At 35.4% G+C, this 144,179-nt stretch overlaps 5 protein-coding genes and 1 pseudogene across 5 annotated transcripts; 4 read left to right on the top strand and 2 right to left on the bottom strand.

Moving 5' to 3' along the window:
• The first annotated feature begins 2,576 nt into the window (after window positions 1-2,576).
• LOC128210342 (V-type proton ATPase subunit e 1-like) lies at window positions 2,577-7,867 on the top strand. Its single transcript, XM_052914630.1, has 4 exons — window positions 2,577-2,769; window positions 4,870-4,917; window positions 5,474-5,588; window positions 6,804-7,867. The coding sequence occupies exons 1-4, from the start codon at window positions 2,597-2,599 to the stop codon at window positions 6,819-6,821; spliced, it is 354 nt and encodes a 117-aa protein (XP_052770590.1). The 5' UTR covers window positions 2,577-2,596; the 3' UTR covers window positions 6,822-7,867.
• Window positions 7,868-9,339: 1,472 nt separating this feature from the next.
• LOC128210990 (uncharacterized) lies at window positions 9,340-21,408 on the bottom strand. Its single transcript, XM_052915358.1, has 11 exons — window positions 21,283-21,408; window positions 19,600-19,636; window positions 19,195-19,273; window positions 18,821-18,949; window positions 15,985-17,852; window positions 15,199-15,343; window positions 14,601-14,747; window positions 13,564-13,731; window positions 11,911-12,018; window positions 11,364-11,526; window positions 9,340-10,103 (listed from the first exon to the last, which is right to left on the bottom strand). The coding sequence occupies exons 1-11, from the start codon at window positions 21,311-21,313 to the stop codon at window positions 9,871-9,873; spliced, it is 3,108 nt and encodes a 1,035-aa protein (XP_052771318.1). The 5' UTR covers window positions 21,314-21,408; the 3' UTR covers window positions 9,340-9,870.
• Window positions 21,409-28,046: 6,638 nt separating this feature from the next.
• LOC128210338 (fibrinogen-like protein 1) lies at window positions 28,047-31,763 on the bottom strand. The gene is made up of 5 exons (XM_052914625.1): window positions 31,515-31,763; window positions 30,527-30,609; window positions 29,640-29,808; window positions 28,906-29,130; window positions 28,047-28,716 (listed from the first exon to the last, which is right to left on the bottom strand). Exons 1-5 carry the CDS (start codon window positions 31,681-31,683, stop codon window positions 28,535-28,537), a joined length of 828 nt encoding a protein of 275 aa, XP_052770585.1. The 5' UTR covers window positions 31,684-31,763; the 3' UTR covers window positions 28,047-28,534.
• A 1,309-nt stretch (window positions 31,764-33,072) lies between these two features.
• Window positions 33,073-35,009, top strand: LOC128210260 (cholecystokinin receptor type A-like). Its single transcript, XM_052914484.1, has one exon. It carries the CDS (start codon window positions 33,327-33,329, stop codon window positions 34,626-34,628), a length of 1,302 nt encoding a protein of 433 aa, XP_052770444.1. The 5' UTR covers window positions 33,073-33,326; the 3' UTR covers window positions 34,629-35,009.
• Window positions 35,010-47,649: 12,640 nt separating this feature from the next.
• On the top strand, window positions 47,650-48,775 carry LOC128210887 (cephalotocin receptor 2-like; annotated as a pseudogene).
• A 13,230-nt stretch (window positions 48,776-62,005) lies between these two features.
• On the top strand, window positions 62,006-132,353 carry LOC128212032 (uncharacterized). The gene is made up of 7 exons (XM_052917252.1): window positions 62,006-63,387; window positions 63,937-64,125; window positions 70,443-70,634; window positions 124,581-124,715; window positions 125,003-125,050; window positions 127,187-127,303; window positions 130,203-132,353. Exons 1-7 carry the CDS (start codon window positions 62,281-62,283, stop codon window positions 130,326-130,328), a joined length of 1,914 nt encoding a protein of 637 aa, XP_052773212.1. The 5' UTR covers window positions 62,006-62,280; the 3' UTR covers window positions 130,329-132,353.
• The last annotated feature ends 11,826 nt before the right edge of the window (window positions 132,354-144,179 follow it).

The raw sequence follows: 144,179 nt of genomic DNA, 5'->3' as shown, positions 1-144,179 counted from the left end.
TCTTTTTAAAAAGTATTCTTATTTTTCAATTCTTTTAACTTTATTGGAAGACTGTTCCAGTCCTGCATTGTATTTAATATAAAACTGTCAGCCTGTGGCACTTTAAAATTCCCAGCACTATGTGTACTGTTGTAAGAATGCGTGGATGAGACTAAAGTAAAATGTTCATGTAAGTATGATGGGCATTTGGGGATTTTATGTACATGGTTTAGTCGTAGTTGCTTTATCCTAATTTCTATATTAAGCCATCCAATATCATTGAAAGCTGAGACTTTCAGGGAAGTTCTACAATAATAGCCATAAATAAATCTGACAACTTTGTTCTGAGTGACCTGTAATCTGTTCTTGAATTGTTTAGATATACCACTGTACCAAGATGTCGATGCATAGTCAAAATGACATTGTATTAAGGAGTTACATAACAATTTTCTAAGTTTCATATCTAAAAAACGATTTTGTCTATATAAAATTTTTAACCTAGAAGTAACTTTACTGACAATATTGTTAACAATAGATGGAGCACTGAGATCATTGTCCAGTATACTTCCAAGATATTTAACGGATTGTTTAGGTTTTATTATATGGCCATTGCAGTTTACATTAAAGCTATCAACTTTTGTTAGTTTCCTTTTAGACCCAAATAAAATACATTCTGTTTTTCTAAGAATCAAAGACAGTTTGTTTTCAACTAACCACTTACTACAGTTTTCAAGGTCCTTGCCGAGTACATTACTAATAACAGACGGATCTTGGTGTGAGAAAAGGATAGCACTATCATCTGCATATAATATTAATTTACATTTTTCACTTATGCTTTTACTCATATCATTGACATAGAATAAAAAACAGCAACGGTCCAAGTATGCTTCCTTGAGGAACGCCACAAGAGATGTTCATGAATTGAGACGTTGTATTATTTACATTGACAACTTGTTTACGTCCAGATAAATATGATTGAAACCACACAATTGAATCCACACCAATTTCTTTTAACTTCTGACATAGAATTTTGTGATCTACGGTATCAAACGCCTTTTGAAGATCCAGCATAATCATTCCTGTATATAGACCTTTTTTATAGAATTTTGATCTTTGATATGGTCGGTCAAATGAATTAGGCAGGAGTCAGTTGAATAGTTACATCTAAAACCACTTTGAAGTTCGTATAATATTCCATGTTTAACAAGAAAAGATTCTAGTTGGTTGTATACAACTCTTTCTAAGATTTTTGAAACTATACATAGTATGCTTACAGGTCGATAGTTTGAAACATCAGATCTATTGTTTTTCTTAAACAATGGTTTAACTTTAGCATTTTTGAGTTCAGATAGTACAATGTTACTTGTGATAGAGCTGTTTATCAGAAATGTCACTGGTATCTTTACAGAGTGTAATCCGTGACCTATCTTTACGTGGTGACATTGGTTAGTGGTGGAGGTAGGAAATTTCATTTAAAATAATCGAGAAATTGATTATATTTTTGACAATGAGGGAGGCATTGATCATTATTTGACCTCGACCCTGTTATTATCGAGTCCACGTTTTCTCCACAATGTCGCCGTTTTCCAAATCATTCGGGGTAAAAAAAACTTAACATTTTATGTGACCCGCTATCATTAAAAATTAAAAAACGCGACTGAGAACATGGGACTTAGTCATTTCCTGCCCTAGACATTTCGTACATCCCGGATTTCGGTAATTTCATTCCTTTAGATCATTATTTCATTCCCGACCTAAACTTTATCTTCGTAACCTATAGTTGATTTTGAGTTATTTATCAAATAATATAAATGAATATAGACAATTTATGTGAATTGTACACCCTACATAAAGTTTAAATCAAACCATGCACATGATAATTGTAACAATAAATTGGCAGCATGCTTTTAATGTACATCAACTTTAGTTTATTGAAATCATTGGGCCTACTGGTTGACGGTACATTTCCGAACAGGGCACAAATCCCGAACACCAGCTAAAACACGCGTTTGTTTACCGTGATCGAATATTCGATGATCTAGATCAATACAAAGGGTTGCCTTGGTCACACTTGCGAAGTTTTATCTTGTTTTGTTGAGCATGCTTTTAATGTACATCAACTTTAGTTTATTGAAATCATTGGGCCCACTATACTGTATAAGAACATCCTTGATTGAAAGAATTAAGCCCGACTTAGTAACATTTAAACTAGTCCAACCAACCTCCCGGACTCAAATTTGGGCGATCAGGGATCAGATCTGTGTTGGCTGTGTGTTGGGTCCGAGCTATTGTGAGGTGCCCCGGGATATAAGTTCGGCAATTTTAAACTGTTTAAAACCGCCTAGATGATCAGGACCGTACGTGTAGCTACCATGCTGGTCCTGGGCGATCCGGTAATTTAGAATAGAATGACTAGACAGCTTCTGTCCGATGAATGTCTATCATCTAGTGTATTTTAATACTATTTAAATAAATAACGTCTAAATAAGTTATGGTATAATTTGGAACCAATTTTCACACTCCCAGGTTTAATGTAACCGTTGATAGTTCGGTTGCGGCTAGATCAGTATAGGCGCTTGACGGAAATCTTAATGTCATGCGTTTATAACACTGTCATATGATTAGAAATTCACTTCCGGTATCTAATTGTCAAACAAATATCCAGAAAAAAAAACTAACAATGACGAGAGCCGATACTGCATTCGCAGTTGTTACTATTTTCTGGGGTTTCATTGGTGTTGTATGTCCAATCTTAACCGGATTGTTTATGAGGAAATCACCAAACAGAGGGTAACACAAATTGAAGTTTAAAGCTGTTTTATTTAATTTTTATTCTGTTCAGGTCTAAAAAAAATCTTGTTTCTGGTCATCCGAACGACCGTACTTTTAACCCTTGACCGTAATTTTTTTTGAGCCCAAATCGATTTTTGTAACCAGAGTCGTCAGAAAACGGTAGTGGAAACAAAAAATTAACCATGCTACAAAATTGTATCCAAAAAGTATATTTAAACAGGACTTTCAATTGACCCCAGCTCGAATGAAAAATTGGTCATGACCCTGAGTTTGCAAGTGAGCGTGAACTTTGACCTGGGAGAATTTCAGTGCATAGTCGGTAGTCCGGATTCTGTAGATCAAAGAGGCGGCAAACAGTGTGCTGAAAGTTTGTTTATTCAATTAAAGTATATATTAAACACATATCAAGAGCAATAAACGTCAAACTTCATGTTGTGAATAATTTTGCCCATTATGTAAATTAACAGATACCTTGAGGCAGTTTTAGCTTACTACAAACAACAATGCTTCAATTTCTAAAATTGAAATGTTATTTAATTCAATTCTATTTTATTTACAAGTTAAAAATAAAATAAACATTTTTCTTAGCATGCACATTATCCAGAAAGAGTGGGAAACAGGTGAAAACATTTCCTCTTGTCAATTTTAATGAAAATGAAAGGAGAACTATTTGAAGTAAGTTGTGGTCTATCTACAGTTAAATTCTATTACATAACAGTTTGATTGCTTTTCCATTTTTATGAAAGAACAATGTAGGGATATTGGCAATAGGAACGCTGATTTTTTTTGTTTACTTTCGGAAGAATCCTAAGGTGGAACTGAAAGTAAAAGCGAGAGAAATGTCAGCACATATTGGATTTTGACAAGGATGCGTTGGACTACAGAACAAATAATACTTGCAGAATTCCTGTTACTCAACACTTACTTGGATATCATTGACATATATTGCCACTAATCGTGACATATATGGCCACAAATCATTATGAACATCTAATATATTTTGTCGGCCAGTACCAGATGTTGCTATTTTTAGTGATGGAAGGTATTTCCCCTCTATTCATAGGATCTACATCATAGAATTTGCATTTAGATGTTTTTTGTTTTTTTTTATTTAATAAATACAAATGGTTATTTTTACAACAAACAAGTCTTATTTTGTGTCCGATATCATGGACAACATTTGATCCTACTAAAAGTGGCTTATAGTACTGTGCTAATGAAGGCAGACAGTACATTCAACGTTCCGATCCAAAAGTTTATTAAAAAAAACAAACCTACTTACAGACCCTTAGGATTTTAAGGCACGTGACAAGAAACAAGACCTTTTTTTGGCCTTAGTAGTTTGATGTGAATGTACATAGGTCTCATAATTATGGTCTGCATTTTTAGTGACATTTAACCCAAAAGAAATCATCAAATTGAACAAAGGGGTCATTCCTAGCAACAAACTAGCATAAAAATAATATGAGTATGAATAACTGCAGTTAATTTGCAGAAGATCTCAAACTGCTTTTATATCTGTTTTAATATATGATAATTTAACGACTTTCCTATACACATAAGGAAAGGCAAAAGTTTAAAAATTAGCTCAATATAAATACATATATAGCAACCAGTACCTCTTTTGCCTGGCACTCAGCATTGAGGGGTAGTACTGGGAAAATGTTGTACTCAGTACTGGTTTAACCCAGGTCTGTTGTATCCCGGTATTGATGCTTTACACCAAGCATGTTAAAGAACCAAGTGTTTTTGGATAAAGTACCTTCAGAAATAAAGATTTTTTAACCATGAATGATCCATTAGTTTTGATGAGTGCAATTATAATTGTAAACACACGTTAGTTCTGAATGAACTGTTCCGATGCTAAAACTCAGTCCCTGCAATATGGGGCACAATGGTAGTCTAGAAGCAAGGCTTTTAGTGATAGCAATTTTATCTATTTTTTTTTCTTTTTCTGGGAATAGGGAAAAGAAATATACATATTTGGCATCGAAAATGGTTTGACTTGTGTAATTGGCAGAAAGAGGCCTGTACAGAACTTAGATGAATGATAATATTTATTTGCCACTCCTTAATTGCAATGTTGATTTTTTTCAGAATCGTGCAGATAATGTTCGTTATGACTGCAGTTTGCTGTTACTTATTGTAAGTACCTCTAGTGAACCATTCCTTATAAAATACGATAAAATGTACAACAGATTCTTAAAGTTTTCATGGTAAAAAAAATAATGAAATGAATAACATTTGGTTTTATTTAATTTTATTTAATTTATTAGGGTGTAACAACCCTTAAGTCTCGAATACTCCTTCATTTCCTACATCCGGTGAAACAAATAACATAAGATGTGTTTGAGAATTTACTGTATTATGTGTATTTTTGAGTTTCTGTGCATTTAAATTGACTGACAGATGCAAACTGAAATTCAACCTCATACTTGTAATGTTTTCGAAAATACTGGGAAGTAATCTTTTTCTAAAACTTCTACTGTGTTAGACAAATACTTTACCTAGATTTCATAGCTGTTTAAAGCATAATTTACCTCATACTTGACCGAGTCCTTGAAGCCACAACTACGCTGTGATGAATTATTATACATGATTATATCATTAAGATCTGAATTTTAACACTTAATTTAAGGTCAGAAACTATCATCTGATGACATTTTCTATGTTAATACATTCATGTATAACATGATTTCAGTTGGCTGTGTGCATTTTTGTTCCAAATCAACCCTCTTGTTGGACCACAGTTGGAGAGCAATTTGATAAGAACCATGCAGTACGAGTGGTACGGGATCAACCCACAACACACTCCAGTAAGTCATCTGGGATTTCTCTTTAAAGATCTTACTCTCAAATAAGATTTTTCACAATTATTTTGATATACCAAAAAGGATAAATGAGTGTTGAATACAATGGTTCTTATGAAGGATACCGAGTTAAATTTAAAAGAGAGGTGCCGAAAACATGGTATTTCTACCTAATGAGACGATAGTAGATCACAGTAAATCTTTTAGCACTCACCAATCATTTTATATTATTGAGCTTTCAACTATTTAATACACTGTACAATCATTATAATCAGTAATTTATATTTACCATAAATGCATTATTAAGTAAGTAGTTAAAGATTTATCACTCAAAATTTATGTTTGTTATGCATGTGTATGTATTGATTTTGAATAAGAGTGTCACTTTAAGAGGACTTTTTGTCTGGTTGTTTACTAATGAAACTAACAGTAAAATAATTTTAAAGCTTTATTTAACCACAGACCAAATGACACACTTAAACTGTAGTATGTTAGTGTTGGTATCGTTTCATTGGTTCTCGATTTTGATCCATCAAAATTTATTATGACGGTCACATCCAAAATTCATTGTGACTGGACTTTTCGAGGCCAGTGAAAGAGCTCTCTGAATGTCCGATTTAAAGTCCTACCAATGATATCCCTGTTTTTGATTCTATTATCTATAATGTCTCAAAATGTAATTCGTACATCAATACTTTAAGTTTAAAACTACAGAAACAAGCTCAGTAGCCAAAAGTTTAAACATAAACCTGGTTCAAATTTGCAAAAATTTTAGACATTTTTTACCAAAGACTCAAATATTAACAGGTGTATAAAAACAGCGATTTATTTGAGAACACAAATCTGGTAGAATATACTTATAACAAATAGTCTAGATACTGGTATAGGGATATATAAGGAAGACCTAGGATTAAGCAATGTGACAGGCCTTTTTATGGTTTTCCAAAGGTCATTTACCGTCAAAATTTCTTTACTTTCCATTTCTGATTCAATGCCTTTTATTATCCTAGTTCTTGTACTTAAACTCTAATTCTAAATTAATTCTGCACAATTAGATTTTAATGTCTCCATATATTAAAACGATTCAAGCTTTTCAGGAAGGGCTGACTTTGCACTATTAACTGCTACACTTCAAAAGAACAATACTTTTAATTATGAAATAAATGATGTGCATGCAGCATGCTTTATAAACAGCTAAACAATTTTATTTTTATTTTCAAGGAACACCCAGAAGCATAATAACAACTGCAGGATGACGATGATGTGTGACAGACAGTGTAGCTAGAATTCCAGACACTAACCAAGAAAACTGTTGGATTATATAGTAGTGATGCTTGCCCCGAATTTAGATCGATAGTCATAATGTCAAGCATATTTGTGCTTCATCGCGAGTTTTAGGGTCTTCGGATAAAATTTCCAAATACCTATTTTAGTGCATATTGTTCATTTATTTCCCATAGAAACACTCTTGAGATAAATAGACAAGATAAGCCAACATAAAATTTGAACACCTGTTTTGACGTCACAGACATGACTTGGTTGCTGCATGGGAATTACTTTTGCATGTCTTGGTATCATATTGTGTTGTTTCTGGTTATTTCCCGAGAATAAATTTTTGTAAGATATGTCTTTATGTAACACCAAGATCAAGTTTTTATAAATTACCAACTATTATTAGAAAATTGTACAAGAGTACCGTTCAATGACCATTTGCTATGGAAACATAATTTTATTATGCATTTATTTTTTCAAAAATAAAATGATTCTTTAATGAGAATACAATATGCTGGAGCATGAGGTTCAATAAATACGAAAGAAAATGATTGAATTTCTCTTTAGTTTGTTTAAGGAGTATTACGGTAACTTTGTCCGAAGACCCAAGAAATTGGGTCATAGCGCATTTGAAGCTAAAATTATTGAAAGGCATCAAATATTCTTTCTAGTCCAACAGTGCTTTATACTAAAAGCACATTTTTGGTAATTAATAATTTTGATTTTGTATTTGGAAATATATATGAACTTCTGTGAAATAACTCGGTAATAATTGATACAAAAACAATAAGAATTCAAGAATAACAAAGCCTACTTTCATACATTCACTTATTCATGATTACAGAATATGTATGGTATCAAATATTTCATTTTCTTTCTCAATACACTAAAATTGATTTAAATGTTAACAGTATGTATTTGTGTAGAATATTGTGAATACATGTTTAAATTTGTTGTAATTTATGAATGTTATTGTCATGGATATTTGTATTGTACATAAAATGTAAAGAATTCTGGTTTTGTTTATTTCCTAGCAACAGAACCAGACAGAGTTAAAGCTATACACAATAAAAGATTTGTTATGAATAGTAAGAGAAATAAGTTTAAGAAAAAAGACTAAGAAAAACAAGGTCTATCTAAGTACTAAAAACGCACTTACCGAGATCTAAGTGATGAATTGAAATTACTTTGTGTCATATGTTCATCGTATTGCTCTACTTTTGGTGATAAAACTATGCGACATCCATAGAAATTAAAGGTTTTTAAAGCATGCTCAAAGAACAAATGGACCATTCAAAGAATGGGACATATTTTTATCTTGCCTGCAGTGTAAGGGGCGGCATCCAATATACCAATATTGTTAATCTTCACCAAATTTGGTCAAAATGTATGTGGGCATAATGTCTTGGACAATCTTGATAATCACATGGGCCCTTAAAGAGTTGTCTACCTTTGATTATAGAAATTACCTTAAATCAGTTTTGTCCAATCTATAACTAAAGAAGCTTTTGTCTCATCATTCTCTGAGTTTATGGGCTGACTATTTCAGTCAGATTGTTGAATTAAGAACAGTTGAATAAACCACATTGACAACCACAAAACTGATAAGTACAAGAATAATACAGGAACAGCATCATCTATGCAATAAGTAATACTTTGATCTTGAGTATTTAGGTTAATGGCAATGTCTTTAGGTATTTGGTAGTAAAGAAGTAACCAGAACTCCGCAAGCCCACTTCTTTTGCCAGTTGACATTTATTACTCAATATTCATCTAAGCCAGAATCATAAAATCCCAATGGTCACTGAAAGAAGAATTTAAACATATTTACTATAGACATATCATATATCTGCAAGCAATACATACTGCAGAACTCACTTTTCCATACATGTATTCAACCTTATGCTATACAGCTGTTTTCCCCTGTGCTGGCATAACTGCATTACAAGTATCATTGTGTGATGTTAAAATGACCTAGTTTCAAGAAAATAATGCATGATTAAAGTGAATTTCATAAAAACATATTAGATAAAATCTTAATGATTAAGAAGGGCAAAGTGAATGAGTTAGTCATCAATGATTCACCTAATATGTTCTTAATGTCTTGGACTATAACTTGTTTTCAGTATTGAAGAAGCCAAATTATGACATACTTTTAGAAAGCTGAAGGGCAATATCACATATGCCTGCAAAGTATGTTATAGTCTTAGATGTAATAATGAGTCTTTGTACTTAAAGTGATTTTGAAAACCCCCCGCTCAAGACGAGTACAAATCCTAGATCAAAACGCAGTAACCCTATTATAACCATGTTTTATGTTATATATTTATTCATGTTCTAGTTTTGGCCAACTATCTAACAGTTTACAAATTATGGTGAAAAGAAAGGTTTTTGCACAATGCTTAACTGCTTACACCAGGGCTATGATAAAAAAGTATTCTTTGACGATCAAATGACCAATGCCATAAAACAATAAAAAAAAAAATAAGTAGAAACTATTTATTGCTCTAACATCAAAATGAACAATAAACACAATAAATGGTTTTGCAAAATAATTCACTATAAGATTTCAAGTAATTTCATATTAATTCAAACTTCTAAACCTTCATAAACATAGTTGCAGTTGATTTACCTTTACGGCTAAATATCTATTGCAGATTAACCTTTCAGAAAGTATTCTATGATTATAAATAAACTTTTACCATAAATTGCCATCATGCAGCATGGTATAAATAGAATATCACATTTTTGGCTTCAAAATTAAATTTAATATACTTACTATTAAACTTAAATCGACAAAATGTCATATATATTAATAAGGCTTGGCTTGTTTTTATCAATTTCTGAAAACGTATATAATAAATTCCATATTGAATGACCACTCATAAATGATACAATCATAATGAATACATAATGTATTTAATGTTCTCATTCCAACGTCTATCTTTATCTTGAATCTGTTTTTACACTTTTTGGTTAAGTGTTCCAAGCAATGGGAATCACTACTTTTGACTTTTCACAAGCTGTCCACGTTATCATTATCAGTACGCCCTGTCTGTATGAAACAGTCAATATTTACAACTACACTCGCTATGTCTAGCGCTCTTGTAAGAATTTTCATCTTCATAGTTGAGCTTTCAATGTATCCGTGGTAAGGCGACACATGTTGTATGTAATGCTGAAGAGCTCTTTGAAATGTTTCAAGTATTGGTGGTCTGTAGCTAACATCGGATGCCGAATGAAGGACACCTGAAAACAACAGGAATACACAATGCAACAGTTAAAATGTGTTCACTGTAACATAACCAACTTTCCAATAAAAATGCACTTTTTTCCACATTGGAAAACTAATGATATTGTATGAAATGGGTTTAACACTCAGTCATAAAGGTTTCTACCTACAGAAAATGATAAATGTATTAAGTCACTGCAAACACGGGTTTAAAGAAATGCAGTTTATTATAGACATGATTTCCCTTGAAAAGTTTAAAAACCAGACATGGAATCTTTTAAAATAATTAGCTGACTTACATGTATGCAGTTAGATGTTTTTGCCTAATTTAAAATAATGGTTATTTAATCAGTGTAAAGATTTTGTGCTGTATGTCTGTTAAAACTAGAGGCAACTACAGACATGATGACTAAATGTTGTTTTGGAATTAACAACATGAAACTTACCAACTTTCCTGGGAAATTTCATGAGAGTGAGTGCAATACTTTTGGAGCTTAATGCACCACAAGATATTTTAGTCTATTTTTTAACTACGTCAGAGGCCATAACTGTACTACAAATCAGTCATTTTAAGACAAAATCCCAGGTGCACAATTTAAACAACATTCCTGTGAAGTTGTAATACTTCTGAAACTAAATCTTACACAATATTTTTCAGTTTTCTAGTAAGTTGTAGTTATATATTTTGTTAACAATGTCACAACTGTTTTTCTATGATATATTATGAGTATCTATCATGTGTCTGGTATGGATAGAAAAATCCGACCCGAGGGCACGTGCGTAAGCCGGTAATGAGGCTTGCCGAGTTACCGGCCACGCAAAGTGCCCGAGGGTCGGATTTTTCGATCCGGACCGGAAAAACATGATTGATGCTTTCTTGCGTATCTAAATTGATCAATTTGTGGAAAAAATGACGATGAAAACGAACTTTTGTACAATAACACCAAAAAGCGCGTGCGACGTTGTTTACTGATGTCATAGAGCGCAGTAACTAAAAATAGTGTTTTTTTACGATAATTTATTTTCAATTTTAATCAAAAGTCTTGCAAACATATATATATATAATTTATTTGATTGCGCTTTATTGAAAAGGCATAATTTATTTTTCATAAACCATACAATAAATGAAATAAGAAGTGGCGCGTTGTTGCGTGTGACTCATCTTACATGGGGTATGTAAGATGGGTTTTTCTAGCACTGGTTACATGACCGGAAGCACACGTCCGGCATGCAAGAAAAATAATTTGAAAAGATAAATTCTGATTGCATAAACATACCTATCTTTTTTTCAATGACATCAATGCAGTATTTCTCTATTTGACCTTGACCCACAACTATGTCATCAAAGGTCAAAACTGAGGTCAGCTGGTACAAACAATCCCAGAACTCCTGCTCTCGGAGGTCACAGAGTGCAGGGTGAATTTCGCTAATGACCACTGTCTGAAACAAAACAGCATGAATTGAATGATAAAATGTAATTCCATATCAAGAGAATGTTTACCTGGGTATTAAAGTTTGAACTCGAAAATGTTGAAAAATAATTACAGATATTAATGAATAGCTATTGATTAGCAGTCAAGCTATCATAATTTATCTGAACATGAACTCTACATGAATAGGTTTTACTTTGAAAAATGGAAAATCCTTCAATTTCAAACCTATAGTAACTTGCAGCAATGGAGTTTTTTCTTTTTTGATTAATTTTACAAAGGCATTTGAGAAAATGTATTTGACATAAAAAAAGAGTGACAAATACAACTTTCATGTACTGAAGAAAACAGACTTTTATCCCAGTAAAGTACTAACAAATATAACCACTTGTACCTGCAATGGTGACTTGTGAACAGTTAAGACAACTTCATTGTGACATTTTAAATGGTCCATCCAGTCTGGTTGCCATGAAGACAAGGATATACCCTCAGATACCATGTCCTAGAAATAAAACACATCCCAAATTTTAATATAGAAAGTACGCTAGAATAGATTATAAGTACCTTCCATGGCCGAGAGTGCAAGATAGGTTCATTCCGAGTTTCCGCAAAACACCCTGCGCGAGGGTCGGGATGAACCTATCTTACACGAGCGGCTATGGTAGATGCTTTTTCTCCCACCTCAGTTAAACAAAATTGTGATAAAATGTTTTTTTGCTGGAACTCTTTTGTGCATAGTGAAAATAAATGTGTATGGATATTTGATAATTCGTGGTTGTCAGGGATATGCTCGCAGTGATTTAGATTATGTTTCTAGTCAAATCGGTCTTTAAATAGTTCGGAGGAAAGTGGAGCATTATTTCTTGAAATATGCGTGAAAACTTTTTTATGGTGACATTTGAAGCGAGAAATAGTTAATTAGCATTCTAAATATTGCCACAAGACAAGCTTTCTATGATGCTACAGACTACTGTCTTCAACAAGGGAGGTAATTATTACAATGTGGTGACCATTAAAAAGGAGTTCCATATGGGCATTTTATCTGTGGGCAAGATAAGAATTCTAGCATGGTTAAATTATTGGATCTACTTATCTGAGTTGGGAGATAAAACACTCTGGGCCACGCTGAACACATGGGAAATGTGTTTCATTTGAATATCTTGATTGGTTTATGACCAAGTTTTAAGTGTAGGTGCAAGGACACGGACAACAAAATGAAAGCTATATGACAATCTTTTAATCTTTTTTCTTCAGAAAACAGCCAAGTTAAATCTAATAGGTACAATATTTGTAGTATCTTAACACATTATCAAACCATCTAGTCCATTCACCATAAAATGATGTACTTAAACAATTTTCATTTTTTTTCATTAAGGGAATTTTCAATTAACATACTACAAATTCATGAAGGTATTTTCAAACTTGTAGTTCTCCATTACATTATTTTACTGGTATGTAGAACAAGGAGTTGCAAACCATCACTAGATACGCCTGTCTGTATTATGAGTTGCTTTAAAGTTCATGCAATTTAAGCAAATTACGAAACATATCTCTCAAATGACTGGGGTAAAATGGCTGAATATCTATGAGATATTTGCCAATACATATATTGTTCAAGTTTGGTGATTATCAGAGAAAAGCTCTTCTAGTAGGAGTTTGGAAAACAAAGTGTATCATCAATGTAATTTTGGCAATTCAGGACCATAACTCTGAAATGAATGGGGCTACATGGCTGGTTATCTAACCTGATCAATATTTAGCCCGCCCATACACATATTGTCATTGTATGGTGATGAAAGACAAAAGCTTCCAGTTTTAGAATTACTGAAAAAAGGTTTATAAAAAAAAGTTTTTAATAATTTTCTAAATATGATCTTAAGGAATTATAACATTTTTCAAATTCATTTGGATAAACTTGCTGAGGTTGATGATGAAGCACTTAGTTAATTTAATCTAAATACCTTAACTTCTGTTCGTAAAATAAAAAATGAGGGGCCACTTGATATATGTTTTAATGGTATGTACATGTACTTTAAAATGCACCTACCTCATTTGCTAGTAAAACATAGGTAAGCATGTCTGTTTGTGTTGCCATGGAAACAAGCTCCAATGCTCGGTAACCCATCTGGTCAAGCACAACCACGCCATTTGATTCCAGCTCTGTTCTGATCCATTCTGATGCTGTTCCTTTTACCAGTATCAGGTTGACTTTCAACTATGAATAAAAGAATGATTACTTTCATTTTGAATGTTTTACTGCCCGGATAGCTCAGTGGTAGACCATCTGCTTCAGATGCAGAAGGTCCCAGAAACAATCCACGACTGCACCATAACAAAATATGTTAGCACTTCAAATTAGAGAAAAGTACTGGAAAAAAATCGTAATAATAGGCAAACATGTTATGCATGAATCAGAAAAGTACTGGGAAATCGGGAGTACTCGTACTGACTAAACCCAGGAAAGTTGTAAGTGAGCTTTTCACCAAGCAAGTTAAAAAACCCAAGAGGTCTTCTTGAAAAGAAATTAGGGTATCAAACCAGGATCTCCTTGTATCTCTCTGTTTGTTCAAATCTGATATCGCTTATTGCACTTTAAGTTGTGATAGCATCACAGCTTGTCAAGGCAAAATGGAGCCAAAGGGTGTGGGCAGACCATTATAAACTTGAAGAAACAAACTTTAGATGTTCTTTTAACTTTTCTTGAATGTCATTAAGTAACAGTTACTAAACATGGTAAGTGTGGAAAATAATTGAAGGCAAATTAACAATTACTTATTTCTAAAACAAATACATACTTGGGTTTGTTTCAATTAAAATGTTAGATGTAAAGTGATATCAATTTTGGGTCTTTTTTCATTTGTAAAATCTCTACACAAGAATTTTGCAGTTGTGAGATCCTTACAGGTATTTGATTTTAAGGGGGGCCTGATCATTTATTGGACTACAAGCTGAGAATGTGTCCACATGTTGTATGTGATATCGGGGTATTTTTTAATCAACAAAGGCAAGTGCAGATTTAATACAGTGACCATATCTTAAGATGATATTCATCATAAGGGATGTTGTTTAAAGCTATACATGTACCTGATTGAGAACAGTGAAAATGGATTGTTTCCAGGTAGATTTCTCATCAACTGTGGAGGCATAGTTTTCAGCTGAAATGAGTTGTGTCCCTTTCATGCTCTTGTAACCTTTGTGTCTGAAGTCCCGTGCTAGGTCGGCATTCAGGAGCTGCAAAATCGCAAACAATTTAAATCACATTCAGTAACTGCAACATTTGGAAGGAATGAACTTTTTTTCAAATTACCTGAAAACAAAAAACATGTATTAATGATAAATCACTAAAACTTGAAATGTTTGATCTGGTGAATAGTCTGAATTTCAGCAAAGATTTGTAAAAAGATGTTCAATAAAAAAAAAATCTACATACTTTGCTCTTTGAATATATGGTGATTTTTTTTTTAACATTTGGAATAGATTACGGTAACATTAAGGTTGCACTATAACAGGATAGGCTTTTGTTGTCATGAATACTGACAAATATTTGAATAATAAAATACAAGTATGGAATTTGTGATTAGAATATACAATATTAAGATCTGTTTGGTCAATAAAATTCACACTGTAATAAGATGGTGTCAACATATGTCAGGTCCAAAAAGGTCACTTAAACATTCCTTACCAAAGTCCTGTATGATGTTGACTGTCCATTTCTGAGAATGGTTCCCAGTTGGTTAGATAATGTAGATATCACCAAACCAGGAACCAGAACTGGTCTTCTCTTCCCACCAGGCTGACAGTAACACTGCACAACAGCTGGGTCCAGACTGTGAATAAGCAGACATTGGACAATCATAAATATCATTTCAGGATTATTGCATGAAATGCAGAAGCTTCCAGGCACTGCACACATATATATGCAAATATACTCATATGTATTTTATCCAGTCAATGCGAGACATTATTAAACAACGGTTTAAGCCAAGATTATGTCGGTATTGTCTAACTCATATTGTCTATGGCAACATAAATATTAAGTTACATGTGAATATGTTGAACAGGTCTTAGGTTTTGACCCAAGTTTTTGACACTGCCAACCCATAATGCCTAACCAAGGCGTTGACAATCATGAATATATCACTTTTCTTTGTCCGGAAAACAATCAAGCTAATAAAAAGCCACTTATACAAAGGGGACAAATGTATTATATTTTTATTACATTAATAATACAACACAGTCCATTATGAAAACTTAAGTTATTGTGTTATTCTTTGTAGGATCATGTTATTATTATTACATATTTTTTTTTACAGAAATTACCTTCATTTATACTTTATATTAAGCACCATCTAACTAAATGCAGAGTAAATAATCTTGTGTTGATTTCGAACTAGTGAACTTCAGAGTGATTTCTCTTTAAATAATATATAGCATCATGTCAAAAGTTATATAACAATGCTTTACTCACATAAACTTTTTCCCCTCTGCCTTTCCGTCATTTTGGAACATAATAATATCTGTTACAACATCTGCAATTTCACTGTCATTGTCACCAACAGTTCCTTTCACAAGTTTTAAAATTTCATTTCTGTTTTTGGATTTGTCTTTCTGAATTGTAATATCCGCATGTTTCTTGTAAAAACTCTTTTTATTGCTTGGATCCAGTTTTTTGTTCACATCAGTTTCTTGTTGGCGAGTCTGTTGGTCGAGCTGGTCCTTGCCATCTTCTATTAGCTCTTTTTTAGTTCTGTTTATATGCTTAACCTCAATGTTAACTGGGCTTGTGGTATCTGTATTGCTATCCTTGTTTAGTTTTCCATCTCCATTGTTGATACTTCTGTTTGATGGGTCTGTTACAACTTCACTTTTATTTTCTGAGTTTACATCATTATTAACATTCAAATGTCTACTTAGAACAGCCATCTTAGCTGCAAATGTGCTCTGCTTATCATTGACACATTTTAACATCATTTGAACATCCTGAAGATTTAAAGAATCAAGCTTACTTTGAGATTTAGCTAAACTATTTAGTGGTAAACTAAATTCCTTTGGATCAGTGTTATGCAACTGTCTGGAGCCAAGCAATTCTTGTGACTTTGCTGTAGAAGTCGTGTGTCCACTATTTTCTTGATTATTGTCTTGTTCTTCATCATCAACAAAACTTTCAGCTCTTTTCATTTCTGCACTGGTATCCATTACAAACACCACTTCTTTAAACTCTTGATCCAAATTTTCACCTAACTCAATATCAAATGTATCAAATTTAAACAGACTTTCTTGTGTCTTCTTCTTCAATTTCATTTCATTGTAATCTTTATTTGTTTTAGTAGTTCTCTCAAAATCATCAAAACAATCTTCAAAGTCGCTGTCAGAGGAAGTATTTATCACAGATACTTCATCTATTGAGTCATTTGACCTCTTTACTTGTTTTGCAGCTGTATGATTTTGAAGCAAGGCAACTTGTTCAAGATCATTTGCTATATCTTTCTGCAACTGTTCTAGTTCTCTAATTAGGTCATCTTCAATTTCCTCAGATTTTACTTCAGTGGTTTCTTTGTCATTAGCTTTTCGTGAAATTGTCAATGCATATTCAATTGCTTTACCTTCAACCTCAACCATTTGTTTTTCATTCGATTCTGTGTTATTTTCAATTTCTATTTCAACTGCAATTCTCTTATTTTCATGCAAATTAGATGAAACAACTTCATTCTTTACTTTCATCAATGATCTATCTTCAGTGGAAAAGAACCAAGAAACATCATCTTCAATCAAATCTTGTTTCAGATTTCTCATTTCTAGGTGTATGACCTCATCTCGATCTCCATTATCAGTTGTTTCTTTTCCCAAACCAATTACTTCTTTTTGTTTGGCCATATCAGTTAAGTTACCCTTTCCATTTATACAAGTCTTATCTTCAGTTATCTCTTTATTCCTTGTACCAGGGACACATTTCACAACATCAACAGCACATCCAGATGATTTGCAATCTTGTTTTTCAGAAACAACATCACTTTTTCTGCCATGAAAATTATTAAGGTCTATTGATTTTTGAACTTTTTCTGTAACATATTTCCTTCCACACGCAATTGCATCTATTTGATCCCTATGATATGACTCAGAAGTTGCTGCTGTATAGGAGTCTCTTGCTTCCCAATGGGTCAAGTTAATATCAAGAACATGAGGAAGTTCTGTGTCATGAGGTTTGTCAGTATCAAAGCATGGAAGATCTCCTGTTTGAAGAATATTGAAAGTAGAGGAAACATGTGAGACAAGATGCTTTTTACATTGTTCCAGAGTGGCCTTCATTTCATTTGTTGTTAAAGCAAAGGGTACGCCCTAAAATAAAAAAATGTAATGATTTTAATTCATTTAGAAATGAAATAATTTTAAATATCGTACGACTATATCTTCAAATATAATATTTCCTTTATCTTTTAAGAATATAATAAATCGTGAATTGAAAGTGTCACATTTTGGGTGCTCCCATAATTGGCAAAACTAATATACTCATTTTAATGTAAAAGGGGTTATGACCTTGACATTTGACCTGTTGATTTCAAAATCAATTCAGTCATCATCCACTGTTCATGATCAATTTCATACTGAATAATCATACTAAGGGCTATTCCAGTAAAACATATAACCCACGGGGGGAAGGCAATTACTTAAATAGTATATGGGTGGGTGTCTTTTTTCGCTAATTTGGACCCCAAAAGGATAAAAATAATTCAGTAGGGGGTGGTATAATTAATAATAGTGCCTTCTCCCTGGGGGTTATATGTATAAATGGAATTGCCCTAAGTTTGAAAACTGTAAAATAAAGCATCTTTGATATATTTAGCAAAAACTATCTAAAAAGTCACCAAAAGTTTGACATTTGACCAATTTTTCTTTTTATTCTTAGGAGATATCTACTGACCATGACCAATTTTCATACAGAGTTTGAGGCCTTTACAACATGTCATTCACAAGTTATTGATTGGAAATTATCTTTCTAGTCAAGGTCATCTTGACCATTAATCCCTAAACCAACAGAGTTTATTTACTTATCATGACCAATGAGCATACAAGAATTGTGGACTCTACAATATGCAATTAAAAACTATGGCAAGGTTGGGTAATATTGGATAAAATGAATAAATATACTTTGTCTGTGGGGTGGTGCATATTTATGTGTCAGGGTAAAAAGAAAGTCTTATGTTTATAATAAGCTTTCATTCATCAAATTTTTACATTATTTATATGTTTTGAATTTATTTTTAACTAATATTTAGTACAACTTTTGCCAATCTTTATGTCGTTACCTGAGGTTGAAGATGTTGAGCAACTTTGATAAACTGAAAAACGTAATACAAGCAGACATCAGCCGATCTTGACCCGTAGGACTTCCTAAATCCTCGCAATGCCTCTCGTAAGTACAAAGATTGAGGATCCTGAAAAATATACACAAAAGTTTATGATTATGTTTGCGAATGGAAAAATTGCTACATGAAATGATATAAATTATTTTAGTTTATTGTGTTCTATTCTGTTTTCTAAATTCAAAAACCTCCTTTTGTCATTTGTTCTTACTTAATAACTTCTACTTGTCATTACAAGTATAAGCAACAGAAATATCTGTAGGAGGTCAATTAAAATTGAGAAGCAGTACAACCAAACAATAATCCTATGGTAATACCTTCACATCCATGTCTTCAAATATGAGGGAAGCAAACTTGAAAAATCTGCTTCCATCTTCTGCATACAAGCACTTGGTGCTGAAAGAAAAATAAATCTGATAACCATCCAAGTGTAGAGTAAGGTACATAGACATCAGACCATAAATCACATGTGCTCAAAATGTTTTCATGTACACTGGCAGCTGATAATCAAGGATACATGATACGGATTACAATAAACGCACATGTAGGAAGATATTTACAGAAGCCCCTTTGAATCAATTCAACTGCAGAATTTCAGCTTTTGACATGAGGTAAAGGGATATTTATCAATTTTTATAAATGTTATTAAAATGTTATGGTATTAAACTGTGAGAGTAGGAGTTGCTTGTTATTAGCAGCAGAGCAAAACAATGATGACATACCTTCCTGGATTTGCCAACATGTCCGTTACAATCTTTTCTGAAAGACAAAACATTTTGTCATATAAATTTGTACAAATTACTAGATTTACCCTTCCTTTAAAAATCTTTCAGGAAATCACACATTTACCAAATGGTCACAAGGCTGTTAGATATGAAGTGTGAATAGGGCCCTTATTGCACCCATAGGGGCGGGTTGTGTTATTTTGACACACCACGCCCCCGTCCTTTTTTTTTTTTAAACAATATTTTAGTAAGAATACGTTGTGGTTACTGTAACTTGTGATAACTGGATTTTTTTTTGATTTTTTTATTTTTATTCTATTATCTTTGTATAATTTGTTTTGCCACTTATCACAAGTTACAGTTACCACATCGTATTCCTACTAAAATATTATTAAAAAAACGGACGGGGGCGTGGTGTGTCAAAACAACGCAACCTGCCCCTTTGATTGCACCACCATTAGCATCATGCTCATTTATTTAACATGATGCTAGGTCAGACTAATTATTTATTGAGCATGCTGGGTCAGGCTTATTATTTATTTAGCATGATCCTGGGTCAGGCATATTATTTAAGTAGCATGATTGTGGGTCAGGCTTATTATTTATTGAACATGATGGTGGGTCAGGCTTATAATTTATTGAGCATGATTGTGGGTCACCGTCAGTCTTACAATATATTGAGAATGATGGTGGGTCAGGCTTATAATTTATTGAGCATGATTGTGCGTCAGTCTTATAATTAATTGAGCATGATGTATAAGAGCCTTTTAACAAAATGAGGATAATGGAAAGGTTAGGCAAGGTAAGTAAATTGAAAAAAGTTCAGAGAATTTAGCAAAATTCCATTACACGATTTAGTTGCAGATTGTCTCCTACCATTTCTTTATTTTTGATTTTCTCACCGCATTTCCAGTCTCTTAGCTCATTCAAGATAACTTAGAAACACAGTTCAGCTCATTTAATACAATTTAAATAACTAGTTGAAAAAAGCAAATAAGCAATTTCACGGACCTATAAACCATGGACTGGCAACTGCCCGATATCGGTGAAACGATAAGAAATAATAATTTACCCACAATCCTTAGCTTGCGCTCGGCAAATAACGGAAAATTCCGCCGAATCTCTGATCGGTGATTAACCGCTATCTTAGGTTATTTCCGCCATCTCTGCTAAAAATGCCTTGTTTGTCATAGATTTAATTATAGTTAATAACTGTTATTCTAATCAGATTCCATTGGACTATTATGTACTAAAATGAAAGTACCGCTTATTTGAGTCAATTTTGAATAATGTTTTCCTACATGTATTTATTCGGCTGATGTCGGACGTCTAGAAAATGACCATACAGTAAGATCTCGGAATGAAATCCTGCTGCACGCGTGAGTTTGAGATTATCGCATTAACATAAATGAGAGTTGCCAATCCATGGTTTATAGGTCTGTGGCAATTTCAATAGAATAACAATGATTATGTATTATTTGTAACTCTCTAATCAGTCCAAAAATGATATAGGGAAAACCCCATTAAAAGCCTAAAAAACTAACTATTTATGGAAATGCTCAACATTCGGCTCAACATCTTGTAAGGTCGTGAGTCCGAATTCACTGTCCGAAAAAGCAATACACTTCATCTGTTGGTTTCATTGTTTGTTTTGAATTATAGTTCACTGCAAGCACTTACCTAGATAATGGAATAATGAATTCACTTCCATAATTGAGTGTTGTTAATACGTTAAGTGGATCAAAATACAAAAAAACTGTGTTTGTTTACACAGTTTGCGTCTTTGGATATATGGGAGCAGACAACATTTTGAATGAGTTCAGAGGCAGTCAATTACTTTTTGAAAGAAAGTGGTGGCCTTGTCTAGTACCAAGCGTACTCTGCACAAGAAGCGTCAGATGGTTAACTTATTTCTGTACATTAGGTTTCGATTATTTCTACGTCTTTCAATTTTGATTTGATGTATTTTGTGCACTAGACTCAATTTTGCGAACGTCGTGTTGCCAATGAATATGTTGTGGTGCTTATTCATGAGTTGTAATTTATTAGGAAATGCATTGTGATTTTTTTCAAACTCTGACATGACTCCAAGCAATGTAATTAAGTTAGTTGCTGTTTTTGCAGTACAACGTCAACTTAAATTCACATGAGCTTCATACTTTGCTTCTCCATGATTCATGACTCTGATTCATATCCTTAAACATCAGCGCCTGACTCAAAGTTTAACCTTTTTACCGCCATACATAATCGCGTACGATAATGCTTAACTGTTCCGTTTTGCAGTACGGTTATCATTATGTCGATTATCCCTGGATCGATGCCACCTGACTGACCACAATTGAGTGGACTGTAGTTTCTAAGTGTATTTTCAGAGGGGCATCTAAAGTCAGTTTACTCCTACCCAACAACATATTTGCCATGTTTTTTGGCCACTGTCAAACCTAAACAAATTCCAGCAAATAAACGCTTGCCTGGCCTATAAAACTGAATATTAATGTCACTGTATCCGACTGCCTTGAGTATCATCGCTGTTAAACCAGTTGACAGCATCCAAGAACAGCATGAATACCACAATTAATGTGGAGTGGGAATTTGTTCAATGAAAATCATTTCGGAAATGTGAATCCTTTACGTTGTGTTTGATGTATTATATAAATGTGTAATGTGCTATATAACGATTTTACTTTGTTAATCCATCTGTATTCAAATTCAATAATTATTGACAGCATGCGATAAAAAGGAAGCTATGAATGTTTGTAAATATATTAAAGAAGCATTTGCTATACGCAACTCACTTATTAATAAATAATATTTAATACAACTTAATATAGTAGTTATGAACTTTCCCTCACTGCCAATGTTAACATAAAAATATATTGTATTCAATTTAAATAAACCATTTTCCTTCATTATCTTACATGATATAATATTATGTTTGTAAGTTCATATACGTGACATGTTTATACATATAACTATATGTATTACGACGATGTACTCTTGTATAAGCCGAATAAACTGTCTGTTCTGTTCTGTACTGTGTTAGGAAAACATGTTTAGCACTTCATCTAAAACCTGGTGAATATCATTTCCAGATTCCTTTCTTAAACTCTCATTTTCATTGTACTCGATGGTGATTTGTTTGCTATCGCAAAGGGATCTTGTTTCACCATTTTCGTAGAGGAATGTGTCAGACGCCGATGAGTTTTGGGATACAGAAGTGCTCTTCTTTTCCAATACTTCAAGCGAACCTGAATTGTTCTAAAAGTTTACAGACTTAAGATGCGTTGCATAAGATTATATTTAACTTCAGTTGATAGATATATCAGCATTTACAATAGGCAAAAGAAACCGCACTCGTTTGAAAAACTGGGGGTATACTAGCTGTTATTTTTCACTGCTGCACCGTAGGAATCTCTTTCTATAAGAGCGCTCGTTGATTTAGGTGTTTGACTTTGTGTAATATATTTTCTGGCAAAGCTTGGGTAATGCAATGGAGTGATTTATTCTTGTCAGAAATAGTCCCCGCCTCCTTTCCATTTAAAGACACCCATCTGATAATATATAACTGTTAATTTCCGTTTCATGAAATTATTTCAGTTTTTGCACTATTCGTTTCTTACTGAAGTACAATTCGTGAGCACCACAGCCTATTCATTGGCACCACAACGTTCGCAAATAAAGATATAAATGTTTTGGCATAACAAAATGGCTCCAATGATTGAACGTCGTGAACATAGTTGTAGCGTTTCTTATCCCATTCGTATATTTAGTATGACGTGGCTAGACAGTGGACTGATCGAACTCGGGAATCCATATAACCACATATCTACCCATTTCTGTCTGATAGATGCCCTGTTGTGTTATTGATTTGCTATTTTTTACATTTCGAATTCTCACGCACAATTTCCGAATACCTATTCAATCAAAAAACTGACGCGTGCTTTGATGTAGCATGCTTACTTGCCTCAGCCTACAAACGGAACAGCAGCAGCAGTAGCAGCAGCAGCAGCAACAACAACAACAACAACAACATAACTACAACAACAATAACAACAACAACAACGTTATGAACATAGACAATAACAAAAAACATCAACAACAACAACAACAACAACACAAACAACAGCAACAACAACAATAACATTAACAACAACAACAACAACAACAACAACAACAACAACAACAACAACAACAACAGCAACAACAATAACAAAAAAACCAAAAAGAACAACAACAACAACAAAAAGCAAACAAACGCACATAAACCCTCTGAAGATAAAATTCAGATATAAAACAAAAATAGAAAAAACAATTTTATAACCTGATTATGATTTCTTCCGATAACAAGGGATACGAGAATGATCTTTATTGTATTATTAACATCCACATATCATTCCTTTTCCAGACATTTCAATTAAATTCAAGATTAACTTCGATGAGACCATGCCATTTCTGTCTCACTGATATGTTAATCTAAATAATATTTCCTTTATAAAATTGGATTCGGTTTTCCCATATGTTTGTTTTACTTATTTTCATCATGCTTTTTTGCTCCGTCTTTGACTACTTATTCTGATGTCAATTTGTATATTGACGTGATGATTCACACTTTCTATTAACCGGAATTTAGTACTCACCCTAGTATTTCAGTGAGCATCCGTGAAATAACATACACATACGCCCCTTCGAATAAACTATTTTAACGTGAAATACGTGAACTAAGATGCACTATTACTCCCAAATAAGATTTAACACATTAATACAGTTGTTTTAATAAACCAAAAACGATGAACAAATGTCGAAAACAATGATGCTTATGAAGGATACCGAGCTTGATTAAATAGAAATGTGCAGAAAACAAGGTATTGCTACCTTATGAGACCATAGTAGATCGCAGTAAATCTTTTAGCATTCACCAATCATTTAATATTTTTGCGGTGTAGTTGGTCAAACAGAAACGGCCGATATAACTAATTTGCCAAGTTGGTTTATTCTTTATTCGTGAATTTTAACACCTCTAATTTAACCATAGAATATGGCTTTAAAGGAACCCATATTAGTCTGAATAATAAATTAACCAATCGACACACACATACACACACACACACGCACACACACACGCACACAGGCACGCACGCACACACACACGCACGCACGCACGCATGCACACATACATATATGGGTACGTATTCATCGGCAAGATGCTAACTATGATAGCCTTATGTATAGATAGCATCGTACAACTTGAGAGTATTTCCTGAAGCGAATTAAAGTAATTTTACTAATTTTGAGAAAATTTAATAATTATCAAGGGAGGGAACTCTTTCTCAGCGCCGAATGTTTAATTGTCTGCCCTTCTTTATTTTGGCGCCTTTCTCACTTGTTCTCTAGTTTTAATCCGGTTCGGACGTGTGTTTTCTTTGTTCGTTGCCAAAAATGGCGCATACTGGGGTTCGTCTCAAAGAAGAAGTATCAAAGCATACTGCAAGCATTCAAGATCAGCTGGTTGGTCTTTAAAGTGAAGAGGTGCGTTTGAAATCAGACTTACAAAAGCTGACGCCAAAGAAACCCTCTCATGATGTTAATTTACGTAACGAACATTTGCGTGAGCGTGCGCGGCTTCAACAGTTTGTTGAAGACCGTCGTCAGTCGGCTGAGACTCGAAGACTGCGTAAAGAGATCGAGGAGCTACGACGCCAACCAATAAAGTATTACAGATTCCTGTCACATGACTGTCCCATTTCACAATGCGACTTTTTCGCCGCTCAACACTCAACGGAAACAATTATCATTACTTCAACTTTGGCACTTGATGCATTTCATATCTTCAATGAAAACCATTACATATCCTTTACGGTTTTACAACATATATGTAGAGAACTTATAAATGTTAAATCTATTGACACTGAACAAACTCTATTTTGTTTCCTTTATAGTTTGCTTTTGGTCTTGGTACCATCACCAAAATTACCACTGTCGGGTCCTGGCTACTAGGATTGTCCCCGCAGTTTCCATTGTATCATTGTTGTAATGCGTGTATTGTATTGTGGACATCGAATATACTCAATGTTCAAAACATGACAGAAATAAGTATCGGATAACGACATTTTATCCTAACATTCTGTAATTAAAGTCGCACATGGCAATACCATGGGTTGACTTAAAGGTGAGAGCTGTCGTGCTGATGGAATGGCAATACCACGGGCTGTCACAAAGGTGAGAGCAGTCGTGTTGATGACATGGCAATACCACGGGCTGTCACAAAGGCGAGAGCAGTCGTGCTGATGGCATGGCAATACCACGGGCTGTCACAAAGGCGAGAGCAGTCGTGTTGATGGCATGGCAATACCACGGGTTGCCACAAAGGCGAGAGCAGTCGTGCTGATAGCATGGCGATACCACGGGTTGCCACAAAGGCGAGAGCAGTCGTGCTGATGGCATGGCAATACCACGGGTTGCCACAAAGGCGAGAACAGTTGTGCTGATGGCATGGCAATACCACGGGTTTCCACAAAGGCGAGAGCAGTCGTGCTGATGGCATGGCAATACCACTGGTTGCCACAAAGGCGAGAGCAGTCGTGTTGATGGCATGGCAATACCACGGGTTGGCACAAAGGCGAGAGCAGTCGTGCTGATGGCATGGTAATACCACGGGCTGTCACAAAGGCGAGAGCAGTCGTGCTGATGGCATGGCAATACCACTGGTTGCCACAATGGCGAGAGCAGTCGTGCTGATGGCATGGCAATACCACGGGTTTTCACAAGGCGAGAGCAGTCGTGCTGATGGCATGGCAATACCACGGGTTGTCACAAAGGCGAGAGCAGTCGTGCTGATGGCATGGCAATACCACTGGTTTCCACAAAGGCGAGAGCAGTCGCGCTGATGGCATGGCAATGCCACGGGTTGTCACAAAGGCGAGAGCAGTCGTTTTGATGGCATGACAATATCAATGGTTGCCTCAAATGCGAGAGCATACGGACATGCTGCATAGTTGAACATTGTTTGATATTGATGCAAGTGCGAGATATCTGTCAGAGCTGTATCAAATGATGATCTGATTTCAATAGTTTCGCTGTTTACCATACACGTGTAATGTGTCAATGTATGTATTCAATTTCTACACGAATAAAAATGCTTATCAATCATTTTGAGGCATTTATAAAACTGACACTATAAAATATAAGAATGGTGACTGCTTTCAAAATGTTCTTAAGTATACATTTAATGTGAACTATTCATTTTCTTGTCGGATTTCGCATTGAAGTGTTTAAGTATGAAATACATGTTTATGATAAACACTGACAAGCCTATATAAGCGTTCTAAGAATTCGTTACACTGTATGTTGTGGCTACTGCCTTAGAGTAAACTAGCAAAAACATTCTGTTTTGTTTTATATTTAAACCGGTTTATGAGCGCTAAGCCTTAGGGCGTTTTTCTTGATACCAAACTAGTATCAATTTTGGTTTCAATTGTTTCGGCAGTATTGAAAGCTGTTTCGAAAGTTTTTCTTAAATAACAAATGCATGATTTTGTGTACAGCTTTAACAACATGGTAAAGCTTCTACGTACATCCATTAGTTCTGAATTTCAAAAGAATTACACCGCAGATGGCCGTTTGCATATTCCAACCAACTGGTGTTCCGACACTCGTGTTGGATGACAAGCACTGTCCGCCACGTTGTTTTTCAAAGAGAGACACTTTTTCGAATGGAACGAACCGACGAAACCGCTTTTGGAGTAGGTTTCGATAGTTTCAAAAAGCAGTTTCATTTTTGTAAAGTAAACGATATAACTTTCATTTCATTTGATTTGAAAGAGTCATCATATAAACCAATAAAAAATAAAATTAGTTTATTACCAACAAAAACACCCTAAGACTTTCAGAAACTGTATATCGGTACGGGCAAGATTAAACCTATCTAGCATCTAATTTAAAAGGTCATTTTCCAGTAAATCTGAGAGCTTTCAGCAGGTAAAGAGTCCAATTTTAAGTTCTTTTCATTTTTATCGGTAATCTAACATTAGATCTGGATTTTTAAATTCTTAACAACATTCCGAATCATAAAAACAATGTTGTATGACCTAGTTAGTATTTAACCATCACATACCATAATTGCAAAACAGGTTAACAACAACATGAGCACTTGTGTCAAGTACATTGAAAACTATTTTCACTCGGAAAAGGTACTTGAAATTGGATGTGTATACGAGTTTGTACACTATAAGTAATACTTGATTGAGTTTTTAAGTTTGTCGAGAAACAAAGTTATACTGTCATTTGACTTTTTATGAGCAAATGTAATCACCGAAAAATGTACTGATTGTTTCAGCGAAATCAAGTTAAAAAACAACAACAAGTGCACAAAAAACTATCGTTTTAGTTATTTGGCTCAAATGCCACGGGACAAAAAGAAAGAGATAAAGAACAAGAATAACGCCACAAACATTTCACTTATTTACACGTTTATTTACAGAACAGAACAGATACAGATATAGGATTTATTTGAATTTAAACATACATCCAACTAGTTCTTACACTGACTATAGTATAGGTATACAAATACATGTAATACAAAACAAAGACAATATAACATGAAAATATATTAAAACAGTAACATTTATGATCAACTTTCTAATTTCGATTACAAAATATTAAGTCCATCAAATAAACACAACTACGGATACAACGTAGTTAAACAAACTATTATTACTATCAAACATATGGTCAATAATACAACATATAAGTAGATGTGTTTTTTAAATGCTTCATTAAGAATCAGATAGGCTTGGGTTTATACAATGAATAACAAAATCACTACGTAAAAGGAAACACGCACACATAAATTATGAGAAAAAATGCGTATACAATATAATTGTCTTTATAAACTAATATAAACCATAAAGTTGTTTTTCCAAATATCTAGTATGACCTAGTATGACCTGGTCAGCGTGATCCTGACCCAGGGCATAGAGTAGCAATTCCCGTGCCAATCCTTGTAGAAGATGCCGTCATGGTGACAAATGTAGGTCTCCTTGGTGGGCCTATCGCCACAGTAGTCATAGTAACGCTGCCCGGTTGGTAGGGCCAAAGTACAGAAATTGTACCACCATCCTGAAAAAGAAAGTTTTGACTATGCATATAAGAATACATATCAGTAGACGTTTAATAAAAATTCCAATGAATTAATCCATGTTACCACCATACATTGATACCTGACGTATTCATTTCAGCATTTAGAAAAGGGCTTAGAAATGTGATCATATTAAAAATGGATACAAAACAACTCAATGTTTTATATACCGGCATGAAGGCTATGGACACATCCGTGCTGGTCAGGTCTGTCCATGGTAGCGAACGGCATCATGTTGTTGTACGAGAGGTCATCCTTGAGCGTTGATCTGTTGTCATAGTGGCCAATGAACAGCTTAAATCGCTGGGACAATGGACCAAGGTCAAACCAGTTGTAAACGACAAACTTCACTTGTCCCGAACAGTCGACCATTGTCATGTTGAGGATATGGTAACCTAAAATAGTTACAGCACCGATGCAAGTTGGTACCAACACACGTTTGAAAACCTTAGTTGATCAAAGGGTATAACATATAGAATAAGAGTTTTGCTCAGATAGATGGTCTTCAATACCATGATGGCAGCGAGAACTATTCTATAGTTAATTATAACTCGGCGCACGCTTACTTATAACCACCCGCTCGCGGAATTGTTTATTAACAATTTACAGCTTAATAAAGTAACTTGGACGCAGAGCACGTGTTGTATTCATTGCGCAATGTCACCAAGTTAGACAAAGCAACGACATTTATCTTGTAGAAGAGAAACAAACTCTTCTTAAATTATTTTATAAGCTTCATTTTTTCACAATTCAGTAATATCAGGTTGTCATTGTGACTGGGTGAGAACGACAAGGGGCACGGAACATCGAGTAACTTTTCTGGCCAAATCATTTACATCAATGTTTCCTTATGATTTCAATATGATTTAATTGACACGGTATGACTTCGTACTACACTACCCACCGTGATCGACGAGTTTCTTCATATTGGACAGCCCATACCAGAAGTCGCCGTGAGGAGGTAGGCCGAAACCTCGAGTATAGTCCGCGAAACTCCTCTTGAAGGATGGGTAACCGTACCATCGCTTCATAACAACAAGGCTAGGAACATTGTCTTCAAACTCACAGTACACCTTCAATGAAAAGAGATAAGATGACATAAATGAAACAGTATGATAGACGTGTAATATGTTTTCATGGACGTGTATGGTTTGTTTAAACATAGTTATGATATTCGACCAATGTCTTTATAGCCACTATGTTATTTGGCCTGGAATAAGAAATAAGAATGAAATTAAAAGTACAGGGACAAGCCCAGTAGCAAAGTATGTAACAACCATTGTTAAGAGGCGCATGTATGGTCTGACATACACTATACGAGAGACCCATAGCGTACTAGAAATAATGAAACATGTTATTTGATGTTAATTTCGATTGTGACATTTTCAATTTTTCTTCATTCGGTTTGAGTTTTTTGTTGTGTTGTGTTACTGGTTTGTGAATGTTTTTTTACACATACTCGTAACGTTAATATATTAACGTCGTATGGATTGGATATTGTACGTTATTGGCCTCAACAAATCTATTTTACTTTTATTGTAAATGTTTCATTTTTTTTAACTTAATTCACTAAACTTATTATGTAATTGAATTTCATTATACGAAGGATATAATTACTCGTATGTAAAGGGTTGGCTGGTTAATTTTAAGTATTATTTGAATTAAGCACACTCACACACACACACACACACACACACACACACGCATGCGCGCGCACGCACGCGCGCGCGCGCACGCACGCACGCACGCACGCACGCACGCACGCACGCACGCACACACACATACACTTACTGTTTGTGTTTCAGTTAGGTTGAGATATACTCTGTAGAGTCCGGATTTCTGATACATTCCTCTTGTCATGACATCGTAGCAATCTGTAGAAGAAATAAACATTTTATTCATGTTAAACTGGTTAAACCTCTAGTGAACTCTTTTATTCACCGATATTTTCAATGGGATAACTTCATCTTTTATTGATAACACTATTTTGGATATAAATGATGCCAGCTTTATCTGTTGTCCATTCGGATCTCCTCGGCCAAGTTTATCGAAAACAACTTTGGATGTATGCCGGTACATCAGTTGAAATAGTTCGTAAATTTCGTGATCAAGCTTGACTTTGTTGATCTAAATTCAAATCGATTGCCAGTGAAGTGTATTTATGCAAGCATAATTAAGATTCCCAAGAGTTGAGTCAGTAAGTTTTACTGCTAAATTGAAGTATTACGCGTTCTACTTGCAGCGGACTTAAACATACCGATTTTTGAGTAGGTAAAGTATGTACATCCGAGGTTGTTTTCTATAAAAAATGGCCGATGAGTTCCGAATGTCTGTTGCCTTGTGGTTTTTTTTATTGTCGAGTGCCTTAATATTACGCACTGATCACTGTGACTTATAGAATCATTGTTGGTAATTTGGCTTGTGGGCTCGGCCCTGTAGTTTCAATTGCGTTAATGTTACTGATATGATACATGCACGTAGTTTTATGGTTTCTTATGGTTCACGCAGTGTGTAGTAATGATTCTATGATGATTCTTTTCTTTATTGTCAGTTTTTTTTATAAAAGGCCCAATTCTTTTTAAATCAAAATAACTTTTTTTCATTTAAAATGAGCATTTAAAACCTAACGATATGAATAGATGATATATAACCGTACATATTCATCTTCTTGAACTGTATGCTCTACAATGCACACGGTCTCCTAATATGAAACAGACCTATTTCGATATCACATTTGTATTTAAACGTATTGTCCGAGAAATTTGACACTTTGACATACCTCTGTATTTTGTAGAATCGTCATCATTCAACAATTCTTTGCCACCAAACGAATGAAAGTCAAGCGTTTCGTCATAGTCTGGCACATCAGCAATGGCTGGAACGTCGCCACGTCCTCCTTCAACCAAGGTGACAGCAACCATACACGCTAGGAAAAATATCGCCCGCATTGTTATCAAGAACCTTGCCTCTTTTAACCTCTTTTAGGATCTAGCTTGACAAGAGCGTGCCCATGAATTGACTTGAATGAACATTGTCACCGCGGTCCCTTATATAACCTCAGATATCAATGTACTCATCAAAGTGGACATATGTATTGTTACTTCGAATAATTTCCCTGTTAAGGATCATGTGAATTGTCTTGAGACTTTTCTTAAATTAGATCCGCTTCATTTGAGTCCTAATTGTTCTGTTTCAAAGAAACTACTAGATCAAAGCTCAAGTAATCCGGAAATCTATTATGCTTTTAAACATGTGATAACATATCTTATTAAAGGCCCTCTTTTGTCAATCGAAAGTTACTTTTGTTGAACCTTATTTTCAGACCCGAATGCAAATATTGCAAATCGGTTGAAATATCCAAACGATTTTTATTAAAGCTTACAGAGAACTTAAATCAATATCAAAATGTTGATTTTGAACTCGCATCGACTTTGAACGGAGTTAACAACTCGAATGGGATGGCAAGTTTTGATCATTTATTGAGCGTTTTAGAGGGTACAAATATAAATCGTTATAGGAAAGTGTCGGCTGAGGCGTCAACAGCGATGCACATAAGTATCAAATTGTTATGAATTTTTATTAAGATGATCTATTTTAAGTCTAGAAGCGTAATCAATTTATGTCATGCCATTGAGTCAAGCGTCTCATGACTTTGATCAAAACACTTTAAATAATTAGCGTGTGATCATGGAAAACCTATACGTTTTCCATAACGCTCAAAAAGTGATAGTCTAGATCATATTATTAAACATTACAGAGTCGTCATTATGTACTGCTCTATCGGACGTACTAAGTGACGGTACTAAACATATTTTAATGCATTAATTCTGATTTATTATAAATATTTTACGGAACGAGTAATGTTCCATCGGAGCACTCTCGCGTATTTTCTCGAACCGTCGCAAAATTTGCGAAACCTTGCGGTTGGTGAAAGAATTATGTATACTATTCTTTCGTCAGAGGTATAGACTAAAGATCAAGATGGGCTACACATGGTCCAAAATATTTTGCGAAATAGTGTGCACAATCTGACCATATTGCCTCTCGTCTTGATGTCAATTTATTAGTCAACGATCTGTAATGATATTTATGCGCCATATAATTTTATAAACAATAAGATTTTTACTAAATATTTTATTTCCAAACCAATCGATACAAGTCATTTACAAAACAGGATATGGTTAACGTATGGTGTACTTACTGATAACATTTCAACATACGAGTACTTACGTCAAGTTATTTCTTGTATCGATCGCATCAAACTTATGTCCTGTTCAGCTTAAGCCATAAGAGGGCTTTTCCTGACTGTCTACGTTCGCATTGTCCATGCCTTGAATGTTTCATTCATGCATATAGCATTCACTAGCCCGAACAACGTATACTTAGAACAATTATTTTTACATAGACTTTGCACTATGCCTGCACAGAGTTGGAATAGCTAACATAAAGATTAAGGGACTAAAAACAATTATTGCATATGCATACATTTATAATGTTTTTCTTTTGTAAGCGAGCAACAGGCAAACATCATTTTACCAGGTGAAACCTTTGGTAAGACAAAGCCAAATATCTGTCATCATTACAGTGAAAGATGGAATCTCCGGATGATTTAAATGTGCGCTACGCGACAGCAATATTGCCTTTGACAGTGACGTTTGGACTGTTTGCAGTAATAGGCGTGGCCGGGAACATCATTGTTCTTTTGGTCTTCTCCCTTGGACGGGCTTACCGCCACAATAACTTTAGAGTGTTTGTCTTATGTTTAGGGACAATAGACCTCCTCACAAGTGCTTTCTTAATACCTGCTGAGATGGCAAAACACAGAAACTATTTCAGTTTTGAAAGCCTGGCATTGTGTAAAACGAAATGCCTCTTCAATGTCTGGGCAGGGTGCGCAGCGGCGCTCTCGTTGTTGGTTATTTCTATTGACCGCTACAGAAAGGTTTGCCGCCCCTTCAAGAAGCAGATCACGCCACCACTTGCTATGAAACTTTGTGTGTTCCTCTCATTCTTTTTATCCATCATTTTGTCCGTTCCAGGAGCCGTTATGTGTGGAATTAAGGAAACCAAGAAAGAAAACATCTATGGAAATATGACAACTGTGTACTTGTGTGAGACTGAAGAGAAATATGAAAAGCATATCTTGAGGTCAATTTACAAACTGACATTCATAGTTTTGCTAGTAGGAGTGTCAGTCGCTTGCATCATTATGTACATATTGATCGGAAAACAGATCTACGCACATTGGGGGACCATGCCGGTGTCCTTCCGTAAAGATTCCACCAAAGAATATAACTCGGATTACTCCTCGGATACATTTGGACATCTTAAATCTGCAGGCAGCTCTGGCAAAGCGAGTGACCAGGTGGAAAAAGCCAGTACTGATACAAAAAGCTCAGATTTGGATCCTCCACCAAGTCCAATAGTGAGGAATCCCCTGACTCGTTCAGAGAGCAATGGAAGTGCAAGAAAAAGTCGACCGCCACTGGTAAAACAAGCTACAATTGAAGAGAATGGCCAGGAAAAGGCTCAGAAAAAGTTGATAAAGCAATTAAGCACCATAAGCGATGAAGCAGCTGCGCGTCGTCGAAAGATGAGTCGGAATACTTCAGGGTTCGGGATTCGCCGTTTCCCATACAAAACTCTGATATGGTTCATTCTTACTCTTGTGTTTATTATTACATACATCATGTATATTGTGTTGGCAACGAAGGTTCCAGGCCTTATAAAAATGGAGCCGACTTCGTTTGCAATTTTTCAGTCCTTCTTTAGACTGTATTTCTTGAACAATATAATCAATCCGATCGTGTATGCAGCTTTAGACAAAAACTTTCGAGATGCGTGCAGAACAATTGGACCTAGACTGAAGGCTAGATTTCGCGAATGCTGTTAGATTAACCACTATATCAGAGCCAGTGTTAATATGGGTCAACTATTGTTGTTTAATCCATTTAATGAAATATATATGACTGCAAATATTTCATTTATGCATCTGCAAGCATATCTGATTTGTATTTACAATGATTGTTGCTTGAGCACCAATCGCTTGCATTTTATACATTGTAAATATCACGATAGATAGTATCATCATGTGACATAATGTCTACTGAAATAGTTTTTTTGTCGATGACACTGTGAGTTAATGACTTGTTTAAATGTGCTGTCTTTAAATATGCTTTATTATTAATCAGTTTGTCTTCTATTCTGTAAAGCGAGTACGTTGTAGTTTTATAGCAAACCATAAAATATCTGAATATAAAGGATTTATTTTGTATTTGCGTGTTATAACTTAGAGGTAAGATAACCAGCGAGTACATGAAAATAAACAGTTAAAACATAAGCAAAGCCATTAGCCAATGCTAATAATGTTATTACAGACATATCCGAGGAAAATGCGACAAATAAAAAGAAAAAAATCACTTAAAGAAAAGTGTTAAGCATGCTAATACTACACACATAGAGATTAGAAACAAAGTGTTAAATAACTTCTAAGCATGTTCTATAAGACATTTACACATACAAGTATACAACACTACCCAAACAAAACAACATACAATTGAAAGCAGTCTTAAAACAAAAAAAAGCGATTTGAAAATGAAGACAAAGAACTTGTAATTTATAAAACTATGTACAGTGTTATTAAAAACAACATATAAAACATTTGCATTTTTATCCTGACCAGGTGTTGATTAGTCTTTTGAACTTTATAAAATTGTTTACTTGTCTAAATTCATTTTTTTCCGTTGCTGGGCAGCCTAATAACGAAATGAGTACTGAACGTAACACAATAAATTAACGGAAATTTAGATTATCTTTATAGAACAAATTTTCCAATGGCTAGTCATGATTTATGCTTTCTGACATAACAAAAATACAATTTGGGCCGGGTTACGTTTAGTGACGCTGCCATAGATAGATACTGTCTTTCACTTAACAAACCTATGAATATTATTTTGGTTGCATCAATACGCTATACTCGTGTCTACATATCGTAAAAGCTTCAGTGCGTTTCGTTAACGTCTAAGAAATTGAGAGCACGTTTCCCCTCGTATAGAGTCTGTTACAAATTCACGCATATCAATACGACGCATACAGCCATTATGAAAGGAATGTTAATATAATTTAAATTGGACAATTTTGACAAACCCACGATAAACACGAATCTGAAAGAAGATCACTATAAATTCAATGTATGGAAACAGCTGTCTCAGTTTGATTGAAACTGTCTATTGAATGTGCAACACTAGATATATACAACTAGCACCGCCTAAGACGGTACTTCATTTTAATGAAGCAAGACACATGATCAATGATCCCGGACTATATGTTTTATAATGTTTTTCGTACTACACTTTTCCTATTCAATTAGAGAAATACGAAATTTTTAAGACTGATCGATTTGTCACTGTAAAGATTATGACCTGGAATATTTTACATTCGTTGTCTTCAGTAGTAAATTGATCCGGATATACATTCAATATCATATAATATATACAAAGTCTCATCATTGTAGAAATAGCCTTTAAATCATATTTAATATCGATGGAATTACGCATCTTTATAAATACATGTCCAATTTTGGTGGGCATCTTTGACACAATGTTGAGCTTAGTAAGGTCCAAAATGCTCTGTTGTTCTGAGTGCTTCAGATCGCATTCACTTATAACTGTTCTTAATATTACGTCGGAAATAACCCAAATCTGCATCTGGAGAAACTGTTAAAATGCAAGACGAAATAACATGAGAACATGATGATAGATAGTAAGACTGATAATAGGTTTATTGTACTGTATTGACCATTTCATCATGGCTAACCCGATTTTGGTCTAGAGCTACAAAATATTGCTTAATTTAATTTTTAAAGTGAAAAGCATACATGGCCTACAAGGTCTACTCAATATTCATACTCACGCCGTCACGTATGATCTTTCGATTGCCTCCTTTATTCTAGGATTTTGTGAGTAGGATCGATCTTGTCCCACTAGTGAAATGATTTCTTGAGGCGTTATTCGGAAGGAATATGACGTAGATGGTCTGACTTACCGCCTATTTGTCCACGACGGGAACGCGAATAACAACGATACACGACTGTTTATCTGTCACGACCACGACCCCGATTTTAACGACAAAAGTACAAGTTTCAACAAAACAAGTTAAACAAGTCATACCATCGTTGCCGTAATAGACCCGTGCTAGGCCATTCGACTGGCGAAATAAATCGTTACGTGAATGTGTGTTGTAGAGTTTAATAGTCATTACCAATCGTACTTCCTTTGTAAAAGATAATGGCAATAATCTTGGTCATTCATTTTCTTACTGTCAAGATTTGTGTAAACAATCAGTCATTGATTGATACAATCTTGGTGAAACGTAGCAAATCGCAGACACATTTTTTGATGGTTTTAGAATAATCTTGATCATTTTGTCAAACTTCAGAGAGGTACAAGCAAACTAGTAAATATGATCTGGAATATTTCACATTTGTCGACTCAGTAGTAAATTGATAAGGATTCTTTGCCATTAAATAGTACAAATTATAACAAATAAAATACCTGTTGTCGAATATTGCTACGCTTCCAACACAGTTTTATACGATGCTTAACGCTTTTGCTACGGCTGACATGCGACTCCAGTTTGATCTACTACGATAAATATATTAGAGACCCAACACTTAACGATCAACTACGGTAATTTGTACGATCCATACTGTTATCTGCACGGCTGTACAAACACGACACGCTTGTAGTTGTTACTTCTAAGATAATGTCTGATTCATAAAGCTGCCAAGGGATCCAAAAAGCGCATTGAAATCTTGCAATATCTGGACGTATGTTCGTACGCTACGTTACTCATATAACAATGCCGTAATGAACCGCACAGGTGACGTCAATAATCGCCGAGTAGTTGTTATTTATCGTGAACTGTTGGACTATTAAAGACAATTGTCGTGATAGATCGCACCTATGATAAAACGTTGGACAGCTTATGAAACAGTACTATATGCGTAGCTTAATGTGAAATGCTCCTTTTCAAAACTGTGTTCTAATATAATGCCACAATCCTTAACGTATTCCTAGTTAGAAACTTTGTTGTTTATGAGTAGATATGAATATTATATAAATAAGTAAATACTGATTAAATAACATGATATCAATGTCGAAATCGCTTTCAATATGCAAAGTAGCATACTTATTTTGTTTTATTTCATTGAAAACACGCATATTTATAAAACACGTGCATATTGAACTTCGTATGGTCCAAAATGCCCTGATGCTATATTAAATGATATGTGTAAAATACAATCAATATCGATATTTTTCAATTCTGATGTCATAGCACAGCCAGTAAATACGTTTTAAATAATTCCATCGTCATTGGATATTTTGGCAGTCGTCTTGGGCGGTATTTTGAACAATATTTTCGTAATTGTAGTTTGAATACTAAGACGTTTATTTTGGATTTAAAGCAATATCATTATAGTTAATTTCTGACAAACAATCAACGCAAATAGAGAAGTTCATAAGATTTTTATTTTTGTATTTAAACAGAAAAATAATTGTAGATCTTATGACGTTGACGTGTCGAAAGTATGTGATGAAGCTTTAAATACACCCCAGATAATATACTGTATTCTCCAATTTGAATAAAAGCACTGAAAGTCCTGATAGACTGGGGCAGTGATATAGTAGGTGTCAAAACTGATTTTTGATGAAGCAAAGAATGCAATCTGGTAAACCCGTCTTTAAATAAACACACAAAAAAACGTAAATAAATACACCCAAGACTAGCTCAATTTGACAGTATGCGCCTGGTTTTCCAGTTTAACTTTCTGTGATCCTCGAGACTTTGCGTCTGCAATTTTAAGCATTTTGGCCCAAATGCAATTCTTTCAGGTTTTCTTCTGAACATGGCATTTTAAGTACCAAATGGTGCAGTACTTCACATCTTTGCACACATTTCAAGTACTCGCAGTCAAATTTTCATCAAATGGACAATTAGCGTGCTTGAAGGAATGCAGAAAACTCATTTTAAGAAAATAGGCAAAAGTTGGGAAAATTAGGACACACTATATTTAGATTTACCAGACAAATAAATTCATTTGATCAATAGTGATCTTTATCAAGAAAAAGTGAAGTGCAATAATAAAAACATTTTTATATAAGCAGTTTGGACAAAAAGCACCCTTATTTTCTTGTCAATATTTCGGTAATAGATTTTATGTTCGGTAACAATTAAACCCTTTAATTGCTTTCTCAATATGTATGAAAACGAAGCAATGTGTCTTGGCTAAACTTGTCTCTTTAGCTGACAAATGCATTCTACCATTCACGAAAGCATACCAAAAAAGCACTGAACTTATCTGCCATAATATTAATCAATAAATGAAATATGGCAGCTGCTAATCGTTTTGGCAGACTAAACCGCATTCCAATGTCATGACAATTCAGTCCAAGACGTAACTTACAGTGAGTCATTGTGAATGTTGAAAATCGTTTCGGGACACGAGGTACGTAACAAATCGCATTGTTGATAATATTGATGAATTGAATAATGCCTGTGCAATCAATGTAAAATAGCAAGAAAAAGAAAATACACAAGAATCAATAGTGTTTCACTTTATTGTAACAATAAATACAGATACTTGAAAGTCCTATATGACCAGAGTATAGTGTATCGACAATAAAGAACATTAGTGTTTAATTTCTATGTGGCAATTCAAATTTTAAAATGAATTATCAATCTTAAAGCATCTTGACGCATTGCGCTTTTGGTGTACTACGTCATTGGAAACAAATTTCCCAGTATTATTCAGTGACTAATCCCTAAGCGAGTTATGGTTTTCGCTTTTAATCGGATATAGCCATGTATGTTTGAATGCATGACCCAGATAATACTGAATCGAGCAATGCATGATTGGATATGGTGAAGCCAGCAAAATGAGCCCGACAAAAGTATCTGTAATATTGCGGTTGTCCGATCTTTTCTGAAAGTTCACCTGACCTCTTGATATTTTATCAGATTTGTCCGAGGTCCAGTGGTCTTTCGCAATGACTGAACCTAATCAATTCAGATGTATTTGGTCTGATAGTCTCAACTTTTAAAGGAACGCATTACCAAATAAAGTATATAAGTATCTTCCATGGCCGAGAGTGTAAGATAGGTTCATTCCGACCCGAGCGTAGGGTGTTTTGCGGAAACGAGGTTTACCGAGTTTCCGCAAAACACCCTGCGCGAGGGTCGGGATGAACCTATCTTACACGAGCGGCTATGGTAGATGCTTTTTCTCACACCTCAGTTAAACAAAATTAATTAAAAATGTATTTTTTACTGGAACTCTTTTGTGCTTAGTGAAAATAATTGCGTATGGATATACGATAGCACGTGGTTGTCATGGATACGCGCGCAGTGATCCAAGTAATGTTAATAGTCAAATCGGTCTTTTTAAATAGTTCTAAGGAAAATGAAGCATTATTTCTTGAATGGTGCGTGAAAACTGTTTTATGGGGACATTTGAAGCGAGAAATAATTAATTAGCGTTCTAAATATTACCATAAGACAAGATTTCATTGATGCCTCTGACGACAGTCTTCAACAAGGGAGGTAATTATAACGTGGTGACCGTTAAAAAGAAGTTCCATACGGGCATTTTATCTTCGCCCGTTGGCAAGATAAGAATATCTAGCATGGTTAAATTATTGGATCTACTTATCTGAGGTGGGAGAAAGCATTGCCATTAGAACCATTATCATGGAGAAGTTATAGCCAGTGTAAAATCTTGCATCCAAATCAGAAAGATCACTTTGAGGCTGATTTCTGGATTAAAATGCTGTTATAGTTATATCAGGTCTTTAGGTTGTGTGCTCGCTATCATCACAGGGTGCTATTGTATTGTATTTTTTGCTACTGTCTGGATATATATTGCAGCATATATATATGCATTATTTTGGCATAGGTATTTGTTGATAGCCAATGTCCAACACGGAAGGCGGTTCTTCTTGGATGGTCGTCGATCTGCGAACCGTCTAGAACCTTAAATTACTGTACTAAAATATAACTTATACATGTTTGCTTTTTAAACCTGATTGGTCCGTAAATTGCGTTTGACATGCTATATGAAACATGCATTTGTTAATACACATTATCCATCTAATGTACAATAAAACAAAACAAAATAGTTTCTGTCCAACTTACAGCATGTTCAAATTAGTGTTTATGTAATTATGTTTAATTTCTTTGTCTATGTTTGCTTAAACAAAAATATGATAAATACATTTATGATTTCGTAAGAGAGACTGTCCAGGGGGACTAATGTGTTCTCTAGTTCACTCTCAACCACTCATGTTTTTGTCGACATTTTTGGGTAAACAATGGAATTTAAAAATGGAAATAAATTGATTTTTTTCCATTTATTACCGTCTCGCTTATTGTTGCTTCGTCGTATAATAATACATGTTTTCTTTCGCTACCTTTGTAAGGCATAATTATTGAATATCCTTGGTGTTTTGGGCGACATCTGAATTCAAAGGAAGATCATTCGTAACTGACAGCAAGTTAAAAGTCAATAACAACAACCAATAAGGAACTTAGCAAACAATTGACACTAAGATGGAAGTTACTGGGCGGTGCAAGGTGATAGCCGTGGATGGCCACTACATGCCAGTTCACGGTATGAGGTAACATCGTCTTCTTCTGGCCATACCAGCCACTCAAAGAAGGTCAATGTGCTTGTTTTAGCCAAATAGGAAGTCCTAGACGTTGGGGGTACATTTTAGTCAAGGTTGCATGAAGATGGTATTTATAGGGCGGTGCTAGCCCTGGATTTCCCCTTTATGCCAGTACTCTGTCTCTGGGGGTCACATCGCATTCTTTCGGCCGTACCAGGCACCTTAAGTAGATTAATGTGCTGTTTTAACCCAAAAGGAGGTCCGAGACGTTTGGGATACATTTTGGTCAAGCTGATCCTAAGAAAGAAGTTATTGGGAAGTGATAGCCCTGGATGTTCCCTACATGCCAGTACCCGGTCTTTTGCACAGAGACTTGAATGCATAATGCAGATCCCAACAGCTGTCCCTGGCTTACTTTTAATAGTTGCCTGTGGCCTCAGTTGGGTAAAATCAGTCTTGACCCTGAAAATAAAGAAAATACAACAATTTATGGGCTGCTTAACTCGTCATGGAACACAATTCAACTATTAAACATGATTTGTCGACGATATATCGACTTTCTATAAAATCTAAAAATCCACTAGGGTAATATAATTGACAAGAGAAGAAACTCAAAACACAGTTCGTCATGAAACCGGTACATGTCCAGTTCAGACATGAATTTTATAGTAAATATACGAATACTAAGCGAATCACTGTGTTCTGCGCAAAGATTAATCATTTTAACATCGAAATGACACAACAATCTTACCGAATATTCCAAATTGAAGCAGAAATCCAATTAAAATATACACACTATCGCCAAAAGTTCGCCATACACATGTCCTTTCGACTAATTCGACTACCGTTATGAGCGTTTGAAATGATCCCGACAATACGATGATACCATCGGGATCACTCAGGCGCTCATAAAGGCAGCAGAATTAGTCGAAAGGATGTATGTAAACTTATATCGAGCTATGTCTGATAGTTGTTTATAAAACACTTGATAACTGTTAGAACAAGTGTGAGGTAAGGGTCATGCTAACGAGTTTAAGCCCCAAATGTTAATTAATGCGGAGACAAATGTGTGGTTATGCCCATATACACTATTTCACTCCTCCACTAGACTCGGGTTCCAGTGAACGCTTGTTTCCCTGACCGTTTGAAGGCGGTAATACAATATGGTTATTAGTACTCGGCTTGCGCCTCGTAAAATCCAAATCTGCAAAAATCCACTAGAGTAGTATACGACATTCCGGATCAAAACGCAGTACTAATAACCCTTTTATTATATACATTACTGGTAAGGTCACATAAAAGCCACATGTTTTCATAATAACGACGCACAATTTTTAATGACGTCATTTAACATCGTGCAACGATATTTGTTATGACGTGACGTCACAAGAGTGGAATACGGCCGTTTTGCACTGGAGTGGAATACGGACTACCGTGTTTTGCGATATGTATTGTGTGTGGATTTATAATGGGTATTAAATAAAAGCATTTATCGGCAAAGCCATTTTGATGATTGTGTGGTCTGTTGAAGATTTTTGTATTTGTGTATATGGTGTTAATATGTTTATTTCTCTAGCTCATTGTCGTTAAGACCCTACTTTGTGCCTCTTGAGAGGGTTAATCTTTGATTTTTTTTTTATATATTTTCTAAAGATACAAACTTAATATTTGTTTTAACTTTTCATAAATATGCATATTGAAATTAAAGCTGGACTCTCACAGATTGAACGTTTCGACACCTTTGTTTATTTTTCGTCTTGGAACGAGCCAATTTTTGCGAATATGCATGAAAATCAGTTATATAAGACTGCTGACAAAATTAGATCGCAGAATTTTATATTTAAGTTCAAAAATAATGTTTTATGCATTTTTATTAAACCGTTAGTAACGGTTTAAGCAATAAAACATTACTTTTCGAACGGAAGTATGAAATCTGCGATCTGATCTTTTGTCAGTAATCTTTTATCATTGATTTGCAGATATTTACCCCCAAAATACTCTTTCCAAGACAAACAATATAAAAAGTAAAAAAAAAAAACCCGATATATCTGTGAGAGTGCAGCTTTAAATAAACAAGAATCTTCAATATTTGAACCATTTATATCAACGAAGTGTTTCACAAGTAAAGAAATACTTTTGTATAATAATGATACTGCAATGTTACTGCATTCAACATTTTCTTTATAATGCCGACTCATGTTAAACAACAATTATTGATTTTTAAAATAGAAATGGCAAATAATGTTTAACCAGTAAATAAAGGGTTCGATCGTTACGAGGTAAAGTCATGGAATTAACGTCGGTTAGTGGTGGTAAACGGAACTAGAGGTAAAACAATCATTTGAAAGATCGAGATATTGAATTTTTTCTTCACAAGGCAGGGGCGTAGCTTGACGAAAATATATGTGAAGGCCACATTTTAGGGGGCCCGCGGGGCATGCTTCCCACCCCAAGGAAATTTTGCTTAGCTAGGTGATTGTTTTTGTGTTTTGGCGTATATTTCGTTGTTGTAAAAAACATTAAAGAGAGCAACAATATCATTATGTTTTACCTTAAATCAATTTTGTACGTATATTAGCTAAAGAAAACCGGCCAAAAAAGTAAAACATTGAACATTTTATTTATTACATTTTACTCAATATTAATGCATTTTGTTACCAAAATCTAAGTTAACTGACATATATATATATATATGTAAATATAATGTCGCTTTCTACAGCACAGTCGACTTTCCGGTATCATTAAAAAAACCTCTAGCTTACGGCATTTTCGCGACTCAAACACATTGATGACAAGGTCAACATCTATGATCATGCTCTTGTGGCTGTGAATTTGGGCCAAGGATGACAACCGGTCGCTTTTCATTGTCGTTCGCAGGAAGTTTTTTATTCGTTTCATTCCACTTAACGACCTTTCACAAAGAGGCTGATGTAGGTGGCATAGTAAGAAGAACCTCGAATATTGTAAATATGCTAGGGTACAGGTCCTTGTTGGTCTGTTTCGTGGTATCTTGTAGTCAAGATAAACTTGCGGCTGCGATGCTCCATCTCACATTCCATTCTGTTTTAAAGGTGTCAAATGTTTCGTGGCGATCAGGGGCCTTAGCAGCATACATTGATGGCAGCATGTAATCCTTTTCCAGTTTTGAAGGCAATACATGTTGTGCACTGTATCTGTCTTTGAAGACATTGAACAAGGTTATTCTGAAGTAGTCAGATGGTGTTTGCACCTCAGGATTCCATTCTACACATCAGGTTTCAAGTGCGTGGACCACTACGGGGAACGCATTTTGGAACGTTTCGAGTGCGCCCGGATGTCTGAACCATCGTGTCTCACATAACGAGCGAAGCTTAGTGCGCCGATTCATTTCCTCTTTCGTTGCGACTTCTTTAGAAAGCTCGTCCTGGAACGCTGCTAGACGATTTGCTGAAAACTTGAACAAGAATCCAATGTCCTGAACTGGGTCCATCATAGTTCGGACACTCGGATGGAAACTGGTACTGGAGGCATGATTGCCAAGTTCCTTCTAGCATTGTTGTTTGGTATCTTCATTTATTGAAGTCAAAGTGAAACTATTGAAATGAGGATACGTAGGAGTATGTTCGGCAATATTGGCGCCAGACCGTTTACAATTTCAAATAATATAGCGCCCGTAAACTTTAACCAAGCCGATTGGAAATGTTTAATGTACTGCGTAAACGCGCAGACTACTGGTATGCAACTTTTGATTAAGTATATACGAAACATTAACGTCGCGTGAAAATGTACTTTAGATCGAAGGAAAACGATATATTTGAAATACCAGGTTTCCTATATATTAAAGCGCATTTGTCGGAATTTCATATTTAGCCCCTTACCCTCCTATGCCTTCAGTTTTTATTGCAGATTTGGCATTTTTATTTTTTCGTTTTTTCTGAAAAATGTGTAGGCCGCGGCCTACACGGCCTATAGGAAGCTACGCCCCTGCAAGGATTGGTGCAAGCTGAACTCCTAGTATTACTGATTCCATGAAAGATCTTGGTTTCCTTTACAATGTCGCTTTTTCTCCAATCATTCGTGGACAACACACGACATTGTATCTGGAAAGTATAATTCTCGAGCTTTAAAGTTAAAAAGGCGAAGAACAAGACGATACAATGGCAAAAAGCTTCTTTCCATAGGAAATCACTAATCTGACTGTATTTGCTTTGGATACTGTTTCTTTAATTAACGTCTTAGTTTGTCATGGAGGGTTTTCTTAAATAATGGTAACGCTGAATGAGGTGGTGGACCAATGGAATTTTGACGGATAACGCTCGTTGTTACCTTGTTGTTTTACATTATATTTTTTTTACTTGACGAACTGTAATCTTATTACAGACCTGATACAGAATGGTACTTACGTGGAAATTTTAACATTTGCTATAGACAGAAAACTCTTTCATGTTCAAAAAGTATGAACAATGTTAGCTTATGTTTAAATTGAAGCAAATGATTACAGAAGCTAAAAGAGTAACATCAGAGTATGTACATTACTTTGTTAAATCATATTATTTGTAATCATCAATATAAAGTAATTCAGTCAGGTACTCTACCTTGTGGATAAAGTGATCATTTGACAGTTTTCTTTACTAGAAAAACTTTTAAATGTCATTTGTTTAAATGTAAGTATTGAAAATGAGATCATCGTAAAAATATCATGTTGAAAATTGCTTTACAATGTTAAAAAACAAGACTGGTCCAGTGTGTTCACGGTACACAATGTCAACCGGGCACGGCAAAATATTAATTTCTTGTTTTACCCAAGTCTAAGACACCGTTATTCCAATTAAACAAATACGCTTAAAACAAAGTATAAACCTTGAATAGATTCAGAAACAATTAATCTTACTAAAGAAATAATAACTTACTGGTACAAATGCAAAAAAAAAGATTCAGGTTTTTTTTACAAATTTTGTTGTCTTAGGAAAATGTACAGCTTGCCGTCAATACTGCTAAAGCTGATTATATATCAAGCAAACTAGAGGAGAATAGAAAATAATCCTAAAAATATTGGAACACTTTATTAAATTAGGGTATAGCAAACAAAACAAAGTGCTGTCCAAACGTCGTGTTAAATTTTGAAAATGAACTATGTTTTGAGGCAAAGCAGTTAGCGTGTCATTTTGACACATTTTTACCAATATTGCTCCCCGTCTTGTTTCAAAGTTACCAACTCCTTCTTATATCTTTAAGACAGTTTCTCAGATTTTTAATCCGTTTTACACTGAAAAAATCCAACATTAAGACGTTTTTCGCTACGCAATGTAAGTGTGTTTTAAAGGAATTCTGTTCTTTAAACCCTTCAAAAAGTACTGGCTTCGATAATATTCCCCAAGGTTTTTAAATGACTCGGCTTCTTTTTTTAATAATTCCATATACTAACATAATTAACATGTCCTTTTTAAATAATGAGCTACCAGTTAAGCTTAAAATTGTCCGTGGTAAGATTTTATGTAAAGTCCCTAAAAGCTATTGTCCAATAAACTTCTCCTCCATGAACATCAATCTGGGTTTAGAGTCAAGTACTCAACGGACTCTTGTCTCATTCAATTAGCTGATAACATATGTTAGCAGTCATCAAAGATTTTTTACAGGAATATTTATGCTGGACCTACAAAAATAATTTGACACTGCTGACCATAAACTACAGTGTAAGACGTTTAGTGGGGTGTTGGTGGATTCGTTTGATTGGTTTGGTTCTTATCTGTCTGGAAGGACTCAAATTGTACATGATAATACTCATTCTTTAGAAGAGCAACCAATAACATGCAGTGTCCCTTAAGGTGTATATTTGGTCCTCTCCTGTTTTATGTACGGTAGGTCTACCACATCATATTGCGTTATAATGTTCTTTAAAGACATCCTCAATGACAATCTAATAAGTTGATCATAGCAAACAGCAAACTAGACCAACATTTCTTAATTGCTTTTGGCGGCAGCGCGATCTGACCATCTTGCTCGAATGCCTACTTTTTCACCATGTTGCAATTTCTAAACAGGATATGTTTAACAGAGGCTATACTGATACATTACAGATATGCGATAAATTAGGTAATCGACGGCATCAAACCTATGTCCTGTTGCACTTAAGCCATACTTATTGGTCTTAGCACTCCATGCCCAATAATATGCTTTTAGCATTACTCTGTATCAAACAATATTTACTTTTAATCAGTATTTGGACTTTGCATTGTGCATACATACTATGGTAGGGGCAATAAACAAAATCAGCATATGCAGTAATAACTGTAGCATTAAGAGAACATCATTCTAAAACGTTAAACATATGTTAAGATATCTGGTTGAAGATCATTCTAAATTAATAGTGGACTATGGAATCTCCGGATGATTTAAATCAGCGCTACGCGACGGCAATATTGCCTTTGACGGTGACGTTTGGACTGTTTGCAGTAATAGGCATGGCCGGGAACATCATTGTTCTTTTAGTCTTCACCCTTGGACGGGCTTACCGATACAAAACCTTTAGAGTGTTTGCCTTATGTTTTGGGATAATAGACCTCCTCACAAGTGCTTTCTTAATACATTCTGAGATGGCAAAGCACAGAAACAATTTCACTTTTGAAATCCTGCCATTGTGTAAAACGAAATGCCTCTTCAATGTCTGGGCAGGGTGCGCAGCTGTTGTTGGTTATTTCTATTGACCGCTACAGAAAGGTTTGCCGCCCCTTCAAGAAGCAGACCACGCCAACACTTTCTCTGAAACTTTGTGTGTTTCTCTCATTCTTTTTATCCATCATTTTGTCCATTCCAAGAGCCGTTGTGTGGAATTTAGGAAAGCAAGAAAGAAAACATCTATGAAAATATGCCAACTGTATACTTGTGTGAGACTGAAGAGAAATATGAAAATCATATCTTGAGGTCAAATTACAAGCTGACATTCATAGTTTTGCTAGTAGGAGTGTCAGTCGCTTGCATCATTATGTATATATTGATCGGAAAACAGATCTACGCACATTGGGGGACCATGCCGGTGTCCTTCCGTAAAGATTCCACCAAAGAATATAACTAGGATTACTTCTCGGATACATTCGGACACCTTAAATCTGCGGGCAGCTCTAGTAAAGCAAGTGACCAGGTGGAAAAGGCCAGTACTGATACGAAAAGCTCAGATTTGGACCCTCCACCAAGTCAAATAGTGAGGAAACTCCTGACTCGTTCAGAGAGCAATGGAAGTGAAAGAAAGAGTCGACCACCACTGGTGAAACAAGCTACAATTGATGAGAAGGGCCAGGAAAAAACGCAGAAAAAGTTGATAAAGCAATTAAGCATCATAAGCGATGAAGCAGCTGCGCGTCGTCGAAAGATAAGTCGGAATACTTCAGTCCTTCTTTAGACTGTATTTCTTGAACAATATAATCAATCCGATCGTGTATGCAGCTTTAGACAAAAACGTTCGTGAGGCGTGCAGAACAATTGGACCTAGACTGAAGGCTAGATTTCGCGAATGTTGTTAGATTAACTACTATATCAGAGCCAGTTTTAATATGAGTCAACTATTGTTGTTTAATCCATATGATGAAATATATATGACTGCACATATTTGATTTATGTATCTGCAATAATATCTGATTTGTATTTACAATGATTGTTGCTTGAGCACCAATCGCGTGCATTTAATACACTGTAAATATCACGATAAATAGTGTTATTATGTGACATAATTTCCACTGAAATAGTTTGTGGTCGATGACACTGTAAGGTTATGCTTAGAGCATCACTTGTTAAAAGTGCTTTTTTTTAAATATGCTTTATTATTAATCAGTTTGTATTCTGTAAAGCAAGTATGTTATAGCAAACCATAAAATATCTGAATATAAAGGATTTTATTTTGTATATGCGTGTTTTACTTAAGAGTTATGATAACCAATGAGTCTATGAAAAATAAACAGTTAAAACCATAAGCAAAGACATTAGCCGATGCTAATTTGGAACAAACTGTAATGCTAATTTTATTTTCTAAACAGATATGTTTCAATGCCGTTTCTGGTATACAACTTCAAATATATTCGATCATTTCACTTGTTTGTGATTACGGAGTGAAGAGTAGGATATATTGTATTGATGAAACAAAGCAAATACTTTTAGGTTGGTTAATAGGTGGACGGCAGTTTATGTAAATGATACATGATACAAGATACAAGATACATGAATATTTATTTCACGTCAGATATACAAGAGTAACATCATTAGCTGGCAGAGCTGTTTTCCGACAAAATTCAAATAAAAAAAAACATATCAATAATGTAACAAAGTACCTCAAAGGTAATACATATAAATAAGTGCATTCAAATAAGATTTAAGTTAAATAGTGATAGTTAAGTCTTAGAATGAGATCATTTTAAATGATTATAAATACAACGATTCCTATAAGCTAGAACATTATAAGCATATTAGAAAATTATAATTACCTTTGTTGACAAGAAGATTTTGTTTCTTAATACCATCTTTAAAAGATTATTAAGATGATGCTTATGTCTGATTTTAATGTTGGAAGAACAAAGCTTTAGATAAAGTCCAAAATGCTAACAATATTGACACAAAAGCAGATTTCAAAAAATAAATTACAAAAAGCAGCCCAAACAAATGCTTTTACAGACATATTTGAGGAAATTGTGACAAGTAAAAAATCACTTTAAGAAAAGTTTTAGCATGCTAAAACTTCATACATAGAGATTAGAAGCAAAGGGTTAAATAACTTATAAGTATATTATACAACTAAGACATTTACACATTCAATTATACAACACTTCCAAAACAAAACAACATACAATTTAAAGAGTCTTAAAACAAAATATCGAAATGAAAATGAAGACAAAGAACTTGTAACCTTGTTAACTATGTGCAGTGTTATTTAAACGACACATGATACACTTGCATTTTTTGTTCTGACCAGGTGTTTATTAGTCTTTTGAACTCTATAAAATTTCCTACTTGTCTACATTCATTTGTTCCACTGCTGGGCAGCTTCAAAACGAAATGAATTCTTGCCAATTGTCACTGAACGTAACCCAATAAATTGACGGCAATTTTGATTATCTTAATAGAACACATTTTCCAACGGCTAGTCATGATTTATGCTTTCTGACATAAGAAAAAAACAATTTGTGCCGGGTTACGTTTAGTGACGTTGCCATAGATACTGCCTTTCACTTAACAAACCTATGACTGTTATTTTGGTTGCACCAATACGCTATACTCGTGTCTACATATCGTAAAAGCTTCAGTGCGATCGTTAACGTCTAAGAAAATTAGAGCACGTTTACACTCGTATAGGGTCTGTTACATATTCACGCATATCAATACGACGCATACAGCTATTATGAAAGGAACGTTAATCGAATTTAAATAGGACAATTTTGATAAACCCACGGTAGACACGAATCTGAAAGAAGATCACTATAAATTCAATTTATGAAAACAGCAGTCTCGGTTTGATTGAAACTGTCTATTGAATGTGCAACACTAGACATAGACAACTAGCCCGGCTTAGTCGGTACTTCATTTTAATGAAGCAAGACACATTCAATGATCCCGGACGATATGTTTTATAATGTTTTCGTACTTTACTCTTCCTCTTCAATTAGAGAAATATGACATTTTTATGACTGATCGATTTGTCGCCGTAAAAATTATGACCTGGAATATTTTACATTAGTTGTCTTCAGTAGTAAATTGATACAAACTCTCATCATTGTAGAAATAGCCTTTTAATCATTTTTAATATCGACCAAAAACTCATTTTTATAAACATCTTTGACACATTTACATTTTTGTTGCCTGAAATATCACAATTCACTTATAACTATTCTAAATATTTCGTCGGAAATAACCAAAATCTGCATCTGGAGAAATTGTTTAAATGCCAGACGAAATAACATGAGAACATGGCGATAGATAGAACGACTGCTAATAGGTTGAGTGTACTGTATTGATCATTTCCGCATTGCTACTCCGATTTTTCTAGAGCTACAAATGATTGCTTAAGTTATTTTTAAAAGATAAAAGCATACCTGACCTTCCGTGCCCTACAATGTCTACTCCATATTCATGCTGATGCCGTCACCTATGTTCTCTCAATTGTCTCCTTAACTCTGGGATTTTGTGAGTAGGATCGATCTTGTTCCAATAGTGACATGATTTCTTGAGGCGTTAATCGGAAGGAATTGGAAGAACATGACCTGACTTACCGGCTATTTGTCCACGACGGGAACGCAAATAACAACGATTAACGACTCAATCTGTCCCGACAATGACCGCGATCCATAATGTTATCTGCACGGTTGTACAAACACGACACGCTTGTACTTGCTGCTTTGAAAATAAGGTCTTATTCATAAAGCTGCCAAGGGATCCACACAACGCATTGAAATTAGTTTGAATATTTAGACTTTTAATTTGTATTCAAAGTAAAATCATTATAGCAATTTTCTGACAAACAAACATCGCAAATATAGAAGTTTTATTATAAGAAATTTAATTTTTTAGATTTAATAAGGACATTGACGATACAGAAAGATTACTGACGTTATGTTGACTAGTCTGAAGTATGTGCTAAAGCTTTAAAACGTAACACATAACAAACTGTATCCTCAAGTTTGAATCAAAGCACGAAAAATGATGAGTGCCCTAGGGAATGGTAAAATAGATGTCGATACTAATTTGGATGAGGCAAATAATTTGAAGAGGTGGATGCGAGATGAGGTTAAGATCAATTGTCATTACTTTAATACTGATTATGACATGTGTTCTGACACCTTATTGTTGTTAAGTGCAAGACATGTTGTTTTAATCAAAAAGAAAACCTGTACGAAATCAGCTTTAAATGCGATTGGTCTATAAATACTGCAAACAAAAAGCAATATTTACTAAAACTCTGTCAATTAATGCTACAGAAGAAAGCTGTGAATGGTGTGTGATATCGAAGCAAAACAACAGTATTGAATATTTTTTGCAAAATGTATTGACTTACAAAAAAATAATAATCTATACATAGTTAACTCGCACAAGCTTGCGACCATGCTATCTATTGTTACATACTCCTTCATCGCATTTCACAGATTGTCAGTGGATATCACACGCATGCGCAATCACCTTTTCAAATCTTAACGGCAATTTGATTAGTTTCGACTACCACTCCACTTTTTCTCAGTCTCTAAGCACCTTTAATGCTTTGATTTCTGGATTACGGTCGCGATCATGCAGACAGCAAGAAGTCAGCACTGACCACATCAATTTCGGAACATGCCAAATTCAACAACACTTAAAGGCTGTTTATCATCAATTTGACAAGTAAATGCACAGAGTTTTGCTTATGAAGTTTTGTTGTATTCTAAGATAAAGATGTATATCTATAGCACTCAATAACCAAGTGCATACGTGTACCTTCCTTTTCCACTCGTCCAAAACATGACGTAGTTTTCATAGCAAAATTCAACACGGGGCAGTTGCAAATGTTAACTACATTGAAATTATATACAATAATAGATACCATATAATCATAAAACGAACCTATTCATTACTCTCGACACCCACTGTACCATTCATCCACTCTCGTTGAGTTGTTTTATGAGAACACTCAGGTAAACCCGCTACTGCATTTTTGTGTAAACAAACACACTTTTGATTAGCTCTCCATACATAATTACACCCAAATAAATTGACTCAATTTGATAGCTTTTGCCTGGTATTCAAGTTTAACTGTCTGTTGTTTTAAGGCGCTCTGACCCTAAATCCCACTTTTCTAGGGTTTTCAACTGAACTTAACTAAAATGGCATTTTGAAGCATCAAATTGTGCAATTCTACACACCTTGCGGCCTTGTGGTAATTTAGACATATGGCATAGCGCAGTAACACAAAGGTTTCAAACTAGTATGCAAAACGACTTAGTCGTCAGTCTTTGATCAATGACCTTCGAGGATTGCAAACTACTAAAAGCAATCGCATTTTCATGTCCAATTATTTGAGGCAGGGTTGATGTTCGAAAAAGTAACAATATTGTAAACCTATGATTATATCTATAGACGACGATGTTTTTTTAAAAAGTGTGATCTCAAAATATTCATGAGGAGCAGCCAATAATTTGGTTAACTATAAAAAGATAATGGATTTAAATGCTTAGCTCAAATTTCACTAAACTCATTCTAATTGCTTCTATAAATTTAAAAGAGCTATCATATACAGGTTAGGTGTCTAGGTGAATGAAATATGTCTAAAAGAAATTATAAAACACAGTGTACACAATTTTACCGGCCAAAATGCAGTATGTCTACCGCATCATACAGCGTTACTTCCTCAATGAAAATCTAACACGTTGATCGTAGCAAAAAATTCACTACGCAACAAGCCTCCCTACTGGCCATTGTAAGCTGGTGTTCTCCGCTTTTTTACTTTTAAAGCTCGCTGATTTTATTGTCCATACAAAGCATCGGGTTTTACTGAATGAATGGTGAAACGACGATATAGGTAGTTAATTTCAAACCCAAAAGAACTTCTCCCTTCATATAAAAAATGAAAATTGACATATGCGATGAATTCGCCTGTATCGAGTCATAGGTTTATGTCACTAGTATTAAACTGAATATGATTTATAGTACAATCCTCAGGACAAATTTTCTTAATTACTTTTTCCGGCAGTGCGATGTGGCCATCTTGCTGGAACGCCTTTTTCTTTTAATCTACTGATAAGGTTAAAAAATATTTAACAAAATAAATTAGCCATTTATTCATACATAACATCATTACGACTACATATTGTATTTAAGATCAGTCCAAATAAATTATGTGATTTTCGAAACAGGATTTGTTTAATTGATGTTATACTGATATTCACACAAATACGAGTAATAAAGAAAAACAATTATGTTTCAATGACATCAAACCTATGTTCTGTTGCGCTTACATCATAATATAGGCCTTACTTAATATGTGTCTTATCAATCCATGCCCAACGATTTGCTTTTAATTTTTTCTCTGTATCAATCAACATTTACCTTCAAACTGTATTTGGACTTTGCATTGTGCAAACTTCGAGTTAAGATAAACCATAATGTAAGTGGCAATACACATAAATAGCAACTGCAATAATAATTGCAGCAACACGAGAACATCATTCTACCACATATCTTAAGATATCTGGTCAAAGATCTTTCCCAATTAATAGTGGAAGATGGAATATCAAAATGATTGAAATCAGCGCTTAGCGACAGCAATATTGCCTTTGACATTGACCTTTTGACTAATTGCCGTAATAAGCTTGGCCGGGAAAATTATTGTTCGCTTGGTCTTCTCCCTTGGCCGCTGCGTACCGTTTCAATAACTTTAAAGTGTGTGTCTTGTATGTCTGGATATTTGACCTCATCGAAATTACGTTCTTAATACCTGCTGAGATGGCAAAGCACAGATACTATTTCAGTTTTGAAATTCTGGCATTGTGTAAAACGAAATGCCTCTTCAATGTCTGGGCAGGGTGCGCAGCGGCGCTCTCGTTGTTGGTTATTTCTATTGACCACTACAGAAAGGTTTGCCGCCCCTTCAAGAAGCAGATCACGCCACCACTTGCTATGAAACTTTGTGTGTTTCTCTCATTCTTTTTATCCATCATAACACATAACAAATGTGAGCACATTGAAGAAACATAAGAGCTTATTAACGAAACCATTACTAACTAAATATTGAAACAGCAGTCTCCGTTTGATTGAAATTATTTTATTTGAAAAGCGTTCATAAAACCGGTTATTACAAAACCTTTGATGACAATAATATTATAGTACAACATAGTTTTAAGAATGCCTCAGAAACCCTAATGTATTATTTTGAAGCAGCGTTTTAAAATGTTTTCGAGCAAGTCTCTAGTGTAATGCCACTCCATTAGTTCTTTATGTCTACGGCATCTTAATGCGTTCTCTCTCTCTCTCTGCAATAATAGAAACGTGTCCTGCTATTTCTTTTAATTAATTTCGAGTATCTCAGTTTATTAGCTCTTTGGGAGTTTTAATATTAAGTATGCTGAACCATTCCGTGTCAAATATACGGCTTTTGACATGTATACATCCTTTTAAATTTCTTGAAATTAGGGGTACGGATTGAATTAAAGCATTATGTTATTTGTAAATTATTTAAGCAATTATGGATACATCGAGGTAATTGAAAGGCACACGGTTTGTTCGTATTAAGCGCTCGTAATATTCAAATTTCTCCGGAAGCCCCATGAAGCGTTTTGTTACAAAACCGATGGTGTTTACAATCTCCTTTCCGAAACTGCCCGTCTGATATGAAACTATACGCCTAAGAGGAACCCTGATATTGAAAACACCCATTGAATAATGTATACCAAAACTGAAATCAATAAAAAAGACGCATTGAGTTTTTGTCGATTTTCAGTATTGAAAAAATCATAATGTCTATACCCTCTGTCGGCGCTATTGAGTTCGGGTTTTACGATATCAGAAGTCATTCAAAGTTTAAATTGTTTTCCGAAACTAACATGACCCTTTGGCAAATGTAACGCAAGGAAAAGCAAGGCATGCAATGCTGGGTATGTACTCAGTGCCTTGTAAGACCTTTTTTTTCCAGATCACATTATTCCCACTTGGGAAAAATAGGATCCTGTTCTTCACAGCTGGGAAAAATAAGATCTCGTTTGAAACACATTTCGAACATATATGTCGCAGCTCCTGGGAAATTTGTGTACCATGAAATCACATTCCTCAAAGGTAAAAAAATGTATTTTTTTAACAAAAAAGTAATTTTTAACCTATGAGTCACATTTGTCACAGATTGCCTTTGCGTATATATTCCAGTTATAAAAAATCGTTGGTTATGTTAAATGTTGGTGTTGTCTTTTTAGTTTCTGTTGGTGCTGTTAGTTCTCGACTTGGCTGCAGTTGTAGGCACAGTTGCGGTTGCTGTAGATATAATTGTTTTAATTTGTTGTTGTTTTTATGTTGTTGCTGTACGGGTATAAGTGGTATAAGTAGGTATAGAAGTGGTTCTTGTTGATGTAAAAGTAGGTGTATGCGTAGTTGTGGTAGATGGCATTGTGGTTGTTGTTGTGAATTGTATTAGCCGGTAGACAGATGAACTTAAAAAGGTATTTCCAAGGCTTTTAACGGCTAAATTTTGGGCAAGCAGTGAATACCGCAGTGCCATAAATGCTTTGGTGTAAAGATAGGTCTGTTCCGAGCTTGTCAGATATGGTCGAGCATTAACGTCAAAATCTAGAGTACAGTATAACTAGTTTAACGTCAAGTGAGGTTTAATATTCCATTTATTGTTCACATTAATTGTAAAAGGATGTCTGACAAAACCGCCTGATTGTATTTTATCTGCTAATAAGTCTAATAAAGGTACTGACAATAAACACTTATTATGACTAGATGTATATATATTAAAAGAATTGTACGCGTTTGTCAAAAATATGTTTTTCTGCAAAATCATACAGAACATTTCAGGACTGTTTCAATATGTCTATACAACATATGTCTACAAGACCCATACTTTGTCATAAAGTACAGGACTTCAGGCTATGATAAGATTATTTGGCGTTGATCAGTGAGGACAATAACATATATATCATATAGGCAAACAAAACCTAAAAACTCACGCACGCATGCACGCACTCGTATACATCAATACGTCAGACAGACACACACTCAATTTATATCCGCTTGCAACATTTTCTCTTCTATTAAGGATTGCTGAAAACTCATAATTATTATTATCAAAAGACACATATTTTGAAAAGGTGAAAGGGTTATGGAATGAAATTAATTACAGTCGAGCCCCGTAGACTCGAGCCGAGCAGAAATGCTAACCTTCAGTATATGTAGGATCTGACACGAGTTGTCATTTAATACAAGATTTTATTAAACGAGTTCATGAAAATTGTTAGTAAGCGAGCCTCTGGCGAGCTTACGAACATCTTTCATGGACGAGTTTAATAAAAGTCTTGTATACAATGACAACGAGTGTCAAAATCGTATCATCACATGCTTAAAAATGTGTTTTTATTACCAATTTAGTTCCACTTCCTAAACCCATTGTTTGACAGTACTCAGAGTGGAATGTCAACGATGCGCCATATAAATAGTTCCAAATGTAAATGACAAAAACAGCTAGCAGTTATCAAGTATTAATTCTGATAAAGCGCTGAACAAGTCACGAATATACAAATGTGTTTTTGGTAAACGACAGCTGATTAAACTGGCAAGCAAATGGCATTGATTGCATATTGCCTGTTAAGATGTAGATATTTGAAATGTTCTCGTATTGTTTGTCACTAAACTGCATCATCTGGTTGGCGGAGCATTGTTATCAGAAAGTTCTCGAACAAGATGCTTTCTGGTACTATGATTCGTTAGCCATTGCCCGGAAGTCTCACAGCTTCATTATTGAGGAAGGTATTTGTTCGCGTGTAAACCATTTTGTTTACAAACAATGCGGAGGAGTATCTAGGTCGCGTGTGATTAGTCTAGCCAATAGAAATGTATGATATGTTATCTTACACATGTGTAAGATAAAAATATTCGTAAAGGGTATATTACACGGAAAACAAGGGTAAGCATTTGATAAAAAGAAATTCTTTACATCAAGTTCGAGCCAACAAGGAAATCGAATCAAGCGTTTGATATTGTCACTGCAAACTATGGAGTGAAAATATCAACTAAAATAACTATTTTTTTAAATAAATTGTAGTTACTTCCCCTTGTTCCAGACCAAATACCTCACTTTTGAACTAGTTAATGTTGTTTGACGAACATTTGCTTTTGTGCAAACGCTTACAGACGAAAACAACTGATTGAACAACACTCGTCTTTTCAATATATTTTCAAATTTCATGACATTTTTATACGAACTTCACAGAAAATTGCACACACTAATTAAATGATAATTCTCAATCACTCGTCAAAACATGTCAACAATGAAGCGTGACCTTCACTCTTAATCTCATACACGACCCAGACTGATCACTGACAGTGAGGGTGATTTTTTACACTTGTACCGTGGTACAAACTCTTAAACTTGGAAAAATGTTAAAATCCAATGTTAGTCCACATTTGATTAGCTTTCAGGTTAGATCCGTGTTTATTTAACAGTTGTACTATTTATGTAATGCCTTTTTGTTTCATTTCCAAACATAGATATATTTGTGTTTTGTGAAAGTACTATGGCACAATAAGGATGTGTTTTGATACTCCGTTGTATAATCGTAACTGTTGGTTATATTGTCCCAGTTGACGAATTGATTTTCCATCATCAAAAGCACATAGATTTTACAACTTAACATCCAACTCCCTGTGCGACATAGGACAGGTTTAAAGAGGAGCGGTGTGTCTGTTTGTTACGCACAACTGTCTCTGCCTCACGCAGCAGCAGACGTAGAATTGCAAATTTCTATGTCCAGCCTTACCGTTTATCTGTTTATAACAACCTGAAAATGTATAGATTTGTGTTAAAGTTAAAAAGACACCTGATATTAAGCTGGTTTTACTTAATAGATACGTACAACTTTAAATATTTTACCCTTCCAAGTCTGGTTTTATAGCTTTAAATAGATCGTCTCAATCGATGTTTGTCCTTGCCGACTGAGGAGGAGCTCGACATCAACTTGCTGTCCATGTATGCACAGAGGACCTGATGTTGGGAGATGTAACCTTTTCTGGAAAACTACGGAATGCGCCCTTAATGTGTTGCGTCAGCAGTAAAGGAAATAAGGAAACAAAGAGGCTCCATAACAGCCAATCCATTCATAGCCGCTGTTCGAACGTGGTCTTTAGGCTTCAGGCCATAAACTATGTACAGCATCCCTTTATTGAGGTCCAAGGAAAAGCACATGTAAGTGCTGCCTCTTTTCATTGAGGTCCATGTCAAAAAACAAAGTGATGCCTTTGTCCAGTGATAAGTACATTCCTTTATTGTGTTCCACAGAGAAACATAGAGAAGTGATACTTGTGTCCAGTGAAAAGTACATCCGTTTAATATGGTCCACAGGGAACATAGAGAAGTGCTACCTGTGTCCAGTTAAAAGCACATCGCTTCAGCGTGGTCCACGTAGAGAAGAACTGCCCGTGTCCAGTGAAAAGTACAACTTTTATTGTGGTGTACGAAAAAACATAAAAAGGTGCAGCCCGTGTCCAGTTAAGAGTACATCACTTAATTGTGGTTCTCGAAAAAACGTGGAGAGGTGCTGTCAGTGTCCAATGAAAAGTACATCCCTTTATTGTGGTCCTCGGGGAAACGTAGAGAGGTGCTGCCTGTGTCCAATGAAAAGTACATCCCTTCATTGTGGAACACGAGTAACACTTGTCGCAGTGTTCACGTTGAAAACACTATTTCTGCATTGTATTGCCTGTAATAGTTACTGCATTTATAACTTGTGTGTGTACAATTATGGCCATGTTACATCTTACGCACAATTAATGTTTCCCTGTTGTATTTCTATCGTTTTCGACGTCTTATTATATCTCTCTCAGGGAAACATGACGGGATATTTAAGATATTTCTAAACCTAGTTCTCTATTTCTCTTAAAGTGCAGTGCATTTGATAGATGATCCTAGATCAATATTGCAGCATCAGTGGAAATAAAAGTATATTTTAAAGTTGTTACAACCGTATAAGTAGTAGAAATCGAAACGGCAGCGGCAGTGGTTGCGGTAGCAATAGCAGTAGCAGAATCAATAGCAGTAGCAGGAACAGTAGTAGTAGTAGTAGTAGTAGTAGTAGTAGTAGTAGTAGTAGTAGTGGTAGTGGTAGTGGTAGTGGTAGTGGAAGTGGTAGTGGTAGTGGTAGTAGTAGTAGTAGTAGTAGTAGTTGTAGTTGTAGTTGTAGTAGTAGTAGTAGTAGTAGTAGTAGTAGTTGTAGTAGTAGTAGTAGTAGTAGTAGTAGTAGTAGTAGTAGTAGTAGTAGTAGTAGTAGTAGTAGTAGTAGTAGTAGTAGGAGGAGGAGGAGGAGGAGGAGGAGGAGGAAAAGGAGGAGCAGCAGCAGCAGTAGCATTAGTTGTGAAAGTAGTAGTATATATAGTAAATGATCCACAATGCTTTTTAAAAAAATTATGCCTGCGGCCAAATGAATAAACTTAACCTATTTTGTCTAATGTGCAAATTTAAATGATTTGTTTGGCTAGAAGGGCTAAAAGTAAATATTGATCAATTAACAAACAGAACAGAACAGAAGTTTTATCTACAAGTTACAAGTTTATAAGTATTACATGCCCATCGTCATTTAAACTAATATACAAAGACATGTGTACATATAAAAAATAATATTTTGCTAAACGCATAGGAAAAGAAACTAATTGGTGAGAGTAAATTTATATTATATTAGTAATTATAAAAGCTTTTATACATTGCAATTCTCGCAATGAGTCAGAGGTTGTCACTTTTGAACGATTTTAGTAATACATACAATAAGCTGCTGAACGCCATTCTGTTCTTATTAAACTGTATATCTTCATATCTACATCAAACGTAAATGAAAGCTGTCATTTTCTGTAATAAATAATTTTCTTAGATAAGCCCAGCTCCGCACATGTCACTAGAGATTCTACTGGTGGGTATGTTTACTCGTTTTCATGTTATAAAAATAGAGCAACTAAATTTCCAATAAATGTTCTGTACATTTATATAGAATGTTTATCGCATTAAAGTGTATGCTATTTCGTTAGCATGATTATCAAATAAAACAACCATACTTCACTATAGTTCGATTTAACTATTATTAAATTTGATTCGAATTGGAAGTCATTTTTGTAACATAAAGGTATTTAAAAAATGGTAGCACACCTATTATCTCAAGCACGAGACGAGTTGTTATAGCTTAAATGTTTGTGAAGGTCATTTTTTAAGTAATACATTTTTCAATAAAGGACATTAAAAAGAAATGTAATTTCTTGTTGGGGTCAAGGAATATATTTATAGCGAAAATGCCGGATACCCGGTCTTCTAATGCGAATTACTAAATTACGTCTAAATTTAATAAGTCAATAATTTGCTGATCTACAGACAACGAAAACCATTTGCGCTGAACTTGATTACAGGTCCCGGATACATTAACAACACGCACTTTATATAATTTCTACGTAATATCCTAGAACATATACATTGCATTATAAATATTTGCTTTTTATGTATATTATAAATAAGGTACATTCTATCTACAAGTATTTACTAAAAAGGGTAAATACAGCGCCAATTGTATAAAAGTTATGTGATTCATTTGCAAATATGTTTACTGGTTTTTTTGTTAATCTAGACTAGTTCACTAACAGGTTTTAACAAGTTTTACAACGGTAACGGTTATACGGTGATACTGGTTCGTTTTCATTTTGTACTTGGTAAAACTACATCATCTTTAATTAAATCGAAATGCTAAATTATATAAATAATGTATTAATTCATAATTTCAAAAGCACAGCGACAAACAGGCATTTACAACCATTTCTGTATTGAGATTTTATATATCGGAATATCGGTCTTTCTCAGTCGAGAACAGAAGTCGTCTCAATATCATGGAAACTGACAAACCACTGTTATCAAGCGCTTGTATGACAGCGAACTATGGAATGTTTCAAGGATTGTTCAAAATCTGTTTACATTTCCTAGGCATTTGTATGTAATCACTCGAATTTCGATTTTGTAATTGCATGGAACTGAAAAACATATGGTCGCTTTACATAACATGATGCTTAAATAAATAAGAAATAGACAAGCAATCATGGAATAAATGGTTCGATAGGGGAATGGAAATCTTGATTAGAGTGTAACATTAACAAGAGGAATTTCTCATATAAATAGTGAAATTTGTTTTGAAATAATATCTGTTAGTTCAGTTCACTGGATTAATGAATCAACGTGCTGTGACGCATCTACAAATTGAACAGAACAAATCATATTGTGATAATTCGTGTCTGAACATGGAAGAAGAAGAATTTCCCAGTTTTATATCGAAGAATAGTCAAATATCGAATGACTTGGATAACAAAACTGATATAAATTCGGACAACAATGAGGAGGCAGTAATTCTCTTACCCACGGCAGTTAACCTAACCAAGAAAAAACAAGGTGGTGATACAAATGTAGTGCCTTGTTCTTACGTTAATGCAGAAGACCTATCAAGTTTACCCACAGGAGTGTCATCTGATCTGGAAGATAGTGGTGAACAAAATATACCATATATATGTCAAGATTTGAATTCGGATATCTTAGTTAAGGATGGGAGTGTTAATGAGGTGTCAAGATCTGCTGATAACGAACCCAGCAGAACAACTGAAATAAACGATAATGAAAGAAATGATGGTAATGCTGCAAATGAATCCGCTGAGTCAGATCTAAGACAGCATACTCAAGAAAACAACAAGTTGTGTTACCAAAATGGTGTTATTGACATTCATGACGAAGAGCCACCCCGGCGTCTTTCTTGCGACCATGCAGAAGAATCTGAAAACGATCCTGAAAAGGTGACAAAATTGATAGATGATCGTTTGAGTCCGGATCCACCTACACCTACTCGTAAACCGAGCGCAATCAAAGGATCACGGAACTCAACAGCAGCAGAGAAAACGAGAGAGAAACGATATGTTAGTTTTAGTGACAGTTACGAGGAAGGAGATGCAAATGAAAGAAATATAAGGGATAGGGAACGATCTCCAAGTGTTGACATTGACCAAGAAACTGAGTGCCCTGAGCTTCCAATGGAAGAGCTTGATACGCCTCAAGAAACAGATGACTTGGTAATGAATGATGCCAAGGATTCTACGAAAAGAAGAGGAAGTAAATCTAGTAAAAGAAAACGGCGATCGGAAGAAACCAATGGGAGAAGAAAAGAATCGTTTGAACAAAGGCTTAGAAGGACATTCACAATTAAAGATCGACATACTAGTGAAGTAACAAGAAGAATTATTGCCATACTCATCAAATATTCCTTGTTTGTATTCAACTTCATATCTTGGGTAAGTATTTGTTTGTTTTAAATATCAAAATGACTTGTGATATATATAATTTCATAAAGAAGACACTTTATTCAACACTCAGTTTATGCTTTCACAAAAAGAGTCTTCAAAATGTTAATCAAGATGTATTGTAAAGACTATGACAGTCATGTCAGCTGTAAAAAAGCTGAGTTTTCATTTCATGGAATCGTATTAGTGTATATCAAGAATGAACAATCTGCTGAGTTATAAGATCAACCTTAATCAAACTAATGATACTTTGCCTCACTAACTTTCAAAAACAACAACAACAACATAAACAACAACAACATAAACAACAACAACAACAACAAAATAACAACAATAATAACAATAATAGCAAAACCATTTTGTTTGGTATACAGGTGATTTTATATCGCAGAAACCAATAAAATATGAATTTATAAAACACATATTGAGATTCCTAATACACTCAAGCATTTAGACTTTTCATTATTAATACTGTTATCTTATACACTATTAGGTTGACTCATTACCACAAATAGTCGATATTCTAACGTTTCGTTTTAGGTAATTGCAGTAGCGGCGATCGGCCTCGGTATTTGGATGCGGAATGATAGCACGTTCTTTGTTACGTCAGACACAGAATTCTACCTTGATCTACCGTTGATGACGTGCATAGGGGGTGGGGTTACATTTGTCGTATCATTCCTTGGATGCATCGGGGCTCTCAGAGAAAACCTTATTCTGCTTCGAGTTGTAAGTAGTATAATATTTGTGACGTTAGCATTGCGAAAATATGGCCGTATTGCACTAGGTAAAATACGGACAAACATCGTTCGCGATATTCATTGCATTCAGATATGTAATATAAGAAATGGACTCGCTGCTCATTTTAAAGCGGTCATTCCAACATTGTATTCTAATTGCTAGCATATTATCTTAGTAAAATTGTTTTTGTTCTTTAGTATATATATTGTTATTTGTTTGTTTGTTTGACTCATTCAATGGTCAGCGTATCAATAAACCAAATCGGTTTATCCTTTTTGCTGGTGGGCTTGTCCCAGGAGTTTCCATTGCATTTTATTAATAGCCAGTAATTTGCTATCTAATATTTCAGCTGTAAATTCCAACCAATTATTACAATTTCCGACAGAATAATCATTTGGCAGTGTTTAAACCGTTTGCAGATCCGTGCAAAAATATATATTTCCTGCTTCTAGAATCTTTGGTTTTGTCAGAAAAGCAAATGCATCAAACAAAGGGATAGTTTTTGCGTAAACAAAAATCATGCTTCCGCTAAAGCCGAAATAAAACATCTGCTTAATTCATTTGAGGGAACGATCACAAAGCAGATTATGCATGAGGGAACCATTATTCTTGAAAGGGGCACCCATTCCTTGGAAAGCTAAAATGCGAGTTGATCTACCACTTAATATAATTGTTGTTGACAACACATTCACTTAACGCATGCAATAACTTACAAATGTGTGTTTCGTGCTGTAATGTGAAGTGTTCTTCTAAAGCAATTCGATATTTTCCAATGAAATATGCAGGAAAAATGTGCCTCACGATCTTGCAACTGACACTGCAAGAATTCCCAATATTGCTTTGAAATTCAAAATTTACAGAAAAGGTTGATTTAGATCAACACGGACTTCTAACCATATTCACTTAGCATTTTATCTTCTAATGTCCAAGAAAAGACCAACTACTGTAGCATTTTTTTATGTATGTTTCAAAACCCAGTATGTTTTAACAAGTGTTTATCAAATCACAAAGAACGTAATTACTGAAATTGTCTGCCGTTTCTCTAGTATCTTTCACCAAATATACCGGGTTGTGGTAGGCTGTATGACAAATAATATGTCACAACATTATTGATTTTTTTGCTATGAAATGTAAAATATGTTCTATATTAAAAATGTAGAATATTTTGTTTTACTTTTTGAGGAATCATTTTGTTATATTAAAACTTTCAAGCAATTTGAAGCGACGTCAACATACTAACTTTTGATTAGATCTCTGTATTGTATGAATATTCTATCATGTTCTAAGTGACTTTTATTTTGGGGAGTCATAATTTTAAAGGTGTATTATTTCATTAAGGGTTAGACAATATCATCGTGAATCATCTGATATCCTGAAATTTTAACATCTTTTTTGAAGAAATATTTTGCTATTGAAAAGGGAGACTAGATTTACAATGGCGAATATGAAACATTTGAACGAAAATCAAAACTTGGTTCTACAACATATAAAGTACCCAATTATAACGTAGTATGCATTTTGTCGATTAGTTATAGACAAAATAAAATCAACATAGTGGACAAGTTACAATCATATTTTTGGATAAAATATTATCTTGAAACTGTCAGATAAGACAGATCGTGAGAGTCTTATTTGATCAACGGATATTTATCTGTTTGAATTTATAACAGTATGGACCTCGTCAATAGTGCCTGTCTGGCTTTCAATGACAGAAGCCTTCGCCAAATTTAAGATTATCTAACATTTTCTGCGAGGAAGAATAATTTAACTTACCAGATCGCAAATAAGGTTAAACCTTCAGGGACTATTTTGAGCCAGACTATTGAGGGATTGCCAATGAGTTCGATTTTAACGTGATAAAGGGTACGGACATCTTGCTTATGGGGCAGTTACCATTCCATATCTTGAAGAATGAACGTGAAAAAGCTCTAGGTGACATGACATTAAGAAAAGATACCACCATTTTGATATCACCCTGCTCTCTAAACACAAGTTGTAGGCAAGTAACCATTTCACAAATTTATTGATTCGAGGTTATCCAAGAACTGGCCGTAAACAATTATCATGTTTGTCTTATCTGACCAAATGATATATATCTGTTTGAATAAATAACAGAATTGCCCTCATCAATAGCGTCGGTCTCGCCTTTGTTGACAGAAGATTGCGCCTTTTGAAATTATCTAACATTGTCTGTGAGGAAGAAATCATTTTTCTTACAAAACCGTAAGGGCAATTGTGAGCACAGTATATTTATTTAAAATATTGCTTGTTTATCATGTGTGGAAGATGTACAAAATATAAATTAAATTGAGTCAAATTTAATCAACTCATCTCCATATGTTCATGAACGAATGTGCTTCATTAATAATAGTTAATTTGTAAACCTGAAATAATATCGCACTGTTATCTAATAAAATATATTTCATAGGGCATGTACATGTAGCAATTCATTTTATCTTTAAAATAAAGCCCTTCCCCACTTCTTATTCGTTTTGTCTAGTTTTTGTGTGTTTAAAATATCAAACAATGGCCATTTTACAGAATGAACTTTATTTTTTTGATTTAAAAAAACATGATTTCTTTCTCGACTGTGTGTGAGTTTTGCAAATCTTTGTATGTAATACTTTTTAATAGAATTACTTGAATGAAAGCGTCTTCTATGGAGTTCTAATATTTTCGATTTATCTTTATTATGTCATGTTTAAGAAGAGTACCAAAATTCAAAAAAACAAGATTGATACCAGTATTGAAGTGAGTGTTTATGTGTATTTTTGTTTCATATAGAAGGCCACATTGTTAAGAGGAAATTTGTTAATTCCAGTGTAAAAGCGTATTATGTTTCACGAGTGTTTTGGAAAAAAACATATATTCATGAATGGCAAAAATAAAGTTTTTATATGATTACGAGCGGAATTAATTGCGACCTTACACTGGGATCAACACAGTTTATGTTTCTTTGATGCTTATTGTCGGAGTTTGATTGGTATTTTATTTATTTAAAACAACAACAACAAAGAGAAGAGTGTTTGCTACGCCGCTACTCGTCGGGCTCACCCAAGCAAAGTTTTGACAGCTGACACTGGTTACAATTTACTGAATGAAAGTCGAAAAGTTCGAATGCGAAAGTTAAACAAATGTTAATAAACATTGTATTTAAAACAGTATTAGAGTTTGTTTAATAATATATGGATATGCATTCATCACTCACTGTCAGAGATCAGATTGATCTGCTTGAAAATGGGTCTTTTTTTAGATTTTTAAAAATAAATTGCTTGGATGTTGATCAGTTTTAAGACGGATGGGATAAAAGAAACACATATCAGTTAATGGTAGTATGAACTTTCAAAGATGTTCGAACTACAAAGCCATACAGTGTAAACATATATTTATATGCATATAACATCGAATTTATGTTAGAACAATTGTATTGTAAGAAAGCAAATGTTCGACCGTTCAGCTCAAGATCAAGAAAATGTTTAAAAACATAATTACTATTTTTCTGATATTTCTAGTAAACGGTTAAAAATTAAATTGCTAACACATCTTTATTTCAACATATGCAATCTTTCTCAATATCAAATTATCACGTTTGGTAACATTAACTGGTTCAAAAGTGATGATTTTATTTTGATAAAGGGGAAGTAGCTATTCTTGATTTTTAAAGTAGTTTTTAAAGCTGATATGTATACTCCTTCTTTGCCGTGAAAAGATCAAATTTTACATTTTCATTATCGTTTTTCACTGATAAAACTCCATATTCATCAAGAAGCATCAAATACAAATAAGAATAACTTCTATTCTTCTTCTGTTATATATTTTAGATGTGCATTTAGAACATTATATCGTAATCTTCTGAGGACATACATGTCATAATATTTGCTAAATTATAGTGTTTTAAAGTGACACACTTATTCAAAATCAATACATACACATGTATAACAAACATCAATTTCGACCGATAGACCTTTAACAACTTACTAAATAATGCATTTATGAAAATATTAATTACTGATAATAAGTTTGTAACAGTGTATTTAATAGCAGAAAGCGCAAAAAATATTGAATTATTGGTGAATGCTAAAAGATTTACTATGGTCTACTATAGTCTCATAAGGTAGACACACCGTGTATAAAGAATTATTGATTTCAACATTTGTTCATCCTCTTTGGAATATTAAAACAATATCATTAATGATGGTTAATCTTTAAGGTACTTGAACTTAACGACATTTCCGGAAGAAATTTTGAAATTCCATGATGATATCACTTAAATTGTGTAAGATACATGTTAACAATTAAGACCTTGTATTGCACAATTAGTTACGAAATACTATTATTCAAATGACGTGCAAACTTAACGTATCAATATTACACCTAGCCTATAATTTAAATTATTTTATTAACACGGATTCTTTCAGGAACATTGATTAAGAAAAAAATGATGATTCATTTTCGTATATTTAATACATTGTGTCGATTTAAAGAAAGAATATGAATGCAGTCAAAATAAGTCGGGACGAAAGTGTCAGACTATTGAACAATAAACTATGCGTTCGATATAAGCATGAGTAAATAATATAACGGTGCACTACGCATTTTGTATCTCGAGGGGTAACAAGCTTTTCCCCTAGACGCCCTTGTTTCTTCCCGAACACGAACTTAACGTATCCAGCAAAGGAAATATTTTCTTAGCATTTACTCGTTTGCGTTAAAAATATGATATCGATCCCAAAACAGTGTTTGCACTGTACTGCCAATTACTTGTTTAAAATATATAACACGGGATGTTTTCACAGACTATTACCGTTTATCGAAATTAATATAGAAAGTAATCACACCCTGGCTTTTATTGTATGACAATTACTTCCCAGATCTCTTTGTAAAGATCTGCAAATTGGAGTTTGTGATACCATCATGAAACTTTAGTTGTAGCTGAGAGCGTCACATAATTATGTCATTCTTATATTTTCGCAATGTTGTTTCTCTCAGAGTGTAAGATGTGAACATGATAGAAGTTACTAGTCATGTTCGTGTTAAGCATTTTATCTTCACCGATCCCTACGTACTATTTCTGTATGTTTATTGTTATTAATGAAAAGAAAGCGATACATGCTGGCGCGGCAACTTAGTGTTCGTGATTTATTATATATATCAGGTTATAATTAGCATGTGCTATTTTAGTTGTACTCTTTCCTGACTAATGGTAAACTGCCAAGCCATAGCCGTGTTTTTGATTTACTTTTTCTTTTGGATATGAACATCTTATTTTAAACGACTTTTAAAACGACGTATGATTATGCATTTTTAACCTAAAATTTCGAATTATTGTTATATTTGTTTTATTCTGCCTATTGTGTGCGATATCATTGGGCGAAGATGCCGTTTGTATCCTTTCCTAAACGTCTTGTGATTATAAGTTACTTCCATGGCCGAGAGTGTAAGATAGGTTCATCCCGACCCGAGCGTAGGGTGTTTTGCGGAAACGAGGTTTACCGAGTTTCCGCAAAACACCCTGCGCGACGGTCGGGATGAACCTATCTTGCACGAGCGGCTATGGTAGATGCTTTTTCTCCCACCTCAGTTAAACAAAATAGTCTAAAAAATGTATTTTTTTTGCTGGATCTATTTTGTGCGTAGTGAAAATAAATGCGTATGGATATTTGATAATCCGTGGTTGTCATGGATATGCTCGCAGTGATTCAGGTTATGTTACTTGTCAAATTGGTTTTTAAATAGTTCGGAGGAGAGTGGAGCATTATTTCTTGAAATATGCGTGAAAACTTTTTATGGTGACATTTGAAGCGAGAAATAGTTAATTAGCATTCTAAATATTGCCACAAGACAAGGTTTCTATGACGACTGTCTTCAACAAGAGAGGTAATTACAATGTGGCGACAATTAAAAAAGAGTTCCATACGGGCATTTTATCTTCGCCCGTGGGCAAGATAAGAATTTCTAGCATGGTTAAATTATTGGATCTACTTATCTGAGGTGGGAGAAAAGGTTATCGTCGACATTGCGGTGTTTCAACTTACTTAGTTTAAAAACAAATTGTTGTTTTCTATTCGTACATATTTATATATATGTATATTGTTTTGCTACGATCCAAGTTTGGTACTTGAGCTTTTGATTCTTCCCTCTGCCATAGGTTCCGTCTCATCTCGATATAAAATAATTTTTTATATGTGGGTTGTATTGTTTTGTACTTCTTGAGTGTAATACTGTTTAGCGAAATACTTGCGCTTATTTCCGAATGTATTCGTGCTAATCCTCAATAATAATTATGTGTTCGTTTAATACTCCAGTTTTTCTACGTCCTGAGTGTGATACTGCTGGGCGAGGTGGCCCTAGCGATAGCCGTGTTTGTGATTTACACGGTACCTGAGGCCCGGGATAACTTCCTTAGTTCGCAGCCGGAAAAGATCCTCTCCACAGCCATACAACGCTACATGGATAATGATGATGTGAAAGAATGGGTCGATAAAATACAGTCGGAGGTAAGGCTAATCAGCATCTGTAGATGTATTTATTTCTTTGGCGTTTTGTGATTTACTTTTGGGTAATTTGATCATGTAGGCGTTAGATCATCTGGAAGCTGTTGTATGTATTACAAATATATCAATGTTATGTATTTCTGCTTAATACAGTTTAAGTATATGTTTGTTATTGCTTTGAGTATTATTGTGCTATTTCTTATGGTTACCATAACATGCGTTTATAAAGCGTAAATCGAGAACGGACAACGACGCAATTGGGCTTTACTCCTACTTCCGGACGATATAGTGTTTTAACATTTCCTATCATTGAATGCAATGTTCAATGTTCGTCCAATAATTCTGTAATAAAGGCGCACAGAAATCGTATTTGGTATGCAGTTCGTCGAAATGGAATTTCCGTTTTATGCTGCGTGGGAAGTTTATGCGTTGGGTCTATGAGGTAAATGGTTAGTACTGCATTAGCGACAGCAGATGAATTGCAAATGACTTGTTTTGCTAATTTTCCATATAAGAATGAAGAATGTATGAAATCATGTATCTTGTAATGAAAACCAATACTTTCACACATATATTATATAGCGTTTTTATGACAATTTTTTAAACATGTTTTTCCATAACTTCCAATGAACTCCGATAAAGCATGTTGTTTCAAGAGTTGACACTTTATTAAAGTGTACATACAATGTTTCCTGATACGTCTCAATACGCTAAAGCGGAAGTCCTAGGGAAATATATTGACATTTTGAGTTATAGACATGATCGTTGGCATAGAAAATAATTATATAGAAAGAGACAGAAAAAAACTCTATAGAATGATGACACTGATTGAGTGGAATATTTGTCAAATGATATTATCGTGAAACAAATAAATCATGAAGTGACCAATAATTTGGCTGTTCAATAGGAGATAACATAACAACCGTATTCATCCCTAAATCCAATAATAGAAATAGATTGTGTCACGCGTCTTTCCGTCAAATATATCGGTTATTATCCCAGAAATGAGATCAATCGTTGGACATCCGTCCCAAGCTGTCTTCCACAAGGAGTTAGACAGTATTGAACACATTCTAATACGATCCTAGCATGCGAATATAAATAAGATTTATTCTCATATTCCATTTTCGGATCCAGTGTGAGCGTTAGAAGGTGGCGCAAATTGCGAGCGCACTCTTAATATATTTAAGATGAATTTGGGAGAAAAACGAAGCATAAATTACTCCAGAGTTCACCATTTTATACCAACACTAGCCAAAATTTCAAATATCCTCCTTACTACGTCTTCGGTTCCAGATGGCAGCTACCAAGGGTACCACCCTGAAACATTAAAGAAGGAATGCGGCTGGTTAAAATACGTTTATTGTGCTAGTGACGAGTTTAAGATCTAAACCTTTCTAACACATTCATAGCCGATTGAAATAACGCTTGTACCGCTACTACGAAGGTTGTCATTCTAACGGTCTGCTTTAAATGTTTTGAACCTGTCATAAAACAGAGCAATGGTATGGTAAGTGTTAACATTAAGATTAAAATAAGAAGAGAGCGTTGATTACCCTAATGTTTATTTATCAATCTGTTGTGTGAATAAAGGTAGGTAGCTGCACAGTCGGTCGGTCGGTTGGGCAGCAGATGGTTTCCCTTCAGTCAACTGAGCAAGGGTGGATTTGTTTGGAAGAAAACACATTCCAAAAGATTCATGTCTTGTTAAGTTAAATATTATGTTGGTATAGGGGTTTTCTTTGTCCGGCTGACTGGAATGTTATTTACTTTCACGTCATTCCCGAACATTTTATTGAAGTTTTAATTTATATTTTCCGTTCCGGATTAACATCTCATGCGGCTTCCACTCACAAAATAATAAAAATATAAATGTGCGATACCTTTAATGCTCAATTACTCACAATGAACTAGGTAAGTTCATGTTTACACTTGAGATATGCAGCTGAAACCTCATTATACCGCTTAAAACGCTATCCCATTGTTTTTGTTTAATGCCAATGCGTATCACATATTATTTATTTCTCTTTGGATTCATATAATTGTAATCGACTATTTCCCTATAAAAATAATTATTGATCTAGGTATCTTTTGTTGAAACGAATACATTAGATTCAACTGGCCAGACGGTAATTTGCTTAGTGTGAATCATAGAGAGTTTATTCGTTTATTTTTGTATATAATATCATGGAAGATGTATCTGCTGTAGTCATTTACGATATTCTGTAATCAAACACAATGCATAATGTTGCTTAAAACGCTCAAGCCATTTCCATTAAAAAAACGTATTGTGATTGAGTCGATGGCTGAGATGGAAATCATGTAATAGAAAGAGACATAACAATTCTCTATTGAATGTTGACAATGATTGAGTTGAATGTTTGTCAATTATTTTTATCTGCAAAGAAATATAGCATGCATTTGGCTGTTTTATACAAACCGAATCCATTTCTAAATCCAGAAATGATTGTGTCACGCGCCCTTTTCAACAAATTTGTCTGCGTGTATCCTAGGAATAAGAAAAAATGTTCGAAATAGTTTTATATCAGCCACTTAAAATGTCTAGTACGGAGGCACTGCCAATATTGTTAAAAATATCAAGCATGCGACTTATACCCAAACATGTTTCAATATTGATTACCATGTGCTTTAGAGGTAAAAATGGCCGATTATGATAAAGTAAAGGAAATAAGAATGATCGTATATTTTTCATTCAAAACTTTTCTGACGAACAGTTATGAATACTTATAGAAATGAATGTTCTATGTTTTCATCTGGGCATTATCTATACATATATCCATATCATCTTTAGGAATATAAACAAATGGTAGGGATTTACAGGCGGTAACTGTAAATTTCCAGAAAACAATACATATTTTGAGCCTTAGACAGAAATATTTTACAGTAGTCGTATATGAATTTTATTGCGTAAAAAATATGCGTACAAAAATGTACATATGTTCGATCACTTAATGTTTTGAATACGAATGTTAAAACTAGGAAGATTTGGATGTGGTGTATCATTTTTACACGAGAACAGAATTATTTTCGTCTAGTCTTGAAGGGAAAATATCGCTCTAGGGCGCCACTAGAATTGTTTGTAGACGAATGATAGCCTATTTCATAAAGTATAACATTTGGTTTTATTGTTTTACAATTAATGAGCTTAAGGTGCTTGCATACGATTATTTTTTCCGAGTTTCCATTGTGACAGCGATGTTCCATACTTATGTAAGCCCACTATCATTTGTTGGCGTTTTAAAGTCAATTCAATAATCAATTGTATTAAATAATAACACGGTGCTGGTATTAAACTATTCAATACGAAGAGGGGGTGGGTTACATATTTCCATTTTGGTCATATTAAACATTGCTGGGAGTTAAAGTAAAGTGCTATTGGCATCTGTTATTAATAAGATCGCTTATTTCGTCGTGTCTGGGTCTACCTCAGTGTGGTTCTCTGTAGCCTGTTGACATAGGCAAATCTTGTTTTGTTGCTGTTCCAATAATCATATTTCGCGATAAGGACGTTTGAGTAAACATTTTCTTATACAATGTTAATAATGAGGGCAAACGTAGCTAACTAGAAAACCCACAAACAGGTTTTGGTAGTATCTAAGAAATTAAAACTAGTATCATGCACATGGACTATGTAGTAATTATATGTAACGATCGCAATGTAGAATTTGGCAACGGAAACACTTTGATTCTTGATATAAAAGTAGTTTTTGATAGCAAGAACGTTTTTGGACTATTTTATATCTGACAAGTTTCGATGAGTCTCTTTTCTAAAATCTTATCGTTTCACAAACAAAAGTATTTTTTCACACCTAGATACTGATCGATTTAGCATTTTTGAAAGTAACTATTGATTAAAGCCGCTTCGTATATTTCACTTACATTTTGCTTATATAGGCTATTAAGTAATTTGGTAATTGCAAGACGTGTAGATTAATAAAATGAACCGGTCATATGTAGAATTAATACACAAGATGAAGAACTACATGTACGTATGGACTTGAAGGAGTAGTTTTATAGCCAAATTAATGTATTGCCGAAACGTCAGTGCCTTGCATGTCTCAGAATTGCTTGCAAAAAATGACCTGGAGTCTGGACGTTGTTTAAGATATTGTGGCTATTACAGGCACACCTGAAGTGTGAACTTATTGGGCTCCAGGGTTTGAATTCTGGGATGTGATTGATTGAATACATAAAAAAGGAGTTGCTGTGGCTTTTACCGTGATCAGATTAAAGAGAGCTTTAGGTTATACTGAACAGAGTGGAACAGAACAGAATGTTTATTTGACTTAAGCATATAAAGCTAATTATAACACAAAAAACACAAACTAATATAGCATGCATGAAAGAACAAAGTGAATAATTTTCAGTATATCTTTTCTAACAAGTTATACAATATCGTGATATACTAAAGCTTATTTATCAGTACTGGATGTCTTTAGGGGTTGTTTTATTTATTCAAATCTCTTCTTCAAAAAGCTTTAGTTAATGCTATTAACAAATATTTATTACAAGAATTTAAAACAAAAGGACAGTTTATCTTCAATATCGTTTGAACACAGTGTTCATTTTCCATATCTGTCTGTGAATATTGTTATGTCTGCCAAGTTCAAAATCTAAATAATGGGAAGATAATTTGAGTTCAACTAAAAAGTATATATAATTTTATTTTTCCAATGAAACAATGTATGTTGACAATTTGAACGTTTCGTTCATAACCTTCTACATAAACAAGGATGAATGTGGTAAGCCAACCTTTATATGCTCATCTAGAGATCTATCTCTAAGCATGGGGACAACTGCACGAATATAAATAAACTCAGGCAATAGCCATACGTCCGCAAACCTGATTGTTTGAATGATATTTTTCACTTAAGCGGCCGAGTTTAGACTTAGGTTATAACGTAATGTCTGGTATTGCTTCGTAATAGTTGCACTGAGAAAACAATGATCTCGTTTCTGATTGTATAACTTGAGTAAATATTTGATAATACAAATGTGTCGCTGTATTAAGCTCTGTAAATTGGCATTTAAGTATTTATGATATAAATAAAACCTCACATTTGTTGACATTCACTACGAAGTTTAACAAACTAAATTACTTAAAATGAATAAAACACTCCCCAAAGCAAATTCTATAAATTCCGTATTAAATGGCCATTCATGTGAGATTCTTTATGTATTAATTTGTCAGTATTCTTAATGCAATTATTCTAATTGTTTACTCCCAATCAATATAGAAATGCCATTTACAAGATAAGTAAAACAACTGATCAAATGTATGTTCATGGATGATTTATTAATTAAAGACCCGAAAGGAGTGGCTTTTACACATATTTGAAATGCGAGAATCAGTTCGTCTTTGCTTTATGATAACGCATTGATAATATATAATTACCATATTCGTACAAGAAGGTATGAATACTATGCATTATAAATCCTGAATTTAATGCATTTTATGTAACTGTCTTAAAATTAGGACTAATATAGACAGTTTATTGTCTCGAACACATTAATAGAGCCAAGTACACTATGCACTCATACGTTTATTAGTTTACGTGTTTATGTCCCTGCATTTAATTGGCCGTGACGTGCAACCTCATTTTCTATCAACGAACACGTACTAGAACATTAAGTAGCTAGCGCTCGTTTAGGACACATTTGCTTTATCAAAATCAAACGCAGCCTTACTTTGCAAAAGTCCACGACAAAAGCAGTCTTAACCACTTGTAGACAATAACAACAAAGGCAACCTTACCCGTAAGTAATAAACAACAAAGGGAGCTTTACCTGTTTGTAGTCCACACCAAAGACAGCTTTAACCGGTTGTAGTCATTACCAAAGAAGATTTACCCGATAGAAAACAGTTACTAGTAACCCAATTATTGTCAACACACAGCGCAGCCTCACCCTGTTAAAGTCCGCACCAAAAGGCAGCCTTGCCCGGTTGTAGTTCACAGAAAGGCAGCCACAAGAAGTCCAAACCAATGACATCCTTACTTGGTTGGATTCAAAGCCAAAGACAGCTTTACCCGGTCATAATTAACTCCAATGATAATTTAACCCAGGTTGTTTTCCACACCAAGGCATCTTTATCCGGTTGTAGTCCACACCAAGGCCAGTGATACCCGGTGGAAGTCCACTTCAAAAACAGCTTTATCCGGTTGTATTTAACACCAAAAGCAGCTTTACTCTTTTTGTAGTCCTCACCAAAGACAACCTTACCCGGTTGCCTTCCACACTAAGACAGCCTAAACCAATAGTAGTCGACACCAAGGCAGCCTAAAACGGTTAAGATAGCCTTATAATTATAGTACATATAGTAGTTAACACCGAAGCCAGTTTTACCCGGTTTTTGACAAAAACAAAATGCAGCTTTACCCGGTTGTGGTCCAAACCAAAGGCAGCTTTAACCTGTTGTAATTTACACGAAGGCAGCCTTACCTTGTTGTTGACCACATGAAAAGCAGTATTACCCGGTAGTATTGATAAGCAACGACAACTTTACGCGGTTGCAGACAACAAAAAAGGAAGCATCAAAGCTAGCCTCATCATTTGTTAGTCAACACCAAAGTCAGCCTTACCCGGTTGTAGTCAACAACAAAGGCAACCTTACCCGGTTGTTGACTGAACCGAAGACAGCCGAACTCGGTTGTACAACTAGCCAAATACAGCTTTACCCAGTTGTTAGCGAAACTAAAGCCTGTTTAGGACACAGAAAAGTACACAAATTATGGATATTTCTACAGTTGCATCCTCGATCCTACGCACAACTAGACACATTCCATGTCATTCCCGTGGGTTCCTTAACGTGGAAAGATATAATACATATTCCCAAACCAGACATATGAATCCGATACATTATCCCTTGATCCAATCTCTACCTAGGATTGCGTGTAGTTTCATGTTGTTTGGTGACGTTGAGTGTCTGCCGTTCAGTGTAGATTACGCCTCTTTACAAATCAAACTTTCCAACTCATTAACATGTGCATAACTTTTAATGTATTGCTACTTCTTTGATAAATAAAACCAGTTTTAAATCGAAATGTGCTTCAAAATAACGGTATTTCATTATATTTATAAAAAGAAGACAACGGGAGTCACTGAAACATTACGTATATTACTAATTAGTGGTGCCCGGTACATTTTAAGCAGCTTGTTTATGATCGCATATACTAAGGAGTACTGTTTCAAACCTTTAAGTCGTTTGCGTATGTCGTGTAATAAAACACTTATTGCTTGTCGGTTAATAGTCAAAACTATGTAACCTAGTTCTCGAAAGTACCAAGTGAACTATTATCCTAGCTCTTTCGTCCTCTGGCAACTGGTTTTTTACGGCCTCACGAGAATATTTTTGATAAGTATATTTGTTTATCTTGTTCTGAAGTAAGTGAAAGTTGAGCTATTTTCGAAAAACAAATCAAATGTAGCCATAATATCATATACTTCTGTGGATATAATGAATAATGAAAAAAAAATTTGTTGACCTTGTACCGACCATAAATAGTATAGTAAAATATGAGATCAAATATGTTGTTGAACAACACGCTTGTTTGGATTGCTGAACATACCAGTGTTTCTATTGTAAGCGCGGTCTTAGTATACAATTAATATATTCATAATGGTATTGCCTCGTTGGAGTCATTTCGGAATAGTTTCGAGATCACAATGTTAGCACTTAGATATTCTATATAATAGCTCATTACAATAATTGCTTGCATTGCAATGATAACAATTAAGACATCAAACTGTCCAATGAACCTCCCATTGGATATAAACCCAGACTTAATCCTGCCATATCAGATATGTGCACAACATAAAAAATGTCACATCAAGTTGTCGGTTAAGTGTTTTTATTTTTTTTATTTGCGCTCTGAAATTAAAAAAAAAGAATGAAAACCTTTTTTGATATCGGGACTCAAATAGACTGTACGCGGTACGTAGATACTAAAATGTAGGCAATATTCAAAACACTGACTGTAAATATTTAAATGTTAAAAGTTGAACAGGATTGCTTAGAGCACAATAAGTATTTTATTATTTCATGAGCTGCATTTACAGGTTTATACAGAGAATCACAAGTCATACGGGCTAATTTGCCAAACTATGTTTCAAATTCCAATAAGCCCTTCATCCCTTTGCTCAAAGTGTACATCAATAAATTAAATGGTCAGGAATAGGCAACCCAAAAGAGTTCGCTTTTACCGATCTTAGTATTTTACTGTAAGTTTGTACTTGATTAAAACACATATCTTCTTCGTAAAGTTGACATCAGTTCAACGGCAGTTTAATTAAGGCAATAATTTAACATGATTCAAAGTAAACAATCAGTTATCACACAACAGTCCCACTCTGCTATGTATTTCTTTCTTAATACTACTACTTGTGGCTGAATAAGAATAAAAATGTTTAGTGTCTAGAATGCTATAACGTTTGTGATCAAACAAACCTCGTAATGTCATCTTAAAGATGCACTATAATCCCGAAAAAGATTTACCACAATTAATACAATTGTTTAAATAAACTAGAAAGGGTGAAAATATGTTGAAAACAATGGTTCTTATAAAGGATTCCGAGTTTAATGTCAAAGCAATGTGCAGAAAACACAGTATTTCTACCATATGAGACGATAGTAGATCACTGTATATCTTTTAGCATTGACCAATCACTTAATATTTTTGGGTTTTCATCTATTAAATACACTCTTACAATCTTGTTATCAGTAATTAATATTTTCCATAAATTCTTTATTTATTAAGTAGTCAAAGCTTAATCACTCAAAACGTATTTTTGTTATGCATGTGTATGCATTGATTTTGAATAAGAGTGTCACTTTAATAACAATGTTTGCTTCTTTATTTTTTTTATTTATTTCAGTCTTATCAGTTATGACATTGCACGCAATGGACATATTTCGGAATCAATTGTCTGACGAATGAAGTTCCAGATACTTTAGGAATATGAAATGTTTATCATAAAGCTTAAATGACCTTAAAGTAAAATCCTTAAAATGGATATTCCCTTGTTTGGGCTTCATTCTAGTTCTCACTCAATCAGTGTAATGGAACAGCTGCTGTAATTTTAATCAACGCATCATCGTTGTAATGATAAATGACAAATTCTTGTTGCAGAATTAATCCACTGTACTAATTTAGATGAGTGATTTGGGATATCGTGAATCAGCTATGTTTTAATTGGATGAGGAAATCGAGGAAACTTTATAGCAGCTTTTTTATTCATGTTTAACCAATATCATAGGTAGTCATCGCATAACTTACAAATCGGAATAATATATATTAAAGAAAATAAATATAATGAGCATTCACTATTAGAGCTTTTATTCATATAAACAAATACAATAGATACAACTGGCTTGACGGTAATTTCCTAAGTGTGAAGCATGGTAAGTTTATTCGTTAAATCTTTGTATATAATTTCATCGAAGATGTATCTGCTGCGGTCATTTACGATATTTTGTAATCAAACACAATGCATAATGTTGTGTGCAACGATCAAGCCATTCCCATTCAGAAACGTATTGTAATTGACGCGATGTTGAGATGGCAATAATTATAGAAATAGACATTACACTCCTCTATAGAATGCTGACAATGATTGAGCTGAATGTTTGTCAATTATTTTTTATCTGCACACAAATATATCATAAAAACCGGATCCATTTTCAAATCCAATCACAGAAACGATTGTGTCACGCGCCTTTTTTTTTAAATAAAATTTGTCGTTGTGTATCGCAGGAAAAAGAACAATTGTTCGAGATAGTTTTATATTAGCCACTTAAGATGTCTGGTACGGAGGCACTGCCAATATTGTTAAAACTATTATAAGAATCTAGCATGCGACTTTTACCCAAACATGTTTCAATATTGATGTGCTTTAGAGGTAAAAATGGCCGATTATGATACAGTAAAGGAAATAAGAATGATCGTATATTTTTCATTCAAAACTTTCCTGACGTTCAGAATATATATTACGAATATTTATAGTAATTAATGATCTATGTTTTCATCTGGGCATTTTCTATACATATATCCATATTATATTTAGGAATATAAAGAAATGGTAGGGACTTACAGGCGGTTACTGTAAATTACCAGAAAAGGAATTCCGATTTTGAGGCTTAGACACAAATATTTTACAAGGCGGCAGTCATATATGAACTCGATCGCTTTAAAAATATGCGTACAAAAAGCTACATATGTTCGACCACTCAATGTTTTGAATAAAAAAATTAAAACTACGAAACGTTTGGATGTGGTGTGTCAATTTGACACGAGAACATAATTTTTCTCGTCTAGTTTAGAAAGGAAAATATCGCTCTAGGGCGCCACTAGAAATGTTGGTAGGCGAATAATAGCCTAATTTATAAAGTATAACATTTGTTTTATTGTTTGTACATTTAATAAGCTATAGGAGCATAATATATGTTTTAAGTTCCCATATACAGTGATGATCTATACTTTTCTAAGCCCAATATCATGTGTTGGCGTTATAAAGTCAATTAAATAATAAATTGTATTAGATAATAACACGGAGCTGGTGTTAAACTATTCAATACGAAGAGGGAGTTGGTTACATACTTCCATTTTGGTTATATAAAACATAGCTGGGAGTAAAGTGCAATTGGCATCGGTTATTATTAAGATCGCTTGTTTCATTGTTTGCGTTGTGTCTGCGTCCTACACAGTGTGGTTCTCTGTAGCCTGTTGACATAAGCAAATCTTGTTTTGTTGCTGTTCCAATAATCATATTTCGCGATAAGGACGTTTGAGTAAACATTTCTTTTACAATATAAATAATGAGGGTACACGTAGCTAATTAGAAAACCCACAAACAGGTTTTGGTATTATCTAAGAAATTAAAACTAGTATCATGCACATTGACCATGTAGTAATTATATGTCACGATCGCAATGTAGAATTTGGCAACAGAAACACTTTGATTCTTGGTATAAAAGTAGTTTTTGATAGCAAGAACGTTTTTTGACTATTTTGTATCGCACAAATTTCAATGAGTCCCTTTTCTAAAATCTTATCGTTTCATAAACAAAAATATTTTTTCGCACCTAGATACTGATCGATTTAGCATTTTTGAAAGTAAAAGTAACTATTGATTAAAGCCGCTTCGTATATTTCACTTACATTTTGCTTATATAGGCTATTAAGTATTTTGGTATTTGCAAGACGTGTAGATTATTGATATGAACCGGTCATATGTGGAATTAATACACAAGATTAAGAACTACATGTACGTATGGACTTGAAGGAGTAGTTTTAAAGCCAAATTAATGTATTGCCGAAACGTCAGTGCCTTGCATGTCTCAGGATTGCTTGCAAAAAATGACCTGGAGTCTGGACGTTGTTTCAAGATATTGAGGCATTATAGGCATACCGGAAGTGTGAACTAATTGGTATCCAGGGTTTGAATTCTGGGATGTGATTGATTGAATACATCAGAAAGGAGTTGCTGTGGCTTTTACCGTGATCAGATTAAAGAGAGCTTTAGGTTTCACTGAGTAGAGCGGAACAGAACAGAATGTTTATTTGACTTAAGCATATAAAGCTAATAATAACACAAAAAACACAAATCAATATAGCATGCATGAAAGAACAAAGTGAATAATTTTCAGTATATCTTTTCTAACAAGTTATACAATATCGTGATATACTAAAGCTTATTTATCAGTTCTGGATGTCTCTAGGGGTTGTTTTATTTATTCAAATCTCTTCTTTAAAAAGCTTTAGTTAATGTTATTAACATATATTTATTATAAGAATTTAAAACAAAAGGACAGTTTATTTTCAATATCGTTTGAACACAGTGTTCATTTTCCATATCTGTCTGTGAATATTGTTATGCCTGCCAAGTTCAATATCTAAATAATGGGAAGGCAATTTGAGTTCAACTAAAATTATATATAATTTTATTTTTCCAATGAAACAATGTATGTTGACAATTTGAACGTTTCGTTCATAACCTTCTACATAAACAAGGATGAATGTGGTAAGCCAACCTTTATATGCTCATCTAGAGATCTATCTCTGAGCATGGGGACAACTGCACGAATATAAATAAACTCAGGCAATAGCCATACGTCCGCAAACCTGATTGTTTGAATGATATTTTCACTTAAGCGGCCCAGTTTAGACTGGTTATCACGCAGTTCCCGGTATTGCTTCGTAATAGTTGCACTGAGAAAACAATGATCTCGTTTCTGATTGTATAACTTGTGTAAATATTTGATAATACGAATGTGTCGCTGTATTAAGCTCTGTAAATTGGCATTAAAGTATTTATGATATAAATAAAACCTCACATTTGTTGACATTCACTACGAAGTTTATTAAACTAATTACTCAAAATGCATAAAAACACTCCCCAAAGCTCGTTTTCTATCAATTTTAGAAATATCTTTAATAAATTCTGTATAAAATGGACATTCATATGAGATTCTCTATGTATTCATTTGTCATTATTCTCATTGTTTACTCCAAATCAATATAGAAATTCCATTTACAAGATAAGTGAAACAACTGATCAAATGTTAGTTCATTGATGATTTATTAATTTGACACCCGAAAAGAGTGACTTTAACACATATTTGAAATGTGAGAATCAGCTCGTCGTTGCTTTATGATTACGCATTGATAATAGCTCTGTAAATTGGCATATAAGTATTTATGATATAAAAAAAACCTCACATTTGTTGACATTCACTCCGAAGTTTATTAAACTAAATTACTTGAAATGAATTAAACACTCCCCAAAGCAAATTCTATAAATTCCGTATTAAATGGCCATTCATGTGAGATTCTTTATGTATTAATTTGTCAGTATTCTTAATGCAATTATTCTAATTGTTTACTCCCAATTAATATAGAAATGCCATTTACAAGATAAGTGAAACAACATCAAATGTCATCATGGATGATTTATTAATTAGAGACCCGAAAGGAGTGACTTTTACACATATTTGAAATGCGAGAATCAGCTCGTCTTTGCTTTATGATAACGCATTGATAATATATAATTACCGTATTCGTACAAGAAGGTATGAATACTATGCATTATAAGTCCTGTATTTAATGCATTTCATGTAACTGTCTTAAAATTAGGACTAATATAGACAGTTTATTGTCTCGAACACATTAATAGAGCCAAGTACACTATGCACTCATATGTTTATTAGTTTACGTGATTATGTCCATGCATTCCACGTACTAGAACATTAAGTAGCTAACGCTTGTTTAGGACACATTTGCTTTATATGTTATGACTAACTTTCACATAATAATCATGCTTACCAAAACAACACTGAATGTAAAGAACGTATAATTATTGCGTCCTTCGCGAAAACTTACTTTATTGTACCAATCAGGAAGATTCTTTTGCGAACGGAAAACATGTAGCATATATTTGTGTTATCTAGGAATTTTGACAAATGCTTCTATGTAGTTGATCAAATCAAAGGCAGCCTTAACGACTAGCAAACCACAGTAAAGGTAATCTAAACCGGTAGTAGACAGGCATCCTTACCCGATCATGTACCAAAATCGAAAGCACCTTACCATGTAACACGCCACACCAAATGCAGCCTTATCCAAATGGTGATCAACCCAAAGCAGCCTTTTACGGTTGAAGTTCGCACTCCAAAGCCAGCTTTACCCAGTTAAAACCTACACCAAAGGCAGCCTAATCCGTTTAAAGTCAGTGGGAGCTTCACCTGTTGAGGTCCACAATAAAAGCAACCTTACCATGTTGCCATTTGTAGGCAAAACCAAACGCAGCCTTACCTTGTAAAAGTCCACGACAAAAGCAGTCTTAACCACTTGTAGACAACAACAACAAAGGCAACCTTACCCGTAAGTAGTAAACAACAAAGGGAGCTTGACCTGTTTGTAGTCCACACCAACGATAGCTTTAACCGGTTGTAGGCATCACCAAAGAAGATTTACCCGATAGAAAACGGTTACTAGTAACCCAATTATTGTCAACACACAGCGCAGCCTCACCCTTTTAAAGTCCGCACCAAAAGGCAGCCTTGCCCGGTTGTAATTCACAGCAAGGCAGCCACAAGAAGTCCAAACCAATGACATCCTTACTTGGTTGGATTCCCAGCCAAAGACAGCTTTACCCGGTTATAATTAACTCCAATGATAGATTAATCCGGTTGTTTTCCACACCAAGGCAGCTCTATCCGGTTGTAGTCCACACCAAAGGTAGCCTTACCCGGAAGTAGTCCACACCAAGGCCAGCGATACCCCCCGGTGGAAGTCCACTTCAAAAACAGCTTTATCCGGTTGTATTTAACATTAAAGGCAGCTTTCCCCTTTTTGTAGTCCACACCAAAGACAACCTTACCCGGTTGCCTTCCACACTAAGGCAGCCTAACCCAACAGTAGTCGACACCAAGGCAGCCTAAAACGGTTAAGATAGCCTTATAATAATAGTACATATAGTAGTTAACACCGAAGCCAGTTTTACCCGGTTTTAGACAACACAAAATGCAGCTTTACCCGGTTGTGGTCTAAACCAAAGGCAGCTTTAACCTGTTGTAGTTCACACGAAGGCAGCCTTACCTTGTTGTTGACCACATAAAAAGCAGTATTACCCGGTAGTAGTGATAAGCAACGACAACTTTACGCGGTTGCAGACAACATAAAAGGAAGCATCAAAGCTAGCCTCATCATTTGTTAGTCAACACCAAAGTCAGCCTTACCCGGTTGTAGTCAACAACAAAGGCAACCTTACCCGGTTGTTGACTGAACCGAAGACAGCCGAACTCGGTTGTACAACTAGCCAAATACAGCTTTACCCAGTTGTTAGCGAAACAAAAGCCTGTTTAGGACACAGAAAGGTACACAAATTATGGATATTTCTACAGTTGCATTCTCGATCCTACGCACAACTAGACACATTCCATGTCATTCCCATGGGTTCCTTAACGTGGAACGATATAATACATATTCCCAAACCAGACATATGAATCCGATACATTATCCCTTGATCCAATATCCACCTAGGATTGCGGATCAATGTAGTTTCATGTTGTTTGGTGACGTTGAGTGTCTGCCGTTCAGTGTAGATTACGCCTCTTTACAAAACAAACTTTCCAACTCATTTACATGTGCATAACTTTCAATGTATTGCTACTTCTTTGATAAATAACACCAGTTTTAAATCGAAATGTGCTTCAAAATAACGGTATTTCATTATATTTATAAAAAGAAGACAACGGGAGTCACTGAAACATTACGTATATTACTAATTAGTGGTGCCCGGTACCTTTGAAGCAGCTTGTTTATGATCGCATATACTAAGGAGTACTGTTTCAAACCTTTAAGTCGTTTGCGTATGTCGTGTAATAAAACACTTATTGCTTGTCGGTTAATAGTCAAAACTATGTAACCTAGTTCTCGAAAGTACCAAGTGAACTATTATCCTAGCTCTTTCGTCCTCTGGCAACTGGTCTTTTTACGGCCTCACGAGAATGGTTTTGATAAGTATATTTGTTTATCTTGTTCTGAAGTAAAGTGAAAGTACAGCTATTTTCGATAAACAAATCAAATGTAACCATAACATCATATACTTCTGTGGATATAATGAATAATGAAAAATATTTTTGTTGACCTTGTACTGACGTATAGTAAAATATGAGATCAATTATGTTGTTGAACAACACGTTTGTTTGGATTGTTGAACATGTCAGTGGTTCTATTGTAAGCGCGGTCTTAGTGTACAATTAATATATTCAAAATGGCATTGCCTCGTTTGAGTCATTTCGGAATAGTTTCGAGATGACAATGTTGGCACTTTGATATTCTATATAATAGCTTATTACGATAATTGCTGACATCAAACTGTCCAATGAACCTCCCATTGCATATACACCCAAAATTAATCCTGCCATATCAGATATGTTCACAACATAGAAAATGTCACATCAAGTTGTCGGTTAAGTGTTTTTATTTGCGCTCTGAAATTAAAAAAAAAGAAAACTTTTTTTGATATCGGGACTCAAATAGACAATATTCAATAAACTGACTGTAAATATTTAAATGTTAAAAGATGAACAGGATAGCTTAGAGCACAATAAATCTTTTATTATTTCATGAGCTGCATTTACAGGTTGATACAGAGAATCACAAGTCATACGGGCTAATTTGCCAAAATATGTTTCAAATTCCAATAAGCCCTTCATCTCTTTGCTCAAAGTGTACATCAATAAATAAAATGGTCATTAATAGGTAACGCAAAAGAGTTCGCTTCTACCGATCTTAGTATTTCACTGTACGTTTGTACTTGATTAAAACACATATCTTCTTCGTAAAGTTGACATCAGTTTAACGGCAGTTTAATTTAGCAATAATTAAACATGGTTCAAAGTAAAAAATCAGTTATCACACAACAGTCCGACTCTGCTATGTAGTTCTTTCTTAATACTACTACTTGTGGCTGAATAAGAATAAAAATGTTTTGTGTCTAGAATGCTATAACGTTTGTGATCAAACAAACTTCGTAATGCCATCTTAATAACAATGTTTGCCTCTTTATTCTTTTTATTTAATTCAGTCTGATCAGTTATGACATTGCACGCAATGGACATATTTCGGAATCAATTGTTAGACAAATGAAGTTCTAGATACTTTAGGAATATGAAATGTTTACCATAAAGCTTAAATGACCTTAAAGTAAAATCCTTAAAATGGATATTCCCTTGTTTGGGCTTCATTCTAGTTCTCATTCAATCAGTGTAATGGAACACCTGCTGTAATTTTAATCAACGCATCATCGCTGTAATGATAAATGACAAATTCTTGTCGCAGAATTAATCCACTTGACTAATTTAGATGAGTGATTTGGGATATCTTGAATCAGCTATGGTTTAATTGGATGAGGAAATCGAGGAAACTTTATAGCAGCTTTTTTATACATGTTTAAACAAAATCATAGGTAGTCATCGCATAACTTACGAATCGGAATACTATATATATTAAAGAAAATAAATATAATGAGCATTCACTATTAGAGCTTTTATTCATATAGAATGTATCATTGTGGTTTAAAGCTACATATCAATCAATGCAACTGATGTTGAAGTGGTGCTGAGGGTACCTATTGAATTGCTAGTCCAGCAAGTGTTTACTTTTTACACACGCAATCATTATTAAATATAACTGTTTTGGCCAAACTTGGTAGACGTCTTCTGTTTAATCTAGATAACATTCTTACTCATCTTAATTTAATATTGAAGCTTGATTATGCTACTCTTAGTTAAGTTACGACTGACAAATATAAAAAATATCGTGGACCCGAAATATGTTTAAGGTAGTCATATTATTAGGAATAGTTTCCCCAAAACATTTATAATTATTATTATTATTATTATTATTATTATTATTATTATTATTATTATTATTAGTAGTAGTAGTAGTAGTAGTAGTAGTAGTAGTAGTAGTAGTAGTAGTATTGATGTTGTTGTTGTTGTTGTTTTTGTTAAAACTAACATTCTCCATTTCGGATAAATATCTCATGCGACCTCCCCTCACGAAATATTTAAAATTGTGTCCGATACCTATAATGTACAATTAATAACCCTCCCACCATTAGTCTGCCGAAGAAACTAGTTTATGTCATGTTTACACTTGAGATATGCGGCTAAAACCACATTATACCGCTTACAACGCTATCCTATTGTGTGTGTTTTACAATATCAATGCGATGGTCCACTAATTATGTATTTATCTTTGGATTCATAAATTGGTTATCTACTTTTTTCCTTTATTTAGTATTTATATATGGTAGTATGTTGCGTTAAAACAAATACAATAGACACAACTGGCCAGACGGTAATTTCCTAAGTGTGAAGCATGGTAAGTTTATTCGTTAAATCTTTGTATATAATTTCATCGAAGATGTGTCTGCTGCGGTCATTTGCAATACTTTGTAATCAAACACAATGCATAATGTTGCGTGCAACGATCAAGCCATTCCAATTCAAAAACGTATTGTAATTGACGCGATGTTTGAGATGGCAATAATTTTAGAAATAGACATTACACACTAATATATCATATATTTGGCTGTTTCATAAAAATCGGATCCATTTCCAAATCAAATCACAGAAACGATTGTGTCACCCGCCTATTTTATTAAATCCTTCGGCGTGTATCCAAGGAATAAGAAAAAAGTTCGAACTAGTTTTATTTCAGCCACTTTAAATGTCCGGTACGGAGGGACTTCTAGTATAGTTTAAATTATCATAAGACGTATACCCAAATAAGTTTCAATATTGATTCCGATGTGCTTTAGAGGTAGAGGAAATATTCTTGATCGTGGGTTTTGCATTCAAATCTTCTCGGACGCACATTAATAAAATGCTTATACTAATGAATATTTCATGTTTCCATCTTGGCATTATCTATACATATATCCATATTATCGTAAGGAATATATTTAAATGGGTGAGACAAACAGATATTTATTTTGTAAATTATCAAAAAAGAATACCGATTTTGACCCGGAGAAAATCAGATTTTACTAAGCGACATTCGTATTTGAATTCGATCAGGTAAAAAATATGTTTACAAGAAGATACATATATTTTATCACTCAATGTTTTGAATCTAGGAAAGTTTGGATGTGGTGTGTCACACGTGAACACGAAAGCAGATTTATTCTCGTCTAGTCTGGAAGGGAAAACACCTCTCTAGGGCGCCACTAGAATTGTTGGTAGACGAATACTAGTCTAAGTCACAGAGTTTAACGTTTGTTTGTATCGTTTTACATTTAATGAGCTTTAGGTGCTTGCATGCGAACATTTGTTCCAAGTTCCCATTGTTACAGTGATGTTTTATACTTATGTAAGCCCAATATCAATTTGTGGCGTTTTAAAGTCAATTCAATAATCAATTGAATTAGATAATAACACGGCGCTATAATTAAACTATTCAATACGAAGAGGAGTGGGTTACATACCTCCATTTTGGTCATATTAAACATAGCTGGGAGTTAAAGTAAAGTGCTTTTGGCATCTGTTATTAATAAGATCGCTTATTTAATTGTTTGCGTTGTGTCTGCGTCCTACACAGTGTGGTTCTCTGTAGCCTGTTGACATATGCAAATCCTGATTTGTTGCATTTCCAATAATCATATTTCGCGATATAGTCGTTTGAGTAAACATTTCCTAATACAATGTAAATAATGAGGGGCTGATTAGAAAACCCACAAACCAAACAGGTTTTGGTATTATTTAAGAAATTAAAACATGGACATGGACTTTGTAGTAATTATATGTCACGATCGCAATGTAAAAATTGGCAACAGAAACACTTTGATTCTTGGTATAAAAGTAGTTTTTGATAGCAATAACGTTTTTGGATTATTTTGTATCTCACAAGTTTCAATGAGTCCCTTTTCAAAAATCTTATCGTTTCATAAGCAAAAAATATTTTTTCGCACCTAGATACTGATCGATTTCGCTTTTTTGAAAGTAGCTATTGATTAATGCCGCTTCGTATATTTCACTTACAGTTTGTATATATAGGCTATTAAGTTATTTGGTTTTTGTAAGACGTGTAGATTAATAACATGAACAGGTCATATGTAGAATAAATACACAATATAAATAACTACCTGGAAATTCTTCAGGTTTAAGGAGTAGTTTTAAAGCCAAATTTATGTATTTCCTGAAACGTCAGTGCCTTGCATGTCTCAGGATTGTTTGCAAAAGACGCCCAGGCGTCTGGACGTTGTTTCAAGATATTGAGGCTATTACAGACACACCAGGCGTGTGAACTAATTGGTCTCCAGAGTTTGTTTCCTTGACTGTGATTGATGGAATACATCAAGAAGGAGTTGCTGTGGCTTTTACCGTTGTCAGATTAAAGAGAACAGAACAAATAGTTTATTTGACTTAAGCATATATAGCTAATCGTTATAAACACACACACACACACACACACACACACACACACACACACACACAAAAAAATGCATGCATGAAAGAACAAAGTGAATAATGTTCAATATATAATTTCTAACAAGTTATACAATATCCTGATAAACTAATTTAACAGTACTGTATAAAAGGATGTCTTTAGGGGTGGTTTTATGTATTCAAATCTTTTCTTTAAAACGTTTTAGTTAATCTTATTAACAGACATTATTATAAGAATTTAAACCAAAATGAAAGTTCATCTTCAATATCGTTTAAAATACACAGTGTACATTTCCTATATCTGTCTATGAATATTATTATGTCTGCCACGTTCAATATCTAAATAATGGGAAGACAATTTGAGTTTAGCTTCAAATTATATAAAATTTAAATTTTCAAATAAAACAATGTATGTTGACAATTCGAACGTTTTGTTCATAACACAAACAAGGATGAATGTGGTAAGCCGAACTTAATATGCTCATATATCAATCTGTCTCTGAGCAATGGGACAACTGCACGAATATGAATAAACTCTGGCAATAGCCATCTATCCGCAAACCCGACTGTTTGAAGGATATTTTTTTCACTTAAGCGGCCGAGTTTAGACTTAAGTTTTAACGTAATGTCTGGTATTGCTCCGTAATAGTTGCACTGAGAATACAATTATCTCGTTTCTGATTGTATAACTTGAGTAAATACTTGATAATACGAATGCATCGCTGTATTTAGCTCTGTAAATTGGCATATAAGTATTTATGATATAAATAAATTCTCACATTTGTTGACATTCACTCCGAAGTTTATTAAACTAATTACTCAAAATGCATAAAAACACTCCCCAAAGCTCGTTTTCTATCAATTTTAGAAATATCTTTAATAAATTCTGTATAAAATGGACATTCATATGAGATTCTCTATGTATTCATTTGTCATTATTCTCATTGTTTACTCCAAATCAATATAGAAATTCCATTTACAAGATAAGTGAAACAACTGATCAAATGTTAGTTCATTGATGATTTATTAATTTGACACCCGAAAAGAGTGACTTTAACACATATTTGAAATGTGAGAATCAGCTCGTCGTTGCTTTATGATTACGCATTGATAATATAAAGTTATCATATTCTTACAAGAAGGTATGAATACTTACGGCGTTAGTTTTGGTTTCAATGGTTTCAGCAGTTTCGAAACCGGTTTTGATAGTTTTGCTTAAAGTAACAAATGCATGACATTTTCAACAACATAGCGGAGCTACTGTAGCTACTGAGATACAAAATTACTAATGTAACCCTTTTCATTTAGCTCATTTGTCCATTGTAAGGCATTGTCATAAAAAAATTTTTGAGTTAAAACAAACGAGGTTGATCACTATCCGCCATAAAGTAGTAAACTAGTTTTCGGATGGAACAAACCGATGAAACCGCATCTGATAGGGGTTTCGGAAGTTTCAAAGACCGGTTTCGGTTTTCGTTAAAAAACGAATGAAACTGGTTTTGGTTTTGTTTGAAACAGTTACAACAAATACACAGTTCGTGTAAGTTTTGTTATGTAACTGTCTTGCAAGAGGCTGACAATTGACAATTTATGCTTTTGAATTAATTTAAGTGTACCACAGATAAAACTGAAATTACAAGGAATGGCCCGAAAGACAATAATTCATCAAAGAGCCCGTCTTCTGAGGCACAATGCAAAGGACTACTATACACTTTAACAGTCGATTGTTTCGAACACACAAATAGAGCCAAATACACTATGCACTCATATGTGTATATTTACACCTCAACTTCCATTCCCTAAATGAACTGCTTTTGGGCAATTGCGTTTATCAATCAATGAACGCAACTTCTTTGGATATGTTCGGATTGTAATTCATCGTATAACAATATACATAAAAAATGTGATCTTGTTCATGTTTGTATTGTGTCAGCATGCCGTTAAATATAAACAAGCATTTTAGAATGTGTTAAATTATGATATTGTAAATGTATCGTTGCCATAAGTGATTCAATTTTACGTTTAAAAGTGATTTTAAGTGGTTGATCTTTTCCCGCGTTATAGTGACGTCATTTGATAAAACGTTTCCGGTAACAGTCGGGTCGTTCTATTTACAGAATGGGTAAGAAAGGATTATTGTAAGGTTTTCCTAAACGAAATATAGTATTTTTTTATCAATTCTTGAATGAAATAATGCACTATTGGTGTTAATATAAGTAATGAATTGCGGGATTGGTGTCATTACCGGGGATATGAACGCAATTTGGCTGGTCAAAGTACGCATGGAGTCCTTCGGACTCCACACACTTTGACCAGCTCAATTGCGTTCATACCCAGATAATGACATCAATCCCGCGATTCATTCCTTTATTATAAGTTTACTTGTTTATGTTCATGCATTTGATTGGCCGTGACGTGCATCTCATAATCTATCTCTCGAGTCCCAACGAAAACTTACTAGAATATTAAGTAGCTAACGCTCGTTTAGGGCACATTTGCTTATATGTTATGACGAACTTTCGCATAATAATCATGCCTACCATAACACTGAATAAAAAGAACGTATATTTATTGCGTCCTTCGCGAAAACGTACTTTATTGTACCAATCAGGAAGATTCCTTTGCAAAGGGAAAACATGAAGCATATATTTGTGCTATATAATAATTTTGACAAAGCTTCTTGGTAGTTGATCAAATCAAAGGCAGCCTTACCAATTAGCAAACCACAGCAAAGGCAACATAAACCGGTAGTAGACAGGTACACTTACCCGTTCATAGACCAAAACGAAAGCACCTTATCATGTAGCACGCCCCACCAAATTCATCCTTATCCAAATGTTCTTCAAACCAAAGGAGCCTTTTACGGTTAAAGTCCTCACTCCAAAGGCAGCTTTACCTGTTGAAGTCCACAACAAAGGCAGTCTTACCCGATTGAAGTCCACAACAAAAGCAGCCTGACCCGATTGTAGTCAACATCAAAGGCAGCCAGTTGTAGGCAAAACAAAACCCAGCCTTACACTGCAAAAGTCCACACCAAAAACATTCTTACATGGTTGTAGACAACAACAAAGGCAGCCTTACCCGTAAGTAGTAAACATCACAGGGAGGTTTACCTGTTTGTAGTTCACACCAAAGAGGAATTACCCGATAGAAGACATTTAACCCAATTGTTGTCAACACCAAGCGCAGACTCACCCTGTTAAAGCCCACACTAAAAGGCGGCCTTGCCCGGTTGTAGTTCACAGCAGGGAAGCCACAGCAAGTCCAAACCAAAGACAGCCTTACCTGGTTGGAGTCCAGACCAAAGGCAGCTCTACCCATTTATAATTAACGCCAATGATAAATTAAAAAGGTTGTATTTCACACGAAGGTAGCTTTATCCGGTTGTAGTCCACACAAAAGGTAGCCTTACCCAGAAGTAGCCCACACCAAAGCCAGCGTTACCCGTAGAGAGTACACTACAAAAGCAGCTTTATCAGGTTGTATTAAACACCAAAGGCAGCTTAACCCGTCTTTAGTCTACAACAAAGGCAACCTTACCCGGTTGCCTTCCACATCAAGGCAGCCTTACCCGATTTAAGTCTACACCAAGGCAGTCTTAAACGGTTGTAGTTCACACGTATGCAGCCCCAGCCGGTTGAAGTCCGCACCAAATGAAGCTTTACCCGATTAAGACCACATAAAAGGCAGCCTTACCAGGTATTAGTTCACATCGAAGGCAGCTCAGCCCGGTTTTAGTCCACTAGGGCAGTCTTACCTGCTAGAAGACCTGGTAGAAGACTATTCCAAGTAAGTCTTATAATTATGGTAGTAGTCAACAAGGAAGCCAGTTTAACCCAATTTTAGACAACACCAAAGGCAGCTCAACCCGGTTGAAGGCCACACACAAATGCAGCTTTATCCTGTTGTAATTCACACGAAGGCAGCCTTATCTTGTTGTTGACCACTTAAAAAGCAGCAGTATAACCCTGGAGTAGTGATTAGCAACAACATATATTGTAGACAACAACAAAGGATAAATATAAAAAAACTAGCCTTATCCTGCGGTAGTCAACACCAAAGACAGCCTTACGCCGTTGTAGTCAACAACAAAGGCAACCATACCCGGTTGTGGACTGACCGAAGACAGCCAAACTCGGTTGTACAACAAGCCAAATTCAGCTTTACCCTGTAACGAACAAAACAAAAGCCTGTTAAGGACAAAGAAAAGTACATACATTATGGATAGTTCTACAATTGTATCCTCGATCCTACGCTCAACAAGATATATTCCATGTCATTCCCATGGGTTCCTTGACGTGGAACGATATTATACATATTTCCAAACCAGACATATGAATCCGATACATTATCCCTTGATCCAATCTCCACCTAGGACTGCAAATCAAAGGCATCTCATGTTGTTTGGTGACGTTGAGTGTCTCTCGTTCAGTGTATATTAAGCCTCTTTACACAAACTTTCCAACTCATTAAAATGTACATAAAGTTCATTGTATTGCTACTTTGATAGATAAAACCAGTTAATCGATAGGTATATTTAATTGTCTTTTCTGAAGTAAAGTGAGGATAGAGCATCTTTTGGAAAATAATCAAATGTAGGTATAATATCATATACTTCTGTGGATATAATGAAGTAATATATATACATATATACTTAATCCATGCAAATTAATATTTTTCTATGTTACAATTCTGCTAAAAGAGTGTAAAACATTCTGGAAAATGTTTTTTGTTCACCTTTTACCGACCTTAAATAATAAATGAGATGAAATATGTTGTTGAACAACACGCTGGTTTGGATTGTTAAAAATATCAGTATTTCTATTGTACGCGTGGTCTTAGTGTACAATCAAGATATTCAAACTGTTATTCCATCGTTGGAGAAGTCATTTCGGAATAGTTTCACGGTCACAATGTTGGCAATATAATATATTCTATATGATAGCTAATTACAATAATTGCATGCATTGCAATGGTTATGATTAAGACATCAAACTGTCCAATACGCCTCCCCTTCCTTATAAACCCAGACTAAATTCTGTTATGTCAGATATGTTCACAACTTGAAAAATGTCATTTGGAGTTTTCGGTAAAGTGTTTTTACTTGCGCTTTGAAATTAAAAAAATGAAAACCTTTTTGATATCGGTTGTCAAATGGACGGTACGCGGTACGTAGACACTATAAAGTAAGCAATATTCAATACACTGACTCTGTTAATATTTAAATGTTAGAAGTTGAACAAGACTGCTTAGAGCATAATAATTACTTCGCACTAAATGGGCATGGACTGCACCCTTGTACCGTAAACAAGATTGACCTCGTTACATATGGTAATTATTTCATGAGCTGCATTTTCAGGCTGATACAGAGTATCACAAGTCATACGGGCTAATATGCCAACATATGTTTCAAATTCTAATAAGCTCTCCATCTCTTTGCTCAAAGTGTACATCAATAAATAAAATGGTCAGGAATAGGCAACCCAATAGTGTTCACTTTAACAGTTGTAAGTATTTCACTGTACGTTTTTACTTGATTGAAAACGAATAACTTCTTCGTAAAGATGACATCAGTAATACGGCAATTTAATTTAGTCAGACTCTGCTATATATTTCTTTCTTAATACTACTACTTGTGGCTAAATAAGGATACAAATGTTTTGTGAGTAGAATGCTGGAACGTGTGTGATCAAACAAACCTCGTAATGCCATGTTAATAACAATGTTTGCTTCTTTATTCTTCTTACTTAATTCAGTCTTATCAGTTATAACATTGCACGCAATGGACATATTTCAGAATCAATTGTCTGACGAATGTTCCAGATACTTTCGGAATAAGAAATGTTTACCATGAAGCTTAAATGACTTAAAAGTAAAACCTTTAATATGAATATTCCCTTGTTTGGACATTATCCTATTTCTCATTTAATCAGTGTAATTGAACAACTTCTGTAATTTTAATCAACGCATCATCGTTGTAAAGATAAATGACAGATTCTTGTCGCAGAGTTAATCCACTTGACTAATTTAGATGAGTGATTTTGGATATCGTGAATCAGCTATGTTGTAAATGGATGACATTGTAAATTTTTAATGACATTTAGTGACATTGTAAATGTTGTAAATTTATGACTCGATAAATCGAGGACACGTTAAAGCAGCTTTTTTATGTACGTTTTACAAAAATCATAGGTAGTCATCGCATTACTTACGAATCGGAATAATATATATATTAAAGAAAATAAATATAATGAGCCTTCACTAATAGAGCGTTGCTTTTATTCATATAGAATATATCACTGTAATTTGAAGCTACATATCAATCAATGCAACTGATGTTAAGGTGGTGCTGATGATACCTATCAAATCGCTAATCTAGCAAGTGTTTGCTTTTTACAGACGCAATCAATATTAAATATAACTCTTTTGACCAAACTTGGTAGAAGTGTTCTGTTTAATCTAGACAAACTTCGTGCTCACTTTACTATCAGTCCGCAATTTCATAGGTCAATATTTACGCTTAAAGTAATCACCCTCCCACCATGAGTCTGTCGAAAAAACTAGGTAATGTCATGTTTACACTTGAGATATGCAGCTAAAACCTCATTATACCGCTTACAACGCTATCCTATTGTGTGTTTTTTACAATATAATTTCGATGTTCCACTAATTATGTATTTTTCTTTCATGCTTTCGATGAAATATAGGGTTTGAATAGTGAAATAACAACAGTGAAAATATCAATTTGATATTTTCACTGCAAAATAAGGAGTGAAAATATCAACTTTCAGAACTACTTTTAAATTTCTTTGTAGTTACTTGCCTTGATTAAAACAGAACACTTCACTTTGATCCAGTAAATGTTGGAAAAAAATGTTTAAAAATTAAAGAAATGTTTTATAAATTAAATAAAAATATATTTGGAAATTAACAACTTACCGTTTATTACCGGTTATCCCGTTTTTCAAACGTTTTCATGATCTTGAAGCTGAATGTTCGACCATTTGCTTTCATACCAAACAAATTACAGACAAAAACAACTGTTCGAACATAAATAGAATTTCATATCATCGTTCAAATGTATTTTGAACTGTTTGCCGTTGTAATTTACGTAAAATGAGCTTACCGGAAAATTCACACAACAATTTACAGATAATCCGATATTTTTTACCCCACCCACGCCTCAAAATTTGTAAACAAACATGCGTGGCATTCACTCTTTACCTGGAAAACAAACCTGTTTTCAAGCGAAACAGACTGGTCTCTGACAGTAAGATGACTAAATATTCATTTACTATGAAACACATGCAGTCTTAAACTAAGAAGAATGTTTTATGAGTATCCGCATTTGTTTTCCTAACCCATTTGACCGTACAAATTTAGTAGTAAGTTGGTTGTGTATTCATCCCCCACTTAAAATAAAAGAGTTTTCGTTATTTTTTGGAAAATATGTGCACTTATTAAACTTCATTGATTACTGTTAATAAAAGCTTTTGCACTAAAAACGAGCGAATTATAAACTATAAGAAAGAATAGCAGATAATTATTTCTCAATAAACCGGAAATAGAAAAGTTGAAAGCTATAATTTTGCGTGAGGGGCACCCCACGGGAAGCGGCGTAAATAACACCCTTTTCAAAAAGGGGGTAATTAAGTAATAAATTAAAAATTAATAAAACTCCGAAAATAAGCATAAAAGAAACAGAAAATGTGTTAATTTCAGTGTAAGATCGTATTGGAAAAAAGTAGATAAAAAGTAGACTCGTGGTCATAGAAAAACTACATTTTCACTCGTGGCTTTGCCACTCGTGAAAATATGTTTTTCTATGACACTCGTGAAATAAAATACGATCTTACACTGAAATAAACAAATATCCTCTATATCTTTGGATTCATAAATTGGTTATCTACTTTTTTCCTATAGTTAGTATTTATATACGGTAGTATGTTGCGTTAAAAATACAATAGATACAACTGGCCAGACGGTAATTTCCTAAGTGTGAAGCATGGTAAGTTTATTCGTTAAATCTTTGTATATAATTTCATCGAAGATGTGTCTGCTGCGGTCATTTACGATATTTTGTAATCAAACACAATGCATAATGTTGCGTGCAACGATCAAGCCATTCCCATTCAGAAACGTATTGTAATTGACGCGATGTTTGAGATGGCAATAATTATAGAAATAGACATTACACTCCTCTATAGAATGTTGACAATGATTGAGCTGAATGTTTGTCAATTATTTTTATCTGCCCGCAAATATATCATGCATTTGGCTGTTTCATAAAAACCGGATCCATTTCCGAATCCAATCACAAAAACGATTGTGTCACGTGCCTTTTTTATCAAATTCTTCGGCGTGTATCCAAGGAATAAGAAAAAGGTTCGAACTAGTTTTATCTCAGCCACTTTAAATGTCCGGTATGGAGGGACCGCTAGTAAAGTTTAAATTATCATAAGACGTATACCCAAATAAGTTTCAATATTGATTCCGCTGTGCTTTAGAGGTAGAGGAAATATACTTGATCGTGTGTTTTGAATTAAAAACTTCTCGGACGCACAGTAATAAAATGCTTATAATAATGAATGTTTTATGTTTCCATCTTGGCATTATCTATATATATATATCCATATCATCGTAAGGAATATATTTAAATGGTTAAGACAAACAGATATTCTGTTGTCAATTATCAGAAAAGGATACCGATTTTGAGCCGGAAAATATCAGATAGATTTTACTAAACGGCATTTATATTTGAATTCGATCGCGTAAAAATATGTTTACATCAATATACATATACTTGATCACACAATGTTTTCAATCTAGGAAAGTCTGAATGGGGTGTGTCACACGAGAACACAATTATTCTCGTCTAGTATGGAATGGAAAATATCGCTCTAGGGCGCCACTAGAGTTGTTGGTAAACAAATAATAGTCTAATTCAAAGAGTATAGCATGTGTCTTTAATGTTTTACATTTAATGAGCTTAAGATGCTTGCATGCGAATATTTGTTCAAAGTTTTCCATTTTTACAGTGATGTTCTATACTGATTTAAACCCAATATCATTTGTTTGCTTTATAAAGTCATACATATAAATAATACAATAGTATAAGATAACTACACGGCGTTGGTATTAAACCGTTCAGTACAAAGAGGAAGTGGGTTACGTACCGGTTGTTCATATAAAACATTGCTGCGAGTTAAATTATAGTGCTATTGACATATTATATTAATAAATAATCTTGTTTCATTGTTTGCGTCGTGTCTGGGTCTACCTCAGTGTGGTTCTCTGTAGCTTGTTGACATAAGCATACCCTGATTTGTTGCTGTTCCAATAATCATGTTTCGCGATAAGGACGTTTGAGTAAACATTTCCTTATACAATGTTAATAATGAGGGACAACGGAGATAATCAGAAAACCCACAAACAAGGGTTGGTTATAACTAATAAATTGAAAAAAAGTATCATGTACATGGATCATGGATGTTATCATATGTCACAAACGCAATATAGAAAGTGGCAACTAAAGCAATCTGATTCAAGATGTAACTAAGTTATGATGGCAAGAAAGTGTTTTTAGTTTTTTTTTATCTTTCAATCATTGATGAGTTCCTTTTCTGTAATCGTAACGTTTGATAAACAATGGTGAATTTTGCGCACCAAGATTATGTTCTATTAAGCATCTTTACAGATAACTACTGATTGAAACCGCTTCGTATTTCACGGAATTTTGCCTATCTATATAATAAGTTATGTGTTATTTGAACGACGTGTAGTTTGATAACATGAACCGGTCATACGTGAAGGGTGTTGAAATTAATACACAAGATATACGACTACTTGTAAGTCTTTGGAAGTCTTTAAAGTGTAGCTTTAAAATCGAATTAAAGTATTGCCAAAACGTCAGCGCATCGCATGCCTCAGGATTGCTTGCAAAAAAGTGCCCCGGCGTCTGGACGTTGTATAAAGACATTGAGGCTATTACAGGCCCACCGGGAGTGTGAACTAATTAGTCTCTAGAGTTTCAATCCAGGGATGTGATTGATTTATTACAGTAAAAGGGAATGGCTGTGGCTTTTACTGTTACGAGATTAAAGAGAGCTTTAGGTTTTTACTGAACAGAAAAGAACAGGACAAATAGTTTAGTTGACTTAAGCATATGAAGCTCATCGTTATAAACACACAATAGACATACATATTGCATGCATGAAATAACAAAATGAATAACTTTGCCAAAATTTTTTCACAGGTTCTACAATATCGTGAAAAGCTTAAGCTACTTTTTCAGTTATGTATGTGAGTATTTCATTCGGTGATTTTATATATTCAAATATCTTTTTTAAAATGCTTTGGTACAGAAAACAGCTAATCTTATTAACAACGTTTGTTATCCTAATTAAGTATATCATTATACATTGAACGGACTAAAACAAATACAATTCATCTTCACTTTCGTTAAAATCACATAGTGTATATTTTCTATATTGTCTATGAATATTTTTATGTCTAACAAGTTCAATATCGACAAAATGGGACTAAATAAAAACTATATAACTAGACAATTTGAAGGCTTTGTTCACTACCTTCTACAAAAACATGGGTGAAATGGTCTCTATGGTAGCACGCCAACCAGATATACACGTATATACACGACTCGTGATCTGTCACTGAGCATTGGGACAAATGCTCGAACAGTCTCTCGAAATAGCCATCCGTTCACAAACCTGGATGAGTAAAGGGTATTTCTTACTTTAGCTACCCAGTTTAGACTTTGTGGGTTATCTTGTAGTTCCCGGTATTGCACCGTAAATTTTCTCTGAGACAACTAAGATCTCGTTTAGCATTGTATAACTTGACAAATAACTTGATAATACGAATGTATCGCTGAAGATATAATGGAACACAAATTAGCTCTTCATAAAAGGACAAGTAATTAGTAGAGCGGTTGACATTTAGAACACACATTCAACTGTTATATGTACCCTTTCTACTACCTCCGTCTGATTATAACCCCAAGTAGTTGAATTAAAACTTAAAAGTAATATTTGATACCTACAAGTTATGATATAGTTTATAAACTTGTTTTATATCATTAATAACATCGCAATCATGAAATAAAGTTATTATATATATTTTTTGTAAATATAACTAGTGAAATATATAGTCTAAAACGTTTGACGTTTCTCATTAATAAATAGGGTTGGTGATGGTCGCATCATGTATCGACGTTTTATGTTTATGTATTTAGCGCCGTAAATTGGCACATAAATATTTATGATATAAATATAATCTCACATTCGTTGTCATTCAATACAAAATCTATTAAACTCATTAACTCAAATTTCAAAAACCAAATCACCTTTGCTCGTTTCCTATCTCTGTTAGAAAGGTCATTTACTAAATTCCTTATTAAATGACCATTCATGTAGGATCCTTAACGTTTTCATTTGTCATTGTTTTAATGCAATTATTCTAGTTTTTACTCCCATTCAATATATAGAAATGCCAGTTACAAGATGGTTTAAACAACTGAGCAAATCTTACTTTATTTGTGGTTTATCAATTCTACACTAGATACCTAAAAGAGTTGCGTTTGCACAAATTGGAGAGAATCAGCTATTCGTTGCGTTAAAATTACGCAGCTATAATATAAGATAAGCATATCCTTACTAGAAGGTATTATACTTGACAGTATAATTCCTTGTAAAAGTCCGTATGCCTTCATGAATGAAATTGGTCACATTTTTCTAGTGTAGGAAATATATTGAATAATAATTATACTTATTCATGCACTGAATGGAGGATAAGAACTATTTGTTTTCATTCATAAAAACTAACTTTATTGTACCTCTTATGTAGACGCTTTTGTAAACAAAAAAACATGTAGAATACGTTTGTGTTATCTAAGAATTTCGCACATGGTTTAAACAAATTTTAATTACTGTCGTTAACAAAATTAAATATACTTCTAAGTAACCAGTAGCGAATCACAACAAAGGTAGCCTAAACCAGAAGAGGACAGGCAGCTTTACGCGTTCAAAGGCCAAAACCAAAACGGCTTTACCTTGTAGCACACCACACCAAATGCAGCCTTATCCGAATGTAGTCCACACCGAATTACCCTAACTTTGTAGCACACCACACCAAATGCAGCCTTATCATAATGTCGTCCAAACCAAGGGAGCCTTTCCCGGTTGAAGAACAAACCAGTGGCAACCTTTCCCGTCTTTTCGTCCACATCAAAGGCAGCCTAGCCTATTTTAGTCCACACCAAAGGCAGCCTAATAATTTAGCAGACCACAACAAAGTTTTAATAAATTCTAAACAACACCAAAGGCAGCCTTACACGGTTATAGACTAAAAGAAAGGCAGTTTATCCTCGTAGATGTTAACAACAAAGACAATTTTACGCGGTTGTATGCCACATCAAAGGCAGCATCACCTGGTTGTATACCACCCTAAAGGCAGTTTAACCCGGATATAGTCCATACAAAAGGTATCCTTGCCTTGATGTAGTCAACACAAGGCAGCTTTTTCCGGTAGAAGTCTACACAAGAGGTGGGTTTACCTAGTTGAGTCAACAACAAAGACAGCTTTACCCAGTTTTAGACAGCATCAAAGGCAGTCTTACCCGGTTGAAGTCACTATCAAAGGCAGCTTCACCCGGTTGTAGTCCACACCAAGACAACCTAACTTTGTTTTAGACCACACCAAAGGAAGCCCTACCCTGTTCTTATCCACACCAAAGGCAGCTTAACATTTAGTAGACTAAATCAAAGTCAGCTTTACCAGGTTTAAGTCCACGCGAAAGGCAGCCCTACCCTGTTCTAATCCACACCAAAGACAGCCCTACCTTGTTCAAATCCACACCAAAAACAGCTTTACCAGGTTTAAGTCCACGCAAAAGACAACCTTACCAAGGCAGCCCTACCCTGATCTAATCCACACCAAAGGCTACCTTACACAATAATAGTCCATACGCAAGGCGGACTACCTTGTTGTAGTCTATACCAAAGGAAGCATCGAAGGCAGCCTTACCCGGTATACGACCACAGCAAAGACAGCCTTAAGCGGTAGTAGAACGTCAAGGCAAAGGCAGCTTAACCCAGTAGTAAACAAAACCAAAAGATGCTTTACCATAAAAAAATATTTATATATAATGGATATTTCTACAATTACATCGTCGATCGTACGCGCAACTAGATATATTCCATCTCATTCCCATGGGTTCCTTGGCGTTGAACGATAATAAACATATTGCCAAACCAGACATACGAATATCCAATTATCTCTTAATCCAATTTTCGCCTAGGATTTTGAATCAATCGTATTATTTTCATGTTGTTTTGTGACGTTATTATGTTATATTATGTCTCTCGTTCAGTGTATGTTGTGCGCCTTAACAAATATTCGTAAGCATTTAGACGCGCAAGGTTGACGTTAAATATTCGATTGTGTTTTTAATTGTTTCCATTACAAACTATCCGATTTATTAACATGTACATAACTTTGAATGTATTGCTACTTCTTTGATTAAAAGATAATCGAAATGTGCTTTAGTCTTACGCAGTGCGCACTTAATGTTTTAAAGAGGTGTTAGTGTACCTTTTCGTAGCACACTGAAACAATACGTACACTTCTTATTACTGGTGCGCGGTACCTCTTCCACTCAACGCGGAAAATGCCACTTTAAGTGTCAGTTAAGTGTTCTTACTAGTGTTCTGTAAAAAAAGTATAAAAATGAACACATTTCTGACAAGCATTATCAGAGACGTATGTGGAGAACTTGAGATTCAAATGGACGGTACACCGTACTTAGAAACTAAAATTTAGGCAATATTTGGTACAGGGACTCTGAAATTTTCTAAATGTTTTTAATTGAAGAGGATCATCTTAGAACATAGAGATATATTTTGCACGAAAGGGGCAGTACCTTCACCTTTGGACTGTAAACAAGATTGACCTCGTTACATTTGGTAATAATTCCATGAGCTGCATCCACAGGCTTATATTGAGCATCACGAGTCATACGGCCAAGTATTCCAAAATACGCTTCACATTTTCAATGAGACCTGCAGTTCTTTGCTCAAAGTGTACATATATGTATAAATATAATGGTCGGGAATCGCCAAAATGTTTTGCTTTTACCGATTTATGTATTTCACTGTACTTTTTTACTTACTTAAAAGCGCGTATTGTCATCGTAAAGGTGTCATCAGTGCAATGGCAGTTTAATTTAGCAATACATATAAGAGGTTCTAAGAAAAACATCAGCTATCACACAACCGTTCGACCCTGTCATGTATTTGTTTCTCAATACTACTACTTGTGGCTGAAAAAGGATCAAAATGTATTGTGTCTAAAATGAGGAAACGTAATAACATCTTTTTCTGGTCTACCTTTTCCCCTTAATGATAGGTGTTAATTTTGTTTCTAGATGCTACTCTGTATTATTTAAACAACGGAATAATTTACGTTAAAACATAAATATAATGAGCATACACTTTTACAGTGTTGCATTTTCGTGTAGACAGTAACCTGGTGATTTGAAGTTTTTAACTGTAAATATAAATCAGAATTCAATAGTACATACTGGATAGTCTTCTTCTAAATCTAGACAACATCCTTTCTTGATTTAATATAAAGCCACAATTTCATAGATGCAAGTAACGTACAGCAACAAAGTCAAATATATTTCATTTCAAATTTCTATAACCTCAAAATTAACATTTGTGAAATAAGCGCGACTAAACACAACACATGTAGAGTTTATAACATGGTGGAGCCGGGCCGTCGAGTAATATTGTCCTTCGGTTATGTCTCTGGGCGGTATGAGTAATGGTTATTGGCCCAATAATTCGTAATTGTAGCTGTAAAGGTTCAATTTGTTGTATAAATGTCTAGACCGGGTGTGATGAACTCACTTAAATGGTATCAGTGTTGTCATTAAACTCAGTCAGTGAAGTTCCGAATTATTTGTTCGTCGAAGGAAATATAAAGTACGTTTCGAAATGGATACGTTTTACAAGACTTTATTTATCTGAAATTTAAATCTTTATGAGTTTCCCGTTGTTTGGATTAAATTCTGGTTCTTATTGCATCAGTGTAATGGTACAACTTCTGTGATTTTAACCAACATCATGTTGTTATTATGAATGACAATTAATGAAAATTAATCCACTTGACGAAATTGTTTCATAGAGTTTTCATATATTAATAACCGCTATGATAAAATGTGCCCTTTCACCCAAATAAATAAATGTTATCGTGTCATTTCTTGTTTTTCTCAATGTTACTCTGTATTATTTTAAATCTCGTAATAATATTTCCCAATTACATGACATTGCGATTAATTGAAGTTCGTGAAATAAAATACACACAATGAGCAGGTACTTTCCTTTAAAGCATTGCCATTTAATGAAGGAGAAGAAGTTTAGGACACACGAACGTCTACATGAATGCAATGCACTTCAGATATATGCACGTAAAACAAAACAAACAAAATATTACTAAACATTTTGTTAATTTTTTAACAAGTATTCCTATGTTGATTAAGAAATTAAATTGGCTTATATAGGTTTAAAGTAAGTAACACATTTCAAACGGTTTCAATCATGCTTGACAATATTGACTCGACAGGAGAGGAAGGCATTGTAGACAACATGATATTATTCTACGAAGTAGCATCCAACAAGGAAGGCTTCAAACGAACGTTGAATGAAAACATTGTACATAGTAATTTAGTTATTTGTCTTTCAGGATAATTGAGTATCTATACAATACTTGAAATAAGTAGATTGTGCTATAATAATCTGTATTTTTCTTGGAAACAATAAACATGAATACAAATCTATAAACGTTATCAAAATAAGATTGCATGATTATCCCCTCGTATCATATGTGTCCGCTCATTTACATCTGATTGTTCCTGGAAAACACAATACATCGACGTTTTCCTAAGACGGGATAATGGTAACATTAGCCCTGTTATCCTATTGATAGCATGCTTTCTGCGTTCAAGTGCAGATTGTGCCGTTCAAACTTAAACTCCGGCATCCGGTAAATGTAAACAAATTCACAAACTTTTCTAACGTTTAAATATTTATTGCATTTAACATGCAATTGCAAGTTCCTCGATAAAAGATAATAAACATCATGCAACACTGATAAGAATATGGCTTTCCAGTTATTATTGATCTCGTTTTTCTTTAGCCACAAAATATAGTGTCTACTGCTGAGAACTTTCAGCCTTCGTTGTGATAAAAAATAAAAGCTATCTGTTGTGGGAAACGTTGCCATTATATAGGAGAATAATACTAATATAGGGTAACTTGACGTTAAACAAGGCTGGTGACTTTTGATAAATTAAAAAAAACCCCAATAAAACTGTGTTTTCGCCGATATATTTGACATGGTTAATTACATACTCAAACCTAGGTAGGGCGTGAGGCCGATGGATGGCCGTTATGGCTAAAAATACTGCCCGGTAGCGTTTTCTTGCATATAAAAATTAATTAAAACTATAAACAACTTGTGTGAATGTACGCGTATTGTGACTTATTCTTTAGAATAAGATGCAACTGAACTTGAAAAGCAATGACTGAGTTTAAATGAGACATCATTTACAATATACATTTGCATGATAATTATATGCCTTACAGTAGTACTCCTTCTTAAGGCATCTATAATATTGGAATGTTATTGCATCGATTGAGAAAACATTCGGAAGACTTTCACTGCCACAATGTTTGTAATAAATAATCGCTTATTACAATACATGTAATTGCATGCATCACAATAATAATGTTTAATGACATTAAACTGTCTAATGAAACTCCACATGCTTGTTAACCTAGACTAAATCCTGTCGTATCAGATTTTTTACACATTGGACAATTTAAAGTTGTCGGTCAAATGTTTTTACTAGCGCTCTGCACGAAGTTGAAAATGACAACCATTTTGGTAAGCGCCATCAGGGTCGCAAGTTGACGATTAGAGTAATGCGGTAGGTAGAAACTAAGTATTAGGCATTATTCAGTACACTGACTCTGAACATATCTAAATGTTATTAGTTTAACAGGATTTGCGAATAACAAACGGAATTATTTCGCACGAAAATGGTCAGGGGCTGCACCATTGTACTGTAAACAAGATTGACCTCGTTAAATTCATTTCATGGGCTGAGTTTTAATGCTGAATTAGAAATACCAAGGGTCATATGGAGCGCTATGAAATATTCCATTATACGCTTAACATTCCGGTAAGCTTTAAGATTATAAAGTGTTCATCAATGAATACAATGGACAGGAAGTTGGCAATCCGACCCTGCATGTTTTACCGATCTACGTAATTCAATCAAAATATGTCTTTTACTTGATTAAAAGCTCGTATTGTCATCGTATTGTTGATATCAATGCAGTTGCAGTTGTTTGAGCAAAAGTTATAAGCAGGTCTTAAACAGATTATACACATAAGTATTTAAGGTTTTAAGACATGGCGGAGCCGAACTGTATTTCCGGTATGGGCCACTCGAACCAATTATCACACAATAGTCCTGCTCTGCCATTCATTTGTTTTCTTTATACCACTGCTTGTGGTTGAAAAAAGATCAAATGTGTGTGTTTTGGTTTAAAATGCTAGACAATGACTAATGAAACAAAGCGCTGAATGCTATCTCTAAAACCATTAGTTTGTGATATTTTATTATATTTACTTTATTCAGTCTTATCAGTTATGACATTGCACGTATTGGAGAAAGTTCGGAATCAATTGTCTGCTGAATGAGGACTCATTTACGTTCGGAAAATGAAATGTGTACCATAATGCTGAAATGACCTGAAAGTTAAAACATTAATATGAGTATTTCTTTGTGTGGGATTCATCCAAGTTCTCATTTTATCAGTATAATAGAACACTGCTGTGATTTTAATCAACACATCAGCGTTGTAATGATGAACGACAAATCCTTGTCGCAACCCACTTGAATCAAACCAATATAGATGCGGAATTTGGGTTATCAAAAAGCAACTATATTTCATTTGGATTTGGAAACTGAGGAAACGTAATAACAGCTTTGTTTTTCGGTGCCCTTGTTCCAAAATAATAGGTAGTTTCTATATGTCACTACCTATTATTTGCACATCGGAATAATATACGTTAACGAAAGTTCATAAAATAAGCATACAATTTCAGAGAGTTGTTTTTAATTGTAGACTTATCCTTGTAATTTGAAGCCACATATCAGTTCTACTGTTGTTGCGGTGTTGCTGTGGATACTAATTAAATCACTTATCACTGATAGAGCAAGATTTTACTTTAGACACGTTATCAACTGTAATTATATAAGTATAGTATATACTTGATAGTCCTTTAGTTAATGCAGACAACATAATTTCTTGCCTTAACTTTATAAACGTCCGCAATTTCATAGATCAATGTTTTAGCTTGTTTATGCTACACTTAGTTAAGTTAATTAACTGAGATATATGAAAACACTTTTCGTTCTAGTGTAGTCAAGATATAATAGTAATACATTTTTAAGCACAAATGTTTCAGAAAAATATGTTGTGTTACAATTGCTAGATTTACCGAAATGGGCATTTTTATTACTTTGGATGTCTATAACAGTCGTTTTATGCATTACTTAATGCACATCATGTCAGTCAAGTGACAAAACATACATTTAGTTGATAGTTGTGCCCAAATCCATGTATTATCTGCAATGACTTGCACGAAACGAACAGGAGGATAGTCAGTAGTTCTATAACCTCAAAATTTGTCTTTTTGAAATAAGCAATGAGTATTGGTGCCCTTTTGACTAAATCTCGTGGCGGTATGGTATGTATAATGTGTTATTGTCAAAAACATCGTCAAGAAAAAAGTATAAATGTGTTGTATAAATGTCTGGACCGGGCGATATAAAATAAACCCGCATTTTGATATCCTAATAACCATGATAAATTGTTCTCTTTCTGTTTGTATTCAATAAAAGTGTCAGTGTTGTCATTACACTCAGTGAATGTAGTTCGGAATTAATTGTCCGACGAATGAAGTACGAGTTACGTTTCGAAATTGATATGTTTAACGAAACCCGTAAATTAATCTGAGAATTTTATCGTTATAACGTGTTTCCCGTTTTTTGGATTAAATACTTGTTTCATTGCATCAGTGTAATTGAATCTGTGATTTTAATCAGCATTATGTTGTAATGACAAATGACAATAAATCTCGCAGAGTTTCAAAGTTAATCCATTTAACAACAAAATGTGTATGCAGAGTTTTCTTATCGCAATTACCGCTATGTTTTATGGTGCCTATTCTCACAAATAGTTGAAAGATATCGTGTCTTTTTTATTTCTCAATGTTATTCTGTAGTATTTAACCTCGTTATATTATTTTCCATTTTACTCACATTTCGGTATGTAAAGTACTTGAATTATAATACACATAATTAGCAGGTACTTTTAGAGACATGCCATTTATGGAAAGCGGAAAAGAGGTTAAGGATAATCAAACACGTGTACATGCATGTAAATTTTACCGATTTGTGTATTTTAATCAAAATATGTCTTTTACTTGATTGAAAGCGCTTATAGTCATTGTAAAGTTGATAGCAATGCAACTGCAGTTTAATTAAGCATTAGTTAGGAGCGTTTCTAAGAAAAACATTAGTCTTCAAGATTTTAAGACATTGTGCAGCGGGAGTGTATGTCTGGTATGTGTCACTCGGATCGGGTGTCACACAACAGTCCGGTTCTGCCATGCATTTGATTCTTAATACTACCACTTGTGGCTGGAAAAGGATAAAGACGCTAGACCGTGTGTAATGATACAAACTTTGTTTTGTCAATAACCATAACTGTTTGCCCCTTTATACTATTTTCTTACCTCAGTCGTATCAGTTATGGCATGTCATGCATTGGACAAAGTATGGAATCAAGTGTCTGACGAATAATGTTTAGAGAAATGAAATATTTTCCATAATGCTTAAATGATCTAGGATTATATCGTCACCATCAACATCAACATCATCATCATCATCATCATCATCATCATTATCATTATTATTATTATTATTATTATTATTATTATCATTATTATTATTATTATTATTATTATTATTATTATTATTATTATAATTATTATTATTATTATCATATAATTGATATTTTTGTAATATTAATCATTATTATTATTCATTTTCATTTTGAATTTTGGCCTTTCCAACTCACTTTGTATAGTGGATGTACTTTTAGAAGAACGCATTATGCACTAACTTGGGTATCCTTTTTGCTTTCACTTAGACAAAAGGTTTCTTTGTCCGGCTGACTGGAATGTTATTTACTTTAACACCATTCCGAAACATTTCATTAAATTTCAATTGACATTTTCCATTCCGGATTAACTTCTCATGCGACCTCCCTTCACGAAATAATACAATTAAAATTGTGCTATTCACCACCCAAATCAGAACTTTTAATAAGGATTCCCATCATGAGTCTGGCGAACAACTTGATACTGTCTTGTTAGCACTTCAGATTTGCAGCTGAAATCTCATTATACCACTAAAAACGCATTGTTTTCTACAATGTCATAACGATATTTCACACAAAATTTATTTATATTTGGATTCAACTTTGTTATCAACTATTTTTCTACAATAAGTAATTATTTATGTTAGTACCTTGACTTAAAACGATGCAATAGATACAGTTCGCCAGACGGTAATTTCCTTAGTGTGCAAAATAGGAGGTTAATTCGTTAAATATTTGTGTATAATATTGTTGAAGTTGTATCTGCTTATATCATTTACGTTATTTAGTAATCAAATTCAATGCATAATGCTACAATGTTATAATGAAGCCATTACTATTAAGAAATGTATTGTAATTGACGCGTTGTTTGAGGTTGAACTCATGTTATAAAATAAGACATTACAATCCTCTATACAATGAATTAATGTTTGTCATTTTTTTCTTCTGCAAACAAATATAATATGCAATTGGCTGTTTTATAAAAAACGGATTCATTTCCAGATCTAATCAAGAAAACGATTGTGTAACGCACCCTTTTTTGATAAAATTTGTCGGCGTTTATCCCAGACATTTGTTCGAAATAGTTTTGTATCAGCCACTTATAATGTATTGAACGGAGGGACTGTATATTAGAGAATTGCACGGCGCTTGTATCAGGTTATTCATTCCAAAGAGGGAGTGGGCTACATACTTCCGTTTACGTCATGTAACACATTGCGGGGAGTTAAATTATAGTGTATATTAATGAAATCGAAGCTAATTAGACAATCCACAAACAAGTATTAAAAATAAATAAGAAATAAAAAAAATAAAAAAGTACCAAAATGCTGAAAAGTGAGTAGCATCCAACGATAGTTCCATTTCTGTGTTGAGTGACAAGATCTTACTTGCAGTTGCAGCTATTAACATCCAACACATCATTTCTTAATTTAAACATGAACTAGATTAAATAAACATAAAATGTTGTTTGTGAATACTCACGATCTTTAACCATGGCCTGTGTAGTCTGTGACTCGCAGAATAATGTTACATCATTAAATAATGTTTGGTGACTGATCCATGTTAATGAACTTCTTTCCTAATCTATTATCGTTTCATAAACAGTAATCCGTTTGCGCACCAAGATTCTAATCGATTTAACATTTTTTACAAGTAACTATTGGTTCAAAACGGCCTCGTATATTTTACTTACATTTTGAATATATTCGTATAAGTTATTTGCTGTTTGCATGACGTGTGGTTTGATAACATTAACCGGTCATATGTTAAGGTTTTTGAATAAATACACAAAATCTGGAACTACCTGTAAGTCTTTACAAATTATTTGGGCTTAAGGTGTAGTAATAATGTCGAAGTAAGGTATTGCCATCACGTCAGGCACTCGCATGTCTCAGGATTGCTTGCCTTAAATGCCCCGATGTCTTGACGTTGTATGAAGACATTTATGCTATTACAGGCACACCGAAAGTGTGAACTAATTGGTCTCCAGAGTTTGAATCCTGGTATGTGATTGATTGATTACAGTAAAAGGGAATTACTGTGGCTTTTTACGCTCATAAGATTAAAGAGAGCTTTAGGTTGTTATCTAAAAAAGAAGACAGCAGAACATTATTTAACTCTAGCATATACAGCTTGCATAAATAGATTGTCGTTGTAAGCACAAAACAAATAATAATATTGCCTGCATGAAAGAACATTATAAAGTATTCTGCATTATATCATATTCTCAAAGGTTGAACAATATCGTGAAAAACTTAAGATAATTAAACAGAACTGTATGTAATGTTGTCTCTAGGGGTGACTTTTGTTTATTCAAATATTTTTGTTACAAGTTTTGGTTTAGAAAATAGCTAATCTTATTGAAAGAGGTTTTTTAATCAAAATTAACTTATGATATAAATTTGATCATACTCGGATTTCTGACATAATTTTTAATAATAATGATCCCGCCATTCATAATTAAACATTGATGAAACTAAAACAAAATGGCTTCACTCGTTTAAATAACACAGTGAACATTTCCTAACTTGTCTATAAATACGTCTCCCAAGTTCAATAATTTATTCATGAGAGGACAATATGAGTTTAGCTACAATATTTATATATTTACTATTTTCGAGTAGAACAATGTAAGTTTGGACCTTTAGTCCATTATCTTCTACAAATATAAGGATGAATGTGTCTCCATGGTAGCACCAACCAGTTATATACACATACCGTATTCTGTCTCTGAGCATTGTGGCAAGGGCACGAATATTTACAGACTCTGGAAAAAGCCATTCGTCCGCAAACACTAATTATTAAAGGATATTTTTACTTTACCTTCCCAGTTAAGACTTTGTGGGTTATCATGTTGCACCGTAATTCAATCCCTGATAATACAATTATTTCGTTTCTGATTGTATAACTTAATCAAACGAATAAATCAAATCTTAATAGAAATCTGCATAGCTCTCAATAAAATGACAAGAAATTTGTAGAGCGTTCGACGTTTTGAACCCACTATGAACACTTTCTATCTCGTCCGGTTGAATATTTTATATCTTACATTACGTCGCCATCTTGAATTAAGGTTATTACATATTTGTTATGTTTTACTAGTAAAATAACCTGCTAAAACGTGTGACGTTTGTCATTAATAAGTAGATTGAGAATGACCACGTTATGTAGTGGCTGAACATTGGCACATAATCATATATGGTATGAACTGAATCTTATGTTAGTGCTCATTCAATACGAACTTTATAAAACTCATTTACGCATAAATACACTCGTCAAAACTCGACAGTAGACCAGCACCGAAAACATTCTTTCCCGGTAGTAGAATACAACAAATGCAGCCTCACCCGGTTGTAGTCCACACCAAGGCAAACTTACCAGGTTGAAATCCACATCAACGGCACCTTTACTGAAAGAAAACCATACCAAAGCAGCCTTACCCGGTGGTAGTCCACAACAAAGCAGCCTAACCCGGTGGTAGTCTACACCAAAGCCGCATTACCCGGTGGTAGTCCACATCAAAGCAGCAATACCCGGTGGTTTTCCACACCAAAGCAGCCTTACCCGGTGGTAGTCCACACCAAAGCAGCATTATCCGGTGGTAGTCCACACCAAAGCTGCCTTACCCGGTGGTAGTGCACACCAAAGCAGCATTACCCGGATAAAGGCCTCATCAAAAGCTGCCTTACCCGGCAGAAGTTCACATCAAAGGCAGAATAACCCGGCTAAAAAATTACATCAAAGCCAGCTTTCCCCGGTTTTAATGAACTCTTAGGCAGCCTTATCTGGTAGTGGATCACACCAAAAGCAGCCTTACATAGTAATAGTCAACATCGAATAATGTCTTAAACAGTCTTAGACAACACCAAAGGCATCCTTACCTGGTTGAAGTTTACACCAAGGGCAGCTTAAAGGGGCTGTACTCCGTATGATGCAATAGCGAAAACAAAAAAAGAAAATTGTCGAAAACTGACATAAACTTGGTATTAATGTGTACAATGCATTGAAACTTATTAATTGAAGTACGACATAGTCTACAATTTATTAAAGTTTAGCAGTTATTTCGACGGATACGACGCTGGACTGTAATTTAGGCGACACGGGTTCAAACCCGCTCTCCAACACAATTTTCTTTTACATTTTGGTACATTTTTTCAATTATGATATTAAAGCGTAACACATTCCATTAAATAATTGTCCTGAGATTCTTTACAGAAAAAACTTTTTTGGTGCCAATTTGGTGTGCAGTCCCTTTAACCCGTTGTTATCCACACCAAGGCAGCCTTACCTTGTTGTATATCATATTAATACTACAACAAAGGACGCATCAAAGGCAGCTGTGCCCGGTAGAAGTCAACACGAAAGACAGACTTACCCCGTTATACTCAACAACAACGGCAAACTTACCAGGATGTAGACTGAACCGAAAACAGCATAGCCCGGATGTCGACTGAACCGAAAACAGCATAGCCCGGTTGTAGACTGAACCGAAGACAGCATACCCCGTTTGTAGACTGAACCGAAGACAGCCTAGCCCGGTTGTAGACTGAACCGAAGACAGCCTAGCCCGGTTGAAGGCTGAACCGAAGACAGCCTAACCAGGTTGTAGACTGAACCGAAGACAGCCTTATAGAATAAGCAAAAAGCAGCTTTATGCAGTTATTAACAAAGGCTGCTGTAGCATAATGAAAAACACATAAATTATGGATATTTCTACAGTTGCATACTTGATCCTACGCGCAACTAGACACATGCCATGTCATTCCCATGGGTTCCTTGACATGGAACAATATTTTACAAATTCTTAAACCAGACATATGAATCCGATACATTATCCCTATATCCAATCTCCACCTAGGACTGCAAATCAATGACATCTCTTGTTGTTCGGTGACGTTGAGTTTCTCTTGTTTAGTGTATACTATTATACTACATATTTATAGAACAAACATTCCAATTTATAATAGTTACATAATTTTAATGTATTTTTCCTTCTTTGACAAAAACATTTTGAAATTGAAATGTGCTGAAAATTTACGCTGATTGTTATGTTTAAAAAGGAAGACAACGGGAGTCACTGTGAAATATGATGTACATTGCCACTTACTGGTACACGGTACTCTTTAAGCCGCATTTGATTGATTGCATATACTTGAGACTACCACTTCAAAATTTTAAAATTGATGTCTAATGTCGAAAACATTTATTGAGAGGCTTGTCGGTTATAGGTCGAAACTATGTTACCTAGTTCACAATTTTTCCATTTACGAGCTGTCTTCTAGGACAAATTGTATATAAATAGGTATGCATCATTAATGAAGGAATTTCAAACCAGTTTCACGGTCACAATTCTGGCACTGTATGGTCGCTTATTACAATAATTGCATGCATTACAATGATAATGTTTAATGACATCAAACCGTCCAATGAACCTCCCCTTGCGTGATATGCCAGACTTAGGCCTGTCATATCAGATATATCAACGTGATAAATTTCATTTGAAATTGTCGGTTAAGAGCTTTGCAAGCTTGCAACCTTAACGTATACGTAGAGCTCAAGACTTTAATGGACGATACGCGTTACGAAGAAGCTAAAACTTCAGAATTATTCAGTACACTGACTCTGTAAATATCTAAATAATATAAGTTGAACAGGATCAGCTAAGACCGTTAAGAAGTATTTCACACGAAAAGTGGCAGCGGCGGCACCCTTGTACTGTAAACAACATTGACCTCGTTATATTCGGTGATTATTCCATGAGCTGCATCTTCAGGCTGATAGAGTAATACGGGGCGTTATGACGTATTTCAAAATAACTCATATTCCAATTAGTCTTGCAGTTCTTTGCTAAAAGCGCACATCAATTAATAAAATGGCCCGGAAGTCGGCAATTCGATAATGCATGTTTTTCTTTCCAATTTTAAACTCCACTAAAAATATGTTATTACATGATTATTAGCGCATATAGTCAGCGTTAAGATGACATCAATACAACGGAGTTAAATTTAACAATTGAAATAAGCTCTAAAAACATTAGTATTCAACATTGATATACATATTGACACCGGACTGTAAATCCAGTACGGCTCACTCGGACCAGTTATCAAACAACAGTCCGGCTTTGCCATGTATTTGCTTCTTTATTATACTACCTGTGGCTGAAAACGAATTACAATATTTTGTCCAAAATGCTAGACCATGTGCAATGAATCAAACCTTTAATGCCATCTCAATTACAATACATGTTTGCTTCTTTATTATATTTCCTTAAGTCAGTTATGACATTGCACGCAATGGACACATTTCGGAATCAATAACGAAAGAGCTTACAGTTTCGTTTTGAAAATGAAATGTTTACCATAATGCTTAAAATACATGAAAGTTAAATAATTAATGTAAGTGCTCCAATTCTTGGGATTCATCCTAGTTCCCATTCTATCAGTGAAATGGAACAACTGCTGTGACTTGAATTAACACATTAGTGTTGTCATGATAAACGACAAATAATTATCGCAGAATTAATCCACTTGACTTGAATAAATTTAGATATGAAAATTGCGGATATCGTTAAAACAGCATACACTTTTAGAGTGTTGCTTTATCACATAGACTGTAACATGCTGATTTATAGCTAGAAATAAACGCATTTGCTGATGAGGAGGTGCTGCGGATACCTATTTAATCACAAATCACTGATCAAGACACATTTTACTTGACACATGGTTTCAATCGTAAATATATGTATAGTAGATACTAGATAGTCTTTTGGTTAATGAAGACAACACTCTTTCCGAATTTAGTATAAGTTAAAGATACAGTACGAGTTTTTCTTCTAAAGTGTCCTCTTACAGACGTAAGAAGCCGAGGCGGTCGTCCTAGCGAAACGGCTTTTAACATCTGTTAGAGGACACTTTTAAAGAAAACAATCTTGTAACTGTATCTGACTTATACGACGATGAGTGAATTGCATATATTAGTGCGCAAATAAATGCATTATTAAAAGATAAATACAGATTTATAAATAGATGAATAGAAATATTTTTCCGAAAGATAAAAATGAGATTATTATCATGGTCTTTCTAAATACGATGTTTCGGCTAGTGGGATTATGCTGTTTTAACGATATCCCCAATTTTCACATCTAAATTTGTTAAAGTCAAGTGGGTTAATTCTGCGAGTATTATGATGCTTTTTATTATGAAACTCTATGATCACACAGTTTTAAACCTTTTATTTTATAAGGCAGACTGTGTGTGATGTTAATAGTTCAAACAATGACTACATCGTATCTTTGAAAAGTTTTTGCATGAGATACTCTGAATTGTATTCCTCCGTCTGCAGATAGAGTTGGGATCTCTAATCATAGAAGTACTTGGGGTTTACCTATAAGTTTATTATTATTTGTATTTTTGTTAAGTTTCCTCAAGTTAATGCATTCTTTGATAAGATTTACCTTTTGCGTTTTATCTTTATTATATTTATAGGATTGTTGGGATAAGAGTGAGGTTTTCTGCACTTACACTGGTTTAAACCCCAAGTAAATTTACATTTTACTGACCGTTCCAAGGCGGTACCTAACAATCCTTGATAAACATACCTACTTTTTTATATAATGTATGTATGCACTGTGCTGTTTGTGGAGTTTTGTGCTGTACTTCCATGTTTCTTGTTTGTGATTTTATGTTATATGTCTTTGGCGTTTACCCAGTGCTATTAAACCGGGTTTATGTTTAAACTATTTGCTGTAGTTTTTCGCATAAATATTACTCAAAATTCTCGTGCACGGTCCGCTTACAACCGATAGAAGACACTTCTATCAATAGCTCTGCTTGGGGTATGGTCGTATAAATCCGCAATTTTATAGATTCGTGTTTTATCCTTATTATGCTGACCTTAGTTAAGTTTAAATTAAGACTGAAAATACAAAACCAGACATCGTTCTAGCACACAAACTACTTAAATGATCGTTCAGATATTAAGGAAGAAATTATTTAATCGCAAATGTTTCAGTAAAATGTTTTTGCTGCAATTGCTAGATTACTGAACGGGGCAAATTTGAATGTCCATTATATGCATTTTATGAAACAGTTAATGCATATATGTTAGGAAAGTTATAGAAAATTCATTATTTGAAATATGTGCTACATTCAACGTATTTCTGCAATAACTTACAATGAACGTACAGCAGCATTACCACATATATATCATTTGCGTAGTTTATAACCTCAAACCTAGCATTTATGAAATAAGCTTGACGAAACAAAACAAATGAGTTTATAACATGGGGGAGTCGCGTCCCTGTGTATTATGTCTCGGGGCGGTATGAGTAATGCGTTGTTGTCTCAATAGTTCGTAATTGTAGATGAAAAAGGTTCAATTGTTCGTAGAAATGTCTGGACCGGGTGTTATAAAATCCCAATAAACATAATGAGTTGTTCCCTCCCTCTCCTCTTTGTACTTACTAAAATGGTATCATTGTCCTATGAATGAAATATTTTTTACGTTTCCAAATGAATATGTTTTACAAAACCAGTATATTTATCTGATAATTATAGCGTTATGAACAGTTTCCCGTTGTTTGGATTAAATCCTGGTTCTTATTGCATCAGTGGAATGGAATAACGTTTGTGATTTCAATCAATATCATGATGTTATGATGAATGCCAAATCAGCGCGCAGAGTTTGAAAACTAATCTACTTGTTGAGGTTTCATATTGTCATAACCGCTATGTTTTCCCATAGATAAGTGAAAGTTATCGTGGCATATCTATTTATCAATGTTATTCTGTATTATTTTAAACCTCGTAAAAGTATTTCCCAGCTTAACTCACATTGCGATAAATGTGAAAACCGTGAAATAAAATACCTCAATGAGCTGGCACTTTTTGCACCGTTATTGCACAAAAACTGTTTGGTTGCGTTTTACTGACCTAGATAAAAAGGCCATGGCCGGAAACAAAGATGACGGACAGTCAAAACTATGAATAACTTAAATGAATGTACGCTTTTTGTGACTTATTCTATGGAATGAGGTAAAACTTAACTTAAATAGCAATGACTTAATAATATACAGGTGCATTATAATAGTATGCCTTACAGGAATATAAGACTACTCCTTGTTTAGGCATCTATGGCTATTATATTGGAAAGAGGTTTACCGTAAACTTAGTTACCAAATATGCTTGTGGTAATGTATAATACAAGTCTTGACTGTGTTACATCTGAAAGATTCACCGCCACTATGGGATTTGTCAGAATCTGTGTGTCAAGTACGATAGTTGTTATTGTTTATCACGACCCTATAGCTCTGGGTCGTATCACTATCGGTGTTTCCATTGTACTTTCGGTCTTGGCTGAAAATATATAAATTCCAAGTGTTTTGCATCGTTTCAGAAGGCATGCGGAAGAGTTTCACTGCCACAATGTTTGACATATATGATCGCCTAATCTAATAATTGCATGCATTACAATGTTAATTATATGACATCAAACCGTCCAATGAAACTCCGCTTGCGTATTTACGCAGACTTAATCCTGTCAGCAAATATTGTTACAACATGGCAAATGTAATTTAAAGTTGTCGGTTAAATGTTCATACAAGAGCGCTGTACAAAGTTAAAAAAATAAAAATCTTTTTGATAACCACTTTAGGGACGCAAATGGACGTATACAGTAAGGCGGTACGTAGAAACTAAATATTAGGCACACCACTGACTCTTATAATATCTGAATGTTATTAGATTGTTAGAAACAAAAGGAAGTATATAGCACGAAATGGGGCAGAGGCTGCACCCTTGTACTGTAAACAAGATTGTCCGGTAATTATTTCCTGAGCTGCATTTAAATGAAACAGAGTATCAAGGGTCATATGGGGTGTTATGAACTGTTCCATAATAAGTTTTAAATTTCAATAAACCTTGAAATTATTTGCTTGAAGTGCTCATCAATGAATAAAAAGGCCCGGGAGTCGGCAACCCGATCATTTATGTTTTAACCAATGTATGTAATTCAATCCAAATATGTTTTTTACTCGATTAAAAGCGCGTGTGGTCACTGTAAAGTTGATATTAGTGAAACTGTAGTTAAATTTAACAATAATTATAAGCGGTTCTAAGAAGATTCAACACATTAGTATTTAAGATTTGAAGACATGTTCGAGCCAGACTGTATGTCCGATACGGGTCACTCGGATCAGTAATCAAACGGCATGCCGCCTCTGCCATGTATTTTAATACAGCCACTCTATGCTGATAAAGAATCAAACTGTTTGTGTCTTAATTTTCTAGACCATGTGTAATGTAGCAAACATGTTAATGACATCTCAGTAATCATAACTGTTTTCCCTTTATTCTATTAACTTTATTCAGTCTTATCAGTTATGCCATTGCTCGCAAATGATATAGTAAGGAATCAATAATTTGACGACTGTGGTTTAGGGAAATGTAATGGTAACCGTAATGCTTAAATGATCTGAAATTATATCGTTAATATGATTATTACTTTCTTTTGGAGTCATCAAAACACTCATTCCATTAGTGTTATGAAACAACTGCTGTTATTTTAATCAACATATCAGCGTTGTAATGATGAACGACAAATACTTTTCGTAGCATTAATCGACTTGACTAAAACAAATTAGATGCGGAAGTTTTGGTATCGTAAAAGAGCTATGCTTCATTTGGATGCTGAAATTGAGGAAACGTTTCTACAGCTTTGGTTTCTTGAGCACTTTTCTCAAAATAATAGGAAGTCATCGTGTTATATTTGCTTCTAGATGTTATTCTGTATTATTTTCACATCGGAATACATACTATTTATGCAAAAAGCTACAGAAATAAGCTCAGTAGCAAAAGGTTTCAACATAAACCCGGTTAAGTAGCACTGGGCAAATACAAATATATTTAATGAGCATACACTATAAAAGCGCTCCTGTTTAATGTAGACTGTGTCCTGGTGATTTAAAGCTGCATATCAATGCGACTCTGGTTTAGGTGTTGCTGCGGATACCTATTTAATCACAAAACACTGATCAAGCAAGTTTTACTTTACACAGTGACACGCTATCAACTATAAATATAAATGTATAATACATACTAGATGTTATACTGGTTAGTCTAGAAAGAACTCTGTCTGATATTAATTGAATAATATGTCCGCAATATCATTGATCAATGTTTTAGCCGGATTATTTTAAACTTAGTGTTCATTCTAGGACGCTTAATACGTTAAAGGTGGTCGATATGTTATAGTTATACACTATTTAAGCGCAAATGTTTGGAAAGATGTTTTGTTGCAATTGTTAGATCACCGAAAGGGGCTTTGGATGTTCAAAATAGTCATTATAATAGTTGATGCATATAATTATGTTTGCAATGTGACAGAAGAAATACATGTAGTTGATAAACTTGCTAAAATCAAAGTGTTATCTGCAACGACTTGCTAAGAACGTACATCAGCATAGTCAAAACTATTTAATTTTCTGTAACCTCAAAGCTAGCATTCATTATATAAGTGTACATCAAGCATCTGTAGAGTTTATAACACGGTGCAGCCGGGCCGTTGAGTATTATTGTCCTTTGACTAGAACTTGGGGCGGTATGAGTAATGCGTTTTTGGCCTATTAATTCGTAATCGTAGGTAAAAAGATCAATTTGTTGTGTAAATGTCTGGACCGGGTGTTGTAAAGTAAGCCCGCGTATTGATATCTCAATTACCATTGTAAATTCTTGCCTTCCTCTCTGTACGTAATTAAAAGATATCAGTGTTATCATTACACTCAGTGAATGAAGTTCGGAATCAATTGTACGACGAATAAAGTATAAGTTACGTTCGAAATTGATGTTTAACAAAACCTCTCATTCATCTGAAATTATATCGTTATAATGAGTTTCCCGTTGTTTGGATTATATCCTGCTTCTCATTGCATCAGTGTAATGGGATAACTGATGTGATCTCAATCAGCATGTTGTTATGACGAGTGGCAATTATTTTCGTAGAGTTTCAAAGTTAATCCAATTTACAAAAAAATGTGTATGTGGAGTTTTCTTATCGTAATAACCGCTATATTTTATAATGCCCCATTTCCCCAAATAAATGAAAGTTAGCGTGTCATTTCTGTTTCTCAATGTTATTCTGTATTATGTAAAACCTTGTTATAATATTTCCCAGTTACCTCACAGTGCGATACATGTAAAGTTCGTGAAACAATTACCAGATAAAGAGCAGGTACTTTTAGAGTATTGCCATGTAATTAAGGAGAAGAAGATGAGTACACAAGAGAGACAGGAGAGCAATGCGAATACGCAGAAATGCATTGCAGACAACATTCTGAGCTTGTTTCTTTAGTTTTTCACGTAAACATTGATATTATTTTACACAGAAGCATCCAACATAGAACGCTTTAAACGAACAGTGAATGAAAATGGCATGCCATTAATAGACACAACACTAAAGGAAACAAAGATTAATTTGTAGTAGCTTTACATAGTACGTAAGAATTAAGTTAATGGTATTTCAGGATAACTGAATAAATATGCAAAATTTTAGATATGTATCTTGTGCTTTCACAGCCTTTAATTTCTTTTTAAGCACTACAATTTAATTTATAGACGTTTTTCAAAGAAGATTCCATGGTAATCACCTCATATCCCCTCATATCCCCTTATATCATATGGTTCCGTTCATATCAATCTGATGGCACCAAAAGCACTTAATATCAATACGAAGACGTTTTTCCCAAGACGATGGTTACCGCATTATGAGTCTCCGTTCATAAAGGTTTGATGGTTCCTGGTAAGCACTTACTAAAAAATATTAACGTGTTTGCAAAACGGTTTCAAAATTACGCCTTCATAAATCTCCGTTCACATTAATATTTTTTGTTATCCTGGAAAACAGTTAAATATCAATTAACAGGCATTTTTATTGTTAACCAATCATGAGTCATCGTTCATATAAATCTGGAAAATGTTTCAAAAAAGAAACCTTCTCTCCAAATGAATCACCGTGTAAAGATTATCTTTCAACATTAGAATTATTAGAACCTTTCTCCTTTAGAACTGACTTTTACAAAACCTTCAATCATAAATCCCATAACATGGTATATCCAGATTTACATCTTTATTGCCGGAAAAAAAACGTTAAGTCATATGGTTCAAGTGTGTTGGGACTGTAAATCAAATCTGAATGTAATAGCTGGTGTTCATTTCTATTGTTGCGGTGTCAGGCATACGTCATACGAACAAGGGGTTTAGGACTGAAGAATCACTCCGTCATTCCATAGCTGTTTTTCGTTTCCTTTGTTGCGTGGTTAATCATACGTGCAAGAAGTTTAGGGTTGAGGAATCATTCCGTCATTCCATAACCTGTTTCTTTTCCTTTGTTGCGAGGTTAATCATACGTGCAAGGAGTTTAGGGTTGAGGAATCATTCCGTCATTCCATAACCTGTTTCTTTTCCTTTGTTGCGAGGTTAATCATACGTGCAAGGAGTTTAGGACTGAGGAATCATTCCGTCATTCCATAACCTGTTTCTTTTCCTTTGTTGCGAGGTTAATCATACGTGCAAGGAGTTTAGGACTGAGGAATCATTCCGTCGTTCCATAGCTGTTTTCCGTTTCCATTATTGCATGTTCACTCATGCGTACGAGGGGTTTAGGATTGAGGAATCACTCCGTCATGCATTACCAAGATTTCACTTTAAGAGTTGCCATGTCTGCCATACTGAAGAAGGGCTTCGGGCATGACAATCTCATCGTCATTCAATGGTTTTCTTTTTCAGTATTGGGGTATCAATCATACGGACGATGGGTTTAGGACAAGAGAAACGGATCATCATTCAATAATATGTTTTTAGTTAAAGTGAATCGTTGGCTTTCATAAGGATGAAGGGTTAAGGTACTAGACAAACACGTCGTCACTTCTTTAACTGTTTTCAGTTCAAGTGTTGCGGAGTCAGCCATACGGACGAGGGATTTAGGGACTGGAGGAACAACATTTACTTTAACTGCTCCTTACATAATAGAAGCATCTACCGCTGTGCCGTTCCAACGTCATGCTGTATTTTTGAAAAGGTAAGAAATTGATGACAATGTTTCCATTGTTATATTTTATGTAAAATTGTTGTTTTTCATAGTTCGTCTGAATATATCATAATCCAAAAGCCATAATTGTCTGTGTGATTTGTATGTTAAGACTTCGAATCTGAAAGTGTGTAGGACCCTAAGGTGATGATCCATTACATCTGATGAAGTTCAGTTACATACTATTTAGTAAAATGGCGTTGTACAATTTATAGCATTTCGTATAACGGAAAATTTGAATAAAAAAATATTGTTATGCTTCGTTTCATTTTCCTCAGGGAGACAGAGTGAACATCATGTGTGGCTTTGAAATGACAGATAAACCGGTATGCTAGTTTCTTCTATTTTTTCTTGCATGAACTATTCATTTAATTGAGGAATGAAGAATGTTAAATTAATCGGTTAAAATATTTGTATTCTATTTGTTATTAGGTCCATTTTCTTTTGGCCCATAAAAGACAAATAAATCCAATAGTAGTATAGGACTGACTCTTAACTCAAAAATGATATATCACATGTGCTTTTGACACGTTTCCGTATTTCGTCAAAACTCTTTACCATATTTGCTAACCAGTCTTTTAGTAAAACAAATGTTTGTGCTTTTTCTTGTTCACGAGTACATAAGAAAGTTATCTTTTATAGGTGGGTTTATAGCATACAAAATAAAAAAGAGTCCATTTATCTCTTATACATGCATTGCTTAAACAGTCTTGTGAAGAAGTGTAGAAGATACCTATCATGGAGAGACTTGCTGAAATATATCTCATAAAGTGGCTTGAGTTTATATTCTATAAATCTCCAAAATACGACTTTATCTTTTACGTGTGTTTAATGTTGAAGAAAGAAATTGATTTGATAGTATTTGAATCAAAACAAAAAATACTCAGAATCAATTTAAATTTTGAATCTTAGTATGAAAAAGTTAAATTTGAACACTTCAATACAGTAACATATTCAATATCATATTGACTTAAACGTCAATATATGTATAATTATATATATTCAAGTAATATTGATTAATAAGGATTAAAGAGCTTTAATTGCAAATAATCTATTTTTACCGTACTAGTAATTCGAGCTTGAGAAAGCACAACGATATATTAACTGTATAGTATTTTCATAAAGGTATGCTTAAACTTGATGTTCAGTAATAGGGAACGGAAAGGCATTTCACAGTTAAAAAAACACTTTACTTTCAAATTTAATCACAAACGCTTCAATAACGTGCAATACGTGTTATACGTGAGCAGTTAAAGAATGCTTATATTTTCAAATTTTCTATACGTGTACAGTTATGGAGAACATTTGAGAAGATAAAAGGGTTAATTGATTCAACTGAACTTGAACAAAGTGTGACAACGGTCAGTCACAAAACAAGTACTTATTTCTTGGCGTTTTTTCTTTTCACTAAGAAATGAAATGGTAGACTTACATTGATCAGAGTACTGAAAATCCATGTCCAGATTCGGAGAAATAAGTATCCATTCTCATTGTGCAATGTATCATTTATATATAATCTCCCTGTGACCTCAAGGTGTTGAAGATACGGTATGTTATAAAAATTGCTTTGAAATGGATGATAAGGTTATTTGCAACAGTTAATGTTTCAAAGCACAATTTAACTGCGATCCTGTATACATGAAAAATGATGCAAAGATTACGACTCAACGCGAGAAACGCAACGTCCAAATATTACGGTGTAATCTACGAGGACAAGCCTTGTCGCTACATATCCTCGAAGACAACAGAACAAATACTTGAATAATGTTTTTGTTAACAAACGCCGTAGCATGGTTCGTAGAAACGTAGTAGTGAGTCACTGATGAAGGGAGGTCGGGTGTGAGTGTAAGGGGAGTAGAATTGTTACAATTTGCAAAACCGACAAGAACTATCGTCGACCTAAGAATCTGTTTAGATGGTCATTATGTTGGAATGCCCTCACTAACGATTGTCCGTTTTCTACAGCGCTGACAGCGTTTTCTTATACCAAAGTGTAAATGTCAGTGTGTTGAAATAGAAGATACTTATCTCTTCTTTTTAACCTGTGCGACATAAGGCTATTTCACCCAGTTTACTGCCTTCTCGTCTATTGTATAACTTCCACTTCTTAATTCCTAGGACGCCATAACATTCATTTTGCTTTTCCATCCATAAAGACGTTCAAAACGACATTCGGCAAGCAATTCATTTTGAGTATGTGTACTCTTTTAACAGACCTCTCAATCATAAACGTGCCCCTTCGTCTTCATATTCACATGACAAATTGCATACATTCATTAAAAAATGTTCATTGTTTACCCAAAACGTCGTTTGCACCCATTTTTTCATATTCACATGTAGCGCAAAGTAGTGAAAGGCGGTTTTGGTATTGTATTTTGATATACATAATTGTTTACACCAATGCAATGCCTTTACTTATTACGATTTATTAAAATAATGAACTTATATCACTTCCCTTACAGCTCATTGATGTTCGGGACTTCATCTACACCAGGGGTTGTATTGTCGGGTTTGGTGAATGGCTCGGAAAATACCATTCGCTTATCATCATATCTTCATTGTCCATTATTATCATGCAGGTGAGTGACGATACACCATTTTCCTTCTTCTTATTGTCGACAAAAACATAAAATCTAGGTTCTGTCAAATGCTATGTGTCGTCGTCCTCGTGCTCGTTGCAACGCAAAATCTTACACCGTAACAATTTTAAGTTCATCAAGGATACTTACTTGTTATCTGTGAAAAAACAACAACAACAACATAACCTTGCCATCAATATTCCCAACTGCTCACATGTAATCAGTTACCATAAGCAAACCCCTTTACTTGTTATCTGTGAAAAAACAACAACAACAACAACATAACCTTGCCATCAATATTCCCAACTACTCACATGTAATCAGTTACCATAAGCAAACCCCTTTACTTGTTATCTGTGAAAAAAACAACAACAACAACAACATAACCTTGCCATCAATATTCCCAACTACTCACATGTAATCAGTTACCATAAGCAAACCCCTTTACCTTGCCATCAAAATTGGTAGCTACTGACATGTTATCAGTTACCATACGCAGACCCCAAAGCCTTGCCATCAACATTGGCGGCTACTCACAACTTATCAGTTATCATACATAAACCCCAAAGCTTTGCCATCAATATTGGTGGCTACTGACATATAATCAGTTACCATACACATACCCCAAAGCCTTGCCATCAATATTGGCGGATACTCACAACTTATCAGTTATCATACATAAACCCCAAAGCCTTGCCATCAATATTGGCGGCTACGTACATGTTATCAGTTACCATACGCAACGTTCATAGCCTTGCCATCAATATTCGCGGATACTCACAAGATATCAGTTACAATACGCAAACCTCAAAGCCTTGCCATCAACATTGGCGGCTACTGACATGTTATCAGTTACCATGCGCAAACCCCTTAACCTTGCCATCAATATTCGCGGCTACTGACTTGTTATTAGTTACCATGCGCAAACCCCTTAACCTTGCCATCAATATTGGCGGCTACTGACATGTTATCAGTTACCATGCGCAAACCCCTTAACCTTGTCTTCAATATTCGCGGCTACTGACATGTTATCAGTTACCATGCGCAAACCCCTTAACCTTGCCATCAATATTCGCGGATACTCACAAGATATCAGTTACCATACGCAAACCCCAAAGCCTTGCCATCAATATTGGCGGATACTGACATGTTATCAGTTACCATGCGCAAAACCTTTAACCTTGCCATCAATATTCGCGGATAGTCACATGTAATCAGTTACCATACGAAAACCCAAAAGCCTTGCCTTCAATATTTGCGGATACTCACATGTTATCAGTTATCATACGCAAACCTCATAACCTATCAATCGATAATCGCGGATACTCACATGTTATCAGTTACCATACGCAAACCTCATAACCTATCAATCGATACTCGCGGATACTCACATGTTATCAGTTATCATACGCAAACCTCATAACCTATCAATCGATACTCGCGGATACTCACATGTTATCAGTTATCATATGCAAACCTCATAACCTATCAATCGATAATCGCGGATACTCACATGTTATCAGTTACCATACACAAACCCAATAGACATGCCATCAGTATTCGCTGATACGTACATGTTATGAATGACCTTATGTAAACCTATAAAATTGTCATCAATATTCGTGGATACTCACATGCTATCAGTCATCATACGCAAACCTCAAAGCCTTTCCACCAATATTCCCAGATAGTCACATGTTATCAGTTTCCATCCTCAAACCCTATAACCTTTCAATCAATATCTCCGCATACACACATGATGTTAGTGACAACACACAAACCCCACCATCACCTTTCAATCAATATCTCCGCATACACACATGATGTTAGTGACAACACACAAACCCCACCATCACCTTTCAATCAATATCTCCGCATACACACATAATGTTAGTGACAATACACAAACCCCACCATCACCTATCAGTCAATATCTCCGCATACACACATGATGTTAGTGACAATACACAAACCCCACCATCACCTTTCAATCAATATCTCCGCATACACACATGATGTTAGTGACAATACACAAACCCCACCATCACCTTTCAATCAATATCTCCGCATACACACATGATGTTAGTGATAAAACACCAACCCCACCATCACCTGTAAATCAATATCTCCGCATACACACCCCAGCATAACATTGCCTTCAATATAAATCGGTAGTACTTTTGTTATGTTGTGCACGAGCACTGTAGTGATGACATGTATATTTTCGAGCATACCTGAACCATATTATGAAAGAAGCAGCTTCATCACCTGTTGATAACGACGACAACGCTAGTGATGCTGGTGATTAAATATCATAAAAGTGCTACTACTGCTGTTCCTACTTCTGCTGCAGCTGCTGCCGCTGCTACTTCTGCTGCTGATGTTGCGCTGCTGATGTTGTTGTTGTTGCTGCTGCTGCTGCTGTTGTTGCTGCTGCTGCTGCTGCTGCTGAATATAATGATGATGTTGATGATGATGATGATGATGATGATGATGATGATGATGATGATGATGATGATGATGATGAAGATGATGATGATGATGATGATGATGATGATGATGATGATGATGATGATGATGATGATGATGATGATGATGATGATGATGGTGGTGGTGGTGGTGGTGGTGGTGGTGGCGGTGGTACTCGTGGTGGTGGTGGTGGTGGTGGTGGTGGTGGTGTGAAGATGATGATAATGATAATGATGATGGTGATGATGATAATGATGATGATGATGATGATGGTGGTGGTGGTGGTGGTGATGATGATGATGATGATGATGATGATGATGATGATGATGTTTTTATCATTTATCCGTTCTCAATACAGAGCACAGTGTTTGTATCCATTGTACATAGTTCGCAATTTTTTTTATATTACTCATGCATGTTGATATTTCAGCTACTGGCGGTGATCTCGGCCAAGATGATGGTAGTCCGGATCACAAAACAGCGGTGCCGATGGCAAGTCCTGCAGAGGAGTTTTAGCTCTGCAAGTTCCTCTGGATTCGTCTCACAGACCTTGTGATATCAGAACGATGTAAGAGCAGTTTGTCCGGACAAGCTTCACATACCTTGTGATATCAGAACGAATTAAGAGCAGTTTATTAGGGCTAGCTTCACATACCTTGTGATATCAGAACGAATTAAGAGCAGTTTATTAGGGCTAGCTTCACATACCTTGTGATATCAGAACGAATTAAGAACAGTTATTTTCGGATAAGCTTCACAGACGTTTTGATATAAGACCGGATAGAGTAAATGTTACTGCAACCCGAATTAATGAAAGTACCCACAACGAGCGCATAATAGCAGTTATATTACGTTAAAATATGCTAAGGATTTATATCTTAAATTGCTACTAATATTTCTTAATGTTGGTCCTTATTGTCTTCATTTTCAAAAGATTGATAATACTGATATCACGCTGATTTGTCCATTTTAACAATGAATGTTACAGAATTACAAGAGCTGTACAGAAGTTTACTAAATGACTTTATCACTTGATATTTCCAAGTGCTATCACTCAAGTATGACTTTCTAAGAAAGTGAAATTTTTATATATTTAATTTATTGTCAAGCTCATATTCTGTTCATTTACAAAATACAAGCATTCGTTGACTTACGATAACATAAATTCATTTTTGTTCTCGTTTATATGTTGTCCCAGTAAATTTTGATATTTAACTTGACGTATTTTAGGACGTCTTTGCTCGTTATAACATTTAGACAAAAGAGTTGAGTTTAACAATTATTGTCTTATAACATTTAATGACGTATAAATGGTCAATCAATGATGCCTAAAGTAGCTAGATATATTAAAACAAAAAATAATTACAAGTGATTAATCAGCGATCCCTAGCAAAACTTGATTAATACAAGTCATACAAATACCATGCAAAAAGTGGGTGTAGTAATTTATCTTCACACTACTGAAAATATCCGTTCAATAAGAATCGTGCACTCAAAGCCCGTTCGACTGATAACCGTACTGGTACGAGAATAACTGGATAAACCAAAGCCAAAAACATACCTTCAAATATATTGCAAGTACGCTATTCATTGCAACGTTGTGATATCGATCAGTGTTATGGTCGGAATAAGCTTGGAGCCTATTCGCTATTCGCATTCGCTCTCAGAACAAATTCGCGTGTATAATTAAAAGATCTATTCCAACAGATGTCATGTTACCATTCAAATGTTTATAACAATGTAAAGTTGTGTGATAGGATTACAAAATTCTTGTTTATAAAGAAACTGCGGTAGCTTTAAGTGGATTTGTATATGAAATAACACAACGTTTTGGAAGCATTACAACAATGCATTTGTCTAGGTATGTCCTTATGCCATCGTCAAATTACGTGTGTTCTGAATCCCTTACCTCCGCGATGGGATATGTTATAAAATTTCGACAAATAGGAAGAGGTCACTGCGTTCGGGTTTATAGATTTTGGCTTCAGTGTATAAACTCATTATTTTACAGCATTTCTGACATGGTGTGACCGGTTGTGTTCTTGGTAGTGTTCATTACCGGCTAGTGTTTTGTTTCGCCTGCCTGAATGTTGAATGCAGTGACATTTAAGTCATCGGTATTTTTTCGAGAGCAAAAGATGTTTTTTTTGTAAGTAAAGCTCTGAGCTTATGTATACACATATACACGGAAAGAAATTTATCTCTCGACTGGTGAAAATGTGTGCATGAATTATGTGATGTTTACGTTAATGGTCGTTCACTTGCAGTTATAATGTATGGACACTGTATGTTTGTATTGATGTTGTTGTGGACTAATTATTTTTATCAATAAAAAGACATAATCATATACACTAACGTTACATTTTAACTGTATACTAAGTTTGTATTTGTTTAAATGGAATATCTGTGTATCTATTTGGATAACCAAACATAAAATATGTCAATGAAATTAATATGTCGCTAATGTATTGAGGATCTTTCCTCCGTGCCTTCCACTTGTTGTGTGTATTGTCTTTCTTGATGAATGGTATTGCCACTATTTGGTTATGCAAATCATAAAAAATAAAGTTTAATGTATGTACTTTGCTGTTTTATTTACTTATATACATTTGGTCAAGTTATTGAAGTGACTGATTTTGCAAATCGTAAAGAAAGGGACACAATTCGAAAAACTAAATGATAAACACCCCTTGCTGTGTTTTATATTATTTACATGTTTATCAAGTGTTTCGTTTGTGGAGATTTGTGCTGTTGTTCCATGTTTTTGGTTTGTGAATGTTTTGTCTTTGGCGTTGACCTTGTGCCATTAAACGGGGGATTTGTTTAAACTTTCGACTACTCTACTCTACAGATCCCATCAGAGAAAAGCATGCTCAACCCTAAAGGGGTCCACTGGTCTTTATATACTTTTTATAATTCTCTATCCACACAGAGCCCGGGCTTGGCTAATTTGCATATTACCAACCAAGTTAACATACGTACTATGAACGTACTTCCGTTTATAACGGACTGTTATTATGAACGCACATCCACCGCCTACAGCGGACCGTTACACTATGAACGCACATCAGCCGCCTACAGCGGACTGTTACACTATGAACGCACATCAGCCGCCTACAGCGGACCGTTACACTATGAACGCACATCAGCCGCCTACAGCGGACCGTTACACTATGAACGCACATCAGCCGCCTACAGCGGACCGTTACACTATGAACGCACATCAGCCGCCTACAGCGGACCGTTACACTATGAACGCACATCCGCCGCCTACAGCGGACCGTTACACTATGAACGCACATCCGCCGCCTACAGCGGACCGTTACACTATGAACGCACATCCGCCGCCTACAGCGGACCGTTACACTATGAACGCACATCCGCCGCCTACAGCGGACCGTTACACTATGAACGCACATCCGCCGCCTACAGAGGACCGTTACACTATGAACGCACATCAGCCGCCTACAGCGGACCGTTACACTATGAACGCAAATAAGCCACCTACTGTGGACCGTTACACTATGAACGCACATCCGCCGCCTACAGCGGACCGTTACACTATGAACGCACATCCGCCGCCTACAGCGGACCGTTACACTATGAACGCACATCCGCCGCCTACAGCGGACCGTTACACTATGAACGCACATCCGCCGCCTACAAAGGACCGTTATACTATGAACGCACATCAGCCGCCTAACACCGGACCGTTACACTATGAACGCACATAAGCCACCTACTGTGGACCGTTACACTATGAACGCACATCCGCCGCCTACAGCGGACCGTTACACTATGAACGCACATCCGCCGCCTACAGCGGACCGTTACACTATGAACGCACATCCGCCGCCTACAGCGGACCGTTACACTATGAACGCACATCAGCCGCCTACAGCGGACCGTTACACTATGAACGCACATCCGCCGCCTACAGCGGACCGTTACACTATGAACGCACATCCGCCGCCTTCAGCGGACCGTTACACTATGAACGCACATAAGCCCCATACTGTGGACCGTTACACTATGAACGCACATCAGCCGCCTACAGCGGACCGTTACACTATGAACGCACATCAGCCGCCTACAGCGGACCGTTACACTATGAACGCACATCCGCCGCCTACAGCGGACCGTTACACTATGAACGCACATCCGCCGCCTACAGCGGACCGTTACACTATGAACGCACATCCGCCGCCTACAGCGGACCGTTACACTATGAACGCACATCAGCCGCCTACAGCGGACCGTTACACTATGAACGCACATCCGCCGCCTACAGCGGACCGTTACACTATGAACGCACATCAGCCGCCTACAGCGGACCGTTACACTATGAACGCACATCCGCCGCCTACAGCGGACCGTTACACTATGAACGCACATCCGCCGCCTACAGCGGACCGTTACACTATGAACGCACATCCGCCGCCTACAGCGGACCGTTACACTATGAACGCACATCCGCCGCCTACAGCGGACCGTTACACTATGAACGCACATAAGCCACCTACTGTGGACCGTTACACTATGAACGCACATCCGCCGCCTACAGCGGACCGTTACACTATGAACGCACATCCGCCGCCTACAGCGGACCGTTACACTATGAACGCACATCCGCTGCCTACAGCGGACCGTTACACTATGAACGCACATCCGCCGCCTACAAAGGACTGTTACACTATGAACGCACATCAGCCGCCTACAGCGGACCGTTACACTATGAACGCACATAAGCCACCTACTGTGGACCGTTACACTATGAACGCACATCCGCCGCCTACAGCGGACCGTTACACTATGAACGCACATCCGCCGCCTACAGCGGACCGTTACACTATGAACGCACATCCGCCGCCTACAGCGGACCGTTACACTATGAACGCACATCCGCCGCCTACAGCGGACCGTTACACTATGAACGCACATCCGCCGCCTACAGCGGACCGTTACACTATGAACGCACATCCGCCGCCTACAGCGGACCGTTACACTATGAACGCACATAAGCCCCCTACTGTGGACCGTTACACTATGAACGCACATCCGCCGCCTACAGCGGACCGTTACATTATGAACGCACATCCGCCGCCTACAGCGGACCGTTACACTATGAACGCACATCCGCCGCCTACAGCGGACCGTTACACTATGAACGCACATCCGCCGCCTACAGCGGACCGTTACACTATGAACGCACATCAGCCGCCTACAGCGGACCGTTACACTATGAACGCACATCCGCCGCCTACAGCGGACCGTTACACTATGAACGCACATCAGCCGCCTACAGCGGACCGTTACACTATGAACGCACATCCGCCGCCTACAGCGGACCGTTACACTATGAACGCACATCCGCCGCCTACAGAGGACCGTTACACTATGAACGCACATCAGCCGCCTACAGCGGACCGTTACACTATGAACGCACATCCGCCGCCTACAGCGGACCGTTACACTATGAACGCACATCCGCCGCCTACAGCGGACCGTTACACTATGAACGCACATCAGCCGCCTTCTGTGGACCGTTACACTATGAACGCACATCCGCCGCCTACAGCGGACCGTTACACTATGAACGCACATCCGCCGCCTACAGCGGACCGTTACACTATGAACGCACATCCGCCGCCCACCGCGGACCGTTACACTATGAACGCACATCCGCCGCCTACAGCGGACCGTTACACTATGAACGCACATAAGCCGCCTACAGCGGACCGTTACACTATGAACGCACATAAGCCACCTACTGTGGACCGTTACACTATGAACGCACATCCGCCGCCTACAGCGGACCGTTACACTATGAACGCACATCCGCCGCCTACAGCGGACCGTTACACTATGAACGCACATCAGCCGCCTACAGCGGACCGTTACACTATGAACGCACATAAGCCACCTACTGTGGACCGTTACACTATGAACGCACATCCGCCGCCTACAGCGGACCGTTACACTATGAACGCACATCCGCCGCCTACAGCGGACCGTTACACTATGAACGCACATCAGCCGCCTACAGCGGACCGTTACACTATGAACGCACATCAGCCGCCTACAGCGGACCGTTACACTATGAACGCACATCAGCCGCCTACAGCGGACCGTTACACTATGAACGCACATAAGCCCCCTACTGTGGACCGTTACACTATGAACGCACATCCGCCGCCTACAGCGGACCGTTACACTATGAACGCACATCCGCCGCCTACTGTGGACCGTTACACTATGAACGCACATCCGCCGCCTACAGCGGACCGTTACACTATGAACGCACATCCGCCGCCTACAGCGGACGGTTACACTTGTATCGATAGTTTTTCATATAAATATTGCTATTATTAATCACCGCAAATAGCTGGGATTCAGGATCAATATGCTGAAGGTTTTTCGTTTTTTTTTGTTTTTTTTTATACATTTTGTTCATGACCTGCAAATATTTCTGTAGAAAAAAAGTTATTTTTTAATGTTTTACTGATTTGATGGAAAATTTATTGTGGTGACATGAGATAAAATTGTTTTTTTTTTTAAATGACGTATGAACATGTAAAATATATATAACCAAATACAAAGGGGCTACTATAAACATATTCCTCAATACAACTCTTAGACAATATAGAAATACTAATACGTAGATCTCAGTTTGCGGTAGGCAGTTATGCATTACATCTAAGACAATTGAGCACAATTAATAGTCTCCGGAGATGCAAATTAACTCGAAAAAAGAAGATAAAATTAAGCCCATTCTCTTGTTTACTATAAAGATACCCCACCCCGCCCCCCCCCCCCCCCCAAACGGAAAATGACCCATATGTTTTGGGTTTTACTAAAATAAATTTCTTGGAACGAAACCACCAGATACAGAAATTATATTTTCATGTGAATATGTCTCACTCGAGTAGAAATATGCCAAGCAGTGGCAGGTGCAAAAAAGGGTTTAAATGTGTACAAGGATGAAAGGCGCCCGATTCCTAAAAAAGAGCGATAGCAAGATCAGTGCGTGTATATCAATGCACGGTAGATCACCAAAACGCTTTTGAGCTGTTTCTCGAACGTGTGCGAAAGATTTGTAAGAGAGAATAGTGTGCAAGAGACCTTCGCATTTGATATTTCTGCACTATTGGAAAAAAGCATAAGCTACACTTTCCTTATTTAATCGAGCTGTATTACATATACGTTTTCAGAGCAAATATAACTAGTATATTGAAGCATAAAGCAATACAGGGCTTTATTACAGTAGCACAGCACAGTCGTCCACATTGGTCTTAAACAGCAGGATGACTCCCGTTATCCATACCCATCCAAAGAAAGACCACCAAGGGTGTCATTATCAAAGACATTCATACTCCATTAAAATGAAGACGGCATAGAATTCTAATTAATTTTTAAATAAGATGTATCTCACAAAAGCCGACGAGCTCTGTTTGTATTTTGCTCTGGTCCTACACCCAAAGGAAATTACACAACCTGTCAAAACCACATACAAATATCACGAATTCACGTTACTGTTTGATTTAGTTTGCCGCCGCAGCAATCTCGCGTGCTTAACTGTCGTACACCAAAAACAATTTGTAGTTCTTGACGATGAGCAACAAGTCGACAATATCCCGCATAGAAGTGTCCGATATCTCCCCTAGGCAACACGAACTTAAAACGCCCACGTGACGAAAATCGACAATAGCCAAATTTCTCTAAGAATAGACGGGCATTTTGCTTTGTATATATTTGTTTATTGCATGTTAATTGCTTTAAAGTAGCGCCTCGTTCTTATGACCAATCTACTTGAATAAAAGTGAACAGGGCCGGTATTCATAAACCATCTTAAGTCATTTCTTAAATTAAGTCAAAATCAAATATAAAGAAAAATATAAGTGTTTTAACATATTAAAAGTATGTATTTTCAATAAAGGCAATGCCAATAAAGAAATTCAGAATTTGTTTAGCCATTATCTCATATGATCAGTGAGATACTTAACTTAAGAAAATTATTTAAGTTAGGAAATGACTTAAGATGTTTATAAATACGACCCCTGAGCTATGAATACGCTCGCGAATGACTACCATATCTTCATTGAGGAAGTGTCCGTATACGCAATTAACAGACTCTGGCCTCTGTTGTTTCGCATATTTTCCAAGAAATAGGCATTACCTGCGTTTAATCTCTTTCAAATGCTTTTCTTAGGCATAAACTATACAAATATAACAATAAAAGGTGCTCTGCCTCTTTATGTATTTTATTAAAATATTCTAAATAAATCCATTCTGAACAAATTTCGGTAGGTTAACTGGACATTTTGAGATGACTGTTACCCCGCCCATGTGGTCGTAATAACGGGAACTCCCTGGTGTCATGAACGGCTATCCCCTGGTATAATGGACGGCTTCCCTGGTGTTATGAACGGCTATCCCCTGGTATAATGGACGGCTTCCCTGGTGTCATGAACGGCTATCCCCTGGTATAATGGACGGCTTCCCTGGTGTCATGAACGGCTATCCCCTGGTATAATGGACGGCTTCCCTGGTGTCATGAACGGCTATCCCCTGGTATAATGGACGGCTTCCCTGGTGTCATGAACGGCTATCCCCTGGTATAATGGACGGCTTCCCTGGTGTCATGAACGGCTATCCCCTGGTATAATGGACGGCTTCCCTGGTGTCATGAACGGCTATCCCCTGGTATAATGGACGGCTTCCCTGGTGTCATGAACGGCTATCCCCTGGTATAATGGACGGCTTCCCTGGTGTCATGAACGGCTATCCCCTGGTATAATGGACGGCTTCCCTGGTGTCATGAACGGCTATCCCCTGGTATAATGGACGGCTTCCCTGGTGTCATGAACGGCTATCCCCTGGTATAATGGACAGCTTCCCTGGTGTCATGAACGGCTATCCCCTGGTATAATGGACGGCTTCCCTGGTGTCATGAACGGCTATCCCCTGGTATAATGGACGGCTTCCCTGGTGTCATGGACGGCTATCCCCTGGTATAATGGACGGCTTCCCTGGTGTTATGGACGGCTATCCCCTGGTATAATGGACGGCTTCCCTGGTGTCATGAACGGCTATCCCTTGGTATAATGGACGGCTTCCCTGGTGTTATGGACGGCTTCACTGGTGTCATGGACGGCTATCCCCTGGTATAATGGACGGCTTCCCTGGTGTCATGAACGGCTATCCCCTGGTATAATAGACGGCTTCCCTGGTGTTATGGACGGCTATCCCCTGATATAATGGACGGCTTCCCTGGTGTCATGAACGGCTATCCCCTGGTATAATGGACAGCTTCCCTGGTGTTATGGACGGCTTCACTGGTGTCATGGACGGCTATCCCCTGGTATAATGGACGGCTTCCCTGGTGTCATGAACGGCTATCCCCTGGTATAATGGACGGCTTTTCTGGTGTCATGGACGGCTATCCCCTGGTATAATGGACGGCTTCCCTGGTGTTATGAACGGCTATCCCCTGGTATAATGGACGGCTTCCCTGGTGTCATGAACGGCTATCCCCTGGTATAATGGACGGCTTCCCTGGTGTCATGGACGGCTATCCCCTGGTATAATGGACGGCTTCCCTGGTGTTATGGACGGCTATCCCCTGGTATAATGGACGGCTTCCCTGGTGTTATGAACGGCTATCCCCTGGTATAATGGACGGCTTCCCTGGTGTCATGAACGGCTATCCCCTGGTATAATGGACGGCTTCCCTGGTGTCATGAGCGGCTATCCCCTGGTATAATGGACGGCTTCCCTGGTGTCATGAACGGCTATCCCCTGGTATAATGGACGGCTTCCCTGGTGTCATGAACGGCTATCCCCTGGTATAATGGACGGCTTCCCTGGTGTTATGGACGGCTATCCCCTGGTATAATGGACGGCTTCCCTGGTGTCATGAACGGCTATCCCCTGGTATAATGGACGGCTTCCCTGGTGTTATGGACGGCTTCACTGGTGTCATGGACGGCTATCCCCTGGTATAATGGACGGCTTCCCTGGTGTCATGAACGGCTATCCCCTGGTATAATGGAAGGCTTCCCTGGTGTCATGGACGGCTATCCCCTGGTATAATGGACGGCTTCCCTGGTGTCATGAACGGCTATCCCCTGGTATAATGGACGGCTTCCCTGGTGTTATGGACGGCTATCCCCTGGTATAATGGACGGCTTCCCTGGTGTCATGAACGGCTATCCCCTGGTATAATGGACGGCTTCCGTGGTGTTATGGACGGCTTCACTGGTGTCATGGACGGCTATCCCCTGGTATAATGGACGGCTTCCCTGGTGTCATGAACGGCTATCCCTTGGTATAATGGACGGCTTCCCTGGTGTCATGGACGGCTATCCCCTGGTATAATGGACGGCTTCCCTGGTGTCATGAACGGCTATACCCTGGTATAATGGACGGCTTCCCTGGTGTTATGGATGTCCCTCCCATGGTGTTTTGGATGGCTCTCCCTGGTGTTATGGAAGGCTCTCCCCCGGTGTTATGGATGTCCCTCTCCCAGTGTTATGGATGACTCTCCCCCGGTGTTATGGATGTCCCTCCCATGGTGTTTTGGATGGCTCTCCCTGGTGTAATGGATGGCTCTCCCCCGGTGTTATGGATGTCCCTCCCCCAGTGTAATGGATGGCTCTCCCCCGGTGTTATGGATGTCCCTCCCATGGTGTGTTGGATGACTCTCCCTGGTGTAATGGATGGCTCTCCCTTGTTGTTGTGGACGGCTCTGCTCTGTTGTAGTGGACGGCTCTCCCCTGGTGTTATGGACGCCTCTCTGCTGGTGTAATGGATGGCTCTTCCCTGGTGCTATGGGTGGCTCTCCCCTGGTTTTATGAACGGCTCTTCCCTGGTGTAACGAAAGTATGCATACCGGTCAAATCAAAATTACCAACGATGCTTAGCTAAAAGAGGAAATGAAATATATAGCATCGTTGCTAATGTGACATAGCGGAAAAGCAGACAGTAGTATTAAGGCTGAATTAAAGTAGCCAGAATTACCAGGGAATCATATGTATCATAATCGCGTGCATATCGCTTCCTGGACGTTTCTGTTCGATCAAGAATTTTAAACTGATACAGTGGCATTTGCCGTTATAAGTCTTTAGAGCTCGAACTACGGCTCGAACTACGGCAATGTGAGTGGTGATATATCTTCGTCTAACAACATGGAAATAACTTTTTCTCTTTTTTTCGAGCAGAAACAGACTCAGTAGTTGAACTGAAAGAAATTGATACGCGAAATATAAATCATTAAACCATTGAAATTTGATAAAAGTTATTTTCTATCTGATGATCAGTGTTTGTTTTAATATGAACCGATCATCCCCCATTCGCCCTACGTTTTGGTATCATTTCTAATTCAATATTTCATGATTTCCTTTTCACAAATTCACAATTTTAACTTCACGAATTCACGATTTCAACTTCACGAAGTCACAATTTCACGATTTCAACTTCAATACTTCACGAATTCACGATTTAAACTTCACAATTTCACTATTTCAACTTCACGAATTCACGATTTCAACTTCACGATTTCAACTTCACGATTTCGCGAGTTGAAAGTTTTAATGGTACATATGTTCCAAGTAGGATACCATATAAATGGTAACAACAAATTAATTCTGAAAGTGGTCTGCTGGTATAGGTGTCCGCCTTTCACATAAGAGGTTTTGGGTTCGATCCTCTTCTTGGGTACGTTTCACATGGCCTCTCAAAACGGGCACAGAACTTTTATCTGGCACAGTACATGTTTCTGGCACAGTACTGGTTTCTGGCACAGTACTTATTTCTGGCACAGTACTTATTTCTGGCACAGTACTGGTTTCTGGGGTTACTGCTCAGGAAACGGACACGAGAGTGAATAATATCAGCGTCAAGCAGTCTTCACAAAGGCGATCAAATAAGCTAGTAAACTGATATAATTAGAGGATAATTGAAATGTTCGCAATGACTGAGTAAATCATTTTCCTCATACGTTCTATCAAATATCATTAGCCAAACCTATATTGTGTCGCCTTTTTTGCATGTTAAATATGACAGTTAAAATCCTGACTAAGTTCCCCATGCGTCCAGTACTCCAACGTTTGATAACATTTACATATAAGAACGTAATACACAGATGTCTTACAATTGATGTAAAATACTTTACAATACATCAAAATGAACTTCTGCGTAAAGGCACAACTTTTGGATTTGGATGGGTCCTGTAATGTTCCTGCTGTGCAAGTGTCTGGCAATTGACGTACTATAATATTATTAGGCCTTCCTTTGGTTTATGACGCAGATATATAGCATTTATTTATTTTACAACATCCACATAAACAGACACATAGACGATACTTGGCTTTATATGTACTTACAGTTGTCTAAATATGTAACCTTATGACCAAGTATGTTTATTTATTATTGTATTTGATATGTTACGTCTAATAATGTTAATATGATTAGAAACCTTCTATTTATTTAAAGCCTTTGAAATAAGACGATTGACAACAACGTAATAGTTAGTATCAACAAGCATTCCAATGTACTAGACTGAAAACTCTGGCAACTGATTGGTGGCACTGAAATAAAACAATAACCCATAAAGAATTTTGGTCAGATAAGATGCAACTGAAAGTACAATTGTTGTATTTTGCAAATGTGTCAACTCATAAAATTTTATTCATTTATGTGTATCAAACTCTTGTAATATCAATTTAGTTTATACAATATAAAACATATCAAATTGGTGTTGTTCTTCTAAGATTAAAAATATTTCTAAATTGGTGGTCATTTGGACCTATTGATACAATGCACAAGCCCCGTAGTTTAACATGTAAAAAATCTCCTATTCAGTACACAGCCCTACCTAACAGACACAGAACGGCTGACTGACAACCTAAAATATACAAAACATATGCGGGTTCAATTATCCAGGTTCATATTTAAAGCTATAATGAAAACTAATGGGACATGCCCAGTAGCAATATTATTTTGAAAACGGATGATACCATATAAATAAACAAACCTTGACCGCGTGAAATCAAATACAGCCACTTAAGCACATAACATAAAAAAATATCCGATTAACATAAAAACTTGCAATTTCATTGAGCAATAGGCACAATTGTAGCACGTTTTAGCCTAAAATGTTATAATTATTGGGAATTACTTTAAAAAAAAAACAATAATAAACATTACTCCTCGTAAGTGTCTTATGTACGAATGAGTAAGTGTTTGTACGAAGATGCTTTAGATCAAGGTTTAATAATCATGTTCATTATTTTACATAATAATAATGAGCTCGTAAGTTTCTTGCGGATCGAATTTTGGGCCACCCAGAAGTCGGCGTTTGCCTTTTGAACTTATAGAAATTTACGAATTCAGGTAAAAGCTTTTCCTTTGTTCTGTGTATGTTTCAATCTTGTGCATTTGCCGGTTTCAATAGATACAAACTGGTTGTATGTCTAGTTTTAAAGAGGATTATTCAAATCAGGACAGCCTATTCTTAATTATGCCAATGGTGTAAGAATCTATCGTTATTTTTGTGGTATTGTATTTCCTTACCTCGACGCCCTAATTTATAGATTTGCTTTGCGAGGAATTTCTAAACGTTTATTCCATACTCCACGCCAGGTGGCGCCAATCACGGTTTGATTTTGTTGAAATTATTTGACGTAATGGACCATTCTGATGCGTTTTATGCTTCTATACGGTTTATGCTATTATTGTGTTTCTTACTATGGCTAGGAAATCTAATATCGCGTCAGTTACTTCAGCTGATTTTGATCCTGTTAGATATTTTGCGCGTTTGTGCACAGACAATAGGAATCAATAGCATTTTTAAAATTCTCCCTGGATGCAAGCAGCTTCTAGTGTTCCATATGCGTTTACAAACTGTAAACTGCAAACTGTTTTTGGATCAAAGAGCCTCGGAATGATATATTTAGCAAATCTTTCAAGGCAAAAAGTGTGTTTTTGTATATAATTTATGTTTCGATATATGTTTTGTATATTCATTCCCTACACGTCAAATCCTTTGAATCAATTCTTACACGATAAAGTGACACCACAGAGCATCATAAAGTATCAATATTGAACATTATATAACCCAATGTGATTTGAGTACCAATATTTGTATGGCATCCGTCTTTGTTCTTCTTGAATTTAATCGTGCTTGTCATTACTCCCATTATATTTCGTCGAATTGCCTGACAAGGTCAGTTTTCAGTCAGGTTTTGGGTTTTATTTGTGGCCCACATTTAGTCAATCGTATATATAGACTGAATTGTATTTGTAGGCCGGTTCTGCTAAGGGGCCCCGGATGATTGATATTCTGGTAAAATAAGTGTTTTTGAATGAGCCTTTATACAAGTTGTGATACTTCTAAGGTATAACACAT

The sequence above is a fragment of the Mya arenaria genome, chromosome 12, assembly GCF_026914265.1.
Source record: "Mya arenaria isolate MELC-2E11 chromosome 12, ASM2691426v1".
Taxonomy (NCBI): domain Eukaryota; kingdom Metazoa; phylum Mollusca; class Bivalvia; order Myida; family Myidae; genus Mya; species Mya arenaria.
This window is presented reverse-complemented; position numbering and strand designations above follow the sequence as displayed.

Excerpts from the sequence above, each read along its gene's own strand:
- LOC128210990 (XM_052915358.1), bottom strand. The coding sequence starts at position 21,313 with ATGGAAGTGAATTCATTATTCCATTATCTAG. Across the intron at positions 19,274-19,599 it reads ATGTTGGCAAATCCAGGAAG|CACCAAGTGCTTGTATGCAG; the intron begins GTATGTCATCAT and ends TTTTTCTTTCAG. Across the intron at positions 17,853-18,820 it reads CTCAACATCTTCAACCTCAG|GGCGTACCCTTTGCTTTAAC; the intron begins GTAACGACATAA and ends TTTTTATTTTAG.
- LOC128210260 (XM_052914484.1), top strand. The coding sequence starts at position 33,327 with ATGGAATCTCCGGATGATTTAAATGTGCGCTACGCGACAGCAATATTG.
- LOC128212032 (XM_052917252.1), top strand. The coding sequence starts at position 62,281 with ATGAATCAACGTGCTGTGACGCATCTACAAATTGAACAGAACAAATCA. Across the intron at positions 63,388-63,936 it reads TATTCAACTTCATATCTTGG|GTAATTGCAGTAGCGGCGAT; the intron begins GTAAGTATTTGT and ends GTTTCGTTTTAG. Across the intron at positions 127,304-130,202 it reads TGTCCATTATTATCATGCAG|CTACTGGCGGTGATCTCGGC; the intron begins GTGAGTGACGAT and ends TTGATATTTCAG.
- LOC128210338 (XM_052914625.1), bottom strand. The coding sequence starts at position 31,683 with ATGCGGGCGATATTTTTCCTAGCGTGTATGGTTGCTGTCACCTTGGTT. Across the intron at positions 29,809-30,526 it reads ACCTAACTGAAACACAAACA|GTGTACTGTGAGTTTGAAGA; the intron begins GTAAGTGTATGT and ends TTTTCATTGAAG. Across the intron at positions 28,717-28,905 it reads TGTCCATAGCCTTCATGCCG|GATGGTGGTACAATTTCTGT; the intron begins GTATATAAAACA and ends TTTCTTTTTCAG.
- LOC128210342 (XM_052914630.1), top strand. The coding sequence starts at position 2,597 with ATGATTAGAAATTCACTTCCGGTATCTAATTGTCAAACAAATATCCAG. Across the intron at positions 2,770-4,869 it reads AGGAAATCACCAAACAGAGG|AATCGTGCAGATAATGTTCG; the intron begins GTAACACAAATT and ends GATTTTTTTCAG. Across the intron at positions 4,918-5,473 it reads GCAGTTTGCTGTTACTTATT|TTGGCTGTGTGCATTTTTGT; the intron begins GTAAGTACCTCT and ends ACATGATTTCAG.